The sequence below is a fragment of the Capricornis sumatraensis genome, chromosome 11, assembly GCF_032405125.1.
Source record: "Capricornis sumatraensis isolate serow.1 chromosome 11, serow.2, whole genome shotgun sequence".
Taxonomy (NCBI): domain Eukaryota; kingdom Metazoa; phylum Chordata; class Mammalia; order Artiodactyla; family Bovidae; genus Capricornis; species Capricornis sumatraensis.
Window position 1 is genome coordinate 49,256,345 of NC_091079.1, and position 144,179 is coordinate 49,400,523.

Genomic DNA, 144,179 nt, shown 5'->3' on the forward strand with positions numbered 1-144,179 from the left:
CACCTGTGAGGTGCAGGTGACAGGTGAGCCCACAGGATGATACCTGCACCCAGCGACACCTGAACAAGTGTCCTGTGAGCCAGTGCAAGAATCGAGAAGTGGACGCTTAGTTTTCCTGGTAACTGCCTTATCCTTTCCCACAGATTGACTTATAAGGTAAATATCAAAGATAAAAATGTGAAAAGATAGGTTTTATTCATCAAAAGTGAACAGCAACAGGCACATATTAAAATGAGTCTGGCAAAGCCTTTTACAAATGGCTTTACACTCAAGCTTTCTCCCAAGAAAATGGCTGTTGCAACAAACTGTAAACATAATTAATAAACAGTCTTTTACAGTAACAAGGGAAATACAATTGAACTAAAAGAAAGCACCGGTTTCTCTTAAAACTAGATTACAGTTGTGCTTACTATACATGAAACAATTTAAAACAAATTACAAAAGTGGAATGTTTGTTAAATTTAAAATTAGTCCTTAGATTTTTTTTTTTGTCCTAGAAAACATCTGTTCACATCAAAAGGCCCGTCGAAGGGGAACGTTTCGTCAAAGGGAGGGACGAGAAAACAATGCACTTTTTTTCAAATCAAAACAAGAAGTTTGGTCACTTAGCTTGGTGCATAGTTAAGGCATCTGGCATCTGGAGCCATCATCTCTCACGGCTGACCTCCCTTCCCCTCCCACGTGTGGCTGCTCACTACGTCACATTCTACAATAATAAATAAAAGCCAACATCTCCGATCCTTGCCATGTGGATAAATAGAACACATGCACAGTCACACATGCACGAGCGTGCCCCAAACACACATCCACACACACACGACATACCTCTCACTCCCTGCAGCGAGAGGACTTTAGTACCCTTGCTCTGAAGGACACACTGGCCCATCCCACTTTATTTCAGATTGGCAATACCCTGAGCTGATTATGGTGTTTTAAACATTCCACCTTTTGTTTGTTTTCTTGCATGTGCAGGTCAAGTGTACAGTAGTGAAGACAACATGCAATGTCTTCACCGCGGAATCATCATACAGCTAGGACACTGGGGTTCTGCCCCGCCCGCCCCAAATTAAAAACCAAAGTTAAAAAAAAAATTGCATTGCCAAACAGCACTGGAGTGAAAGCTCGGCGGCACTCTATGATAAATGCTCAGTTTCCAGTGCATGAAATAAAACCAGAGCAAATGGGAGGCTTTGGTGGCATCCGAAGAAAAAGAAAGGCAAACTGGGGGAGGGGGAGAAAGAGCTGCAGTTCTAGGTTTGATCTTCAGAATTCTTAGTGGTTCCTTCACAATCATGCTCCAAGGCAAATTGAGAACCAATATTTCAAGAGTTGGTTTGTAAACATTGAGTCCTGCCAGAGGTGCAGACACTGGGCACTTCACATTTCCATTTTCTCCGAGAGAACCAGTGGAAGGTACAGAAACACACTGTTTGCATCAAGCTGGTTAAATTCCGAAGATTTCTGCTGAAGGCTTCAGTTCAAGCTTCACGATGATGCTTCGAAGAGCACATGGGCCACTGCAATTCTTCCTGCAAAAACTTCCTCGCTTACTCCCTCCATTTCGCTCCTGCCAGGCGCTGCCTCTTCAAGGTCTCCCACGAAAAGCCAAATGCATATTGCTGTAGGTTCGGGTCTTGTCGTTAACAAGTGGGTTCAAATGATCCAACAGAGGAAATCTTGGAAATAAATAATGCTGGCATCATTCATTTCCCTTGGCAGTCAAGAGTAAGTTCTCTCACCTCAAGACCCCGTTTCACATTTCTAACAACCTCTAGGAGGCGTCTGCCCACTGGTTCTGGGGTTTAGGGTAACCGGTTTTCCTGAGGTAATAACTGTGAGCTCAACTCCTCGAACGCAGCATCAGTGTCCTCGCTGCTCGGCTGCTCTCTCTGCAGTCCCTTCCAGCTGGCTTTGTTCAGCCCCACGTGTCCGAGCATCGTCTGGGACAGCCTGGTGTTGGAGAACCGGGCCCATTCCGTGAACAGAGGCTCCACGAGATAGGTCATAAAACCTGAGAAAACAAGGAGAAAAGGCCTCTGTGCGTGTTCTGAAACTTTCAAATGTTAATACAGAGTTTACTCTCTCAAGTCCTACTCCAGTACTATCTAGCTCTTATTTTTCTAGACGTGTGTGAAAATTTACATACCTTCTCGAAGAATCTAAGCAAGCAACGTAATGAAACTTGGAGTGGAGGTGAGCTGACAAACGCAGCACACCTCTTCTGATGATCCCTCTCAGCTGCACAGAACCACATCCTTCTATTAATGCTTCAGCAAAACTGTGGTGGCCCTGGAGCAGGGCTCAGCGGGTCCGAGGGCTGGTTCCCGCAAGACCACTAGAGCTAAGGGGATCTCCTGGGCTGCGGGTGACGAGACCGGAGCCAGGTGCAGCAGCTCTGCCATCAGTGGGGGGAGATCATCACCCCTGTCACCAGCACAGGGCGGCTTCTATGTCTTGATACCTAGGAATTTATAAAGCCAAAACTCACGACACCATGGCTTCCCTGGTGGCCTGGTGATAAACAATCTGCCTGCCAGTGCAGGAGACCTGGGTTGCGAAGATCTCCTGAAGGAAGAAATGGCAACCCGCTCCAGTATCCTTGCCTGGGAAATCCCATGGAGAGGAGCCTGGCATGTTACAGCCCATGGGGTCACCAAGAGTCAGACACTACTTAGCAACTAAACAACATCACGACACCAAGTACGAGTCTAAGAAGAACAAAGATGAATATAAACCATTAAAGTGAATACTGGAAGTGTACTAGGGCCTATTTCATGGACAGCTCATACAACCGATCTCCCTTAATTCAGAGTCAGAAAAGGAAAGGTGATTTCAGGACAGTCTGCATCTCTGGGTTACACAGTACTCGAGCCCACACTGTATCTGACTTAATAATACTACCCAGTATCTTAAGTGAAGTCGCTTAGTCGTGTCTGACTCTTTGCGACCCCATGGACTGTAGCCTACCAGGCTCCTCTGTCCATGGGATTTTCCAGGCAATAGTACTGGAGTGGATTGCCATTTCCTTCTCCAGGGGATCTTCCCGACCCAGGGATCGAACCCGGGTCTCTCGCATTGTAGACAGACGCCTTACCGTCTGAGTCACCAGGGAAGTATCTTACACAGGGTGAAAGAAGCCTCCTAGGAAACACCTTAACAAAAGCAAACATAACATCATCTTCCTAAACTTTTGATCGAAGACATGAAAATACACATTCAAATTCTATCACTGTTAACAGTTTAAAAATTTTTTTCATCTCTAAAACTTTCTTCTCAGGGAAAGACTCTATGGACCACAAACTACACATGGTCCACTTAGCCAATAAGAAAATCTCACTGGTGGGACTTCCCTGCTGGTCTGTGCTCCCAATACCGAAGGCCTGGCTTCGAGCCCTGGTCAGGGCAGTAGATCCCGCATGCCACAACCAAGAGTTTGCACGGTGCGAGTCAAGATCCCACATGTTGTAATGAAGACTGAAGATCCTACAATTAAGACCTGGTGCAGCCAAATAATATATTTATTTTTAATGTCATGGAAATAAAGCAGTTTGTACCCACTACTTTTAATCAGAAAGTCATATATGGTCTGATGGTTGAATTTTAAGTGTACCAATTCTGATCTCTGAAGTAGCAGTGACGATACTGGAAACATGGCTTTCTTCCGTGTCTCCCATCTCCTCCACACGTGTTAACTGAGAACCTACTCTATGCCAGGCACTGCTTTGGGATGGCCAGGGCTCAGCAGTGAATAGTAGAGATGTGCCTGCCACCAGGAAAGTTCTGGTGAGGAGAGACAGGACACGAGAAAAACATCACCACTGTGGTGAGAGAGCATTTCAGCCTCTGGCAGCAGCCACCCTCATACCCCTGGGTCTGGCTGAACCTGTGCCCGGAGCCCCATCTTTTTCTAGGTGCCGTAGTCAGGTCATGAGCAGCTGGGGTCTTGTGCCCAAATGTAGGACCTTATTACTACTGGTTTCACAGGATCCATTTTCTTTTTAAAAAATGCAATAGCATTCAGCCTCAAAAAAAGTTTTTTTTAAAAAAACAAATTTGTGGCTGTGCTGGGTCTTCGTTGCCACGCAGGCTTTTCTTTAGTTGTGGTGTGTGGGCTTCTCATTGCAGTGGCTTCTCCTGTTGCACTGGCAGGCAAATTCTTAACCACTGGAAGACCTGGATCCCTGTTCTTTGATTCTCCCACCATTCCAACCGGCTGAGAGCATCTGCTTCCCGTCTCTCCCATCCAACAGACTAGCTGTTTCTCCAGGCTCTCTGTTCCCTGGGGTTCTTTGAGGTCTTAAGCACCCAGTAACAGTACCCAGGCTGGGGCCACAGACACAGCCGGGAGGCACCCTGGACTCACGAGCAGTCCCGCCACTTGTTGAATCCACTTAATTGTCCCTGTCCACGTGCCCCTCTCTTCTTGTCCCAGACACCACAGGGCGCCGGGTCACGTGCCTCACTCTCACCCAGTACACGACAGACCCAGGGCTCCTATCACAGAAGAAAACCTATCGACTCCACATGACTTCTGTGTACTGACCACACGCTGGCTCCGGGCAACTGCTGCTTAGCACTAAGTTTATTCTAACAGTTCCCTGACTTACCCTAGAAGGAGATTCTTTCCAAGCCTCACTTTCCCTTAGGATTTGAGGTCGCAAAGCCCACCACCTGCTAACTGCATAAACTGGGCAAACTGGAAGAGGAGGAGCCCAGCAGCGCTTGTCTTGGGTGGCTCTGAGTCAGGAGTTGCCCAGCCACTTGTGAGTCCACTTAACTGTCCCAGGACAGCCCACGTGCTTGGGACTTCTGCCTTCACACGGTTGTGGCTGTGCGGAGCCACAACTCTCATTTACCAAGTTGCTGAAGGTAAATGAGAGGGCGGGTGCTGGGGAGACGACTTGAGGCCAGGTTCCAGTGGCCTGTGCGCAGTGCTGCGGAGTTGGCTTCAACCAGCAGGTGGCGCCGAAGAGCCTGAGGTCGCGCGTGTTCGCTGGCAATCGGGTCTAGTGGTTCCAGAATGAGAGTTTCTTTCTTTTTTGGGGGGTGGAGGCTGGGGAGGGGGTTGCTGCACTGGATCTTCATTGCTATGCATGGGCTCTTCTCTAGTTGCAGAGAGCAGGCGCATGGGCTCTGTTGCCCCACAGCATGTGGGATCTTCCAGAGATCAAACCTGTGTCCCCTACACTGGCAGGGAGATTCTTAACCACTGGACCACCAGGGAGGTTCCTATTCTTTCCATTTTAGAACAGAAAGTTACTGTAACCTGCTCTGCTTCTTAACTACTTAATTTCTGGCTGTGCTGGGTCTCCTTTGCTGCTCACGGGCTTTCTCTAGTGTGCAGGCTCCTCGCTGCAGCGACTGACTTCTGTCATTGCAGAGCAGGGGCTCTAGGCACACAGGCTCAGTGGCTGTGGCACACGGGCTCAGTGGCTGTGGCACACAGGCCTGCCATGGGATCTTTCCCAACCAGGGATCAGATCTGTGTCCCCCGCAGTGGAAGGCAGATTCTTAACCACTGGACCATCCGGGAAGCCCTGGCTCTGCTTTTTACCAACTAAAATCAAATGAGAGTAAATTACAAGGGTCAAAAAAAAAAAAAATCCAGGAATAAGATTTCTTAAATTATTTAAAAATTAGAAATAAGCATTTTAATATTTATATTTCAGATGTACCACTCTTCTTGACAAAATTAAGGTGAATGGCATTTTAAAAACCAGTTATATCTGAGTATGTATAGTTACCAATCTGGATGTTGGCAATTGATTCAGTCTGACGATCACAGAGTGGACTCACACCCAAATGATACTTTTTTTCTATATCTCCTAGAAATTTAAAAAAGAGAGAATTCTTTATGTGGAATATACCTTATTGGTTAAAAATATAATTAAAGTCTTCATCTTACCTGTAAATTCCTTAGGAAAAATGTAACATACTTAATCCTCATGAGAGGACTCCTTCTATATTAGTTCTTTTTTAAATTTTAAGTTATTCACACATAGAAAAGGTTGCCAAGCTGATAACCTATTTCAAATGGAGAGGGTGGAAAACTTAACTAGATGTTATCCCAGGATTATAATTCTGTCACAGTGTTTTAGTTTAAAACTTCAGATTTCTAAAAGGAAGACGCATGGAATGAAGATCTTTATCTTTCTGGCCTTAATTCACAAAGTATGTCCTATGGCCATACCCTTCACACGGGACAAGGATGGAGCAAGGGCAGGACAATCCTGTACAGCAAAACTTTCAAACTTGCTCTACGTCTATTCATAAATGCACACACACCAGATCAATTCAAAAGATAACTGCTGATGTTTTCAAACAGGTCCGCAATTTGTGCATTATTGGTTCTACGTCCATCTATTGTGAACTGTCACTAAAAGTATCAGGCACCTACTGCTAGACTCTACAGCTGTCTAGCAGTTATTCTAAGTTATTTTAATTGCCTAAGTTATCTTATTCATATGATGCTAAAAAATGAAATGGACAAGTGATCACTCAATATTCAACACTGTAACTTGCCTTGATGGAAGAATTCCTCTGTTACTTTTTCACTCCACTGCTTGCTTAATTCCCAGGTCCGACACGGGTTACAAATATCGGCACACTTCAAAGCCATCTAGCAAGCAAAATATTGAAACTGTCTTAAGAAAAAGAGTAAAATTTCAAACGTACTAAGTTTAAATATACTCTGATAGCGGGGAAAAGGACACCTTAAAACAGAAAAAGAAAATGTTGCAATAGGACATCTATTATCCTTTACACTGAGTTTGGGGCTTTCCTGGTGGCTCAGACGGTAAAGAATCTGCCTCCAATGCAGCAGACGCCAGTCTGCAGCAGACTCGATCCTTGGGTCAAGAAGATCCCTTGGAGAAGGAAATGGCAACCCACTCCAGTGTTCCTGCCTGGAGAATCCCATGGACAGAAGACGCCTGATGGTGTCCATGGGGATGAAAAGAGTTGGGGTACAACTGAGCGACTTTCATTTTCACACTGAGTTTATGACAGTGTTAGTTATAGCAATCATTTTATAGAGGTGCCGAACATGCTTGATAATTCCAGAGAGCTAACACAGAACTGTATTAATCAGAAAGCTACAAACCAATCAGTCATTTCTCATTTTTCATATGTGAGAACTTGTTAAAATGCTGTTGGGGCTTCTCTGGCCATCCAGTGGTTAAGACTCTGTGCATCCAATGCAGGGGCACAAGGTCAATTCCTGTTCAGGGAACTGAGATCCTGTGTGCTATGCAGCACAGTCAAAAAATGTAACAACAAAAAAAAGCTGCTACTGTTGACTGGTACCGCATCTTGTAAACACTGTTTTTGTCAGAAATCTCAAGTGTGAAAAAGACAAAACTGATGGACCTTTCCTGCACAGCCTTGGGCGACGCTTTGCAGACCACAGCTTGCTCTCAAGATTTAACCACTCAGAACTACATGAGAATATTTCATTTTTATTCTAACCATCTGCCCTAGAAATAGACTTTTTCCAGGCCACATTTTACCTGTAAGACCAAGTGCCTATGCCTGGCATCTTCCAGATGTAGATCGCCCTTATCCAGATGGGCCCGAAACAAGGACAAGTATTCATTCTGGCGGCTGATGTCTGTGGCCAGTATCAGAGCGCCTATCTGAGCCTCCATCTGTTGTCTGGAAGTAGAGAAACAGACAGAGAAATACAAGGCTTTCAGTTGAATAGCTACTTTTTAATTATTTTTCCCTTAATCTTAATATTCAGAAAGCTTTACTGAGCTCTAAGATATTCTGCCATTCAACTTTTAACCTACCACAAAACATGGGTTTTAAGGAACACATTTTAAAAACCTACTAAAATGGTCAAACCAAGACCAAGAGAGCTGGTAGGAAAATATCACTCGGCAAACACTCTGAAAGGAAAGCCTTAAGGTGGAATTATATGCCTTAAAAAAAAAAGTCTATGTACAATTGACATGTTGCTTGAGAAAATTTTTTGCTGTAATGTAGGGAACAACCTTGGATTCTTTGTTGGTGCTTGAGATGCAGGAGGAGGGTCAGATGGAGGAAAAACGGACTATTCGACTACTGACTTCTGCAGACATGAGAAAATATGTCTGAGTAAACCCTAATGAAACTCCACCAAGCAATGCAATAAAGTTTAGATTCAATTATATTTTCCAAGCCAAATTCAAGAATCAATTATCTGTAAGACTATTCAAATTTTCTGGAAGGGAAAATGTAATATGTTAATACAGATAACAAATATATCATCTAAAAAGCTTTCTCAAGTCAAATAGGAAGAATGTTTAAAAATTCCTTTTGTTTCAATGGGCCATCACCAATGTTTTCTTTGTACAATGATCAGTAAAGAGCTGATCATTATAGATTAAAAAGCTCACAATATCGAATATTAAATAAAACCCTAAAGAAGACATAAAAGGATGCGACTGTGTAGTATTCCTGATTTTCACTTTTTATTTGAAATAAATACGAGAATTCAACAGGGTTAACATCAAATGCAAAACATGATAAAAAGGAAATAATAAAGCGAGTAATTTAATCCATTTTATTCAAGAAAAAGAGCATTTATATATACTAACACCAGTTAGTATATGGTGGTAAATAGTTTTTATATATTTGTACGACAACAAGAAACAATTTTACTTACCAGAAGTACCGTCAAACTCCAAATGGCAGCCATGGATACAGACTTAAATTTTTTTAAGCCCACCTTTTTTCTTATGATCATTACCAAAAACCATTGTTTTATAAAGTTTTTTTAAATTGAGAAAGGGAAAGAAAAAAGAAAGAGCAGTGACAGTAACTTAAACCTTGACATCCTAACACATTTTTATGCTCCCCTTTCTCCAGAATTAGGCAGTTGATATCCACTGACACCGTTTCCCCAGGTCACCTTCTCGGGATGAGACACCATTAAAAGCTTTTGTTGGTGGACCAATGACAAGATTCTGTTGACAATACCACCGTATCGGGCTCTTTTACGTTAGTGCTTTTTGTTAGCTTTTCAAATGGTGTGTGTGTGTGTGCGCGCGCGTGTGTGTGTGTGTACACGCGCTTAGTTGTTCAGTCATCCAGTCGTGTCCAACTCTTTGAGAGCCTATGGACTATAGCCCTGGAAGCTCCTCTGTCTGTGGAATTCTTCAGGCAAGAATACTAGAGTGGGTTGCCATTTCCTCCTACAGGGGACCTTCCTGACCCAGGGATCAAACCTGTGTCTCCTGCATTGGCAGGTGGGTTCTTTACCACTGAGCCACCTGGGAAGCCCGGCTCAAATGGTCTGCTTGACATCAAATGACACTGATGTCTAAAAAAAAAATATTAGGTTTTCCATTCTTTCTCTTCATTACTTTTCCTAAAACAGATTTTAATGAATCTATTTCTTATACAGAATGTTTACTTTCTATCCAATTTACCTTTACACTAAGATTTTATTCAAGAGTGTAAAATGGAAATACGTAACTCTATTTACATAAATAAGAGGTAAACATGCCTGAGCCACTGTTTATCTGGAATGCATTTTATAGTATCTGTGGATTGATCCTTCATAAAAATTCACTGAAAAAAAAATGCTACTGACTGTGTTTCAGAATAGGTGTAAATTACTAAAATTTTGATGCAAATTTGTAAAATAAGATAATTAACCCCAAATTAGGGCTTCCCTGGTGGCTCAGATAGTAAAGAATCCACCTGCAATGTGGGAGACCTGGGTTCGATCCCTGGGTCAGGAAGATCCCCTGGAGAAGGGAATGGCTACCCACTCCAGTATTCTTGCCTGGAGAATCCCATGGACAGAAGAGCCTGGTAGGCTACAGTCCATGCGGTTGCAAAGAGACACAGCTAAGCGACTTTCATTTTCACCCCCAAATTGTGGAATACCTGAATATAACAACATAATCTTAAAAACTTTAAATAACTGCTTTCCAACTTAATATCCACAGTTCATAACTAATTAATTTTATCTTAACCTACCTGCTCTCTAATGGCATATGTGAGAATAAACCGGATTCTCTCAATAACCCCACTGCAGATCTCCAGTGGTGATTTTCCAGAACTGAGGTATTCTACCAAAAAAAAAAAAAATTTAAAAAGGGCAGATCTGAATTAGCAAAGGGTAAGTCTTTCTGAACATAAAGCAATGTTTCTAAGTAATATCAGGCTGGTTAAAATTCTAGCATTCATTGAGAACCGATTTACTTTCACTCCTCTAAAACATGACCCATTTTCTAGAATACAAGATTAAACTTGGAGGAAGAACTTGCACTCACCTTGTATAAAGTTGCCAGGTAATGGTTAGTTTTAATGAGGAAAGGTTGATTAACACCTGGATGATCCAGATCATGAGTGGCAGCTGCAATTAAGCTCAGCAAGACGTCCCAAGGAGTTACAGAGTTGGCAAGCTAGACGGTGGCAAGGAATAACTGATTACAGACGTGTCTGCCACAAACTGTACCATGACAACAGCTGTTCTAAATCGGCCTCCTCCCCTCACGTTTCTCTGACTGTCCGTCCAGGCCAAGGCGTGCCTGCCACGTGTTGTCCACTCTCACCCCTGGCGGGAGGCATGGCATGATGCAGTCCCTCGCCCGTGGGGAGGTCACGGGCCCGGCTCACCCTTACACGGCTTCATTTGGAACAAGTGTAACTAAGATGACAGCTGAAGTATAAATCATCTTTTCGAGTATGTTCATGGTGAAAAGTGTTTGAAAGAAGGATGATCAGGGCTACACCGGCAAAAAGCGTTTCACGTCACCACTGCCAGACGTGTCCGTGCTCGCCTGCACACTCTCCCCTCTGGTGCCCGGCACTGCTGCCCTCCGCTCCGCAGCCCTGGCTTCTGGCTGGGCGTGGCCAGCGGGAGGCTGAGGCCCCACAGCCCGTGGACCAGGTTTACCCCCACACCTGCTCAGGTCCCCTGGAATGCAACACTTAGTTCCAATGGTCCACTTTCCTGGCTGTGTAGTGGTGAAGTACCAATTTCTCCCACAAGACGGTCAAAGAGAAACTTTAGGCTTGGCCCAGAGGTTTGTTTTTTTTTTTTTCCTCCAGAGTATTTTTTTACAGTTTAATTTAAAAATTGGGGCAGCTGGGTGTACATGCATAAAACGTATCCATTTTATCACTGTATATGAATGATGCCACAATAAAATCGGCGTTTTTTAACTGGGGTATTTCACATATTCCACGATCTCTTGAAAAACCAGAAGAGTGGCACCCACGTGGCTGTATTCTCAGAGTTGGCATCAACTAGCACAAACTGGCCCTGTCAGCCTGCTTCCCTCCCAACATCTAGCTGGAACAAAGACCCCAGGGGAGAGGAGTCTAGAAGCAGGCCTAAGGGTGGGCGGATGTAATTTCATCAGCTCTAGAACAGGAAACGTCCATGAGCAAACACGGCTTCCATTACATCTATGGCTGATGACCCCCAACTCTGACTTCTCTGTTTTACTGCAGACTCCCATCCACCTCTTCACTAGATCCCTCCACTTGGATATGGCAGGGACACGCATAACCGCACACATCCACAATGCAGCTCACCATCTCCCCGGCCCTCTCCCCTCTTCTACCTTCTCTCCCTCACAGCTGCTCAGGGCGGTGTCCACCCACCCCTCCTCCTACTTCACCCCCCAGAGGCATCCAGACACCACATCCTCCTCATTCTGATTTCCAAAGACCTCACCAACCGCCCACCTCTCTCCTGCCCCACAGCTACAGAAACAGCCCCTCATGGGCAGCGGCTGCGTTGCTGGTCTTGTCTGCTCTGTTCTCCCCCCACAGCCAGGACAGTTCTGTAAAGTCTCCCACTTCAGTCCCACAGCTCCCTATTCATCACTGGACACGACACCCAATGCCATCCCTGCCCTCATGGAGCTCAGTGTAATCGCCAGATGACTCGCATGGAGAAGCCGGATGCCTTGGCCTTCGCTTGGGCTTCTGCAGCCTTGCTCTCGACAATCACCTCGATTCTATAGCTTAAAGTGTGATTAAAAATACAGCCACATTTGCAAACTTGATCCTGCTACATGTCATTCCTGAGAAGGAAGCTTCTGAGTCTAATTAAATCTCCAACTTAGGGCTTCCCAGGTGGATCAGTGGTTAAAAAAAAAAAATCCGCCTGCCAATGCAGGAGAGGTGGGTTCAATCCCTGGGTCAGGAAGATCCCCTGGAGGAGGAAATGGCAACCCACTCCAGTATTCCTGCCTGGAGAATTCCACGGACAGAGGAGCCTGGTGGGCTACAGTCCATGGGGTCACAAAGAGGCGGACATGACTGAGTGACTAAACAACAACAAAATCACTAACTTAAGGAAGCGCTTGAAATTAAACCAAGAGAACTTGCTCAGGGCTCTGGCTGACTGTAAACACCAGCACCTTACCTTAGGTTCTTTTAGGTAACAGTGCATGGCCTGAGTAACATCGGCAGCGTGGACTGCATTGTGGTAAGGGTTCTGACTGTGGTAATCTTCTTGAATCATCACTGTATCGAAGGAAAAAAGACCCCAAATTTAATTGCAAATAGGAGGCACTTACAAGTGCAAAAATTGGAACAATTATGTATTTCCCACTTACCCTACTCACGTGGCTATCAGCTACCTGTTCAATTCAGAGAGATGATAACCACTTCAGAACTCACATGACCACCACTGTGACTAACTCGTTTGAAACTTTTCAAATGAGAAGGTATTCATGTCAAATTTATAAAATTATTTTTTCTTCTCTTTTAAAATGTCAATCTCACTGTGCCAAACTCCTTTGACTGTCGTTCACTTTAAAAATACTTTCTTAGTTAACTCAAAGCAGTACAATTCATTCAACAAATATGTATTGTGCTAGGTGCTGTTCTAGGAACTATGAGTTCATCAGAGAGCAAAAATCTTTGATGCAATACTAGTACAGATGTTGGGGAATGTGCGTGGATTCCAGGATGCTTTATCAGTGAGGTGAGTTTTGGATCTGGAATCAGTTTTTTAGGAGTGCGGGAAGAATGACCTGTTAATCTGGCTTCTCTGCTCAGTGTCAGTTATGCTAACCATGAAAAAGCAGACGAGGATGAGGGGTCCAGCCACACCCGCCACCATCAAACCTGCACCACGGCCCCAGCAGCCCGGCACTCAGTCCAGTGGTGCCCGGAACCGTGAGCCAACCCCAGTGGTGAGGGGCGAAGAGCACTGGAACTTTCTACTGACTCTGATTCCACCCTTTAAAATAGCTTTTTAAATACTCTTGTTAATACCTATGTTTGTATGTGCTTTTATAATTTATGTGTTAGTACATATTACAGACATATAATTTATACATAAATATGCATTAGAAGTCTTTCAAAAAGTCCTAGATATCTCCTCTTAGTTAGATAATTAAGAGGAAAGAAAATATTCTCTTCTTCCTTAAAAAAATAAGAAAGAATCCTTATGCTAATTTTTTTCTAACACATTTACTTGGTGAAAGACCCCAATTTGTTTCCTGGCAGAGTGTTCTTAAATATCACTCTGCACATTAAAACATAGTCAAAATAATCCTTGGAGGTTGCTGTGAAGAGATTTCATGGATCAGGAAAAGAGAAGATCCATAAGGTTTTAATCTTCAAGAAGTGAGGAAAGGACAGAAGTCGTGTTGTCTTTGTGAGAAAGTTATGGCTGACATGGGAGACTGTGGGCAAAGGGGCTCCAGCTCACCAGGCCCCTGGTGCCCCCACCCATGGCACTGGGCCCTCACAGCTCCCCACCCAGGGGTGCGGTCGCCCCTGTGACCAGCTCCGGCAACAGGGTTATTTGTGGTGGATGGGAAGGTGCCAGCGTCCAGCCCAAGCTCTGGGCGCACCAGCGGTCTCCTGAAAACTGGCCACTGCACTTTGAACAAGCTCGGCTCATTGCAAAATAATTTTTCAAAAAAAATTATTCTCTGTATCTCGCTGCACTGGATCTTAGCTGCGGCATGCGGGATCTAGTTCCCTGACCAGGGATCGAACCCAGGCCTCCTGCATTGGGCGCACTGAGTCTTAGCCACTGGACAGCAGGGAAGTCCCTGTTTTTTGTTTTTAATGTGACTCTGTTATGGTGCCAAACTCCTCTGCCTCCCTTTAATTTAACAGTAGACCACGTAGAGCTGAGCTGGGTCAGGCCCAGTGCCCCTGAGGAGGGCCCAGCCGAGGCCCGCGAAGTTGCCACATGGCTCATCCAGTGTCCTGGGCAGGGACACGTTAAACAAGCGCAGCCAGACCAGCAGCAGCCCACAGACTCAGGGCTCCATACACGTGTGTTGCTTCAAAACACTAACTTTGGGGTGGTTAGTTTTAAAGCCATAGCTGATATAACCGAAAGAAAAGGTAACAAGTTTCCATACATTACTCTTAAATGGGTTAGAATCACTTACCTAAAAATCTACGAAGTTTCATCATATCTAAATGGAAGTACTCAATTAATCCATGGAGACTAAATAAATGAAAGGTTAAACTTACTAGACTATTTCCTAAAAAGAAAGGAGAGGAGACATTAGTAGGAATACAAGATATTAATAACACAACACACTGTGCTTCCAAATAAGGGTTTAAATATATAACATAAAGAGTACTAAGTCCTACCTGTTGTCCATCTAAAATTTACATCTTATCTTACCAGTTCTGAGTTTTAAATATCACATCTTTTTTTCCATTCAAAGAAAAAAACTTTTTTTGGGTTTTATTTTTCAAAAACCAAACAAATGGATGATAAATAATTAGAATTGATAGAAAACTCTGAAAATTATCCACACTGAGTAAGTTTAATTCAATTTCCCAAAGCACCTAAAACCTCCTTGCAACCATCCCCCTAACTAAGCAGGTATGTCCCAGAGCAAAGCATCTTGACTACAAATGCTGTATTATTTAACAATTGAATAGACTCTATATTTAAAGTGTGTAAGCTCATATATTACTGCCAGAAAATAGCATAACACATGATTCTGTATTCTCAAAAGAAATCTATGTTTCTTACAAACATATATATAAATAAGACCCAACTAGTTCCACAATGAAAATTTGTAGTAATAATATTTACAAAGAATGATAAAGGACTACTGGGCTAACCTAATCCAAAACTGCCTGAATAACTGTTAAGAAGCCCATGGCTGAGGAAAAAAAGTAAATTAACTGGAACAATGTCTGCATGAGCAACACAGGAAAGGATGTGGCTGCCAAGAGAGCCCTCTTAAATACCACCTCACTTACCATCTTCAAACAGAAAGAAAAAAACCCATTTCAAATCTTCTACCTTTAAGAAGTGAAAAGTTTAAAAATGTATTCAAATTTTGGTAACACTCTACTGGTGCAAATATGAGCCCATGTGGTCTAGAATCAGGTGAAGAAGCAGGCTATGGTCCTATTTTTACTGCTGTAACAATTTTTCTTGGGACAGATACATAGATGTTTCAGAACGTATAATCAAAATAAAAATCTGATTTTTAAAAAATGAGCAAAGGATCTGAATCAATGGTTTTCCAAATAAGACATACAAGTGGCCAATAGGTATATGAAAAGCTGTTCACTGATCACCAGGGAAACGCAAATTAAAACCACAACGAGGGATTACCTCACACTTGTCAGAATGGCTATTATCAAAAAGATAAGAGATAACAAGTGCTGGCGAGGGTGTGAAGAAAAGGGAACCCCTTGGTGAACTGTTGGTGGGATTTTTAAGCTGGTGTAGTCACTATGGAACACAATGGAGGTTCCTTAAAAAATTTAAAACAGAACTAACATCTGATTGAGCAATTCTACTTTGGGGTACATATCTGAAGGAAATGGAATCACTATCTCAAAAAGATATCTGTAGCCCCGTCTTCACTGAAGCATTATTTACAATAGCCAAGACATGGCCTCAACCTAAGGGCCCACAGATGGATGACTGGATAAAGAAACCGTGATATGTATGCAATGGGATATTACTCAGGCATAAGAACCAGGAAATCTTGCCTCATGTCACAAACGGAGGGAGTCTGAGGAACTGTGCCAAGTGAAAGAGAAAGACAAATGCTGTATGATCTCACCTCTACATGGAATCTAAACCCAAACAAAGTCCTGAGCTCACAGATACAGAGAACAGATCAGTGGGTGCCAGACGTGAGGGTGTGGGGAGGTGGACAAAGTGTACTGCACACTTGAATGCTGCTAAGATAACAGATCTTAAAAATTCTCATCATAATAAAAAGATGTAACTTCTATGTGTGGTGACTAGACCCATGTGGTGATTATTTTGCAGTGTATACAAACAGTAAATCACTACATTGTATACTTCAAGCTAATATGTCAATTACACTTCAATTTAAAAAAAAAGGATATATATTCATTCTCTATATTTAGGTAATCATAGGTTCTCCCCAAAGTTGTTTCCCAAACCTAATGAAATAAATGACTGATCTCTAGGGTCTAGAATAAGTTTTAAGGAAGCTGCAATCCAATGGTAAAATACCCACATCTGGAATTCAGGCAAATGGCAGTAAGAAAGGCATGCTAACGTCTTCCCTCCAAGAACCTCAGAGGAATCTGACAAGAACCAATCTGTCAAAGTGCACCACCCATACCAGAATGAAAAGCTGCATACTACTACTACTACTACTACTAAGTCACTTCAGTCATGTCCGACTCTGTGCGACCCCACAGACAGCCTCCCACCAGGCTCCCCCATCCCTGGGATTCTCCAGGCAAGAACACTGGAGTGGGTTGCCACTTCCTTCTCCAATGCGTGAAAGTGAAAAGTGAAAGTGAAGTCGCTCAGTCGTGTCCGACCCTCAGCGACTCCATGGACTGCAGCCTTCCAGGCTCCTCTGTCCATGGGATTTTCCAGGCAAAAGTACTGGAGTGGGGTGCCATTGCCTTCTCCGGAAAAGCTGCATGCAACATTTTTTATTTTCAATTCACAAGATACCAACTGACTTGATACCAGTCAGTAAGAATACAAGTCAATGGAATTTATTATTTCAAAGCAGGTGATGCTTAGTTGATATGTTACAACAAGAAACGGGCGCTGAAGAAATTCTTTTATATAAAAATGGAAACAAACGCTTTCTTGGAAAAGAAAATTTATAACTTAGAGAAAAGTTACCTTATATAAAGACACACCAAAGGACAGCCTGCCTATGGCGTTATGGCTCTCAACAGGTTTCCGGATGGGACTCTACATGTAAGGACTGGGCTACGGCGACAACACGGGCCTAGCAACAAGGGCCCTCATGTGCCAGGTGACCTTCAGGGGTGACAAGCCCTATCTTGGTATCTCATGTAACAACTCATTCCTGCAAAAGCAACATCTAATATATTCTCTGTGTGTGTGTATGTTAGTCACTCAGTCATGTCGGACTCTTTGCGACCCCATGGACTGTAGCTCGCCAGGCTCCTGTGTCCGTGGGACTCTGCAGGCAAGAATAATAGAGTGAGTTGGCATTCCCTTCTCCAGTGGATCCAACCTGGGTCTCCTGTATTGCTGGCAGATTCTTCATCATCTGAGCCACCAGGGAAGCCCAAATATGTCCTACCAGAATATAACTACTTTCCACCTTTCAGTGGACAAGCCAGGAGTAATCTGTCTTAGTGGGAATCAGAGCTTCTTCCCTGCCCTCCTCATAGTATCACTTGAAAAATCACCACAAGAAGAAACACAGGGCACACCGGCCGAATGAGCAAGAAGCGAAAACTACACACTTAGATACCAAGTACATGCATCATCCAGGATTCATTCCAGGCTAAGCAGCTTTGAAAGGAAAGCAGATCCAATTAAATAATGCAAGTTAAAAAGGAATTTTCTTCTGCCCACTTGTTTCCCAATAATATCTCTTCCTATATAAAATTCCTTAACTTTTGGGTGACTGTAGTGAACTGAATATGTATTAATAGGTCACCATCTGTAAAACAACAAGTGGGTAGCTAACCACGGATGGCTTCTACTAACCCCTAACAACTCTAAGAAGAAATCATTTGGCCACCTTTTCCACAAAAAAAGGGGTGAGATGTAATTAAAGAAGAGCTGGTGTTAGTTGCTCAGTTGTGTCTGACTCTTTGTGATCCCATGAACTGGAACCCACCAGGCTCCTCTGTCCATGGGATTCTCCAGGCAAGAATACTGGAGTGGGTAGCCATTCCCTTCTCCAGGGGATCTTCCCAACCCAGGGAGCAAACCTGGGTCTCCTGCACTGCAGGCAGATTCTTTACCATCTGAGCCACCAGGGAAGCCTAAGGCAAGCCAAGTGCTACCTAAGTTAACTCACGTGGAGCAGTGGCTAGAACTTCTGCCCATCTTACACTGCCACCCTCATTCCACTTCCACCGCCACGCCCTCTGGCTGGTAGGATACATTCTTTTTAAAAATAAAATCTAGAGAAAAACAATCAACTATTTCTGTGAGTGACAAAGTGTCCAGGGGACTAAGAATAGGCTATGAGCTGTTAAGTGTTATGTGAGGTTAGACCTTGAAGGTGTTAAGGGCGGCACTGTATTATGTATATTTATCCTGAGATAAGGACGAAAGGAATATATCTGTTGCATTAGGAAAGGGGAGTTTCCCAGATCTGGAAGAAGCTGAGGCACTTAGACTTTCAAAGAGGGAAGGCTGCATGGAGGGACAGCTGTGTAAATGCGATTAGAGTCCTTTCTAGAAGGACAGACCGGAGTGGGGGCCTGGGAGGGGAAGGGCCACTGGTCACCAGAGGGCAGAGAGAGAGAGAACAGGAAGAGGGAAGAAGAAAAACAGAAGGCGGGGAAGTGGGAGGGAGGTTCCACCGCTGAGGTGACCTTTACTGTCCTCACACTTGTGCCTGGGATGGTCTAGTTTATCTTCTGTCGACAGACACAGACAACCAGAACGTGATCACAACGCTGTCCTCACTATGCCTGGCCCACACAGCTCAGAGGGAACGATGATGTGATACTAACTTCGTTATTGTTCAGTCACTCAGTCATGTCTGACTCTTTGCGACCCCATGGACTGCAGCACACCAGGCTTCCCTGTCCTTCACCATCTCCCGGAGTTTCCTCAAACTCATGTCCATTGAGTTGGAACTATGCTAGTCTCAAGATGACTACAGCCTGGTTTCCATATTTGGCTTCCTTGTAAAAAGGAACTGCATTCCAAAGTAAAACTAGGGGGGAAAAAAGGTAGTTTCAAAGTATAGAAGGAGCCACATACTTATTTCATTCTCAGCAGTAAGAACTTCCTCTCAGTGAACTTCCCACTCTGCTTCATTTATTTAAAAGGCAAAAGGGACAAAGTCTAGTTGGACTATATAGGTACCACCAATTTTTTACGTCAAAGATCTTATAGTAAATGAAAAATGATTCCCAAAGGGAATTTTGTTCCTGCACCCAAAGATAATAAAGAAAAATGAACCTTGGCTCAGTTGGTAAAGAATCTGCCTGGAATGCAGGAGACCTGGGTTCAATCCCTGGGTTGGGAAGATTCCCCTGGAGGAGAGCATAGCTACCTACCATAATATTCTGGCCTGGAGAATCCCTTGGACAGAGGAGCCTGGCAGGCTACAGTCCATGGGGTCACAAAGAGTCGGACATGACTGAGCAGCTAACACTTTTTTCACTTTCAGCCAAAGCAAAACAAAACTCAGAAAGAGGTAGACAAATCAGAATCACCTTTTTTTTTTCCCAACATACTCACACTTTCCAAAGATAGTGATTAGCTCCAAGCTCTCCCCCACCCGACCCCGCCAGAGAGAAGGAGTGTCAGAAGGGACCGCTCTGCTGATCATAACACACCATCTCTCTAAAGTGCACAGAGAAAGAGAGCCTGAGAACCACAGTGAGAAGAAAAGCCATCTCTCAAAAGGGCGTCAATCTACCACACATCTCGGGCTATCAAAACTGGAATATAAGATTGGAGGATGTCACTGTACATGGCTACAGCACAAAAAACCCAAAAAGGAAACGTCAAGAACCATGAGATAGTAATGTGCACATTGGGTTGTTAATAGCAAGAGAAAAGAAGTGTGTGCTCAGTAGTGTCTGACTCTGTAGCCCTGTGGACTGTGGCCCGCCAGGCTCTTCTGTCCATGGGATTCTCCAGGCAAGAATACTGGAGTGGGTTGCCATGCCCTCCTTCAGAGGAATCTTCCTGATTCAGGGATCGAAACCTCGTCTCTTGCATTGGCAAGCGAATTCTTTACCAACTGAACCAGCTGAGAAGCCTCTTATTAACAGAAGTAGGTTTAATTAGAGTTACCCAAGTGACGATGACAAGGATTACTTTTGATTACTACTAAGAGTGATAATCAAAAAGCAAAATTTTAGGTGGATGCTCTAAGCTTACAGTTCAGTCACTGGAGAAGGAACAAAATAATGCTCCCTCAGCCAGCAGAGGGCGCCTACACTCAGCAAATGAAAGCAGTGGCAACCCCATCAAAGCAGCAACCCTGAGAGTACATTAGAGTAAGCCAAAGTCTTCACTTACCATTTGTCAGTCTATCAAATAGAAAGATATCGAAACTCCAATTTCCAACTTTTTCCAGCATACACTGAAATGAAAACCAAACATTCCTACTGTAATTTAATCTCAGTAACTTTCTCTGTCTTTTGTAGATAGTCCATAAGGAAGCTAACAAAAACAGAAAACGGTCGACTTAAGAAATGCTAATTATCACTCTCCTTAATCATGACCTTTCCAAACAACTCCAAAATATGTCCAAAGGGATAAACTCCATTTGAAAAACAATTACTGTTTTCTCAATTGATAAATGTATAGCTAAGGCTGGTGTTCCTTTTGACTTATTCTTATGTTCTCATGAACTGTCAAGAATTCCAGTACCCATCACAGAAGTGTAGTTCACACACTGCATGGACTAGGAACTAGATTTTAAAAATCTAATAAAAGTTGTCATAGTTGAATACTTGCTACATTCCAGGTACTATTAAAAATGCTTTATTTTTGACACATTCTTACTATTCACACCAACACCATCATGTAGGCATTGTTTTCAACCCTCATTTACAGATGGGGAAAGAGGGAGAAAGTCATTAACTTGCTCAGCGAGAGTCACAGAGCTGGGTCTTAAGTCAGGCGATCAGACTCTGGAATCCAGGTACCAGACACCTGTAGTATATACTACACTTAAATTATTAGTTATTTGTCTTCTTAAAACACATTCCCAATTTATTTATTAATATTCCTTAAATATCCTAATAAAATACTCCATAGCATTTACTACATAATTTTTAAGTTGATGGTTATTTCAGCCAAGCAAATAAGCCCCACAACAACCCTAAAAATCAAACGTTTTTAAACCATGTCTTCGTGTCCTGAAAATTTTGTGGACTTTATTTTCAAGAAAAAAATTTGTATTTTGTACCCAAAAGTTCACTGTCATATATACATATATGACTAAATCAGCATAAGCAATACTAGGTATTACCAGTAGAAATGATAATAGTCCTAACAACCAATGACACACAGACCAATATTCTCATCTGAAAAAGCAGAACTTGAGAACTTTTTTAAATTTAAAGAAAGTATGAGTGCTTTTCCATCAATTTGTTTTATCAAACAGGGAAGCAAATGTTTTCACTTTAATGTAATCGTAGACTGGGCGCTCTGGCCCCATCTACACAAACCTACATCTAACCCGTGAGTGTTAAGTCAAAGAATACTTTTACAAATGTTAGAAATGTGAGATTATTAAAAAAAATCCTTACTTAGTAAAAAACAACCTCAGCTAATTTCCACCTTCATTAAGACATTTCTTTTAAACTGTATTAAAAAAACAATGCTCACAATCACCGAATTTTAAAAAACATTTAAATCTTCCAAATATCTCTCTCATACAAGAGATCATGAAAAGTGTGACTGAAAGTCATGAGACTTCCTGTGCTGAGTTTACTTTTAAACAACTGGAAGAGAGCAACCGAGTCCCTTCTCAACTATAGTATAGAGAAATTACATCAGGCAAGCCGTAATATTCTTTCCACCATTAGGATCCTTGTGACCTTAGAGTTTAATGTTCCATTGATCTACTTGCTATTACAATAAATGCTGTAATGCTATAATACACAAAAACATTTTCATTATTTTAGTTCCTTGCTTTGTAATAGCCTAATCATAAGATGAACAGCTGCTCTAAAGGAAAAATCTATAATAAAAATTGAGTTCAACTGATTTCACATACCAAAAACAGGCTATATAAAATCAGTACCATATGGGAGAAACAAGGCTTCATTAAACTTATGTAAGAATTAATGTTTTCTTGAAGAAAGCAATACACACCTTGGCTTGTCCATTATAATCATCATCTAAAATGTTCAGAGAATTTGAAACAGTAGTACCACGAAAAAAGCGTGAAGATCTAAGATACCGCTGGAAACTTAGTAACCGTCTGATATTCCTTGCAGATACAGAAACTTCAATTTCAGATTGAGCTGAAATGAAAGGAGTAAAATGGTGAGTAAAGTAAGTCAAAACTGCACATAACCTATTAAGAGCCCTTTCTAGTTACATACAAATATTTCTTAAAATTGATCAACTGTCATGCCACATTTCTAGGAAAGAAGAGGTACTTTATTTGATTTTCAATTAAACAGCTAAGTATGAAGGGGTAAATGACCAATTTTATCAGCATTTAGAAACATAATCAAGAGTGTGGTTGGATTAATCAGTTTTTTTCTTTTTTTAAACTTCCAAGAATGATCACCTCTCCCTCTATTGCTTCAATATACTATACAAACACTACGGAGCGGGAAGACAAAACCTAGTTTCAAATTATCCTTCACAATGAGAAACCAGGTCCCCAGTTACATATGAGACTTAGAACTCAAGCATCTCAAATCCTAACGAGGTATCATCTCAAATTTCTTTATGATAACTTTATTTAGAGGAAATGGAGATAGAATGGAGAAGAACGTAGTTTGGATACTGACACGTCTTCTTTCCATGAGTCTAACTGTCATGTTTCCCTTCAGTGTGAGATGGAACCAAAGTTTCTGGGGCACCAGACAAAATAACAGACTTTGGTTAAAAGCTATCTTGTACGGGATGAAGTCTTCAAAGTCTAGAAACTAACTAAATTCAGCAAAATGTTCACAATATAAAACATGAAAATGAAGGCTAAGGATCAGCAAGTCAGCATCTCTCATCTTAACTTCCATTAACTCTCCAAAGGTCGAGTGACAGGCAATCAAACACATTCTCGTGTGTCCCATCACTAACTCTTCTATCAACCTCTATTACCCAGTGTTATCTATAAAATAATGGCAATGATAGCTAATTCAAACAGTGTTGGATTAAATGAGATAATATATACACAGGTCAGATATATAATAGGTTTCAAAGAAACGGTGCCAGTGAAGATGGTGATAAAATTGATGTTGATGCCGCTGCTTTAAGAGGTAGGTGTGCCTCTCGGTCGGAGAAGGCAATGGCACCCCACTCCAGTACTCTTGCCTGGAAAATCCCATGGACAGAGGAGCCTGGTGGGCTGCAGTCCATGGGGTCGCTAAGAGTTGGGCACAACTGAGTGACTTCACTTTCATGCATTGGAGAAGGAAATGGCAACCCACTCCAGTGTTCTTGCCTGGAGAATCTCAGGGACTGGAGAGCCTGGTGGGCTGCCGTCTATGGGGTCACACAGAGTCGGACACAACTGAAGCGACTTAGCAGCAGCATGCCTCTCAGTAATTATTTCAAGTTCCAAACCTGTTCATGTTGCTCTGAATAAAAGTATTCATTGGTCTATCAGCATTTCAAAGTAAACTCCATCTCCATATCCTCGATGAAAAGGCCTCATTTTCCAGGTGCTGGCTCTCTCCAGACTCGGCTCCGGTGACACCTTCCCTGGGAAGCACACCTGGACACCGACATGCACATCCCCCGTCTAGGAGAGGTGAGGGCACCTCCTCTGGTTCTCAAGGCTACCTGGGTAGACACCAGTCAGACTACTTCTGATATTGTACAAAATTACTTATTTCCCTGTCTACTTCAACAAATGATGACCTCCAATACAGGCACAAACTACTTTTTCATCTTTGTATTTCAAAGCCTAATATAGTGCCATGTAGGTATGCACAACATAATGAATGAATAACTACATGTGTGTGCATTTGCTAAGTTGCCTCAATCATGTCCAGCTCTTTGTGACCTTATGGACTGTAGCCCACCAAGCTCCTCTGTCCATGGGGTTCTCCAGGCAATAATACTGGAGTGGGCTGCTATGCCCTCCTTGAATAAGTGCATCCTGTTTGTGAAATAACTGATGAGTTCTGAGGTTCCCATATACTCATATAAGCCAGAAACAACACACAGTTATGTGGTTTTTTCATTTTTCATCTCAGAGAATCTAAAAGAAAGAGTATCTAAAAATAAAGAGTATCGAGAACAACTGTCAGAGAAGGCAATGGCACCCCACTCCAGTACTCTTGCCTGGAAACTTCCATGGACAGAGGAATCGTAGGCTGCAGTCCATGGGGTTGCTAGGGGTCGGACACGACTGAGTGACTTCACTTTCACGGCAACCCACTCCAGTGTTCTTGCCTGGAGAATCCCGGGGACAGGGAAGCCTGGTGGGCTGCCGGCTATGGGGTCGCACAGAGCCAGACACGACTGAAGCGACTTAGCAGCAGCAGAACAATTGTGGAGTTACCTTTTGATCTTTAGCAACATGACTTACATAAAAAGGATTGGAACCAAAGTGGAAATACTATTAAATATCAAGTGATTACGTTTGAACTAGCATTAGTATGTTTGAGGAATGAGGTTAGTTTAAGTTCAGAAAATGTTTCATGTGCTTAAAAAAAAAGTACCTCATTTAGCTCTCTACAGTGTCAAAAAATGACTACTATTATCTTCCACTTTATACATGAAAACACTGAATCTACACGAGATTATATATAAGGTCACACAGCCAATACAGGGTGACAACTAGATTTTAAAACACAGATCTGCTTACAAATCCTGTGTCCACAGTATTACTCACAAATTTCTTACTTCAAATCTACCATATGGTTTATTTTTTTACCATATGGTTTATTGACGGTTTATGATAAAATTCTGCATACACCATCATTCAAAATTGTCCTTATTTCGATGGAAGTATGTACAAAAATAAAGACATAGGGGAAAAAGCTAACATAGAGTATTTAATGTGACCATTCTAACGTTATTCCCAGAAAAGACTGGACCTGGAAGGGACAGAGTGGAATGACACGAACATGTGGGGACCAGATGAGATCTAATTAATACTAGCATTGCCAACTCTGTATTTACAAGGCACTTTACAGTTTTACAAGAGTACGTTCACATCTGTGATCCCGTTTAGTAACTACCACAATTCTGTGAAGATGGCAAAGATTATCATCCCCATTTTACAAATACAACCCCAGAAACAACGTAGAAATGCTATATAATTAATGCATTAGAGCAAAAACATTTAAGAAAGCTTATAAAAAATGCTGCAGAAAACACATATTCTAAAAAGTAATCCAAAAGAGTTCAAGGTCATAAGCAAGACTTTATGAGCATTCCCTTCTATTCAGTATCTTAAATCACAGAGAAGGTAACAGTTTCATCACTGGCAATCACTTTGCATCCAGATACTGATAGAAGGATTACTGCTCCCAAATTACACATCCTTGAAGTAAACCTGAGAGTCTCTTCGGGAGGACAATTACATAAGGTCCAAAAATTGAATGAGCCTCCTTTGAAGGGTTCAATCCACACTGTGCTAAGTGGGTGCAACAACACGCTAGGATTTGTACCATCAATGTAAAGACAGCTGGCACCGTCCAGGAGTCAGGGCTCTGAGACCATGGCTGGACCTCTCTCTGCCTTTACTCCTATTTTCTAGGTGACTTCTCACAAGTCACAGCTTCTTGATGTCTCACTGCCCTTAAATGGAAAAAGAAAACACCAAAAAAAACCCAGAAAGCTAACCATGATTCATGTCCTTTTTTTCCTACAGAGCCCTGAAGTTGGGACTCATTATCAAGAATTCTGTTTTGACCATATTGAGCATGAATATTAGATATGAGCTCAAGGGGAGAAGCTCACTCATCACAGGAGCCCAATGCCTTCCAGCAAGACTAGGCCCACAAGTAACATTTACAACAGGGTAAGAAACAAGACCTTCACTTAATGACAGAACCAGCTCTAACAATTATTATCTCACATACACTCTAAGAAAGGCCGGAGTAGCTGTCCAAATGAAATGGCAAATCATCCAGTAAAAAGAATTTTCTTCACCTAGTGGGCAAGAAGCCTATACCTAAGAGTACATTCTAGAAAGAAGAGAAAATTGCATGAGACTTGACAGAGATGGCAATGCAAACTACCTCAAAGCTTTGCCTGAGACTTAATATAGGACCAGACTGGGAGACGGAGTGGTATTTTTTCTTTTCCATTACGTTTTTTCAAATATACTGCACTCACGTTTTAAAAATCAAAAGGAGGGAAAGAGGGAGGGAGAAAAGAACACAGCGATAAAACCTTACCCCTACCCCGTTCCCAATCCAATCAACTGCCAGACTCTCCCCTAAAATGATCATTTTTTTACCTGGAAAGTTTTGTGGGTATGCTCCCTGAGTTTTTGGATCAAATATATGGAAACACTGTTATATACCATGTTTCTACTTCTTTTACATAAATGGCAGCATATCATACTTCTGTTTTGTACCTTGTCTTTAAATTTTTCTTAAAGCTCTTTCCCTATCAGTACGCAGAGACCGTCCTCATTTTGAGGCTGTAAAGTATTCCACCATATGGATGGACCATAATCCATCTATCTAATCCTCTACTGAAGGACACTGCTATACTTACGTTTCTATGACTTCTTTTGTCTACTACCTTAGATGTCACCTTTTAATGTTGTATTATTACATTCTATATCCCCTCTTCTTTCCCTTTTCCTCTTCCAATGTCTGTTAGTTGTCAGAGTACTTTCCCCCCTCTTTTCATTCCAACCCCCACTTTCATTTTAGTTCAGCTCTGGAATTAAATATTCAGGTCCTTTTACCATGGCTTCCCCAGGTATCTTTGTCTTTGGGTTTCAACAATTTGGCTTTTTGTTTTCTTATTTTTATCAGATTATAGTTGCTTTACAATGTTATGTTTAGTTTCTGCTGTACAGCAAAGTGAATCAGTTATATATACACATATATCCCTTCTTTTTTAGATTTCCTTCCCATTTAGGTCACCACAGAATAGAGTAGAGTTCCCTGACCTATACAATAGGTTTTCATTAGTTACCTATTTTATACAGTGTGTTAAGTCACTCAGTTCTGTCTGACTCTTGGCGACCTCGTGGACTGCAGCCCACCAGATTCCTCTGTCCATGGAATTCTCCAGGCACGAATACCAGAATGGGGTGCCATTCCCTTCTCCAAGCGTTCTTCCCGACCCAGGAAATAAATCCGGGTCTCCCACATTGCAGGCAGATTGTTTAGTGAGCCACCAGGGAAGCCCTTTATACATAGCATCAATAGTTTGTGTGTGTATATATATATATCAATCCTGAACTCCCAATTCATCCCCTCACTTCCACCCTTCCATTCATAACTTTGTTCTCTACATCTGTTTCTATTTCTGCCTTGCAAATAAACTCATCTGTACCATTTTTCTAGATTCCACATTTAAGTGATATTATACGATATTTGTTTTTCTCTTTCTGACTTAATTTCATTCCATATGACAGTCTCCAGGTCTATCCATGTATCTGCAAATGGCACTGTTTTGATCTTTTCTATGGCTGAGTAACACTCCACTGCTCATGTGTACCACATGTTCACTCTCCTTTGACTTCACTGAGCTTGGATGTGTATATCCACGTCTCCATCAGGAAGTTTTCCACCATTCAAACAGTTTTTTTCTGCCCTCTCTCTTCTTTCTCCTGCTGGGCCTCCTATGAGTCACATGTGGTACACACGGGGATTCCTCCACGGGTTTCTTGTGGAAGGAATTTTTCTTCATTCCTTTTCCTTTCTGTTTCTCATTCTGGATTATTTCAATGTTCTTATCTTCAAGTTTGCTGATTTATTCTTCTGCTCACTCAAATCTGCTGCTGAAGCCCTCTAGTGAATTTCTCATTTCAGTTATCATACTTATCAGCTCCAGAACTGGTTGGGTTCTTTTTTATAATTCCTATTTATTGAGATTAGGATTTTGTTCACACAGCGCCTTCCTGATTTCCTCTCATTCTCGCCCTTGGTTTGCTTTAGCTCATTGAGCATTAAAGACAGTTGAGTTAACCTCTTTGATTAGCAGTTCGCACGTGTGGGCTTCCTCAGGGTGGCTGCTGTGATGTTCTTTTGTCATATGTAAGGGTCATAGTTTCCAGCTTCTCTTTATGTTCTATAGTTTTTCACCGAGAACTGGACATGGTGCGAATTATACTTGGGGAACTGGAAATCTAATCTCTCACTCTTCCAGGACTGTTTATTTTTACTTGTTGTGGGCTGAAGCCAACTGTTTTGTGATTTTTCCAAACTGGCCTTTGCATATCTATTTGACTTTGTTTACTCCTTGTTGTGTGTGGTCACTGAAGCTCCTATTACAGTATCGCTGAAGTCAGTTGGTGACCCAACACAGATTTCCTTAAATGTCTGGTTCCAAAGGCCAGGGGGTGGGAGCAGTACCGATTCCTTAACTCTCCTGGTAGATGCTGCTGGCCGAAGCCTCTGCAGCTGAAAAGGGGTGAAACCCAGGCAAACATCAGTGCCCATGCCTCGGAATCTGCCAGACTGACTTAAAGGCCCAACTCCAAATTTCTGGAGGACTAGATCCCCACTGCCCACCCTGGCTTCACCAAGCCATGACCGGAACAGCATTCCCACAGGCGGAGGGGCCGAGGGGTGAGTGACCATCACGGATCTGTGGCCCAACACACTGCCCAACCGCCGAAGAGCAGTGTCCAGCCAGCGCCTGGAGTCCTAAAATAGTGAATTCTGCCCATCCCCCGCTTTAAAGTGGTTGTTTTGATGGAGAGATCAACCCCTGGAGCTTCCTACCCTGTTATTTTGAGGCACACCGTCACTTTCTTTTAAAAGGTATGTTTTTCCTGGTCCTTTCTGGGAGGAGCTGCCCTAAGCCTTCTCCTCTCCTCAACCTGGTTTTGAGAATGGGGACAAGCTGCACGGGAAGGCTTAGTGGCCCAGAAACAACAGCTATCAATAGTCTGGCCCTCAGCATAGTTCTCAATAAACTCTTTCCTATACACACGTACACATAAAGTTTCTCTTTCATCCCACATAGCTCACAGTCTCTTTACCTTACAAATTCATGAATATCTATTCAAGTCAGTGAATGGAACTTACATGTGCCATTTTTACTAGCCAAATATAAAGTATGGAAGTCATCATCATTTACTAAATCTTTTCGCTGTTCCTAACTTTCACATTTCTTACCAGCAATTCTGTCATAACCATTCTTGTGACTAAATCTTGGCACCCACCCTGATTCCCTTAGAACAAACCCTCAGAAGTAGAACAAGCACACAGGAGCACAGTTCAATGGAGAACAGGTTTTCTAAAAGAAAACGACAAGAGACATTTCCAGAACTGTCCTAGGATAGCTTGCAAAGGATGACGGAAGAAAAGGGAAGCAGTAACTGTGAATCAAGGATGAAGCATGATGAGATCATTTTAAGGTGGAAAATTTTAGTCTCTTCAGGTTTGCTTTGCCCACCCTATCCTTCCTCCACACACAGATACATACTGATTCCCTATAATAAGAAAGAATAAAGTTTCTATATTGAAACAGGCAAGTAGAGGCCACTATGGAGAAGATACCAAGTTGAATGAGCAGCCTCATTTAGGAATGGAAAAATAGAGGACACATGGGGAACTGCGGACAAGAAAGAGTGACCAGGGATTTCCCTGGTGGTCCAGTGACTAAGACTGCACGCTCCCAATGCAGGGGTCACGGGTTCAATCCCTGGCCAGGGAACTAAGATCCTGCATGCCACATGTGCGGCGTGGGCAAAAACAAATGCAGATGAAAAACTATATATACATTATTATATATATATACATATACATATATTTTAAAGAAGGGTGATCATGAGAACTTAACTAGTACTTCCATTCAGACAATTACTAAAAAAGCTCACCCCACACACACCACATTACATAAAATCTGACCCTATTGCCAATATTCTCATGAACTTATTTTGTGACATGAGACATGCTATTATTTATTTCACAGCATAACAGACAACAGATTAAAGGTGTCTTTGTTAAAGCCCAGCTTCCACCAGGCTAGGACTATTTAAGTCCTAGGCTTGTTCTAGTTTACATGGTTACCTACATTCCAGTCCAGCTTAGAAAGCCGACAGGGCTCAGTGACTTAATCAAGTTACTATTAAGAACTGTTGGTGCTGCTGGTTCTCTTTTAAAATATCACATTACCTCACTGTGTGACCACAAACAAACTAATCAACCTTCACCCAAACTAAATGAGCCTTGTTACTTAATGATCATGGGAGTTACTTCCAGTCACCCACCCTTGGCTTCTCAGAGTCAGCAATGAAACATGGGATAGCAGTAAATTTAGAAACCGTGTTTTTCTCTTGCTTTTCTCCTTCAGACTAGAAAGTGGACTGAAAAAAGAAATCTAGGCAATAGGTTAGCGAAACAGACAGGCTGGAAATCGACATACCTTGAGCAGTATCATGCCCAGGACTCCCACAGACCCTCTTCTCTGTCAAACAAACGGCACAGCAGAGCCATCACCGCCAGTTAGTTATTAGACGAAAGAGATTTTTCACAGAAAAAGCTTTTGGATTTTGAGACTTGATCACTACCTGCTTTAATCGTCCACAAGAGGGCGCCCTGCGGTCACTATTATCTGCTATCTTAGCACCATGACAATCATTTAGATGCATGTTAGCATGAGTTCCCCTTGGAGATTGTTTAAAAAAAAATTTTTTTTTTAAATTCAGTGCTGCAAGGTTTTAACTCTAGACTAAAGCAAGGTCATACTGAATGATAAATGAGTAAAAAAAAATAAGACATTCTATGTTCTAATCTCTCTTTAATTTTCCTTAAAAAAGAATAGGAGCCATATCAGGAAGCCTACTGTTCAATACTTAATAAATACATTTAGTTACATCCAAATTCAAGTTTTCTTGGAAGAATTTTTACACGCAGCATGCATGGATAAAGGGGGAAAGCAGAGATGCTGACAGCGATGGTCTTTAAGGAGTAGCCTGTACTGCTACTGAGCGGCAGTGCAGCAAGGCGAATAAACACACGAGCTCTGGAGTCACACACCTGGGTCTGAATACCAGGGATGCCACTTCTACTAGTTTTGTGACATCAGGAATGTCATTTAAGTTACCGAACTGAGTTTAATTACAAATGATGGAAGAGCCATCTTTGCAAGTCGAAAAATACTGGTTAAAAGAAGAGAAACTATATTTGTGATTTCAAATGTAATTTCAAATTTCCTATTTCCTTGTAAATAGGAAAGTAACGACCAGGCAGTACAGTATGAAAGAGTAAGAAAAACAGTATAGCAACAACAAAGTCCTTGTTTAGTCATTAAGTCGTGTCTGACTCTTTGGAACTCCATGGACTGCAGCAAAGCCAGGCTTCCTTGTCATAGCTGAGGGAAACGCCATGCGACAACTTCCATTCTTAAAGGGAAGAAGCGGTAAAAAGGGTATGAGTTTGTGTGGGAGTTACTGTATACTTAAGACTTAGATAATCCAAGACAATAAAATCAGTATGACATAAGCTTTTAAGCTCAAAATAAACACAGAAACAGATGTTCTTTCTGTTCATATCACTAAGTATCAAAAAAGTACCCAAGTCTAACAGGGCCCTGTTAGGAAGATAAAAAAACAGCCCAAGTGCACATGAGGCTCTAAGGCAAAATTTAAGGAGAGTTTTGTCTGTTGTCACTGTAGGTCATCACGATAAAGACAACATGGGACATCTGATTCGACCTAAGGGCACTGGCCCGCCTGAATTACGTTTACAGCTAATACAGATCATACTTAGAGAAACCAAGTGGGACCTTATAAAGTCTAACTGGGAGAAGATATCCAGTTTAGTCAACTTGATGCAACAATAATATATTCAATCTTTATAATGAAGCATAAAGAAGACTGAGCACCAAAGAACTGATGCTTTCAAACTGTGGTGCTGGAGAAGACTCTTGAGAGTCCCTTGGACTGCAAGGACATCAAACCAGTCAATCCTAAAGGAAATCAACCCTCAATGTTCACTGGAAGGACTGACGCTGAAGCTGGAGCTCTAATACTTTGGCCACCTGATGCAAAGAGCCGACTCATTGGGAAAGACCCTGATGCTGGGAAAGACTGAGGGCAGAAGGAGAAGGGGATGACAGAGGATGAGATGGCTGGATGGCATCATTGACTCAGTGGACATGAGTCTGAGCATGAGTTTTTCTCTGTGAGAAAAACGAAGGGAAGCCTGGTATGTTGCGGTCCATGAGGTCGCAGAGTTGGACACGACTGAAAAACCAAAATGAGGCATAGGCTGCCAAAAACCAGAAACAAAAAGATGAGTAAGGCTAAAAGCCTTTGAGGCTACGATGTAGATACCTTGAAAGGTTCCCTTGGTATGGGGTGGAATAAAGTGCAAAGTGAACATAAAGGCTCAAGATAATGGGCAAAACACATTTACATAGAATGGAACATTACCATGTGTCAGGAGTTAAAAGAAAACGGAAAACTGCATTCCTGTGGACGTGAAAGAAACATACTGCTTATATTACATCTTGCCCAATGTTGGCAGAGACACCAGGGCTTCCAGTCTGGATGACGTCAATGAGCTTTGGTGAATTCCATGAAAAGAGGGAACTGTCAAGCTGATAGCCTCGGTTACTATTTAATAATCATGTCAGAATCTTTCAAAGGAAGATCTTAGATTTTCTAAGTGTACATGTGGAGCAGAATTATAGTAATTCTTTTATGTTTAAAGAGATTAGAATTTGTTACTACAGAAGCTAAAGAGAATGTGTAACTAAAAGAATAATTTATTAAATGTAGGGACATTAAATTTAGAACAAACATGAATTTTGAAAAAATTCAATATGGAATCCATTAAGTCCAACAGTTAGAACTGGACATGGAACAACAGACTGGTTCCAAATAGAAAAAGGAGTACGTCAAGGCTGTATATTGTCACCCTGCTTATTTAACTTCTATGCAGAGTACATCATGAGAAACGCTGGGCTGGAAGAAGCACAAGCTGGAATCAACATTGCCAGGAGAAATATCAATAACCTCAGATATGCAGATGACACCACCCTTATGGCAGAAAGTGAAGAGGAACTAAAAAGCCTCTTGATGAAAGTGAAAGAGGAGAGTGAGAAAGTTGGCTTAAAGCTCAACATTCAGAAAACGAAGATCATGGCATCTGGTCCCATCACTTCATGGGAAATAGATAGGGAAACAGTGGAAACAGTGTCAGACTTTATTTTTTTGGGCTCCAAAATCACTGCAGATGGTGACTGCAGCCATGAAATTAAAAGACACTCACTCCTTGGAAGGAAAGTTATGACCAACCTAGATAGCATGTTGAAAAGCAGAAACATTACTTTGCCAACAAAGGTTCATCTAGTCAAGGCTATGGTTTTTCCAGTGGTCACGTATGGATGTGAGAGTTGGACTGTGAAGAAAGCTGAGTGCCGAAGAATTGATGCTTCTGAACTGTGGTGTTGGAGAAAACTCTTGAGAGTCCTTTGGACTGCAAGGAGGTCCAACCAGTCCATCCTAAAGGAGACCAGTCCTGGGTGTTCATTGGAAGGACTGATGCTAAAGCTGAAAGAAACTCCAATACTTTGGCCACCTCATGCAAAGAGTTGACTCATTGGAAAAGACCCTGATGCTGGGAGGGATTGGAGGTAGGAGGAGAAGGGGACGACAGAGGATGAGATGGCTGGATGGCATCATCGACTCAATGGACCTGAGTTTGAGTAGACTTCGGGAGCTGGTGATGGACAGGGAGGCCTGGCGTGCTGCGATGCATGGGGTCGCAAAGAGTTGGACACGACTGAGTGACTGAAGTCCACCTAATTTAGGAGTCCAAAATATTATAATTCAAGAGACCAGGTGTATGGTCAACTGGACACAGAAAAGTATTTGTAAGAATATTTGGGGCTCTTAATCCAGCCTACAGAAAGCTGGTCACTAAAGCCAACTTATTCAAAAGAAGGAAGCTGACAGGAGGGAGGCTCCTTGAAAGCCTGGTGAGGTGATGTGATGCTCAGAAGCAAAGAAGCTGCATTAGGGAGACCCAACTTGGAGGCCCTTTTCAGTTCACACCACTCAGCCACCAGCCTAACAACTTTGCCACTCTCTTGCTCTTTCTAATCAATCAATTTCTCTCTCCTCAGCCTTATTCTCTCCCCCCATTACTTTTTCCTCCCAATTTTTCTTAATGTACATATTGCTCATTATTATCAGGTGCTTCAAAACCGTCAGTCTTCACAACATAAGGTAAGGAGACTACGCTGCTGAAAAATTAGTTGCACAAGGGACATCAAGAATCAGTTTATAAAAGCCAGAGGACCTGAAATCTGGACCTAAGTGGAAGTAATTCCTAGACAGAGCAGGTCTGAAGGTTGGGGATCTTGTAAGAATGGGATGAATGTTGAAGTTTTTCAGTAGCTGTCAAAGAAGTGTCAATGCTAACACTCAAGTTGAAATATTTGCCAGAAACTAATCAATTGTCTCTTGAGAAAGTGAACCAAGCCTTTAAAAAAAAAAGGTGTATATTATAAAATGATCACACGATAAGAGTCAACTGCTTTATCTGCTAATAATCCTACAGATTTCAACATCATTACACGATTCCACGTATAGCTTTGGGGGACAGACAAGGGACAAAGAGGTTAAGTAAGAAGCACCAATGTTAGCTCTTTGCTATCTAAACAATTAGTGATTAGCATAGTGTGAATACTCAAGGGTTGTTATGACACTTTTAAATAGCATCACCAGAAACTGCTCTCAATCAGTAAGCAATCTTACATCTTTTTTTGGGCTAAATAAAAATTTCTGACTAATGTGAGCATCTGAAAATTTCAGCAGTATCTTTAATAAGTTAAGATCTTCCAAATTTCTAAATAAACACAACCCATCATATAATTCCCACTGATATGTAAGTTTTGTCTAAACTGTAAAAATGGAGGGCTTTCCTTATAGCTCAGTTGGTAAAGAATCTGCCTGTAATGCAGGAGGCCTGGGTTTGATTCCTGGGTCAGGAAGATCCCCTAGAGAAGGAGATGGTAACCCACTCTAGTATTCTTGCCATGGACGGAGGAGCCTGGCGGGCTGCAGTCCATAGGGTCTCAAGAGTCAGAATGACTTGGTGACTAAATCACCAACACCCAGAGAAGAAAATATTAGTACACAACAGTACCCCAAGGAATGTTTCTGAGCATCCTAAAATAATATCAACAATGACTTCCTTACATGAAAAATCCCATTCTCAAACTATGCAAATATGTGTGATATACATTATCTTTTGCACTCTAAGGTAAGTAATAAGAACACAAACAGAGGTAAAAGAAGGCTTCATAAAATTTCTTTAGTGAGCAATGATATCTGGGAAAATTTTTTTGTTTTCTTGTCCCATAGAACCAAGATAATAACACCTGATAAGTTCACAAAGAAGCTAGCATGAACCGTCTACTTAAAGCATTAGAGACCAAGACACAACCAACCAAACAAAACCCCCCAAACAACAACAAAATCTAGTTAAGAATGAAAGCCTCTGTAGGATACATCCATTAGTTGAGGAAGATTTAACTTTTAAAGCAGAATCTGCAACAGACTAACCCTGACTGCATGTTTACAACACACCAGGTGTTTGGGAAAACACTTCTAGCAAAGAGGATTCCTGGTCATAAAAATCCCTCCACCCTCTGTAATCACGAATAGAGGGCAGTTTCAAAATGTCCTCCCAAAGTCTGAACTTTCTCCCTTCTTTATAAACAACCACAGATATGATCTAATATTGGCTAATAAATTTGTACTCTCAGTATAAACCCCTGATTCTTAATAAATGCATAATTTAATTACCATACTTTTAAAGCTTTTTGTTTGGAGATCACAAAAAGTTACAAAGCCAAACAGTGCAAGGAATACTCTTTATCACATACCTCTTTACTCAGATTTGCCACTGTTAACATTTTATTTCACCTGCTTTACCAGTTTGTACTGTGTGTGTGTTGTGTGTGTGTGTGTGTGCATGTGTGCACATGCATTGTGTGGTATGTGACCTGATTCTATTTTGAACATCTGAGGGTAGGTTTTAAACATTTTGGTGTTTACCCTCAAATACTTCAGTGAGTAACACCACAACCTAATTAATACATGCTCCTATTATTAATAAGACCAACATGAATGTCTTCCCACCTACATTCATATTTGTATAAGATTATTCCCTTTGCATACATTTCTAGTGCTGAAATCAAAGAGGAAAAAACATGTTTAAAATTCCTGATGCATAGTTTGTAATGTGAGCTTCTATCACTAGCGCCTCAGTGGCTCATTTGCTTAACTTGTTACATCTGATAGGAATTTGTTTTAAGAGTGAGGCTGAACACTGCTTCTGTATTTAATGCATTTCCATGTTCAGCTAAGTTTCTTCTTTTGCCTCCTTATACCCTTTTAGAAAGATTTAAAGTCAGAACTCACTGCATGATAATCCACATGGCAAATCCTATTGTGAAAATCCATTTACAGGCCTCACGAAAACAAAAATAATGATTTATGACAAAGGATAATCCAAACCACAGAAACTCAAGGCAGATTATGTGATATCTATGTAATAACATTATTATTGAGGTTCCACTTGTTAACTTGGGACCTGTAATTGTTCCCTGAACGGCTAAATAGCTAGAGAATGCACCCTGATATGGTAAAGCCAAACACTGTTTCTTATGGACTAAGAAATCTTTTTAAGATCACACTTCACAAAATATGCCAGATTAAAATTTTTTCTTTTCAGAATTCTGAGTGGTGTGATAAATAGAGCCTACTATACCAGCAGGAAAGAATGACTCACTTCTCTCCATCTTAAAAACCCCTCCAAGTTAAATGATCATTTTGGCTTAGAGTGACACTCCTGTTTGGCAATAACTGCAGGATCAGTTTCACAGTGAATTTTCAACTGTGGCCCAGAGTCCAGGACATTTGCCATGATGGGGTCAGGAAGAGAATCCGCAATCCTCGGAAGCTGTGTGGACTCCTCTGAGACGCCAGACCACAGAGGCTCCACATCAGGAGGTCAGCGTGCAGGCCCAGTCCCCAAACCTGAGGAACCTCAAGTCTGGGACTGCCTCACATTGCCTCTGACCACTTCTTGCCACTAGGTTTCATGTTTCACCCAATCTGGGCATCTTTATCTCTGAGGAGTATTTATTTCATTCATTTACCTTTACTGCCATTACTGACATCTTTGATCATATTTTTGCCTTTAGATTTTATATTCTTTGCTCCTGGTTTCATACTGACTTAGAAGATAAACATCCTATTTTAATTCCATGAAAGATTACTTCCAACAATGTGACCATTTCTAACTCCTCTCCCACCAAAAAGCCCCATTAGGTGTATTCAAGATTTCCAACATCTTTTAACAATTATAATATTCAAATCCTCTATTTCACTTCAGTTCAGTTGCGTCCAACTCTTTGCAACCCCATGAATCAGAGCACGCCAGGCCTCCCTGTCCATCACTAACTCCCAGAATTCACCCAAACTCATGTCCATCGAGTTAGTGATGCCATCCAGCCATCTCATCCTCTGTCGTCCCCTTCTCCTCCTGCCCCCAATCCCTCCCAGCATCAGAGTCTTTTCCAATGAGTCAACTCTTCCCATGAGGTGGCCAAAGTACTGGAGTTTTAGCTTTAGCATCATTTCTTTCAAAGAAATCTCGGGGCTGATCTTCAGAATGGACTGGTTGGATCTCCTTGCATTCCAAGGGACTTTCAAGAGTCTTCTCCAATACCACAGTTCAAAAGCATCAATTCTTTGGCACTCAGCTTTCTTCACAGTCCAATTCTCACATCCATACATGACCACTGGAAAAACCATAGCCTTGACTAGATGGACCTTTGTTGGCAAAGTAATGTTTCTGCTTTTGAATATGCTATCTAGGTTGGTCATAACTTTTCTTCCAAAGAGTAACCGTCTTTTAATTTCATGGCTTCAGTCACCATCTGCAGTGATTTTGGAGCCCCCCAAAATAAAGTCTGATACTGTTTCCACTGTTCCCCCATTTATTTCCTATGAAGTCATGGGACCAGATGCCATGATCTTCATTTTCTGAATGTTGAGCTTTAAGCCAACTTTTTCACTCTCCTCTTTCACTTTCATCAAGAGGCTTTTTAGTTCCTCTTCACTTTCTGCCATAAGGGTGGTGTCATCTGCATATCTGAGGTTATTGATATTTCACCCGGCAATCTTGATTCCAGCTTGTGCTTCTTCCAGCCCAGCGTTTCTCATGATGTACTCTGCATATAAGTTAAATATGCAGGGTGACAATATACAGCCTTGACATACTCCTTTTCCTATTTGGAACCAGTAATGTTGTTCCATGTCCAGTTCTAACTGTTGCTTCCTGACCTGTGTACAAATTTCTCAAGAGGCAGGTCAGGTGGTCTGATATTCCCATCTCTTTCAGAATTTTCCAAAGTTTGTTGTGGTCCACACAATCAAAAGCTTTGGCATAGTCAATAAAGCAGAAGTAGATGTTTTTCTGGAATTCCCTAGCTTTTTTGATGATCTAGTGGATGCTGGCAATTTGATCCTGGTTCCTCTGCCTTTCTAAATCCAGCTTGAACATCAGGAAGTTCATGGTTCACATACTGTTGAAGCCTGGCTTGGAGAATTTTGAGCATTACTCTACTAGTGTGTGAGATGAGTACAATTGTTTGGTAGTTGGAGCATTCTTTGGCATTGCCTTTCTTTGGGATTGGAATGAAAACTGACCTTTTCCAGTCCCGTGGCCACTGCTGAGTTGTCCAAATTACTGGCATATTGAGTGCAGCACTTTCACAGCATCATCTTCCAGGATTTGAAATAGCTCCTCTGGAATACCATCACCTCCACTGGCTTTGTTCATACTGATGCTTTGTAAGGCCCACTTGACTTCACATTCCAGGATGTCTGGCTTTAGGTTAGTGATCACACCATTGTGATTATCTGAATCGTGAAGATCTTTTTTGTACAGTTCTTCTGTGTATTCTTGCCATCTCTTCTTAATATCTTCTGCTTCTGTTAGGTCCATACCATTTCTGTCCTTTATTGAGCCCATCTTTCCATCAAATGTTCCCTTGGTATCTCTAATTTTCTTGAAGAGATCTCTAGTCTTTCCCATTCTGTTGTTATCCTCTATTTCTTTGCACTGATCGCTGAGGAAGGCTTTCTCATCTCTTCTTGCTATTCTTTGGAACTCTGCATTCAGATGCTTTTATCTTTCCTTTTCTCCTTTCCTTTTCACTTCTCTTCTTTTCACAGCTATTTGTAAGGCCTCCTCAGACAACCATTTTGCTTTTTTGCATTTCTTTTCCATGGGGATGGTCTTGATCCCTGTCTCCTGTACAAAGTCACGAACCTCTGTCCATAGTTCATCAGGCACTCTATCAGATCTAGGCCCTTAAATCTATTTCTCACTTCCACTGTATAATCATAAGGGATTTTATTTAGGTCATACCTGAATGGTTGAGTGGTTTTCCCTACTTTCTTCAATTTAAGTCTGAATTTGGCAATAAGGAGTTCATGATCTGAGCCACAGTCAGCTCCTGGTCTTGTTTTTGTTGACTGTATGGAGCTTCTCTATCTTTGGCTGCAGAGAATATAATCAATCTGATTTCGGTGTTGACCATCTGGTGATGTCCATGTGTAGACTCTTCTCTTGTGTTGTTGGAAGAGGCTGTTTGCTATGACCAGTGCATTTTCTTGGCAAAACTCTATTAGTCTTTGCCCTCCTTCATCCTGCATTCCAAGGCCAAATTTGCCTATTACTCCAGGTGTTTCTTGACTTCCTACTTTTGCATTCCAGTCCCCTATAATGAAAAGGACATCTTTTTGGGGTGTTAGTTCTAAAAGGTCTTGTAGGTCTTCATAGAACCGTTCAACTTCAGCTTCTTCACGTTACTGGTTGGGGCAGAGACTTGGATTACTGTGATATTGAATGGTTTGCCTTGGAAACGAACACAGATCATTCTGTCGTTTTTGAGATTGCATCCAAGTACTGCATTTTGGACTCTCTTTTCACTAAATTCAGTTAAAGCCTAGGAACTCACAATGCAACTGCATTTTTCTTTAGGTCAATATGTAGACTTCACCATTTTACTGATATTCTTACTCAGAGCCAATTTTTGTAATATTACAATATTTACAAAGAATTTTATCTAAATGTTTCAATGGGTATATGTTCACATGAACCAAAATTCAAAAGGGGGTACAACAAAAATTTCCTTTCTCATGTCCTTAAGCCATCCTGGTTTCCCTCCTGGAGGCAACCAATGTTACCAAGTTCTAATGTAATGTTACAAAGAAAAAGTACTCTTCCTTTCCCCAAAAAAACCATCTAAGCTTGGAGTATTCTTTTATGCTATTCATATATTTTTTACTAATATTTGTTTCCAAAGATTTTTTATAGGTATTTACACGGAGTATTATATGCGCTTCTTTAATACTGTATTTGCTCTACACAGAAATAACTCTGAATGATTCCTTTTTTTAATCTGAAAGAATTTAAAGAGCTGTGAGACTAATTGTTGTTTAGTCCCTAAGTTGTGTCCAGCTCTTTGTGACCACATGGACTGTAGCCGACCAGGCTCCTCTGTGCATGTAATTCTCCAGGCGAGAACACTGGAGTTGGGTTGTCAGTTCCTTCTTCAGGGGATCTTCCTGACCCAGGGATCGAACCTGTGTCTTCTGCATTGGCAGGCAGATTCTTTACCATCTGCGCCACCAGGGAAGCCAATAAGCAGCCTTTAAAAGATCCTGAATAATTTGCTATAAAACCTCAGGACGTCACGCTTTTAGAGAGGTAACTGCAACGTTCTACATGTTGATCCCAGAACTCTTTTACACTCTTAAAATTATTAATTGCCCCAGAGAGTTTTAGTTTATGAGGATTATATCCAGTGATACTTTCCATGATAGGAACTAGAACAGAAATTCAAAATACTTACTGTATCGTTTCACTTAAAAATAACATAGCATTTCTGGTTTCTAGAACTGCACAGAAGGAGCTGAGAAGCTGCCATTCTGTCCTAACAACACACAAGAAGCTGAATAGACTGAAAAGTCAACAACTCTTCCAGGATCTGCTGAAGAGGTGGGGACACCAGGTGACTCACTGCCCCAAGGTTGGAGAGACGGGCGAACAGAGATAACTTACTGGCACAGAGACTCACAAACAGAAACCTCCTTGAAAGCCAGTACTGGGGCAGAGGAACCTGAACACAGTTGATGAGCTTCTGGAGGGTTCCTTGAGAATTAAAAACTTCAGGGAAATCTAGGCATGAGCTGAGTACAGGAAGAAGCTTGTGAGATTTACCTCCAGGAGCCTGACCAGGTTAATCCCACAGTAAATGTCTGGCAAAACTCACAGAGGAAGAATTGGCCAATCTGAAAAGGCTTAAATTTATTAATACTAAAGAATCTAAATCATTAAATCAGTAACCTTCCAAAACAGAAAACACGAGGCCTAGATGGGTTTCACTGGTGAATTATTTAAGGAAAAAATTATATCAATTCTTTACAATCCCTTTCAGAGGCTAGAAGCAGAGGCAACACTTCCTAACTCACTCTAAAGAGACATTATATATAAAAAAGAAAACTACAGACCATTATCTCTCATGCACATAAAAGCAAAAATTCTCAATAAAATATTCCCAAGCCAAATCAAGAGTCTGCTTCCTCCAAAGAGGTTTAATATTGACTTCTGGCAGGTGACCTAGAGGCCCTAAAAAATCACAGATAATCTTAATCTAATCATTGACTGAGATACTTTAAAGCTGGGATTTATTTCTAACACACAGCTCTTGGAATTTCTAACTTAAGCATAGAGAGTTTACCAGGACAATCCCCCAGCCCCAGTGAGCTATAAACATCTGTTTTTGTTGTTCTAGCTTCGGGTATCCAACAAAAAGCTCTGCTCAGCTTCTCACTCACTTTCCCAGCATCAGCAGATGCCACTAAGGGGAAAAGTCAGCTGAAATGCCAGGCTCGTCCCTGCCTCGATGGTATTCTCACACACTCAAATACACAGTCTTTTATATTCAGTCCAGTTTTCTTAATGTTTGATCTATCCAATGTTACCAAAAGTAGAACTCCTCCAAAAACAGATTTAATATGTAATATTCAAGGGTCTTAGAAGTTCTGTCTTTTCCTTTTTCTTCATCATGCGCTGGAACCAAACAATGTTTGTTTTCAAAAACATCTTTCAAGGTTATATGTATTTTTAAAAATAAATTCAAAGGATACACCTTCTTGTGATGAAATACCTTTATAAAATATCATTTGCACAGAAACACTTATTTACCGTAGTGAAGACAAAATATTTAGAATGAAACTGTTTTGAAAATGCAGCTTTTAAAAAGAAAAGAATGTACCAAAGTAATTTCACATTTAAATTAGGAAGAAGAAAAACTATTATTAGCTTTCATATTTTTATAATTTCCAACTCTACTTGCCTCTAAACATTTACAAACATTATTTAGGAATAAAGTGTCATTTATCATGACCTAATGTTTTGAAAACATTTTGAACATGTTTTTTCTTGTATTCCTTTCTCCCCTCTTGGAAAATTACATCATTTTATGAAAACCCGAAGTTTACTGTAAGTCTGAGAGAAACAGTATATCTGCCAACACTTACCGTGAAAAATACGAAAATCAATATATGGATGAGAACCTCGTCTTTCTGATTCAAATCCTGCTCGACTCCTTACACGTACATCTCCTAAACAGAATCAGGGGTAAAACGAAAGTTGAGATGGCTGTTTTTCAGGAAGAAGCTCCCACATGCAGTAGAGGTCTCAGTGGTATCATACTCACAAAGAATGGCCTACTAATGATATGAATGGAGTAGGTAGTTAAGAGCTGATTTATTTGAAGGGGTTTACAAATTTTCAGCACTGAGTTGTAAGGCTAGATGAACAGTTTTCTTTTCTTTTTTTTAAACCTCCCCTACAGTAATTATAATCTCTATTTTAGAGTCACCTTCTGAAAGATGACTCAAGTATATGATAATCCAAACTCATATCTTATTACTCCCATGGAGTTAAAAAAATCCTGAGCAGGAAACTTTAAAAAGCCACAGTGAGAAGCAAATATTTACCAAGTGTCTACTCTGCCTAGCACTATACTATAGGCTATACGGGATATAAAGAAATAGAAAATATATTACCTATTCTCGAGCAGCTTACATTTTTTGAAAGGTATAGAAAATTAAAACGTTAGATATTTCGCCTGAGACATTTAATGTGATCAACCTCTTTTCTCACTGAAAGTGAGGATAGTCAAGGTCTTCGGTTGTAAACTTTGCTGCTGATAAGCTCAGTATGTGCCTCTTGTATCCATGTGACTCTTGGACCTACAGCAACATAACCACTGCAGTCTTGTGCCAGGTATTCTTTCTGCACTTTGAAGACATCCTTTTATTTAATTCTCTAACCAACTCTGAGAGATAGGAATCTTTTTCTTTTTAATATTTATCTATTTGGCTGAAACAGGTGTCAGTTGCAGCATGTGGGATCTACTAATAGTTCCCTGACCAGGGATCAAACCCCTTACAATGGGGGTACAGAGTCTTAGCCACTGGACCAGCAGGGAAGTCCCAAGAGGCAGGAATCTTAACCCCCATTTTCAGATCCAGTAACTGAGATTTCTAGATGTTAAAGAGCACGTACAGGCCACAAAGCTGGTATAAAGCAGAGTCAAGATTTAAACCTAACTCTGTGGGCTCCAAAGGCAGGAACTTTCCCATTACACTTTCACAGCCTCCAAGTTCATAACCTTTAAGTCTTCAGGGCCTACACCTGCTTACAATTCCACTTGCCTGGAACGCCTTCCTGCTTATGCTTCATTTCAAGGGGCCTGTCAGCCACTGTGAGTCTATCCTATAATGATTAATCACTTCTCTCATGTGGCAATGCCTTCACTCTGGATCAAATGTTTACTGAGCACTTGCTGCATATCAGGAAATACAGCAGTGAGCAAAATACACAGAGTCCCTGTCTTCATGAAGTGCGTCCTTTCATGCAGTGAGACCAATAATAAAGCAAATAAATAATGTCACTCTGTGGAAGACGGTAATAGTAAAATGCAGAAAGGAAAGCAGAGAAAACTGAAAAGGGAGGGAGGTGAGGGTAGCCAGGTTGGGAAGCTGGTCATGATGTGGTCAGAGACTTCACTGAAAAGAGAGTATCTGAGCAGCCTCAAGGCTGAGGGACCTAAAGGCAGGGAAGCAGCGAGCCTCATGGCCACCTGGGCAGAGAGGGTTCCAGACGTAAGGAAGAGCAAGCACGAATATCCTGCGATGGGAGCTTGCTTGGCATGTTCAAAACCAAGCAGAGAGGCCAGCATGGCTGGAGTGAGATGAGTGAAGGTAACTGATAGAAGGTGGGGTCAGAGAAACAGTCAGGCTAGATCATGTTGGACCTTCATGGGCCATTATAATAGCTTTGGCTGTTACTCTAAGGTAGAAAACTACTGCAAGATTCAGAACAGAGGAGCAAGATGGATTTAACTTAGGTCTGAAAACGTTTACTGGTTGCATAGACTAGAGAGTCAAGTAGAGAGACACAGGTAGACGCGGGGAGGCCAGTTAAGGAATGAGTGCATTCACTGAGGCAACAGCTATGCCCTGGGGGGAAGTGATTAAGGGCAGATGCTGGTCAAGGGTAATAAAGTTTCGATTACGCACAGTAAGTTCTGGAGATCTTATGCACAACAATGTGTCGACAGCTAACAATAAAAAACTGAGTAACTGCGGTTTCAGCTGGGATGGTAACAGCATTGGCGTGGTGAAATTCTGGATGTACTTTGAAGGTAACAGTCAAGAGGATCTGCTGATGAAGTGGACATAGACTAAAGTGAGAAACAAGTCAAGAATGATGCTGATGAACCTAGAATCTGTCATACAGAGTGAACCGTGTCAGAAAGAAAAAAACAAATATTGACTGTTAACGCATATATATGAAATCTAGAAAAATGGTACTGAATAACCTAGTCAAAGGGCAGGAAGAGAGATGCAGACGCAGAGAATGGATTGCGGACACAGTGGTGGGGAGAGGGTGAAACGCACAGAGAGGAGCTCTGACATACGGACACTGCTGCGGGAAGCAGACAGCCGGGGGAGGCTGCCGCACAGCACAGGGAGCGCGGCCGGGCTCGCTGGCGACCTAGAGCGCCGGGGTGGGGCTGGGAGGAGGCTCGAGAGGCAGGGGCTCTATGTACACTTATGGCTGAATCATGGATTGCACAGCAGAATCCAACACAACACCGTAAAGCAATTATTCTCCAATTAAAAATAAATTTAAAATGAAAACCAGAATGATGCCAAGGTTCCTGATCTGATAATCGAAGATTCAAGTTCCTTTTTCTGAGATGGTGAAAGAATATCAAATATACAGACTTGGGGAACACAAACATTTTAACAGGCCTGTTAAATGTGAGGTGCCCATGGCACATCCATGTGGAGACGTTCCACAGAGTGAAGAAGACAGGAGTCTAAGCTTTGTTTTAACAAGAGCAGAATGTGGACATCTCTGCAGAGAGATGGAGATGGTGAGGAAGAAAAGGCTCCCCGTTCCTGGGGGAGATATGTGCTAGGGTAGAATGGAACTAGGCAGATATGATACACAAAGTAAATTAAGGAGGGAAAAAAGGGAAGATGACACAAACAGGGCATTGGAGAACATGTGGGCTTACGAGGAGGGGGAGGAGTTAGTGAAATGGGGGGGAAAAAAAACACCCCAGAAGCAGGGGAAGAGTAAGGATGACTCAGTATTGTAGAAACTGAGCAAGGAATTCTGAGCATGAGGAGAACAGTCAAGCCAGAGAAGACAGTAAGAAAAGATGAGTAAAGGTGTCCACTGGAATCTTTTAAAAATAGATTATTTATTTACTGAAAAAATTTTGGCCACTCCATGTAGCATCTTAGCTCCTGGACCAGGGATTGAACTTACATCCCCCCTGCACTGGCAACACGGAATCTTAACCACTAGACCGCCAGGGAAGTCCCTGGAGACTCTTAATAGTACATTTTTAATATTATGAACTAACGTACAAGGTACCAAGGAGTGTGTGGATGAAGGGAAAAAATCTGGCAAAGAGAGGGAGCAAGAAAGAAAATTATACACTCACACACATCAAATTAATTTACCCTCTGGACTTGAGTAATACATTAAAGATTTAAGAACCAAGACTAGGAGAAGACGCACGGCCTTCTCACCAGCCAACTGAGAACAAACACATCCAGGGACAGGACCATGAGGTCAGGTATGTTTCGTGGACTCGTCTTTTTTCACATTACCGTGGACATCTGTTTAGTACTCAGCAACTCTGCAAATCTAAGACTTTTCATGAAGAATCATCAGGATGCATCTTAAAATTGTGTACTGGTAAAAGAGTCTCAGTTATAAAGCTAGAGATTTCTTAATTACCTATAACTCTTAAGATGCCCCCCTCTTTTCCACAACACGTTAATTTTGGTTTCTAGATTCCACTTCAAAGTAACAGACATTTATGCTGCAACAGTGATGAAAAGCTTCCTAATGAAAGATATCTCAGTCCTGAATAACAGTAGATAACAAAACTAACTTATACTAGTGCAAACTTGATTTTTTGATTTGCGGTGCTACAGAAGACTCTTGAGAGTCCTTTGGACAGAAAGGACATCAAACCAGTCAATCCTAAAGGAAATCAATCCTGAATGAATATTCACTGGAAGGACTGATGCTGAAGCTCCAATACTTTGGCCACCTGATGCAAAGAGCCAACTCACTGGAAAAGACCCTGATGCTGAGAAACACTGAAGGCAGGAGGAGAAGTAGGTGGGCGACAGAGGATGAGACGCTTAGATAGCGTCACTGACGCAATGCACATGAATTTGAGAAACTCCAGGAGACAGTGAAGGACAGGGAAGCCTGGCATGCTGCAGTTCATTGGGTCGCAGAGTCGGGCACAACTTAGCCACTGGATAACAAAATGCAAAATAAAGAATTCTTACCAAGCATACGAATGTACAGTGCAGTCTGATCCGAGCTGTCATAGGAGATAGCTCCACGCCTCTAGAAGAAAAAACACACACATTTTAATGCAGACAATTTAGTATGTGATATCAAGTTCAATTCAACATATATGTATTTGTTATTTTCTGTGATGCACTGTGCAAGAGAAGCTGGGATACACAAAATGAAATTAAACATGGCATTTGCCAGTCTGGCTGACACCTTTGTCCCAGACTTCCAGCATACAGAACTTCTCAGTAAATTCTGATCTTGCCTCCCCACCCTTGAGTTTCTGTTGTTTAAGCCACCCCCTCAGTGGCATATGTTAGAGTAGTCCAAGCAGACTAACAAATGTAGGTAAATCAGGGTAGGTAGTTTCAGTCCTCTGTGTTCAGGCCAAAAGTGGAGGAAGAGTTTCACTTTTCAGGGTATATATTTTCTTTCTGGTATGTTCCCAATTTTGGCCCACTGTTTACAGTGTCGATTACATATCTATTCGTTGGATTTCATTTTCATGTTAGTAAGACATGGAAGTCACTCACTTGTGTCTGACTTTTTGCAACTCCATGGACTATACAGTCCATGGAATTTTCCAGGTCAGAATACTGGAGTGGGTAGCCTTTCCCTTCTCCAGGGGATCTTCCCAACCCAGAGATGGAACCCAGGTCTCCTGCATTGCAGGCAGATTCTTTTCCAGCTGAGCCAAAAGGGAAGCCCAAGAATACTGGGGTGGTTAGCCTATCCCTCTCTCTAGCAGATCTTCCCAACCCAGGAATCGCACTGGGGTCTCCTGCACTGACAAGTGAGCTATCAGGGAAGCTTGGTAAAGCTATCACTTTACCAAGTGAGCTATCAGGGAAGCCTGTTAGTAAGATATACTCACAAATAATATGTTTCAAAAATCTCTCTGTGAAGTATTCGCTTATCTTAAGGCTTATTTTGTGTAACTGTATATCTGACTTGCGTTTGTTGGGTACCAAATACATGTTCTTGGAATGCGAAATCAAGTGGGCCTTAGGAAGCATCACTATGAACAAAGCTAACGGAGGTGACGGAATTCCAGCTGAGCTATTTCAAATCCTGGAAGATGATGCTGTGAAAGTGCTGCACTCAATATGCCAGCAAATTTGGAAAACTCAGCAGTGGCCACAGGACTGGAAAAGGTCAGTTTCCATTCCAATCCCAAAGAAAGGCGATGCCAAAGAATGCTCCAACTACCACACAATTGCACTCATCTCACACACTAGTAGAGTAATGCTCAAAATTCTCCAAGCCAGGCTTCAACAGTATGTGAACCGTGAACTTCCAGATGTTCAAGCTGGATTTAGAAAAGGCAGAGGAACCAGAGATCAATTTGCCAACATCTGCTGGATCATGGAAAAAGCAAGAGAGTTCCAGAAAAACATCTACTTCTGCCTTATTGACTATGCCAAAACCTTTGACTGTGTGGACCACAGCAAACTTCGGAAAATTCTGAAAGAGATGGGAACACCAGACCACCTGACCTGTCTCCTGACAAATCTGTATGGAGGTCAGGAAGCAACAGTTAGAACTGGACATGGAACAACAGACTGGTTCCGAATAGGGAAAGGAGTATATCAAGGCTGTATATTGTCACACTGCTTATTTAACTTCTATGCAGAATACATCATGAGAAACGCTGGGCTGGATGAAGCACAAGCTGGAATCAAGATTGCTGGGAGAAATATCAATAACCTCAGATATGCAGATGACATCACCCTTATGGCAGAAAGCAAAGAGCCACCAAAGAGCCTCTTGATGAAAGTGAAAGAGGAGAGTGAAAAAGTTGGCTTAAAACTCACCATTCAGAAAACTAAGATCATGACATCTGGTCCCATCCCTTCTCGGCAAATAGATGGGGAGACAGTGGAAACAGTGGCTTACTTTATTTTGAGGGGCTCCAAAATCACTGCGGATGTTGATTGCAGCCATGAAATTAAAAGACGCTTGCTCCTTGGAAGAAAAGTTATGATCAACCTAGACAGCATATTCAAAAGCAGAGACATTACTTTGCCAACAAAGGTCCGTCTAGTCAAAGCTATGGTTTTTCCAGTAGTCATGTATGGGTGTGAGAGTTGGACTATAAGGAAAGCTGAGCACTGAAGAATTGATGCTTTTGAACTGTGGTGTTGGAGAAGATTCTTGAGGGTCCCTTGGACTGCAAGGAGATCCAACCAGTCCATTCTAAAGGAAATCAGTCCTGAATATTCACTGGAAGGACTGATGTTGAAGCTTAAACTCCAATACACTGGTCACCTGATGCAAAGAACTGACTCATTTGAAAAGACCCTGATGCTGGGAAAGATTGAAGGTGGGAGGAGAAGGGAACAGCAGAGGATGAGATGGCTGGATGGCATCAATGACTCAATGGACATGAGTTTGGGTAAACTCCAGGTGTTGGCGATGGACAGGGAGGCCTGGTGAGCTGCAGTCCATGGGGTGGAAAAGAGTCAGACATGACTGAGTGACTGAACTGAACTGAAATACATGTTCTACTTTATTTTCCATTAAAAAAAAAATACAGCATTTGCTCTTGAAATCTACAGTTGTGACGCAGACAAATTATAATACAATGTGATTAAGCATTACCATCAAAGTGGATAGGCAGATGGAAACTTAATGTCAAGAGATCATACAAGCCCACCTGAGGACAGAGCTTCTGCAGAGGTAGCCACAACTGACAGAAAGACACAGTTCAATGACCTCACTATTCTCTTCAATTAAATACAAATGAGTAAGAAAATCAGAATCATCAGACATGTGAACAAACCCTTTAGCTAGAAATCAATGAAACAATATGAAAAACCAAATGGCCCAGAAGCTAGCAAGACATAAGAGAATTAAAAACGTTAATGAGCGTACTCAAAGAAATGCGAGAAGACGCTGCATCTATTACACCAAAAAAAATGGAGTGCCATTGAAAGAGCACAGATTTAAAAATACATTTTGAGCTTAAAAATAAACCAATATAAAAAGCAACATTATTCCTAACAGCCCCCGAGTGGAAACAATCCAAATATCCACCAACTAATGAAGGTATAAACAAACTGTGGTACAGCCATACAATATATCATTCGGTGTTACTCAGTTGCAGAAATGACTGAAGCACTGATGCATGCTACATCATAGTTGAACCTTGAAAACAATGTCGAGTGAAAGGCGCTAGTCATGAAGGACCACAGAGCCTATGGTTCTATTTATGTGAAATATCCCAAATAGGCAAATCCACAGAATTAGAAATAGACTGGTGGCTGCCAAGAGTTGGGAGCGGTGGTGGGAAATGGAAGTGAATGCTAATGGGTACAGAGCTTCAATCTGCAATGATGAGAACCGTCTCAAAGTAACCATGGTAATGACTAAACAACTCTGTGAATACGCTGAAAATCATGGAATTGGGAACTGTATACTTTAAATGGGTGAATTGGATGATATGTGAATTATACATCAATAAAGTTATTATAAAGATAGCCAGTATTGCAAATATTTTAAATATAATTACAAAAAGGAAAAGAAAAAAAAACCAAAGCCTCTGTAAGAGCTGAAACATCCTCAGCAAGTCCTGCCAGCCCCACTTCCACAGTCGCCTTCCTTCCTCAGTCTCCTCTCCTTGTTCTGTCTCAGACAACAGCATTTCTCACCTGGGCTCCTTGATGGGCTGCTGCCTGGCTTTCCTGCTACATCCCTTGACCCCCAGACCCTTCACACACAAGAAGCAAGAGGGAACTTGCTTCCAGCTACTGCTCGAAGTCCTCTAATGGCCCCCGAATACTTGGAATGGAGTCCACAGACCAAGCTCTCCATGACCTGCCTACCCCTCAGTTCTACCGCAACTCTCTTTACCAGAGAGACCCAGCCACCCTGGCCTGCCTGCATCTCCCCAAGCACACCAAACACACAGCTGTGCTACATGCTGTTCTGTCCAGGACCACGGCAGCACCGCTTCCTTCCGCTCTCTCAGGTTCCAGAAGAAACGTCATCTCTTCGGAGAGCCATCCCCAGGCTACCAAACCTAAGGTCACCTGAGAGACCCCCTCACTACTCGTGGAAGTAGAGGTCCTCCTAACCTTCACCCACAGCGCAGCACTTGGCCGACCTATTCTCGTTTACTTATTCCAAAACAAAAGTGCCACGAGAGCTAGAACCCTGTCTGACTTATTCACCACTGTCTTCTTGGCCTCTAAAACTGCTATTATTTAGTAGATGCTAAATATACACCTGGTAAATTGATGATTGAGTGCATTTATTGTAAATAAGTCAGTGAATAATTTTTTTACAGATTAAGTTGATGAATAAATTTGATGAGCAAAATGATGAATAACAACTGAGATGAAGACAAATTAAACATCTAGAAGATAAAATTAACCAAGCCTCCTACTAGAATCTAATCTCTGCGGGGGCAGGGACTTTGTTTAACGCTGTATCCCCGGATATAGAATAAATCCCAACATTTAGAATAGTGCCTAGCACACTCAAAGAGATCAATATTAGCTGAATAAATGGGCAAGCAAATTCTTAATAGAGAATCTAGAATCAAATCCAATAATATCCAGTAATTTTATGTATGCTAAAGGATTTAAAACTCTGTGGGGAAAATATTAATTATCTAATTTGCTATTTGGAAAAGCATAAAGCTGTACTATTACCTTTCTATCTACTCCAAAATAAATTACACATGGAACAAAAATTTTAATGTAAAAAAAAAAGCATGAAAGTATTAGAGGAAAACATGACTGTATTTTTAAAAAATTTAAATAACATCAAGGACCGATAATGAATCACTTTGCTGTACATCTGAAATAAACACAGCACTGTAAATCAGTTATATGTCAATAAATTTTTTTTAAATTTAAATAGTGACACTAAAAACATCTTAAATAGGAAGGACCTAATTGTTCTATAAAATCCAGAAGTCATGAAAAATAAATCAATTTGGCCACAAGAAGTTAAATTATGCATGGCAAACTATATCATAAACAGGCAAAAGACAAACCCCAAATCACAAAAATTAAGTTGAAGCGTTATGACAAAGGGCAAATTTTACCCTGCTAATCTAAAAATAAAAGGAAAAAAAAAAGCTTCACAAATCAGTTAGCAAATAATGAATAACAGTGTATAAAAACAGGTAGGACATAAATATACTACTCAAGGAAGAGAAATAATAAATGAATAAAAACAAGAAAAAATGCTTGACTTCATTAATGAAAGAAATACATGTTAAGGAAATGAGATGGTATTTTTACATATTAGATTAATGATATTCTGTCCTCACTAAACTCTGGCATGAAATTTACAGCTCTTTAACATACATCTAAAAATATCAAGGAAAAATAACCATGTTCTTTACTATTATTATTAAGAAATTTTATTGCATTTAAAACCCTCATTTGGATTTAGCATGCAAAGTATTAGTTGCTCAGTGGTATCCAACTTCTTGCAACCCCATAGACACACCGGGCTCCTCTGACCATGGGATTCTCCAGGCAAGAACAGTGGAGTGGGATTGTCATCCCTACTCCAGGGCATCTTCTCGACTCAGGTATCGAACCCAGGTCTCCTGCATTGCAGGCAGATTCTTTATCATCTGATCCACCAAGGACACAGCTCTCCAAATCATTGTTTTTATCCCCTTAATGCATGCGTGCTCAGTCGCTTAAGCTGTGTCCGACTTTTCTCCACCCCATGGACTGTAGCCTGCCAGGTTCCTCTGTCCACAGAATTCTCCAGGCAATACTAGAGTGGGTTGCCATGCCCTTCTCCAGGGGATGTTCCCAACCTGGGGATCAAACCAGCATCTCTTATGATTCCTGCATTGGCAGGTGGGTTCTTTACCACTAGCGCCATCTGGGAAGCCCTACTATTTAAGAGAAAAACATCAATTAAAGTCTCGTATGATTTAATGAAGATGTAAACAAACAAGCAAAAACCTCCAACAGTTCATGAAATATAAAAGGAACACAAGTTACAAGCAAAAATAAAATTCTAATTTTTGACACTGGCTGCCTCCAAGGAGGCTGAAGCACACAAAGGTAGGAGGCGAAACTACCAATGAGTATCTTTTGAATTTTGTAGCATGCGGGCTTCTCAGGTGACTCAGTGGTAAAGAATTCACCTGCCAATGCAGGAGATCTGGGTTTGATCCCTGGTTGGGAAAACCTCCGACCTCCTAGAGGAGGGAATGGCAACCCAACTCCAGTATTCTTGCCTGGGAAATCCCCTGGACAAAGGAGCCTGGTGGGCTACAGTTCACAGGGTCTCAAAGAGTCGGATACGACTGAGCATGTTTGCACATAATTATTATATATTCACAGAATAAATCAACTAAAAAATACAGCAAGAATCTACTACAAAGAAACCTACAAATAAGTGGATGATCGCAAATTCTAAGGGACTAAATCATACAGAACACATCCCTGGCAGCACCATGCTTAATAAAGTTAAAGTGTCGTCCACCAACAGAAGACCCTAAGCCTCCTGCAGTGTCTCATCATAAACTACTTATTCAGGAGCAAACAGTCACTGTAATCACTTAAGGTACAACTCACACCTGCTGTTCACATCGCCACCCCAAGATATTTAGCTTATTAGATTTCAGTTCAGTTCAGTTCAGTCGCTCAGTGGTGTCCGACTCTTTGCAACACCATGAATCGCAGCATACCAGGCCTCCCTGTCCATCACCAACTTCCGGAGTTCACTCAGACTCATGTTCATCGAGTCAGTGATGCCATCCAGCCATCTCATCCTCTGTCATCCCTTTCTCCTCCTGCCCCCAATCCCTTCCAACATCAAAGTCTTTTCCAATGAGTCAACTCTTCACATGAGGTGGCCAAAGTACTGGAGTTTCATCTTTAGCATCATTCCTTCCAAACAAATCCCAGGGCTGATCTCCTTCAGAATGGACTGGTTGGATCTCCCTGCAATCCAAGGGAAGCCTCCCCTTAATACCACCATAGGAGAGAAAAATCTACTAGTATGAAGGGCACAAAGGTGGAAATAAGTATTCCTACCGGCCAGATCAGATTCATGAAACCACAGGTATGATTGTGTAACAGCCTGTCATGGTCAGTACCTATCAACCCACTCGTATCCAATAAAACTTGAGTAAACAGCTTGTTAAAACAAATTGTAACCTGTTATCTCTAACAGTCCTCTTCAGGAAACCGGGTTGCCTTTTTTTTTTTTTTTTTCTCAAGTGTAGGGAAGGATATTTACTAAAAGAGGCACTAATTAGAGAGGTAAAATCTCATCACTCTAAGGATTGAGAAAGACTAATACCAGCTGTCAAAACAGTGTAAGTGAAAAACTGACTTGTTTAGTGGCTATGTCGAGTCCAACTCTTCTGTGTCCCCATAGACTGTAGGCCACCAGGCTCCTCTGTCTAGGGGATTTCCCAGGCAAGCATATTGGAGTGGGTTGCTATTTCCTTCTTCAGAAAAACTGGGTAATGAACATAATCTAGATTATAACTATGACATACTAAACTTATTTTAAGGTATTCACTTTAGACTTATTTATAGAGGCATCAGTTTAGACATTAAAATGGTAGAGTCTTAATCATTTTTAAAACTTGGCAAAAAGGGTTGAACTTAATTTTAAATATATTTTAACAAATTACTTAAGGATGTGCAAAGTATTCATTTAATTTATTACTAATTTAAGTAAGTCTGCTCCGTAAATACCTAAAATTCTACCCTAAACCACAAGACATAACTCTTATGAAATAAATCTAAATGAGACAAAATGAAATTTTTTTAAGAATGGACTTAAAAATGTGAACCATCAATGAATTCATTCTGAGTGATAATTTACTCATTTACTTGCCTCACAGATGAAGCTTAAAATGAATATCATTTTTGTTTCACTAAGCAATCTAGAAACTCCTTTTGGAAAAATGCACTATAAATTATTAATTATAAAAATGTGATTTCCATGTTAAGTGTTATTTTAAAAAATAATTATAGGGACCTCCCTGGCCATCCAGTGGTTAAGACTCCCAGCTTTCACTGCAGGGGACATTGCTTTGACCTCTGGTCGGGGGAGAACTAAGATCCCACCCCACATGCCACGCAGCACGGTCAAAATAAATAATTAAAAAAAGACCTACATTTACTGAAGGCCCAATTAAAAAAATAATAATTATATGTGCTTTATACACCAAGACTGCAGCTTAGGCTTAACATATACCTTTTTAAAAGTTTATCATTTTACAAGCCACATAGTTGTAAAATTCTATTTTTAATAAAGATAGTAAAACAAATTGAACCAAAATCCCAAGTCACGCTGTCAGTCATAAAACATTGTGAGCTATAATCCACATTCCCGCTCACCTCACCAGTGAATGGAAATAACTGAGACGCTCCTACTCGTGACTTTTCTAATTTAGCCATCCTGGGAACAGCTTGTAAAGCAAACTAGTATAGGTCAAAACACGGGCGCGGCTGAGCTAATCAGAAACGGACAGCAGCAGCACAAACAAGTTAAACAGTAAGGTTCCAAAGAACCTACAGCCACGAAAGCAGGAGTTCTGAGTGCCCGACTAAGACACTCGCCTTGAATCAGGGTGAACTGCTCCTCCATAAAAGATCTGACTTAGAAGGTAGATGACAAAAGGCGTAAAAGTCGTTCCCAATATTAGTTAGGATGTAACTTTTAAAGACAGACATGTTGTGTTGTGTGCTTTTTGTGGGGGGGACGGGGAACGCTGCGAGCCTTGTGGGACTTTAGTTCCCTGACCAGGGATTGAACCCAGGGCCCCAGCAGTGACAGTGAGAAGTCCTAACCACTGAACTTCCAGCGAATTCCCAAGGATGATGTGTTTTAAACTGACTTTCCAGGTGGCTCAGTGGTAGAGAACTGGCCTGCCAATGCAGGAGACGTGTGTTTGATCCCTGAATTGGGAAGATCCCCTGGAGAAAGGAATGACAAACCACTCCAGTGTTCTTGCCTGGAGAATCCCATGGACAGAAGAGCCTGGTGGGCTACAGTTCATGAGGTTGCAAAGAGCTGGACACAACTGAGGGACTGAGCACAAGCAAGAAAGATATTTTAAGTGCTATGGTTTTTATCTTGTTCAACTTTCCCACTCAAGTAACCTATTGTGCAAAAGTGTGTGTATTTCCCTTATGTGGTAAAGTAATGATACACTAACTGTTTGCTGCGCCCCTACTCTGTGCCAGTAAACGTTCCAAGTGCTTTCAGACGAAATCTCTCTTTACTGAACAAGACCTCTAGAGGTAGGTTTTATACGCTCCGTCATTAGACGTGCTGTCACGGGGCCTAAACACAGTAGCACTGAATACATTTCCGGGTCACATTACAAAAAATGGTAACAGTACAAAAGATGAAGAAGCCCAAAGTTCTGAAAGCTTTCTCTGATGCAGTAAAGTGAGCTTTTTCAGAGTGTTTTCATCTTACACCTGGATGGGAAGAGCTGACTCATTAGAAAAGACCCTGATGATGGGAAAGACTGAGGACAGGAGAAGTGGGTGACAAACGATGAGATGAGATGGTTAGATGGCATCACTGACTCAATGGACATGAATCTGAGCAAACTCTGGGGGCTGGTGAAGGACAGGGAAGCCTGGTGTGCTGAAGCCCACGGGGTTGCAGAGAGTTGGACACAACTTAGCGACCAAACAACAATTCATCTTACATAAGCTAGAAAAGCGTTCCTATCTGAGTGCCTATCCAAGACACGCATCCATCCATTGAACACTAGCCTCCAGTTCTTCTTCACTATGTAAATATACTTTTAAAAGTCACACATTGAAAATAACAGCAGTCTGTTGCTTAAAAATTTTAAACTTTGACTGTTATAACAAAGTAGAAAGTATCTTTAAAAAATCTACAATTCAACTAATCCATTATTAACTTGACCTTCTTTCAGTAACTTGGCAAGCTAATCCTCTAAAAACAATGAGTAAAATGGTGTCTGTGTGACAAAATTAATTAATTTACAAAAGACAAAGATTTTAAAAAATCAAGCCTATTGTTTTTCTTTAAAAGATTTCTTCAGTCATGTTCAGTAAGAAAACAGGACTGCTTCAAGAAAGACACAACTATGCCTAAAACAGTATGCTTAAACATGAAAATACTACCTTATCAGGGATTAAAACCTCGCTTGAAAAAGATGTTTAACTTTACAGAAGTTTTTGTGTTGCTTACTAGCAAATGCTATTGGCCTTAAACATTTTATGTTCACACTTTTCAGTTTTCTTAATAAAGGAATAAAAAGCTGCATGATGGGTTAAAGATATATTCATTTTTACACAAGTACAGACAAAATAATTTTAAATAGTATAATCTTAAGTATTTCCTGCTTTAGACTCTCAATCAGATACCAAATGACTAGCATTCTATCAAGCATTTCTTAAGCCTCATCTTTGGAATCCAAATTTAAGATCAACAGATACATAATAAAATAATCTTACTTTTTTCCCTATAACTAAGGCATATATTTCAGTAGCAACAAGACCTTAAGTGAGAACAGGCTAGAAAGTGGTATTTAGTTTTTTTAAAAGCTTACAATTGCTTAGAAATCCCCAGTAATTATACTTTGAATTTATAAGTAACATAAATTCGGTATCTCCAGAAGAGAATGTTTAAAATATGTACAACAAAAGCCCAAATTGTTCAGTAATTTCATAACCTTAGAAGCTGAACTTCTTTAAGCATAAAAACTTGATTTTTAATGGCAATGGAGACTTCAGTTTGTCAGCCCAGTGGTAGTCTAGTTTTTGGATAACTTCATCTTGATCACCCTGGCACAGTAAATAGACATGGCATTAACTAGTTAAAAAAAAAAAAAAAAAGACAGACTTCTTTAAAGGCATAATCCTGAGCAAAGTTACTTCGGTACCAAGAAATGATCCATAAAAAGCCCTTCAGGAGGAATAGGTGGGAGAAAAATGAAAATGACACACAGTAGCATGACAATAACATGAAAATGACAGCTGACAGGTAAAACCGCAGCGCTCCTGTAATCAGAGAAACAAAACCTGAAGTAAAAGGAGAAGGAGCCCCACTAACCAGTCCATTCCTACCAATGTATAAACTAAAGACTCATGTCACCATCCTAAAAATAAAGATGGCCTACCTTAGAGGCGATCCACTTGATGAGAACCAAGGCCAGACACCAGATCAGTGTAATTCCCATTGGGTCTAGGGAAAGTCCTGCCGCATAACCTCCCTCCTCGCCCAGCAAGCAAAGAGCAAGGGAAACTCGTCAGACCTGACAATAACCAGCTGTCCCGAAGCAGGAGAGAGGGGAATGCCCGCCCTGAACCTCACACAGCTGCCTTCAAACAAGGGTCACATGACTCCGAGAACGCGCTGCCAGCCGGCCTTCCTACCGGCGCGTGGTTACTGTCACAGCCCAGGGCTGGGGTGAGAGAGTCAGTGACGGGGGGACGAGGAGGGGAAAAACCTTCGTGACAGCCGACCTAACAGTCCCACACGATGTAGGCAAACGAGGTCTCTGGCTGGCCCCAAGCTCGTCCACAACCTTAACATCGGCACTGCTTTCAAATAACCTTCGCCCAAATGTCTGGCAGCACTAAAAAAAGTGCTCATTTCTTCCATAAAGACCAGCTCCACACGTAGAATTGTCCTGGCGTTTAAAAGTATTAACGCATTTTATTCTACCTTTTCAACTTTTAGTACTGAATGTGTTCAACCTTTTCTTTCCTTTGGAGCTAGGGTTACTTTACGAATGTTAGGGGCTTTCATAGACACTGTTGTGCTATATAACATTATAATTCACGCATTCTGGATTTATTGACAAAGGCCAGCCTATCTGCATGTTTTCAAGCAATTATAAGTACATTACTTCCAAGCCCTAACTGAGATCCAGCGTCTATGATAACACCTGTGCTCCACGTCTCACTCTTCTCTCAGCTATGAGTTGGGGGCTCGGTGTCAGCAAAGTGGGCCTCTGTCCATCTCTGTGATCTCTCACAGCAGCCAGCATGAAAGGAAAAGCCTTTCATGAAACTTTCATGCAAGTATTTCTCAAGCAGCAATTAGGGACCAGGCCCTTGGTGAGATGCCAGCGGTATTCAAGTGGAAACAGACACTGGCTCCTGCCCTCCTGAAGCTTTCAGTTTAATCAGAATCTACACGAATCAAAGACTGTAAATGAGCACAACGCTGCAACTGAAACAAGTGCGATGGGGCTGAGGCGGGAATCGCCAACGATGCTTGGGCCTGACCTGGTTAGGAAGTGAGGAGCTTCTTCCCAGGGGCCCTGAAATATCCCCGAGCTGAACTGAAGGGGCAAGAACGTGAAGAGGATGGGAAGATGATCTGGGTGGACGTGACAACGCATGACAAAACCAAGCAGAAGATTCGGGAAGAAAAGTAGACGAGGCTGGAACGCAGGTTACGGGATGGCCAGAAGGGAGATTCTTTTGTCATCATCCTAAAAGCTAATCCCAACTTGCTGGACACGTTGGAGGTTTTAGTCAAGTGCAGCTCGGTGGGATAGGCTGGGTGGGCACTCAGGAGACCACAGCAGAGGGGATCACAGCTCTGGCTGGGGGCGGGGAAGGGGAGAGAGGTAGACAGGCTGGGAAACACTCAAGACAGGACTGCGTCAGGGACCGCAGTTCACAGCGAGACAAAGTCATCTGCCTGGTGATGGGACCCACATGATGGTTCTAAAATATCTGAAAATAGCCCCAACAGTTCAAATACCAGTGCTGTTTTCATTATCCAATCCTCAGTACAAAGAGGGCATTAAAAAAAAAAGTTAATTCTCGACCTGTTAAAACAAGGGATAAATTCAAATTACAGGTCCAAATCAAAATTTTTCTAAATTTAAGCTATACAGGAAACATGGCCATGTATTTCTCACTACACCTTATATATATCTCTTCTTTCCTCTGAACAAGCTGTGATGCTAATCCTTGCACACACGGAGACAACTTTTTTAGTCTGTCAGGAAACTAGGTGTGACATGAGACTGTCAGGGTCTCAGATTACTCTTTGGGCAGTAAGGTTCCAGCCAGCAAATTCAAAGGATGCCCAGGACAAGGACAGAGCAGCTGAGTGGAGTCAGCCACGTTCCCAGGAGAACTGCTGGTGGTCATCACTCATTACCTGCTGGGCTGGGCTGGGCAGCATACACCGAATGAGCCTGCTGCCTCCATGCTCAGCCCAGAAACACTTCTTATCCGCACAGTGCCCTGCCAATCAGCTGCTCAAAAAGCTGAGTTCTAAGAAGCAAACACGATACTGCTATTTTTGACACAGTACTTAAACATTTTGATGTATGTCTTATAGGTCAATGGTGAGGTCAACAATCTGCACTTGCGTCTTGTCTAAAAGGGAAGGTTGGAACAATGGAAGAGGAAGAAGATCGGAATTGAGACACAGAGCGGAGAAAAAGAAAGGCAGTTCTAAAACTTCTCTCATTGGAAGGAACTTCCGTTGAGATTATTCCATGATCTCCAAACTCTACTGGGTCTGGAGTCAAGAGCCTGGGTTTGCTTCCCAGCTGTGCTGCCAAGAGTTGAGTGAACCTGGGAGAGTCACCACCTTTACTTGCCTCCCTTCACAGGAGTTAAGCGACATCTGTGCAAGAAGACCTTGCTCAGAGCAGGCTCTCAGAAACACTTCAGTCCAGCCTAGTCCAGCTGCTCAGTCGTGTCCATGAATCGCAGCACGTCAGGCCTCCCTGTCCATCACCAACTCCTGGAGTTTACCCAAACTCACGTCCATTGAGTCAGTGATGCCATCCAGCCATCTCATCCTCTGTTGTCCCCTTCTCCTCCTGCCCACAATCCCTCCCATCATCAGAGTCTTTTCCAATGAGTCAACTCTTCCCATGAGGTGGCCAAAGTACTGGAGTTTCAGCTTTAGCATCAGTCCTTCCAATGAACACCCAGGACTGATCTCCTTTAGGATGGACTGGTTGGATCTCCTTGCAGTCCAAGGGACCCGCAAGAGTCTTCTGCAGCACCACAGTTCAAAAGCATCAATTTTTCAGCACTCAGCTTTCTTGACAATCCAACTCTCACATCCATACATGACCACTGGAAAAACCATAGCCTTGACTAGACGGACCTTTGTTGGCAAAGTAATGTCTCTGCTTTTGAATATGCTATCTAGGTTGGTCATAACTTTCCTTCCAAGGAGTAAGCATCTTTTAATTTCATGGCTGCAATCACCATCTGCAGTGATTTTGGAGCCCCCCAAAATAAAGTCTGACACTGTTTCCACTATTTCCCAATCTATTTCCCATGAAGTGTCAAGTCCAAATTAAATCAGTAAGGCCTAACCTTACTGATGGTAATGACCTGACCTCTCCAGCTACACTCCAATTTTGGGCTTAACAGAAACCACGTGGTCCAGGAGGGGAACCCGTGCGGTGCCTGCCCAGCACCCAGAGACGTTTTTCTGAGTCCTAGGAGGGCCAGCGTAATTTTTCACACCAGCCAACAGACTGACTCCCTACAATGGTTCCCCAGCATCCCCTTCTTCAATTTCCACTACGTATCTAACACTGAAATACAGAGATAATCAAGACACAATCCTACCAGGTCAGGAAATTTCCTATTTGAATAGAAACAGCAGGGACGTCCCTGGTGGTCCAGTGGGTAAGGTTCTGTGCCTCCCGTGCAGGGGGTGCAGGTTCGATCCCTGGTCAGGAAACTAGCATCCCACATGTCTTGCCACATAGTCAAAAAATTTTTCAATAGACATAGCTACTGTGCTTATGCCTAAAATCATAGCTCCTTTGTTGCCGATGACACATGTACATCATTCAAATCTCACAAAAACCTCAGGCAATACAGTTTTTTCTTAGTATACTTACCTTTCTTTAATGGCATGAATCTACTGGCTTTAAAACTTTTTATTATTTTGAGATATGAAATACTTACTACTAATGTATCTTGACAAATTATAAAGCTTCTCTTAATAACAAAGAAATTTCAATAAGATGAAATAGAAACAAAAGCTGTTATCAAACTGTATTAATACTCATCTACGATATTATATTACTAGAAAATTATCTTAAAAATTAATCTCTCCAAATATAATTATCCCCTAAATAAATAGTTGCCTCTTTTACAATAATAACAAATGTATTCTTTTATATTAACACTTCTCACCTGTCTCAAAGCCTGAGTGAGACATGACAGGGTAACAAAAAAGGGTCACTTGACTATACTAGAAAAACTCATGCACAGGACACAGTTAAGCTTTTGAAAACAGAATTTGATACCATAAGGAAAAAAAAGGTATAAAATCCTTTACCTTTCTGGGGCTTATAAAATATCTGAATAGTCAGGGTATTAAAAGCAAATCTCACTATTTTAGGAGCACAGTCAATGGAAGGAAAAGGTACAACTTTGATCACTGTGTCTTAGAGAAGTAATCCCAGTACACATTTTACCCCTGGGGCTCTTTGCCACTCACAGGACACCTGTCAATCTTGGCAATAGCCTTTAGCTATCCATACAGAGACTCAGCATGTCCTTCTCTTGACCAAATTAGGCTAACCTCATCTGCATTGACATCAGTGTCTATAATTTTGGAATCATGTTGACAGGAATAGTCTATCCCAGAGTTCTTTATACGAATGTAGTGTCTGTTGAAACCATAACCAAATTTATAGTAGAAAAAATGTGAATGCAATAGTCACAATTTCCAACTGTGCCCTTGTCAATTTGAATTCCAGCCAATTTTAATAACAAATAATAAATCAGGGTGAGCCTTTTTTTTTTTAACTGATATTTCTACTAAAAACCTCGTATCAGAGCTGATCATTTTTCAAACGTTACGAATTTCAAGATCTACGAAACTGATGAAAAATTAAGTCTTGATAAGTAACAAAAATTATTTTAAAACTATAGTGAAATGGGACTTTTATCAGTTAAGACCTTTGTTAGTACTCTGAATTAAGCTTTCTATTATATATTTCTGTCATCTCAGTATTTAATGGCAACGAATACATGATTAGTCCTAGTATGAAGGAAGTAATAAAGACACCCTGACAGTTTACAAAAAATTCAAGTCTTCTGGTCCAGGAAACTACATCTTATGATATGAAAAGAATTGAGATTTGCTTATTGAACCAGTGTTCGAAATATTTTTAAAATTATGGGAATCCTGCTCCTCACCACATTTTCTCACAAGATTCCCAGGATCAACTGATTCCTGGCCCAAAGACAAAAGCAGAACAGTCCTATTCCCCAATGGAATCAAACGAAAGCTGGTACTATAATCAGGTACAACTCCAAGAGAAGACGCTGCCGGAGAACCAAGTTGGGTCTATAGGAAGCCTCGTACAACAGGTGGCACATGTATGGAATCTGAGTCAAGGTCAACTGCATCTTACACTGAGAACATTGCTACTATTTTAACAGCTGGATGTGTTTTATTGGGAAAATGTTTTTTCTCTTTGCGTCAGTGTTTCTGCACTAATGCTTTGACTCACTAATAAATGTGAGAACTTTTGATGGCAAAAAAAATTATGGTAAAGTAGAAATGGCCACAATTACCAGAAGGGGAAAAAAAAAAAAAAAACCCAATGGTGTGGCTCCTACAACTGTAGAGTTTGGACTTAAGTTGCTAGTATAAAAGACCAGGAGCATGTCACAGACATCGGCCACCTTAATTTCCACAAGGCTGCACAGTCTCTGGATGCATCCTTAAGAAGAAAGCAGAGCACTGTTAGGCTGACTCCTAGCTGACTGAGCCAACTTAACCAGAGTTCAAGTTCTGGATTTGAAACTAGTGGAAGAATTCAGAGGTACCTAACAGAACTCTACATCCGACTTTTTTTTTTTTTTAAAGGGCATGGTTTTTCCATATATGCTGTGAGTACATCACTCTCTTTTTTTTAAAATTTCATTTATCTATATAGTCATCTGGTACACTGGGCACAAGGGATCTTCAGTCTTCACTGCAGCCTGCGGGATCCAGCTCCCTGAACAGGGATCAAACCGGGGCACCATGCATTGGGATCTTCAGATCTCAGCCACTGAACCCCCAGGGAAGTCCCCTGACTTTGTTATTTATTAGGAAGCAGATCAGACTAATGTATATCAAATCTGCATACAAAACAAAGAGTAAACCACATTTAATTACAAAATAACCTGAAGAGAATGGAGTGTGTGTTTTTATGTAAGATAAACTGCATGCATATAGAACAGTGGAAACAGAGTTTAAGACAGTTTCCCTTGGGAAAAAAACAGTCAGAATATTTAAACTCTAATAGGAGGCAGTAAGTAAAGGCAAGCTTAGGAAGCACTGAGGGTCAGATGTTATGTTCAGTAGCTTTAGTTGTGTCCGACTCTTTGTGACCCTATGGACTGTAGCCTGCCAGGCTCCTCCATCCATGGGATTCTCCAGGCAAGAATACTGGAGTGGTATGCCATGCCCTCCTCTAAGAGTCAGATATTAATAGTATCCAAATCAAGGATGTTCCTCTCATCTCAATACAGGCCACATTTATAAGACTGAATTCGGTTCTGAGTATTACACTGGAAGATGCATTCATATATAACATTTTTAAAAGCACATATGGATATGACAAACAGTGTATTAAGAAGCAGAGACATCACTTTGCCAAGAAAGGTTCGTATAGTAAAAGCTATGGTTTTTCCAGTAGTCATGTACGGATTTGAGAGTTGGACTATAAAGAAAGCTGAGTGCTGAAGAATTGATGCTTTCAAACTGTGGTGCTGGAGAAGACTCTGGAGAGTCCCTTGGACAGCAAGGACATCAAACCAGTCAATCCTAAAGGCAATCAACCCTGAATATTCACTGGAAGGACTGATGCTGAAGCTCTAATACTTTGGCCACTTGATGCAAAGAGCCAATTCACTAGGATAATATATAAGGAAGAGTTGCATTAACTGAGATGGTTTAGGCAAAGAAAAAAATACAGGGTGTTAACTACTATAAGATAAAATAAGCTAAAGAATTTAGCTTCAGTCTATGAAATCATAAAAGGTGGAAGCAGGCCCAATGCACCGAAGTTTGTGGAAATATTTATTCAATATTACTTTCTAAGGACTTTCTACAGGCTCTAAGAATTTTCTGCAATCAGAATAATGCAAATTGAAAGAAGCTACCTCAAACTAGCCTCTGTCAAGGAGACTGTGGGCAAAAAGAACGAATGACCTTCAAGGCTTCTACGAGATTCCACAAAACTATGTGTGCTCAGCCACTTCAGTTGTGTACAACTCTTTGCGACCCTGTGGACTGTAGCCCGCCAGGCTTATCTTCCATGAGGATTCTCCAGGGAAAGACACTGGAGTGAGTTGCCATGCCCTTCTCCAGGGGAATCTCTGCAACCCAGGGATCGAACCCCTCATCTCTTGTGTCTCCTGCATTGGCAGGTGGGCTCTTTACCAGTAGCGCCTCCTGACTCAATTTCATTTTCAAAAAAGCCTTTCTAAGAAAGCTACTGTTATTAAAGACTCTTCAATGGGAACTGCATCCCTTGCCACACCCCACAGACCTAGCCATACTGACTGCCTCAAAGCTACGAGAACAATTAAGTGGTTACTGCTATTGATCGCAAAAGATAATTTTAAAATGAGAGCTATTTGCAGGTACGGAAAAAAACTTCACCTCTAAAAAGAATATTATGAGTCGAGCACTATTTGTGGGTAAGTGTATATCAAAATATTTGCAACATAAATACTAAAGAAGAGGGCTTCCTTGGTGGCTCAGTGGTAAAGAATCTGCCCATCAATGTAGGAGACATAGGTTCGATCCCTGGTCTGGGAAGATCCCACATGCCACGGAACAACTAAGCCTGTGTGTCACAACTATTGAGCCTGTGCTCCAGAGCCCGCAAGCTGCAACTTCTGAATCCTGCGTGCCCCAGAGCCCACGCTCCACAGCAAAAGGAGCCTCTGCAAACAGAAATCCGAGCACTACAACCAGAGAATACACCCTGCTCGCCATAACTAGAGAAAAGCCCCTGCAGAAATGAAGATGCAACACAGCCAAAAATAAATCAAACAAACAAACAACAAAGAAACTGTTCAAAATACTAAAAAGGAAAACTACTGATCTCTAGAGAGATTGGTCAGACATTTTAAAAGGAAACTTCAGAATAAGGATGGCAGCTGTCAACAACTGTTCCCCTCTCCAAACCAACTGAAGTTCAGGCATAAACCATTTCTAAAGCATACCCGAGGCACACTGAGTAGTACCACTTCATCTCCACATATTGCAGTGCAGAGGAGAGAACAGGACACAGAAGAGATCCTGAGATTCCCACAGTGCTGGCCATGAAGGATACAACATAACTAGACACAGTCCTTGCCTTCAAGTGGATCAGAGTTTTGTGGGGACTACAAACGACCACAATAACAAATAACTACAATTACAAGCAAATGTAAGATGAATATGGGCACCAAAAGGAGTACTTAAGCTATGAGTACCAAATATGACATTTAACTCAGGATTTGGTAGTGGCTAGGAAGACCACTGAGGGGAAGTGACATGTAATCTGACCCTTCAATGATTTTTGAGTGTCATACAAGCAGCAGGAGATAGAGTTCCAAGCATAGAGAAAGCAGGAGGTACAAATACCAGACGCAAGCAAACTCACGGCCAACTAAGAATATTAATCATGGTTCAATAAATGACGGGACAACTGACAGTGGACTAGCACTCCCATCAGGAACAACTAGAGAGCTGCGTTTCCTGCATGAAACACTGCTTTCAGATGTTGGAGAGCAAGAAGTACAGGACTTTGATCCCTGAGACAAGGGGGTAAAAACAGGATGAATCCTATAATTGCCCAGCTTTCTTGAAAGCAGTTACCAAACCCCAAAGCAGAGCAGGGTAACCAGGCAGAGCAAGAAGTCTCACAAAGTTGAGGACACAGAGAGACTGGAGTTCAGGGAGGGTCCAACACTTGGCTTTTGCAGAGCTGAGTACCGGACAGGAAGAGCTGTGAAGATAACAGGCTCCAAGTCTGAAAGGGGGTCTCCTTGAGTCTGTGGCCGAATACCAAGCTATGCATGTGTAGGACAAGCTTCTATGGGGCTTAGAAAAGAACAGTTACCATGGAAAGAACAACTCAGAGGAGCTGGGAGACATTTTGGTCCCAACCAACCACGGTCAAGAGCTCTCACAGGACACCTGGAGTGTCCCATAGAGACCCAAAAAAAAATGGCCTCGCATAGGAGAAGGGCAAATGAAGGTCATCAACGCAAAAAGTTCTACTGGACAGCACTGTTCTGGAACCACACTAACAATGCTTAAAATATGCTGAAAAGGATCAGGCTGATCCACAAGTAACTAGACTGCTTACCAGATCAAAACCCAACACTCTTTTAAAGATAATAAGTGAGATATTATAAATTAGGGGAATAAACAAGAAAATGTGATCCCCAAAAGGGTAGGGAGCACCAATAAAAACAAACTCAGAAATGAAGAAGATGATGGAATTAGTAGATAAGGACTTTAAAAATGTTACTGTGAATATATCCAATTATTTAAAAGAAAACATGTACATTATGAAAAAAGAAATGGAAACCTAAAAAAAAAGGATCACCTATAGCTGAAAAATACAACACCTAAATTAAAAATTCAGTTGGGCTTAACAGCAGAAAAAATGCTACAGAAGAGATCAACAAGAAAATACTTCTAAAACATTTTCCACATTTGATGACAACTATTAACCCAGGTGCCAAAGAAGCTCAATGAATCCAATAGGAGAAACACAAGAAAACCACACCAAGACACATCACAATAAAATTACTAAGAAAAACAACTGATGCCCAGACCAGACAAAGACATTACAAAAGGAAATCATGGACCAAATAGCTCATAAACAAAGATACAAAGATCTGTAAGAAAATAATTGTAAAAAGGAAATGCATTATGATTAAAGGGATATTATCTCAGGACTCAAACTGGTTCATTGTTAAAAAAACAACAAATGTAGTTCAACATATTAGAATTAAAAAATCATATAATATTTCAATTGGTAACAAAATTCAATACTCATTTATGCTAAACACTCTTTACTAGGAATAGAAGGACACTCTCTCATCTGACAAAGGACATCTAAAAAAACCTACAGCCACCTCATATTTAAAAATAAAAAAACTGAATGCTTTTGCCCTAAGATCATAAACAAGGCAAGGATGTCTGCTCTATATCTTTAATAGGGTATTTAAAGTCAGAGCCCATGCATTAAGGCAAGAAAAAGAAACATGTGGCAGCCAAACTGGAAAGGAAGAAGAAAAACTGTCTTTTATTTGCAGACAACATAATTATCTATATAGAATATCCTAAAGACTCTACAAAAGTACTGAAATTCATAAAATATAGCAACATTACAGGACACAGATTTGATATGCAAAAGTCAATTGCATTTCTATATATTAGTAAAAAATGATTGAAAAATGGAATTTTAAAAATAGTATTTCCAATAGCATCCACAAACATGAAATACCTGAAGACAAACTTTACAGAATATAAGCAAGATCTGTACAATGAAAATTATAAAAGCTTTTTGAGAGACATTAAAGACCTAAATAAATGGAGAAATGCCTCATGTTGTTATAAGACTAAACTGTGTTTTCCCCAAAAGATCTGCCAAGGTCATAACCTGGTACCCATAAGCGTGACTTTACTTGGTTCCTTGCACATGTAATCAAGTTAAAATAACGGTATGCTGGGTTAGAACAGGCTCTATAGCCAATATAACTCACGTTCTCATAAGAAGGGAGAAATGCGGACGGAGATACAAAAGGAGAAGATCAAGTGCGCAGGGAGGCGGAGATTACAGAGGACTGGACCTACAAGCCAAGAGCTGCCGAGGACGGCCGGCCACCACCCGAAGCTAGAGGAGACAAGGGGGATTCCTCTCCCAGAGCCTTCAGAGACAGCATGCCCGCTGACACCTTAATTTCTGACTACGAGAATAGATTTCTGTTACTTTCAGTCATACAGTTTATAATACTTTGTCTTGGCAGTCCTAGGAAAGGAATACATATGTTTATGGAAGGCTTGACGTCATTCCCAATTTTTCTCAAGTTAATCAATCTATAAATCCAAAACAACTGCAATTAAAATTCCAGCATGCTTTCTTTAAAAAAGAAATTCTAAAATCATATGGAAACACAAAAGATCAAGGATAGCCAAAATATCTTTGAAAAGAATAAAGAAGATTGGAGGACTTACACTACCTGATTTCAAGACTTATTTTAAAACTATAGTAACTATAGTGGCTTTTACATAAAGGCAGACGTAGAGCATCAGAAATGAATAGAGAATTCAGAAACAGACTCACATTGTGTGATTAATCAATACTCAACCAAGGTGCCAAAGTAATTCAAGGGCAAGTATAATCTTTTCAACAGATGGCACTGGAAAAACTAAACTTAAGAAAAAAATCCCAACATGCAATCTCTTACTATACAAAAAATTAACACAGATCTTTATATCTAAACATAAAGGCTAAAACAAAATTTCTAAGAAAAAGTATGAGACTATATTCAAGATTTGGGGTTAACTAAAGATTTCCAGATACAAAAATACTAGTTACAAAAATTTTAGTTATGCTTAATTACAATTAAAAACTTCCCTTCAAAGCTAGTGTTAAGATATGAAAAAGCAAACCATTGACTCAAATATTTGCAATAAAAAAATCTGACCAAGGATTTGATCCAGATTATATTATACTAAAAACCCAAATTAATGAAAAACAATTCAATTTAAAACACAGGCTAATGACTTGAACAGACAAGTTCACAATGGGAAGATAAATATAATGTGAAGATATATATCTTCACAATGAAAGATATATAAATAGCTGATACACACATGAAAAGATGCTCAACATGTTTAATCACTGGAGAAATGAAAATCAAAATCATAAGATACCATTAAACACCCAACAAAAATGGCTAAAATTAAAAAGGTTGACAATATCTAGTGCTGGGATATGAAGCAATCTGAATTCTCTGTAAATGAAACATATGCCCCCCAAATGATCTGAACATGAATGTTCATAGCTTTATTCATAATAATAAGCATCCCAAGGAGACAGTAAATGTTCAGTTATAGATCACTGCAATAAAGCAAATGCCACAATAAAGCAAGTCAACCCAAAGTCTTTTGTTTCCCAGTATATAAAAAAGTTATGTTTATTTACTGTGGTCTATTAAGTGTGTAATGGGCTTCCCTGATGGCTCAGTGGTAAAGAATCCACCTGTCAAAGCAGGAGACTCAGGTTCAATCCCTGGGTCAGGAAGACCCCCCTGGAGTAGGAAATGGCAACCCACTCTACCATTTTTGCCTGGAAAAAATGGGGATGTTCCCAATCCAGAGATCGAACCCATGTCTCTTATGTCTCCTGCATTGGCAGGCAAGTCCTTTACCACTAGCACCCCCTGGGAAGCACTATTTAAGAGTATGTGTGTGCTTTAGGAGAGTGAGGCATCAACTATATTTTGGAAAAAAAAAAACTTTGGTGGCAGGGAGTGGAATTGATTAATACAGTGGAAGACTAGTCTTCAGGAGCTCTGCAAGAAGGCTGCTGCCTTAATCCAGAATAAGATGATGGCCAACATTAGGGATGATCCATGGGAACAGATAAAGGTGACAGGATTCAGGGGACTAATTTGCTGTGTTTCAGGAGAAGGCTCAGTGCCCCAGGGACAACTGAGTGGAAGTGTCCATCTAGGAATCTGGCTTGTGTTGAGCTAGAGAAGGGATCTGGGAGTAATCACTCAAGACCATGTGGTAAGTCAGACAGAGAACAAATTTATGGCTGCCAGGAGTAAGGATGAGGGGAAGGAACAGTCAGGGAGTTAGGGACGGACACATACACACTGCTATTATTTAAAATGGATAAACAACAAGGACCTACGACATAGCACATGGAACGCTGCTCGATGTTTTGTGGCAGCCTGGATGGGAGGGGAGCCTGGTGGAGAATGGATACAGGTATATGTATGGCTGAATCCCTTCGCTGTTCACCGGAAACTATCACAGCGTTAACTGGCTATACTCCAACGGAAAAAAAAAGTTAGAAAAATAATAATAGATATGATTGCATACCCCCAAAAGAAGACCATGTGGTAAGTAAGATTGAAAGTGAAAGTCACTCAGTTGTGTCCGACTCTTTGCAACCCCATGGACTATATACAGTCCATGGAATTCTCCAGGCCATGGAATTCTCCAGGCCAGAATACTGGAGTGGGTAGCCATTCCCTTCTCCAGGGGTCTTCCCAACCCAAGTCTCCCACATTGCAGGCGGATTCCTTACCATCTGAGCCACAGTGAATCATCAGATTACTCAAGGTGAAAAGATAAGTCAGTTAATACCAAAATCTTTAGACTTACAAACAGGAGAGGCCTGTGAGGGCAAAAGACCAAAACTCGCAAATGGTTAACTATTCATACTAACCAGCAACACCCCATGTAGTTTTTTTTTTTTCCTTTCACACATGAATACCAATCACATTCCCTCTTAAACCTACGTCATATTAAAGCCAGTAAGAAACAGCTTTAAGTGTAATACAAAAAGCAAGGGACAAGAAGGCCATCATTCAACAGATTTCTAACTGCATCCCTGGCAGGGCTTATAGCTTTTTCCTAGGCTAGCGAAGGAACTTTTGGTTCAGACTCTTCCTCCAATCTAGGCTCTCTTAGTTCCTTTATAAAATGAAAGCGAGATACAGTAGATAATATTAAAAATTCTTTCATCCAGTCCTGTAACAGACACTTATTTGGAACAAGGAGCCAAGAATAAATAAAAGTGAATTAAGACAAAACCTATGTTCCAATTTCTATTATTATTTACTCAGTGGCAGTAATGAATCGGTTTAAGCCTCTGAGACCACTTCCACCTTCAACAACAGACTGCTTTAGAGAGTAGATCCTATCACTGGACACAACAGAAAATGCTAGAAAATATCTACAGAAATAAATTCATGAGCTGGTAATAAAGAATATCTGGGCAAAAACTAAGTAAAGGCAGGAAGGCACAGAGAGAGGCAGAGTACTGAAGCTGGCTCTAGCATTCAGGCCAAAGTCAAGTGTGTGAGCCTGAACTTTGGGTTTCTCACAACCTCCGGAGTACATGGAACAAGCATTTAGGTCAAAGTAAAGTGGGTGAACCTCAACTCTGGGTTTCTCACAACCTCCTGAGTACATGGAACAACAACAACAAAAAGCGTAAAGTCCATGGTCTGCCCAGAGTAAAGAGTGCACCTCTGAGTAACCACTGCTAATGAATACAATGAGCAGGACTAAATACATCCTATGTATACCTATGGCTGATTCAGGATGAGGTTTGACAGAACACAAGAAAATTCTGTAAAGCAACTATCCTTCAATAAAAAAAATTAATTAATAAAAATAAAAAACAAAAAAAAAAACCAGCCTGAGTCAAATCACATCACATCATGGTGTGATTTGACCAGCATCAGCTTGCAGAAAGAACACAATACAGACTTACACAGGCTAGTGAAAAGACTGTCATCTTTTGCATTTGCTACCATTTTGATGAACTTAATTGCAAAGGCAGTTAAGACTAAATGATGCTACCTTAAGTAGCTGGAACTGCAACAATGTATTTTTAAAAAGCAACTTGGTAATAATGTTCAGAAAAAAGAACTATTTTCTCTTACATTAACACCATTTGTTTACATTTAATAAAATGGAAAGAACACAAAGGCTTCTGTACTTAGCATATGTAATTACAATGTTTTGGCTAAAAACAATAGACAAAGAATTAAAAAGGCAAAAATAACTTTTAATTTATGGCAAAGTATGTCGTACTTCTTGAAGAAATGTGTTCATTATCAACAATCTATAAAGAAACAGAAAACTTAATTTATACTAACATCAACAAAACTGTCTCACTAAAAAGGAATTTTATCCATAAAGACAAAAACGAGAACAGAGGTTCCTAGCAGCTGGGAAAGAGGGGACCAGTAATCACTGTTTAATGGGCACCCAGCTGTGTGCGGCCAATGAGAAAGCTGGGCAAATGGGGAGAGAGGTGATGTTTGCCCCACACTGGTGAATATACTCAACGTCACTGACTGTATATCTAAAAATGGTTAAAATAGTAAGTTTTATCTTATGTGTATTTTAGCAATTTCAAAAGCACATAAGCCAAAAAAAAATTTTTCATCTCATTTCCCTCGAAGTTTGGATTCTCTTAAGTTTGAAATTCGTGCCAACATATATCTTCTTAAAGCTGGACCAGGAGAGCAGAGACTTTGGATCATGTGATCATGGGTTCAAACCTTATTGTCCAGTTTTGCTACAAGTCACATTCTAAAAAACTATGTTTCTAGTCTTCCATTTGGTGATGTACTATATCACACTAATTGATTTGAGGATACTGAAAAATCCTTGCATCTCTAGGATAAATCCTATTTTAGCATATTCAAAAGCAGGGACATTACTTTGCCGACTAAGGTCCGTCTAGTCAAGGCTATGGTTTTTCCTGTGGTCATGTATGGATGTGAGAGTTGGCCTGTGAAAAAGGCTGAGCGCCAAAGAATTGATGCTTCTGAACTGTGGTGTTGGAGAAGACTCTTGAGAGTCCCTTGGACTGCAAGGACATCCAACCAGTCCATTCTGAAGGAGATCAGCCCCGAGATTTCTTTGGAAGGACTGATGCTAAAGCTGAAACTCCAGTACTTTGGCCACCTCATGCGAAGAGTTGACTCACTGGAAAAGACTCTGATGCTGGGAGGGATTGGGGTCAGGAGGAGAAGGGGACGACAGAGGATGAGATGGTTGGATGGCATCACTGACTCCATGGACGTGAGTTTGAGTGAACACCAGGAGTTGGTGATGGACAGGGAGGCCTGGCGTGCTTTGATTAATGGGGTCGCAAAGAGTCGGACACGACTGAGCGACTGAACTGAACTGATGTGATCCTTTTAATGTGTTGCTGGATTCGGTTTGCTAGTATTAATATTTTGAGGATTTTTGTGTCTATGTTTACTGATGTAGCCTGCAATTTTTTTTTTTTTTTTTTTTGTGATATCTTTGTCTGGCTTTGGTTATCAGAGTGATGGTGGCCCCACAGAATGAGCATGGGTATATTCTTTCCTCTGCAACTTCTGGGATGAGTTTCAGAGAGGTAGGCATTAACTCTTCTCTAAAGGCTTGACAGAATTCGCCTGTGCAGCCATCTGGTCCTGGACTTTTGTTTGTTGGAACATTTTTAATCACGATTTCAGTATCACTACTTGTGATTGGTCTATTCATATTTTCTATCTGTTCCTGGTTCAGTCTTGGAAGGCTGTACCTAAGAATTTGCCCCTTTCTTCTAGACTGTCCATTTTACTGTCATAGAGTTACTTGTAGTCATCTCTTACGATCCTTTGTATTTCTGCGTTGTCCGCTGTAATTTCTCCTTTTTCACTTCTAATTTTACTGATTGGAGTCCTGTCCTGTTTCTTCTTGATGAGTCTGGCTAAGGGTTTATCAGTTTGTCTTCTCAAAGAACCAGCTTTTAGTTTCATTATCTTTGCTATTATTTTGTCTCTCTCTTTTTTAAAGCCATGCCATGCAGCATATAGGACATCAGATTCCTGACCAGGGATCAAACTCATGCCCTCTGCATAGAAAACACAGACTGTTAGCTACTAGACTGCCAGGAAAATCCCTGTGCTCTCATCTTTACCATTTCTTTCCTTCTTCTAACTGTGGCTAAAAGGCACATGGAAGGATACTCAACATCACACTAACTATTACAGAAATGCGAATCAAAGCTACAGTAAGGTATAACCTCACACTAGTGAGAATGGCTATCATCAAAGAATCTGCAAACAATAAATGCTGGAGAGGCTGCAGAGAAAAGGAACTCCTACACTGCTGGTGGGCATGTAAAATGGTACAGCCACTAAGAAGAACAGGTTATTGAAGGAGGTTATTGAAAAAACTAAAAATAGGGCTACCATATATATGGTCCAGCAATCCCCACCTGGGCATATACCTGAAGAAAACAATAATCAAAAAAGACACATGCACCCCAATGTTCACTGCAGCTATGTTTAAATGAATTTAATCACAGGTGTATCTACTTATATTGGAAAAACAGTTTAATAACAGCTACATCGTGACGCTTTTGTGACCCCATGGACTCCTCTGTGGAGTGGGTTGCCATTTCCTCCTTCAGGGTATCTTCCTGATCCAGAGATGGAACACGTGTCTCCTGCAGGTGGATTCTTTACCACTGACCCACTGGGGAAGCCCATATCCCTCTCCAGTATTCTTGCCTGGGAAATCCCATGAACAGAGTCAGACATGACTTAGAGAGTAAACAAAAACAACAAATATATGAGTTTTTAAATTTACTATTTCAAATACATGTGGGTTCAAGAACCCCTTGCCAAAATCCTACATTCTCCTGGGGTCTGCCACAATCAATTGGGAACTATTTGTCAGAGGACCATGAGGTCAGGTGTGTATGTATGCATGCCCCACCTCCCCTTACCCCAAAGACACCCACTTCTAAAAGTATGTCCCATTCAATATACCACATCACTTAAAAAAAAAAAAAGCTGATAAAACTGAGGAGGTAAAGGTGATATGAGAAAAACCAATAAGAAAAACACAAAGGATCAAGGTTAAAAGGGGGACACTCCAACGAGCACCAAGTATTTAATCCTCTCACCAAGCTGCATATACAGTACCTTATTATCCATCCTTTCCTACCCTGTAGGAGGATATTTTTTTATTACCAAGAAGACATAGAAAACCAGTTAATATTTGTCTTTTATGGCACAAATTTAACCTCATTATCTCATTTTCACCCTATACTTGTTCCAAATAATCTGCTCACGTTTTCCCGATCAGAGCCTGGATGTGGCCACAGCCACACCTGTACCCAACTTACTTCCTCCATCTAGAATACGCTCCCTCCCACTTGGGAAAGTCACGTCAGTTTTAACACCTCCAATGTGTGGTTGTGTAAAGAGAAAAATAAAAGTCAGAAATTTTTGTCAGCCAAATTTCAAGATTTACTGAGGAAGGTTAAAAAAATTAAAAAAGAACTGAAATAGCTAACTTAATACAACTTAAAGATTTATTGTATGAATAATTAAGAACCGGTTGTATAAAGTTCAGGCAATCTGTAATTGATTAATAAGATGTATTTAGAGAATTTCTTGTTTTGAACTCAGAATAGTAGATTGAATTATATAGTCGCACTGCTAACTTAAGACAATGTTTCAAGTACAACTGATATAAAAAATTATGACTCCTGTTCACTGAAAAGTTTCTAAAGTGTTGAGCAGAAAATGATTTTCAAAATTTGACAAGTAAACACTTAATTGAAAGGCATTAGTATACTTCACAACTTACATGATTCTTATATTACTTTCTGAGTGTAAATTAATACACACTTTCTGGAGGGTAGTTTGGCAATGTTTATTAGAAGACTTTAAGCCACACCTAACATTTTAACGAGGCATACCACTTCTAGGAAATCTTTAAGGAAGCCACCATAATGGACTGATTGGTTAACTATTAAAATGAAATATGGAATAGCCACAGTCATTTACAGTGAGTGGTATACCACGTAAGTGTTCTATTTTCAAAAAGATTTAATTCCTGGATACTTTTAACTACTTGAAATTTGTAGTAAAAACAATGCACATATTCCATATGTAAATACACACAGACAGAAAGTAGATGACTAGTTGCAGGGGCTGGGGAGGGAAGTAAGGAGTGACTCTGGTTTCTTTTTTAGGCGATAAAAAGTGTTCAGAAATTAGTAGTGAAGGTGTGCAATATTCCACAACTTTGTGGATATATGAAAAAACATGCTGCATATTTCAAAAGAATGAATTTCATGGTATGTGAGTCATTTCTCAAAAAATACACATATGCAAACATTTAATATTTTTAACTCTTTAAGCACTCCCACCTCTGGCATCTCTATGTATCTGTTTCATATATGTACTATTGATTAGCAAAGTCTAAATTAACCTTTTTTCTCATTTGCTCCTGTGTGTGGTTCCTCATGTAAAACTGTACTAGATCTACCAAAGAAACTAAGCTCCACAAACAAATGCAAGGCCAAGTTCAGATGCATCTGCTCAGCATATACTGTCATTAAAATGAAGCAGTTTTATACTAACAGATAAGCATGCAAGAACACACCAGGGTTGTGTATTTTTAATGCTTGGTGTGACTGCAGTGTACTTTACTGACTTTATGACCAACAAGATGGACGGGACTTTAGATATCATGACTGACATCTACACTGAAGCAAACATTTCCAAATATTTTTCCTTCAAAATTCCAGATCATTAATTTTAAAATATTCTGAAACTGCAAGGGAAGCTTTAAATAAAATACTGTTAACATTTTTAACAGTTTTCTCGAGCTACAGCTCACAAATCATGTAATTCCCCCATTTGAATATACAATGCAATGGTTTTTACAGTAGTATAGTGATAAATCCATGCACCCATCACCAGTGTTAATAGTATTTTCATCACCCCAAAGCAATTCCCGGATCTATAAGAAGTTAGTCCCCAGTTCTCCCTCCCTCAGCCCACTGCAACCACCTATCTTTTTATCCTGATTGAAATACGTTTCCTGAATATTTTATATAAATGGAATCATGCCCAATGTGTCTGGCTTATTTTCTGTCTCAGCATGTTTTCAAGACTCACCCAAGATGCACCACATAGCAGAAATTTATCTATTATTGAATAATATTTGTCCATTATGGAAATCAGTCCTGAATATTTATTGGAAGGACTGACGCTGAAGCTGAAACTCCAATACTTTGGCCACCTGATGCGAAGAACTGACTCATGGAATAGACCCCGATGCTGGGAAAGATTGAAGGTGGGAGGATAAGGGAACAGCAGAGGGATGAGATGGTTGGATGGCATCACCAACTCAATGGACATGAGTTTGAGTAAGCTCCAAAAGTTGGTGATGAACAGCCTGGCATGCTGCAGTCCATGGGGTCAGCAAAGAGTTGGACACGACTGAGCGACTGGACTGAAATGATTATGGATATAACACTTTAGTCTATCAGCTAATGAACATTTGGCTACTATGGCTACCAATTTAATAAACTGTTATAAACATTCATGTACAGATTATTGTGTGGCCCTGTTTTCCCTTTGCTTAGGTATATACTTAGAAGTGAAACTGCCAGGTTATAGCGTAACTCTACACTTAGGGTTTGAGGAACTGCCAAACTGCTTTCCGAAGTGACTGTACCATTTCACATTCTCGCCAGTACTGTATGAGGGTTCTGATTTCTCCACATCCTTGCTAAAACTTACTATCTTGATTTTTTAAGTCATGTCCCATTGTGGTCTTGACTTCTATTCCCTGATGGAAAACATGTTGGACTATCTTCCATGTCCTTATTGGCCACTTGTAAATCTTCTTGGGAGAAATGACTATTCAGACCTTTGGTCCATTTTTTAATTGCGTTGTCTTTCTATTATTGAGTTGTATGAGCGCAACATTCAGAAAACGAAGATCATGGCATCTGGTCACATCATTTCATGGGAAATAGATGGGGAAACAGTGGAATCAGACTTTATTTTATGGGGCTCCAAAATCACTGCAGATGGTGACTGAAGCCATGAAATTAAAAGATGCTTACTCCTTGGAAGAAAAGTTATGACCAACCTAGACAGCATATTGAAAAGCAGAGACATTACTTTGCCAACAAAGGTCCCTCTAGTCTAGGCTATGGTTTTTCCAGTGGTCATGTATGGATGTGAGAGTTGGACTGTGAAGAAAGCTGAGCACCGAAGAACTGATGCTTTTGAACTGTGGTGTTGGAGAAGACTCTTGAGAGTCCCTTGGACTGCAAGGACATCCAACTAGTCCATTCTAAAGGAGATCAGCCCTGGGTGTTCTTTGGAAGGACTGATGCTGAAGCTGAAACTCCAGTACTTTGGCCACCTCATGCAAAGAGTTGACTCATTGGAAAAGACTTTGATGCTGGGAGGGATTAGGGGCAGGAGGAAAAGGGGATGACAGAGGATGAGATGGCTGGATGGCATCACCGACTCAATGGATATGAGTTTGAGTGAACTCCGGGAGATGGTGATGGACAGGGAGGCCTGGCGTGCTTTGATTAATGGGGTCTCAAAGAGTCGGACACGACTGAGCAACTGAACTGAACTGATGAGGTCCTTTTATATCCTAGATATGACTTCCTTATTAGGTATGTGATTTGCAGTTATTTTCTTCCATTATGTGGGTAGTCTTCACTTTCCTGAGAGTGTACTTTGAAGTATAAAAGGTCTCAACTTTGATGAAATCCAATCTATCTATTTTTTTCTTTTCTTGCTCATGTTTTTCACACCAAAGAATCCTCTTCAAATCCAAGGTCATAAAGATTCACCCTGTTTTTTTTTAATTTTGAAAGTTTCAGTTTGTAAGATCAGGTCTCTGATTCTAAGTTATTAGGATTAACTATCTTTGTGGGGTTCTGGTATCAGGGTAATATTGGCCTCATAGAATGAGCCAAGAAGAATACTATTAATATTCACAATTTTTCTCAATGAATGAAAACTTTAACTATACTATCAAAATAAAATAGAAAAATATATACGGAAGCTGATAATGTGATTGGAAGTCTCCACAACCCTGTGTAGACAACACTGTTGGCTGTATATTCAACACCCACCCCTCCTCCTTTCCTTCCTAAAGCAACATTTTGTTCAGGTGTGCAGACAGCCATGAGCATCAGAGGAGTGTGGGCAGCCTCAGACCTGGAGAGTGGGCTCTGACTGGTCCACATCAAATCAGGATGGGCCCATCTCTCTTGCCAGGGATCGAGTTAGAAACGGCCATGTGAAGCTGTCAGGTGTGATGCAAAGTTTGCAGTGGTAAGCTTCACGTGATGGGCTTCTTTGCACTTAACATGATACGAAACGGAAGACAGCCCCTTTCTTCCTCTGGAAGTTGTCCTGTCTGGATACAGAGAACTGTGCAGCCACAGCAGGGATACAGCATCATACCAAAGAGAGTAAAACAGCAAGACAGAAAGGCACCTGGGTCAGTAAGGGCGATACTGAGCTGATCAACCAACTAAACCTGGAGCCACTCTTGAGTCTTCTTGCTAAGGCTTTTGTTTGCAGAAACTGGAATTCGTTTTTGGCTACCTGCAACTAAGAACTAGCTGTATAATGAGGGGTGAGAGGGAGCCTGTGCACATCAGCTCCAGCCACCAAATTGTGCACTTGTCCCAACAATTCGTTCGCTGACATTATGTGAACAGGATCATGTCAGCCATGGTAAGGCTAAGTACACTGGCAGAAACTGGCAAACGACACAACTCAGGGTTACTTTTCCCTCAGGGATGTAGTCATCTTAAGCCCTTCCCAACACACCTCTGGATACAACTCGATTTAAAATTCTTCTGTTCATCAAATCAACCTTTTTATTCCCATGATAAAGCTATAAATGAGTATTTACCAAGTTTACCAATAGAATATTGTACATATTTGGGCTTCTAATAAGACTATTCAAAAAAAAATCTCAAGTATCTGAAATACTACCATAAAATATTCCAAATGAAAAATTACTGATAATATAAATTTTAAAAGATTATAAAACACTATGCACAGTAAAAGCCAGAAAGAAAGAATATATTTGGATAGATAATAGGATTGTTGAGTGAAGCAAAAGTCCCTCAGTTGTATCTGATTCTTTGCAATCCCATGGACTAGGAATTCTCCAGGCCAGAATCCTGGAGTGCGTAGCCATTCCCTTCTCCAGGGGATCCTCCCAACCCAGGGATCGAACCCAGGTCTCCCACATTGCAGGCAGATTCTTTATCAGCTGGGCCACAAGGGAAGCCCAAGAATCCTGGAGTGGGTAGCCTATCCCTTCTCCAGCAGATCTTCCCGACCCAGGAATCAGACCGGGGTCTCCTGCATTGCAGGTATATTCTTTACCAACTGGGCTATCAGGAAAGCTCAGCTCGATACCAATATGTTCATGCTGTTATCTCTGGGTGGTAGAATTACAGATCATTCTTTTATTTTTGCCTGATTATTTTTCCCCTAAAATTTCCACCACGAACATGTATTACCTTAGTAATGACAGAAAATACAACTCATCCTTTTAAAAGCAAGAAATTTAGTGTTTTTTGTTCATGAACACAAGAAGACACTATTTTTTATTTCATTTCTATCCAGGTAGAACCTATATAATCCTCTGCAGGCAGGAAGAGAGTTCCAGTTTTTAAACTGGGTGATTCTGTGCTACTATCTATAGCACGCAGTCATAACCCTGTTCTATGACACTACCTCAAGATGTTGCAGGCAGAAACTGAATTATAATATGCATTATAAGAAGCGTAGCTGAATTCATATAATCCTTTGAAAATAAAATCTGAACCAAAATCTCTATTTTGAAATATGGATGTGATATGATCCATGAAATTGCATTAATTCTATTCTTAAAGATAAAGAAGTAAAGAAGCACAGGTCGAGTGTCAAAAGATTTGGTTGCTAGAGGTCAACCTTATTGTCCCTAGGATCTCTGGCAACCAGCAAAACTCTCTGAACCTAAACCTTTGTATTTGTCAAGTGGGGCTAATACCTGCCCATCTCTCTTCACAGGTTGAGACAAAGGAGAAAGATGGTATTATATGTCACCACTTCATTACAGACACATTTTAAGTCTTGTAACAACTGTATTATGTTCCACTCTGATACAAAGGACAGCAGTTATAACTAACAATGTATGATGCTAGTTTCCCTGGTAACAAGTTAACTTCCTCACTGCTTTAAAAAGCTTTGTATTAAAAAAAAAAATCTCTTTTCTTTGCTGCCTTGCTGTGTTTGACTTGCCTCAAAAATGTAAGAATGCTATCAATAGGGTACTGTTACCACAACACAATATTGGATGGGAGAGAAAGCTATAGACCATTTCCTGTATAGTGCTGCAAAAGTCCTAAACAAAATACTAGCAAGTAGGACCATTAGAGGAATAATATACCTTAACCAAGTAAGAATCATTCTAGGAATGTAACAGCTAATTTTAGAACACTTACTAGGATAATTTATCAAATTAGTGGTTCAAAGGTGAAAACCCATAAGCATCTCAAACAGATGCCCCAAAATGCTTACAAATAAAAGAAACAACTGTTCCCAAATAAATACTCCCAATGAAGTAAAGATAAAAGGGCAAAATTATCATTATTTGCAAATACTGCATTACTTGCAGGTAATTATGAAATAAACAAGGTACTGAAAAACCATTAGAAAAAGTAACAAAATTCAGTATGCAGCTGATGACAAAATTAATACAAAAATCAATAGTTTGTCTACTCAGACAGCAAGATCAAACCAGTCAATCCCAAAGGAAATCAACTCTGAATATCCACTGGATGGACTGGTGCTGAAGCTTCAATACTTTGGCCACCTGATGCAAACAGCCGACTAATTGGAAAAGTCCCTGATGGTGGGAAAGATTGAGGGCAGGAAGAGAAGCAGGTGACAGAGGATAAGATGGTTGGATGACATCACCAACTCAATGGACATGAGTTTGAACAACTCTGGGAGATGGTGAAGGACAGGGAAGCCTGGCGTGCTGCACTCCATGGGGTCACAAAGAGTCGGACACAACTAAGCGACTGAACAACTTACAAACAAAACATAACGAGAGAAAAGATTCCAATGACAACAGCAACTGAACAGAAGTAAACCTGGGTATAAACAACAAAAACGATAAAGGACTCTACAAAGAAAAATTTCATCTCTATTTAGGCATCTCAAAAAAGACTGGAATAGAAAGACTCAGTACTGGAATGAAGCTCAGTATTGGAATGAGAGCAGTTTCATCAGTCAGACTCCAGGCAGGAAACTGAAGATACACTTCAAGGAGTAACTGAGAAGAAATTCAGGAAAGAAATATTTACTAAGGTCTGAGCATGGTGAAGCTCTCAGAAGATAGCAGTAGCAGGAAGCTGTTACTTCTAGATCCTAGTGAGGACTCTCACCACAGATGAGGAAACACCAGGTAGAAGGTGAACATTCAGGAGACAAACAGCGCTAAGCGAGTGAGAGGCTGGGAAATACACCCTGAACCTCCCCTTCCTCCCACTGCCCATCTGCTGCCAACCCTCCCACGCCCAACAAGAAGCCAGGGGCAAGAGACAGCTGAAAGCCACAAAGGTCAGCCTCCTGAACTGGTGCAAAAGACGACCCAGCAGCTTGTCTCCTCTGACTCCTTACTCTGTTAGGCACTCCTCTAACCATGTTGTCTGGATGAATTCTAAGAATGGCAGTTTGCCTACACAACAAATTCAAACAATCCCAGTAAAACATACCAATAGGATATTTTATGGGTATGAGAGGGGAGTTTTTGACTAATGATAAATACTTCTAGGATAATAAGCATGCATGCCCAACCAGGTAGGGGAAAAAAGAGGAGACAACAGTCCTCTATTTTACAGTATTATTAAGCTAGAATAAACACAACAGTTTAATCCTGACATATCAACAGACTGCTCACTCAAAGAGAATAGGGTACAGCAATAAGCCAAATAGATACCAGAATTTCACTCATGATAAAGGTGGCATTTCAAATACATAGGGGAAAAGTTGTCTATTTAACAAATGGTTTAGGGGAAACTGAATAGTAAGTAAAGGAAAAAAGCTAGATTTGTGCCTGATTTCTTACACCACAATAAATTTTAGAAGGAGCAAAGATAAAAACATGAAAAACAAACTGTGGAAATAGAATTATCAATGTGAAAGACTGGAAGAATACAAGAAAGCTCTGTTATCTTGAGGCATAGCAGATAAGACCCTAAGTATGACAGAAGCTGTAAAAAAGGGGTGAAATGAAACACTTCACTAAACTACCACACACAAAGAATTACCATAAAAAGTCAAAAGAGATTAAATACTAGTAACATTATAATAAGAATTATTTCCCTAATGTTGGGACACTACTTTTATGATACAACAAGACCTTTTACATGTTATTTAAAAATACATATGCCATTAAAATAAAAATGTGCACAGTATCACTTACAACTAGAGAAGCAAAACATACCTAAGTAGATACCTTTTTAACCCAGCATTGTCGAGGACTAAAAACACTGATAACAACACCTCAGTGCCAGTGAGGGTGTGGCGATGACAGAAGAAAGAAACAGCAGGTATTCCGCGTTATTCAAACTCTCATCATCTAACTCAGGAACCAGTGCCCAATCAGTTTTCAAATGGCCCCCTCACTGTACAGACTGTCCCTACTCTGGCCATCCAAATCTTAGGAACTAAACAGATTTCAGTAACACATCTCTCACTATTTGAACTCACTGCACAAACTCTCACTGTGTTAATTTAAGAAAAGATATGAACAACAAGGAACACACTGTGAAGTATACAGACAGTTTTGCAGTAAGAATGTCAATTGATGCAACCCTTTTGGAGCTAATGGAATTGTAAATGCATGTAGCTTTTGACCCTAGTTCTTCCCCTTCTGGAAATGTACACCATGGATATACTTACGTGGGAATGTGAAAACACGTGCATAGGATATTCACTGCAGCACTGTTTATAAAAAGACACACAAACAAAACTACTATTAGCCTAAATGTCTTTTTTTTTTTTTTTTTTGCCACACCATGTGGCTTGCAGGATCTTAGTTCCCCAATCAGGGATTGAACCCAGGCCCTGGCAGTGATACCATTGGCCTGCCAGGGAATCGTACATATGTAAATAGTCAGTTGTGTCAACTCTTTGTCGCTATGGACTGTAGCTCTCCAGACTCCGCAGTCTCTGGGATTTCCCAAGCAAGAATACTGGAGCAGGTTGCCATTTTCCACTCCAGGGGACATTCCTGACCCAGCAAATTTCCTAGCCTGAATATCTTAATCAACAGGAACATAAAAGTTAAAGAATATTCATGCAATAAACTCATTAGTTCCCAGTTTTCCAGAGATGACTGATACTGGGAAAAGACCACTTAGTGAAACTAAGAACCAAAATATCATTGTAAATATAAAAAATGATCATTGATTTCTAAGATTTTGACTTGCAAAATAAAAAATATAAAAACAAGTTTAAGTTATATTTAACAAAATTTAGGTTATAATTCTAACTATGCACGAATTCTAAGAATAAAAAAAAGAATCAAATATTGACTATTGTTGAGTGCAATCTTTTCAACAAAAATGTGTAATATATCCTTCATGTTTTCTTCCTCAAATCATGATGATCATCTTTTCCAAAAATACTGAATGGCTTTATCCATTTTTCCTAAGATTCTCTCTTTAATTATTTGCATCAAAAGTCACTGTAATTGGGTTTCCTTAAAAACATCTATAATAGTATGTTATCATCTTTCACCTTCAGTTGACCGTCAATAGTTTTGAATTCTTTAATGTCACACACAGGAATTTCATGAAAACCTGCATACTTTTTGCAAGATATGCAATTTCAGTTTGGAACTGATTTTATTGTATTTGACCAATAAAAATATTAATAATGGACCAGGAGCAATATTTAAGTGGGAATAAATTTTTAAAGTGGTAAGTTTTTTTCCCCCAATAATCAATCTAGTAACAGGTACTTGATATCTATGTATAGAAAACAGGGATCAAATTGCCAACATCTGTTGGATCATAGAAAAAGCAAGAGAGTTCAAGAAAAATATCTGCTCTATTGACTATGCCAAGCCTTTGACAATGTGGACCACAACAATCTGGGGAAAATTTTTCAAGAGATGGGAATACCAGACCACCTTACCTGCCTCCTGAGAAATTTGTATGCAGGTCAAGAAGTAACAGTTAGAACTGGACATGAAACAACAGGCTGGTTCCAAGTTGGGAAAGGAGTAATGTCAAGGCTGTATATTGTCACCCTGTTTATTTAACTTATATGCAGAGTACATCACGTAAAATGCTGGGCTGGATGAAGCACAAGCTAGAATCAAGACTGCCAGGAGAAATATTAACAACCTCAGATGTGCAGATGACAACACCCTTATGGTAGACAGTGAAGAAAAACTAAAGAGCATCTTGATGAAAGTTAAAGAGGAGAGTGAAAAAGTTGGCTCAACATCCAAAACACTAAGATCACGGCATCCAGTCCCATCACATCATGGCAAATAGATGGGAAACAATGGAAACAGTGACAGACTTTATTTTGGGGGGCTCCAAAACCACTGCAGATGGTGACTGCAGCCATGAAATTAAAAGATGCTTGCTCTTTGGAAGAAAAGTTATGACCAACCTAGACAGCATATTAAGAAGCAGAGACACTCTGCTGACAAAGGTTCATCTAGTCAAAGCTACGGTATTCCCAGTAGTCACGTATGGATGTGAGTTGGACCATAAAGCTGAGCACCGAAGAACTGATGTTTTTGAACTGTGGTGTTGGAGAAGACTCTTGAGAATCCCTTGGACTGCAAGGAAATCAAACCACTGAATCCTAAAGGAAATCAGTCCTGAATATTCACTGGAAAGACTGACGCTGAAGCTGAAACTCCAATACTTTGGCCACCTGATGCGAATAACTGATTCACTGGAAAAGACCCTGATGCTGGGAAAGACTGAAGGCAGGAGGAGAAGGGGACAACGAGGATGAGATGATTGGATGGTATCACTGACTCGATGGACATGAGTTTAAGTAAGCTAGGGAGTTGGTGATGGACAGGCAAGCTGCAGTCCATGAGGTCACAAAGAGTTGAACATGACTGAGCAACTGAACTGAACATAGACACTAGGGAATCACTAAGAGAATGACATACCTACTATATTCATACAAAGATGTTCAAGATTTATGTATTTATAGAATAATGCTTATTATGATTTCATATGCTTAAAAAAGATTTTCATATATATACCTATTAAATGTACTCAGATGGGTATGTGAACAAAGTTACAATAAAAAAAACCTTTAAGAAACTACGAACACTACTTATCTCTGGGGAACTGGGAAGGAGAGGTTTCCTTAACTACATTCAATACCCTTCTGAATTTTTAAATTTCACCACAGAGAAGGATTACTTTTACAATAATGACAGTGATGAGGACACTATGGGCATGCTGTGTGTGGCTGCTGAGTCGCTCAGTTGTGTTCGACTCTTTGCGATCCCACTGACTGTAGCCTGCCAGGCTCCTCTGTCCATGGGATTCTCCAGGCAAGAATACAGGAGTGGGTTGCCATGCCTTCCTCCAGGGGATCTTTCCAACCCTGGGATCAAACCCAAGTCTCTTACATCTCCTGCACTGCCAAGAGGGTTCTTTACCACTAGCGCCACATGGATGATGCTGTGACTAAGCTATAAATTAAGTACCTAGTAATGATACAGAAAAATCTGTGATTCCAGCTTCCAGGAGTTTAAACTAAGTCCTAACTTACTGAAGCCATTAAATGTAGAAATCTCAAAAGCTAGTTAATGAAAAGCCTTTCAAAAGATATTCTTACACAATACTTCATTACCCTAATAGTTTTTTTTTCCCCCAAATATATTACTTCAGACAGCAAACTTTTTATTCCATTATCCTTTAAACAGGAACAATGAGCTTTGAAGTTTAACAATGAATCAAAAATTTCACCAATACGTTTTAGATTCTACATTGCAACTAACTTCTCAGAAACTACCACTTTTTGAGTTCTGGCATCACATCAAAGAAAAATATCCACCATTATAAGGACAGGCGACAATAATACATCTCTTTTCCAACTAGCGGGGCTGGATTTTCTTCATATACTTCAGCCAAAGCAACACACTGAAACAAGTTCCAAGCAGACTGTCTTCCATTAAGCCAAAACTAATGAGATCTGAAAACTCTACGTCAATGACACTCATTAATTTCTGTGCTTTGGAAGATACAGAATTTTTTTTCATTAAAAAACATTTTGTTAACACACAATTGGTATTACTGTTATTTTTAAATGAATAGTATTTGAATTTTTCTACTTTGTAATGCAAAAGATATCAATAGATAAAATCGATATAAAAAAAAGCTCTTTAGCATCTTCACCAATTTTGTTAGCATGGTCCTGAAGCCAAAAATTTTGAGACCAGTTCAGTTCACTCGCTCAGTTGTCTCCAACTCTTTACAACTCCAGGTACTATATATAGTCTGTGGAATTCTCCAGGCCAGAATACTGGAATGGGTAGCCTTTACCTCCTCCAGAGGATCTTCCCAACCCAGGGATTGAACCCAGGTCTCCAACACTGCAGGAGGATTCTTTACCAGCTGAGCCACAAAGGAAGCCCAAGAACATTGGAGTAGGTAGCCTATCCCTTCCCCAGCGGATTTTCCTGACCCAGGAATCAAACTGGGATCTCCTGCATTGCAGGCAAATTCTTTACCAACTGAGCTATGAGGGAAGCCCCACCCCCCACCAAAAAAAAAAATTGTTCACACACAATTGGTATTACTGTTATTGTTAAATGAATAATATTTGAATTTTTCTACTTTGTACTACAAAAAAAAATAAAGAGATAAAACCCATAGTTTTAAAAAAACCTCTTTAGCATCTTTACCAATTTTGCTAAGAGAGGAAAGTGGTCCTGAAACAAAAATTTTGAGATCAGTCCAGTTCAGTCGCTCAGTCGTTGTCTGACTCTTTGTGACTCCCATGGACTACAGCACTCCAGGCTTCCCTGTCCAACACCAACTCCTGGAGCTTGCTCAAACTCATATCCATCGAGTCAGTGATGCCATCCAATCATCTTATCCTCTGTTGTTCCCTTCTCTTCCTTCTTTCAATCTTTCCCAGGATCAGGGTCTTTTTCCAGTGAGTCTGTTCTTCACATCAGGTGGCCAAAGAAATGGAGTTTCAGCTTAAGCATCAGTCCTTCCAATGCATATTCAGGACTGACTTCCTTTAGGATGGACTGGTTGGATCTCCTTGCAGTCCAAGGGACTCTCAAGAGTCTTCTCCAACACCACAGTTCAAAAGCATCAATGCTTGGGTGCTCAGCTTTCTTTACAGTCCAACTCTTACACCCATACATGACTACTGGGAAAACCATAGCTTTGACCAGATGGACCTTTGTCAGCACAGTTGAGATGGTAAGGACCAAAAAGCAAACAGCTTGGAACAATTTGTGTACAACTGGAATCAAGATTGCTGGGAGAAATATCAATAACCTCAGATATGCATATGACACCACCCTTATGGCAGAAAGTGAAGAGGAACTAAAAAGCCTCTTGATGAAAGTGAAAGAAGAGAGTTAAAAAGTTGGCTTAAAGCTCAACATTCAGAAAACTGAATCTGACATCTGGTCCCATCACTTCATGGCAAATAGATGGGGAAACAGTGGAAACAGTGTCAGATTTTATTTTGGGGGGCTCCAAAATCACTGCGGTTGGTGACTGCAGCCATGAAATTAAAAGATGCTTACTCCTTGGAAGGGAAGCTATGACCGACCTAGACAGCATATTAAAAAGTAGACATTATTTTGTCAACAAAGGTCCATCTAGTCAAAGCCATAGTTTTTCCAGTAGTCATGTACGGATGTTAAGAGTTGGACTATAAAGAAAGCTGAGCACCCAAGAATTGATGCTTTTGAACTGTAGTGTTGGAGAAGACTCTTGAGAGTCCCTTGGACTGCAAGGAGATGCAACCAGTCCATCCTAAAGGAAGTCAGTCCTGAACATGCATTGGAAGGACTGATGCTAAAGCTGAAACTCCAATACTTTGGCCACATGATGCGAAGAACTGATTCATTTGAAAAGACCCTGATCCTGGGAAAGATTGAAGGCGGGAGGAGAAGGGGAACAGCAGAGGGACAGAATGGTTTGATGGCATCATCGACTCAATGGACATGAGTTTGAGTAAACTCCAGGAGTTGGTAATGGACAGGGAGGCCTGCTGTGCTGCAGTCCATGAGGTCGCAGAGTCAGACATGACTGAGCAACTGAACTGAGCATGAATGAATTATAACGTGGTGGAGCCAGGGTTGGGGGATGAAATGTTACAGACACTAAGCTTGTTTTTAGATCTAATCTAATGCCTTCTTTAAAAGTTAAGAAATGGGGAAAATGTATTTAAAGTTTTTATATTAACCTTCATATTTAGATTTCCAGTGTCTTCATCTTATCCTGTGGATCTGATTTACCATCTGGTGTCACTTCCTGACAACCTTAAGAACTTCTCATATTTCTTTTAAGGCCAGTCTGCTTGCTACAAATTTCTCTCAGTCTTTGCATAGGAACATATTTATTTCACCCTCATTTCTGAATGATAGCTTTGCTAAATGCAGAACTGTTCACAGGCAGATTTTCTTCTTCCAGCCCTTCAGGCATGTCACCCCACTGCCTCCAGAGTTTCTGAGGAGAAGGCAGCCACTGATGGCAACTGAATTCTTTTTGTCTTCCTGCTCTCACAGTTTCCTTGTTGTCTTTCAACAGATTGTCTATGCTGCATCTAGGCACAGGTCTCTTTGTATTTATCCCAAGATTCACTGAGCTCCTGGATGTGTAAAGCTCATCAAATTTGGGAACTTTCCCAAAATGCTGTTTTCTGCACCTTTCTCTCTCCTTCTGAGATTACCATTACACATATGTTTTATGCTTGAGTCTGAGGTCTGTACATTTTTCTCTTTTTCAGACTGAATCCTATCTGTTAGTCTGTCTTCAAATTCATTGACTCTTTTTACTAGCATCCCAAAACTGCTGCTGAGCCCCTCTGGTGAATTTTTCATTTCGGATATTGTAGTCTTCAAGTCTAGAATTTCCATTTCAACGTTTCACTTTGGAATACATCTACATTTATTCCCAAAGAAGTTGCAAAGACAGTACAGAGAGTTCCTGTATATGCTTCATCTAGCTTCTCCTAAAGTTACTATCTTACATAATCACGATACTTATCAAAAGAAAGTAACATGGATTCAAAACTGTAGACTTTATTCAGATTTCACCAGTTTTCCCTCAACTGTCTTTTTTCTTACAGGATCTAATGCAGCACACCATACTGCATTTAGCCATTACGTCTCCTTAGTCTCCTCCAATCTGTAATAACTTTTGTTTCTCATGACCTTGACAGTTTTCAAGAGTACCGGTCGGGTGCTCATGAACCATGATCCCAAGTTTCAGTCTGTTTTCTCATGATTGGACTCAGGTTATAGGTCTTGACATCATATCAAGGAGAGGCTTCTTTTGGGGGTTTTTGGTTTGTTTTTAAAATAATTTTTACACTCCATTTGTTGGAGAATCTCCATTTGTTGATTTACTATTGTCATATTTTTCTTTAATTATTTAAATACAGTTTCCTTTGGTTCTTTTAACATAGTTACAATAGTTGAAGTCTACTAAATCTAACATTTGGGAATATTCAGACACAATTTTGGGGGCTGCTATTTTTTTCCCACTTATGCACTAGTTACACTTTGTTTTCTTCCATGGCTTATAATTTTGCTATTGCTAAGCCTTGGGATTTTATATAATGTAGCAACTCTGGACTCTGATTCTTTTCACCTTACAGGTATTGTTGCTGTTTTTTACTTTTCTGTCTGGTATCACGCCTGGGCTAAATATGTGAACTTGGCCTCCCCCAGGTATGGCATCACTGATGTCTCTGCTCAGTCTTGTTTTAAATAGATCTTTTTATTTGCAAGCCTGACTTCCCAGGGCTTGCAGCTTTGTGTAACTTCGCGGTCAGCCTGTGACAGGACAGAGGTTATGCTCAACTCAAGCCAGTGAGGTTCCCTCCTCTACTGACAGGTACATGCATGGGTAGGGGAGCGTATGTGATGTTCAGTCTGTGTTCCAGTTTGCCCCAGGTTTCCTTTCCTCAGGACGCTTTCACATCTCCCAGGTGCATGCATGTAACTTCAGGATCTTCTAGGTCTTTCCCAGGTTTATGCTCCGTCGTATCTAGCAACATGTTTACCCCAAACGGCACTGCAGTTCCAGGTTCTTTGAGCTCACCACTGGCCCTCCCCTACACTTCTGAAAATCCACATCCACAGAAGATGTCACTGCACATCACCCATCACTCCAAAAAGCTGACCCTCTTCAAGCTGAAATCTGTATGCCCTGCTTCCTGCTGGCAGAACCTTGCTTGTTCAAGCAAGCCAGGACACAGTGGGGTGAAATGGGAGGAGCTCCAATCAAGAATGCCACAGATTTTCATTTCTCTCACTCCAAGTTTAACGGCATTACACCTTCCAAAGTTTCATGCAATTGGCCTTTGGTCAGTCTCGAGAGTACTGAAGTGGTTGCTTTAGAAAAGCAATGTAGAAATAAAAATTGTATTCAAGTGTTTACACTCTTTGAACCAGTAATCCCAGTTCTAGAAAAACCAACCTAAGGAAACCCCAAATGTGGAGAAAGCTGTGTATAGCACATTCTTTTATTTCTGCACAGAAAAACACGGGATAAAAATGTCTAAAATGTTAACAGCCGTTATCTCTGGATGGTAGACTATGGACAATGCTTATTTTCTTTATAACAAGTGTGTATTAACCTTGGTCCAAAAAAAATTCAAGGGACTTTTTGGAATTTCTCTTAACAAGTATCACCCAACTCTCTCTTATAATGTGTTTGCTATTCCCAGTCCAAATGGACAGGGCTCCTATTTTAATTCTGGGTTTTTCCTTCCCACTCACCGAAAAAAACTCAGAAGCACAATCAGAAAAGCACTCTCAGAAAGAGATCTAAATCCAAATCCTAGAAACACTGTTTACAGCTTTGCTACTCTGGGTAATTTTTCTAAATCTCAACGCATCCTTTAAAAAGATTATGTAATCTTAGAGATTAAGATAGCTCCAATACCACAGAGGGCAGCTCAGAAAGGGTATAAAAATGAAGTCTGAACTTTGGGGGGCGGGGGAGGGAAAAGTCTCAGACTATGAAACGAAATTGTCAATATAAGAATATGGTTTGGGATTCATCCCAGAGAGGGTTGTGGTGACGCACGATATGACATGACGAGCATGACTCTGACAGAGGAAGTTTGTCTCCCTCCTGTAGTGAACACTTCCTATGTGTTGTATAGGAAGGACACAGCAGGGAATAGTGTGAACAAGGTTCGTGCTTCCTGACCACATCTTCTGTGGTGGCAGGGATGGAGAGTAAGGGCAGGGTGGAAGCCAGACAGAAATAGACAAATCCAATTAGTGGGTCTGTGCTATAAATAAAACAAGGTAATAAGACAGATGGGGGAGGGGTGCTTTTAAAATAGGGTGGTCAGGGAAGGCTCCTCTGCAAAGGGTGAGCTGAGACTTGAAGGATGAAGAGGCACAGAAGACCTTGGGTCTGGGGGCAGAGCAGGTGCAAGGTCAAAGATGGGAAGAAACCTGACAATGTTCACAGACAGCAAGACCACTGCATAAGCAAACAAGACAGGTTAGGAGGGATTAGATCCCATGGGGCTGTATGATGAAAAGGAGTTTGGATTTTATTTTCATTGTGACAAGAACCATGAAAAAGGGATTTTTCAGCAGAGTAGCATGATCTGGTTCCTTTTTTTAATTACTTCGAGATGTCCCCTAGTGGTTAGGACTCGACACTTTCACTGCAGAGACCTGGGTTTAATCCCTGGTCAGGGACAGAGATCCTGCAAGCTGTGTGGAGCAGCCAAAAAAACATTTTTGACAGATCTGGCCAGAGAGAATTCTAGCAACAGGATACTACGTACCTTGAACTAGTAGGAGTGACAGCACTCGCAGTGGCAGAATCGAGCAGAATTCCCACACAGGTGGAGTCTCAGCTCTTTCTTTCTAAGCAAGCATAAAGGTCTCTTGTCAAACCTTCCTTGGTTCTCCCAGCTTCACTGTGCCACCACTGAACTTCACACACAATCCTAATCAAGTACTGCAATCATGTCCTTACACAGCTGTCTTTCCTGATGGACGAACTCTAAGAATGGAGGCAGGAAGCATGTCTTATTTATCTTTGATAAACCAAGCTAAGTGCCTGGCAGAGTAAAAGTGCTCCATAAACTCCTGACAATTGCAAGAAGGAACAAACACATTTTAAAACATTCAAAGCTGTGTGTATTAGTTTCCTAGGGCTGCTGTAACAAAGGACCACCAACATGGTGGCTTACAACAACAGATATTTACTCTCAGTCTGCAGGCTAGCAATCCTAAATCAAGGTGTGGGCAGGGCTGTGCTCCTCTGAATAAACGAAGGCTTGAGGGAGGAATCCTCCCAGCACTGTAGTGGCTTCCCATGTGGCCCGGCCAGCACTGGAGTTCCTGGCCCATAGCTGCCATGAGTCCAGTCTCTGCTCGCTCTTCATGGGTTGCTTTCTTGTGTGTCAGAGGCTCTCTGGGTCCTCGCCTCTTCTTAGACTCTAGTCTCCCCGAACCTGTATGACCTCATCTTGACTGCATTTACAAAGATCCTCATTCCAAATAAGGTCACGTTCTGAGTTTTCACATAGACATGAATTTCTGGTGGACTCTATTCAACCCATCACACTTTTCAACACTGCAATGGATTGCCTTAAAAAGCAGTAGTCTTCTCATTCCAAATGTGTTCAAGCAAAAATGGAGTAGCCAAACTCAGGGTGTTCAGCTGAAGAGACTTCACATTGCCCAGCATGTCCTTAACCCCCTTGGTTCCAGTTTCTCAGCTAGATGCTGGGGGGCTGATTCACCCACACTCCTCTCACTTTGATGTTCTATGATTCCAGGTCATAAATATTATAGCAGAAAGCTTACCTTCTCAGCTCTGAAACAGGCAACATGTTTTTTGTAGACTATCTGCCTCCAAACTCACTTCATTTTTCCATTAACAATGTAGTGCATTCCTCCATACATCAAACCAGCACTATAATTCCATTTTAATAAACCATGTTGAATACCTACTATATGCCAGTAACTTGTTTCTGACTAACCTATCGATATAATAAATTATTAGCCTGTGTATTCCTATGGAGAACAGTAAAATACGGCAACAAGGTAATGTGGTGAAATACAGTAAATGGTGGCTAACACACTGGGTCATGCACACACATCCTGAGGAGCACCTAGGCATGGAGAGTTTCAAGGGAATCGATTTCTAGGTTCTCAGCTTCCAAATGCACAACGTTCTAGAACCATTCTACTGACACTTTTCATTTACCTCCTCTCCCATTTCATCTCTCCTCTTCTACCAGAGGTAACTTAACACTTCCTAAAACTTCCTGTGTAGCTGGGGCCTGACGACAGCTGAGGACCCCAAAGGAGAGTTTAAAGCATTCATGTTGAAAAAGTTAATCACTTTCGGACTGTGTATCAATTTATTTTTTCAAGTCAAGGGGTCACCAGCTCCTACTATCATGAAAATGGAAAGAGGATCAAGTCCATTTGCTAAGTCTATAAACGAGATTTCTCAATACTTGCACTATTAAAGTAAGAAAGAAGAAAATGGAGAACCTCATCTTTTCTAATAATATTTATAAATAGATAAAATCTATTAATAAAATGATTAAAATAAAATGCATTTCCCATTAAATTTTTACTATTTAATACTTATAAATTTCATAACTAACATGTTATTTTGAATGTCTATTGGCTATCACTGTATCAACAACTCAAGCCAAAATAAATTTGACATAGCCTTACAGACACAGAAAATTTCAAATGTTTTAAATTATAACTGCTTTTGCATAGAACTCAGAAAAAATGGTGACACTGCTAAAATATTTTCTATTTCCATCTGTTAAACTAATGAATGGATTTGCTTTTGCTATAGAAAAGTATACGGTGACTGTTAATTATTCTTTCATATTTGAAAGCATTTTAAGGATAAGCAGAAACAACCAAATAAAAATGAGGTTAAAGAGAAAAATAAGGAATATAAAAATTCTGACTTGAAATTAAGAGCTTGCTCATACCGAGGTTTAAGTAATACACCAAAATTTACATCATTTACAAATACTAACACTTAGAAGAAAAGCTCTAGATGAGTAAAAAGGGCGCCAGTCTTTTGTATTTTTCAAGTTTTTCAAAGGGATGTGAGCAAAAAAATGTTGAAAACCCTTGTGGTAAAAGTCAAAATATGTTGTTAGTCTTAACCTTCATCCTAAGATACTGCCAATTGGACATCCTCACCTGGATGGCTCCCCAAACACTTGAACTCGACATATTTAATGTGAACATAAAATGCACTCTACCACCCTTGCCCAGGCCTCCACACACACACACACAAAAGAGGAAAATAAGAAAAACACAATCTGCCTCGTCTTTTGTATTTTTGTTACTAGCCTCATGATCTAACTACTTGGTCTCCCAAATTTAAAAGGCGCAAAGTTTTTGTTTGTTTTTATCTCTCAAATCAAATCAGTTCCTAGGATCTAACTCCTCCTAATTTTCTATTCCCTCCACCACCGCTGCTGCTGCTGCTAAGTCACTTCAGTCGTGTCCGACTCTGTGTGACCGCATAGACAGCAGCCCACCAGGCTCCGCCGTCCCTGGGATTCTCCAGGCAGGAACACTGGAGTGGGTTGCCATTTCCTTCTCTCAAAATCTCTTCACAGGCTGTCATCAAATAGCTCTTCTTTAAAACAATAACTATACTTAAATGTACTTCCCAACACCTCCCAACACCTCCCGTGGAGAGTGAAACCACTTTATCATTACTAGAGAGCTATACACCTGTCAATCACACAACTGAGTTACCAAAGAATCACAGAATCATGAAGTCGGCAGGAACCAGAAGAGTCAAACCCCAAACAAGAACTTCATCCAAGTATCTTTTGGGAATTTATAATCTCAGGAGGCACTGTTCATGAAGTGTTCTTCTCTGGACATCTCGATCATAGATCCAGCCCAAATACAACTTATTTAACTTCTTCTAGGATTACTGTAGTTTAAAAGGAGATATTTATGATGCAGGGACTTCACACCTGTGCTCTGTGATGACCTAGATGGGGTGGGACTGGGTAGGGGGTGGAAGGGAGGTTCAAGAGGAAGGGGACATAAACACACCCATGGCTGTGGCTCAGAGGTTAAAGCATCTGCCTCCAATGCAGGAGACCTGGGTTTGATCCCTGGGTCGGGAAGATCCCCTGGAGAAGGAAATGGCAACCCACTCCAGTATTCTTGCCTGGAGAATCCCATGGACGAAGGAGTCTGTTGGGCTACAGTCCACGGGGTCGCAAAGAGTCGGACACGACTGAGTGAAAAATTAAAATTAAATGGCTGATACATGTTGATGTATGGCAGAAACCAACACAATATTGTAAAGCAACTATCCTTCAATTAAAAATAAATTTTAAAAAAGGAGACGCATGCTAAAAGAACATGTAAAATTACATAAACTTCTAAACAAAAAGTTAAGTTACTTATAATTTCACCATCCAAAGATAGCTTCAATTAGCATTTTGGGATATATACTGGCTCCACACCCCCCACCCCCAGGCCTCTTTTGCAAGCATGCAATGTGTGTGAATGTTTATGTTTTGTGATTTATTTTTAAACAAAATTTTTTTAAATGCTGAGGTTTTGTTTGCTAGCTTAATGTTGCTATAAGCAATTTTTCATGCAATTAAATAATCTTCAAATTCTTCCAAGTATTTAAGTAGGTACATAATACAGAAATAACAAGAAATACTAAAATTTATGTAGCCATTTGTAAACTATACTGTATATACTTTAAATTCAATGCACTTTAGTAGTCACACAATGTAAAAGACATTGTATACTCAGAAGAAGAAATACTATAACAAATTCTAAATTAGGTTTTTAATTTTTCAGTGATAAATACATGATGAATATCCCTGAAGATCATTAATCTTTATCTAAATTTCTAGTTATTTGCTCAGTACAGATTCCCAAAAGGAAATTATCAGGCAAAAGTATTAATTTTACTAAATTGTCAAATTACTTTTCAGAAAACTTAAAATGATTTAGACTCCTACTAGCAGCTTGCATGAGTACAATCTTCAAGCTATACACTTACTTTTTATAAAAAGTTGTCAATATGAAAACAAAAATCAGTATCATTCTTTTAACAAGCATTTCTTTTATTACTGCTGCTGCTGCTGCTAAGTCACTTCAGTCGTGTCTGATTCTGTGTGACCCCATAGACGGCAGCCCACTAGGCTCCCCTGTCCCTGGGATTCTCCAAGCAAGAATACTGGAGTGGGTTGCCATTTCCTTCTCCAATGCATGAAAGTGAAAAGTGAAAGTGAGGTCGCTCAGTCATCTCCGACTCTTCGCAATCCCATGGACTGCAGCCTTCCAGGCTCCTCCATCCATGGGATTTTCCAGGCAAGAGTACTGGAGTGGGGTGCCATCGCCTTCTCTGTCTTTTATTACTAGTATGGTTAAATATAGGAGCTCCCTTTCTATTTCTATTGTTTCTATCTATTGGTCCTTATCTACACTCTGAGGTAACATGCATGGGCTTTAAGGGTCAGAATGACCCAGAGGTGAATTTACTTTCAATACCTGGCTGTCTTGCCTTGGACAAGAGACAACTTTAAGCTTGGGTCTCCTCCTGTATATTAGCAACTGACCTCACAAAGTAAGAAAAAGGCATTGCAATTGAGAACATACAACCAAAGCAAAATCTATATTAATCCTTTTCTTCTCATTCACATGGCAATCATTCAAATACTAGAAGACAGCAATGCTCCATCACATCTCAACAGCCACTACCCATCTCCATTCCCACCCCTTCCTGAGTCTTTTCTTCTCCAGACTAAATGTCTTCCATTTCCTCCGTCACATATCAAACAATACAGCTTCAAATCACCTCACCACCCTAGTCACTGTCTTCATAGTATGACTTGGCTAAATCTTGTCCCCCTAGAACATGGCGTCTAGGACAAAATATTTCAGATATGAGTTGAGAAGACCATAGTGAAGGTTATCATTTCAAATAATTGTCTAAAATCATCAAATGTTTTCTTTATCCAGATCTGTGAGTCAACAAAATCTATAACCCATAAACCTAGAAGTCTAACTATATTCCACTCGCCTTCACCAATGAGGCACACCAGTTTGAAAGTAAGACTCTGGAACATAAAATGCTCTTCTCCAACATCTCACCTGATGCTTCAGGCAAGGCAAGTCCAAGTACTAAACTCAGTTTATGTACTCCTTGGTAAAAATGGGATTTAACGTCTCTAAGCTCAGTTTTTACTCACTCCTCAGTAAAAATGGGAGTACTGCCAATTATCTCATAAAGTAATCTTTTATAAAGATTAAAAACATCAATTATAGTATCTGGCACATAGGAGGTACTCAATAAGGGAAAACAAATAATTATAATTAATATTAAAGAGAGATTACTGCTTCTTTATTAAGTGCTGTTTGCTGAGTACTTTACATGGTCTTGAGCCAGTTTGGTCTACTCAAAACTCCAAGAAAGAGTAGGTTTGGCCAAAATTTAGTCATCTGGTTAACAATTTTTCTTTCCCAAACTATGCCCTCTCTGCCTTTGTCCTTGCCTTCTCCCTCTAGTCATCTTCTGAAAACGAAGCGTCAATCCCTACCAGCAGGTGGAGGCATGGAGCAAGAATCCTAAACTCCCATTCAAAACCAGAAGCAGGAGAGATTCGCATCCATCACAAGACCAGTGGCACCAGTCCCTTCAGAAGGCTTCCTGCCTGCATGCTTAGAAGGCTCATCTACAAACATAATTTTTATTCCTTTCCCCATATCCTGGTCACATGAACATTTATACCCGAATGCAACCATATAAAAGTATCATTGATTGATGAATAATCTTTTGAAAGATGTATTTGTCAACGACGTAAAAATTTACCTTAATTTCAGGCAAGAACAGACCATTTAAATGTGGAAGAGAATAAACATTCAATTTTCTCTCAATTCAAATGATAAAATATGAACAATGAGTAGCCATAATAAAATAGGTTTTGAGTTTTTTAATTAGAAGAATAAAAATTAATTGTTGAAGTTTTCTGGAGTGGTCAAAGGGAATGTAAGAAGGTCCAGAAAACTTTGACTAAAAATACTGAGTGAAAAAAAGATAATGAGTCAAGAGATTTCTAAAAAAATTAGAAAGATTTTACAGAAACACAGCAAATGTGATACATAGTCTATAGTACAGACAAAAAAAAAATTAAATTCATTAAGAGCATCTGCATGCAGTGAGGGTTCTTTATCATCTAAAATTTCCTAGGGTCTCTATAACTATTAATGATCCTAGACAAAAATTAAGTCAAGCTAAAGTTTGTCTATTTCCCTTTCTTCAGGTCTTCTCTTCCGAGCTTGTCTCTGTATCCATCCTCAGAAAAGAATTTAATTCTCTTAAACTGCTCTAACCCTTTTTGAAAAGAATGAAGGGAAGGAGGGAGGGAGGAGGGAAGGAAGTGTTAGCAGAAGTCTTATCAACTGCTTCAAAAAGAATGGATGGCACACACCCCTCCCTGTTTCCACCTAAAGTGAGCCCCCTAGTCTTCCTAACTCCCTAATCTTCCTAACTCCTGTAAAGGGCTTAATATTTTACCTCTAGCAGGGCTTCCATGTTTAAAAAGGAACTTTTGAGCATCCAGTATATCCAACTGACAGAACTCTAGGCAATGCAACAAAGCCACAAAATCTGGACAAAGGTCTAAAACCTCTCAACCTCTCACATCCCACAGACAACAGATGCTCCTGATGACAACGTATAAACCAGCCATTTCAACATCCTAATCCTCAATCAAAACTACAGTCCAAATACACTATAAATTTACATTAATATTATGTGTGAGCAGATATTTGTAGTATAAATATATATATATATACACACACACACATATGTTTATTTTGAAGTAAAAGTCCAAACATGGGAGCACTGAATTTAAATCAAATTATGAACCCTTTCTGCAAACAGAACAATGAAACCAAGGTTCCTACCAAAGGAGTGCCTAGTGGGCAGGAAGAAAGTCTCAGAAACAGAATCACTCCCTGGTTCACCACTGACTACACGGCCCTCCCCTCCCGCTCCACCATCTTCCCCAATGGCTTCTGAACTCAGGCTTGTGAAGAGCCTTGCAGCTATGCTAACATTTGACACACTGCACCTTTACCATCTATTAGGTAGATAACAGCAGCCATAAATAAGCACAGGATATGCAAAGGAGGGACTTTATTTTTTTGGGCTCCAAAATCACTGCAGATGGTGACTGCAGCCATGAAATTAAAAGATGCTTCCTCCTTGGAAGAAAAGCTATGACAAACCTAGACAGGATATTAAAAAGCAGAGACATTACTTTGCCAATAAAGGTCCATCTAATCAAAGCTACGGTCTTCCCAGTAGTCATGTATGGATGTGACAGTTGGACTATAAAGAACGCTGAGAGCCAAAGAATTGATGCTTTTGAACTGTGGTGTTGGAGAAGACTCTTGAGAGTCCCTTGGACTGCAAGGAGATCCAACCAGTCCATACTAAAGGAGATCAGTCCTGGGTGTTCACTGGAAGAACTGATGTTGAAGCTGAAACTCCGATACTTTGGCCACCTGATATGAAGAGCTGACTTATCTGAAAAGACCCTGATGCTGGGAAAGATTGAAGGTGGGAGGAGAAGGGGACAACAAAGGATGAGATGGTTGGATGGCGTCACCGACTCAATGGACATGAGTTTGAGCATGCTCCAGGAGCTGGTGATGGACAGGGAAGCCTGGTGTGCTGCAGTCTATGGGGTCACAAAGAGTCGGACACTACTGAGTGACTGAACTGAACTGAAGCAAAGGAAATGTCACAAAAGAGGAAATGAAAATATACAAAAACATATCAGAAAACGTACTCTTGCTTACCCCAAGTGAAAACAAACTTAAGTGTACCACAGCACATCTACGGAAGCAATAAAACATTTACATAAATGTTTATAAAATATTTTAAATGTTTATCTAACATATAGTATCATGACTGCATACTACACAGTTGGAAAGAGATACGCTCATTCATCTTTGAACCAGAAAAGTGAAGATTCGAGCAAGTCAGAAAGCTTTCCTACCTCCTGACCCAATCAAGTGATTTCACTCTAAAGACTTGATCAAACTTGCATGAAGGTATTAAATGAAGTTTTGCAGATAACAGCAACAGCCTGAAAGGAGCTCTTACATTCAGCATCCAGAGAATGAGCTACTGACAGGTCAACATCGCATCACCACTAGCCACCATTAACTACAGCTATACACCACGTCTGCCAATACCTGAGCCACTAGCCACCATTAACTACAGCTATACACCACGTCTGCCAATACCTGAGCCACTAGCCACCATTAACTACAACTATACACCACGTCTGCCAATACCTGAGCCACTAGCCACCATTAACTACAGCTATACACCACGTCTGCCAATACCTGAGCCACTAGCCACCATTAACTACAGCTATACACCACGTCTGCCAATACCTGAGCCACTAGCCACCATTAACTACAACTATACACCACGTCTGCCAATACCTGAGCCACTAGCCACATGCAGCTATTTAAACAAAACTCAACTGAAAATTCAATCCCAGTCAAAACTAGCCACATTTCAAGTGCTCATCTAGCTATATACATGGCTGTGTGCGTGTGCTCAGTTGCTCAGTCATGTCCAACTCTTTGTGATCCCATTGACGGTAGTCTACCAGGCTCCTCTGTCCATGGCATTTTCCAGACAAGAATACTGGAGTGGGTTGCCATTTCCTTCTCCAGGGGATCTTCCCGACACAGGGATCAAACCCACATCTCCTGCATTGGCAGGTGATTCTTTACCATTAGCACCACCTGGGAAGCCCTGATATATGCCTAGTGACTATCAGATACTACAGAGAACATTTCCATCATCACAAAAACTTCTTCTGATAGCCTGTTACTCTACTTAGCTGACTGTGTCATGTCTCTCCTCCTCCCTTACATGCACCCATTTACCTAGACACATCTTCTTAACCTTAGCCTAAGGCTTAAACTAGCAAGTGAAGCTTACCTTCTTGTAGTTTCATGACACCTTGATAATGCCACTAAACAAGTATATCACATATAACCATACCATTTTCCTCACCAAAATCCTGTAAGCTTCTTCAAGGAGGAATCAACTGTTTTCCAAGGGGCTCTGAACTGTTCCGGCACACGCAGGACTCTGATAATCTTTCCTGTACTAAGAACATTGCTAAGGATGACAGATGTACACTGACTACAAGTTAAAAATGTTTATGAATAAGGACGGCAAGGCTTCAAAAAGAAAAACCTGGTTAGGCTGGCAGGCTCACAGATTTTTTTTTTTTTAACTAATTCTTTGCATTTTCTCAGTACCTAACACATTTACAGAAGGTGTTCAGTAAATATTTGTGGAATAGTTTCTGGATTTTAAAAAAAAAAGATACCAATAATGAACCCTATGGCAAAGGATGCACCTCTGGGTGAAAATGATGCGCAGAGGTAGGTTCAGCAGTTGTTACAAATGTTACCACTGTAACAAATGTTAAAATATCTCACAGGTAGGAGATGTTGATAATAGGGGAGGGGTACATCTCTCCATATTCTACTCAATTGTGCCATGAACATAGAACTGCTCTAAAAAAATTAAGTCTATAAAAAAGATACAGATGCTAAATTAGAAATCAAATTTAGCTTATTACAGTACTAAAAACATGTTTGCACATTAGATCCCCAAATTTTGCTCAATAATAATACATACCATAGATTTATGATCATTTAAAAAAAACTAATCCTCAGATTTCTCACCCAAATAAGATTCATTTCCAGTGCATAGAAAACCTGATTGAAATAATCGCACACGTGGTGTTCTGGCATGCTACCAATATACTAACTCAACTTCCACACTTAATAAGCACCTACCTACGAAAAGCACTGTGGCCACAGTGGTGAACAAGATAATTTCTGGTCTCACATTTTTGTTTTCCAAATAACAAAGGTATTCTGCGAGAGAAATGTTTAAATTCAGCTAACAAAAATCCCCAAAATGGCAAAAAAAAAAAAAAAATCATATATTATCCTTATTTTTCAAATAATTTTAAAATCTCATTATCAACCATTCGAGAAAGTAGTACACGACCTGTTTTAAAACAAAAAGTTAATGCCTCATTTACTTGGCATCCTTGGGAGAGCTGGTGCTCCACATAAATGAACTTTTCAGATAACTCATGCTTGCCCATTTAAGCACCAACACGAACTGGAGGTTTTGTTTGTTTTAAACAGTATCAATCTTTCGCTACTGAACTGAACTGAATCTTTAAACTTTTAAAAACAGATTCTGTTAAACACTATTTTGACTAATGTCAAAAACATGATTGTGCTGTAGACACTCAAGATGCCAAACTTTTTAAGCTGCTGGTTTTGAAGAATGTTTCTTGCAGTCTTGAGCTTCTGGTGCATCAGTTGTCAACCTTTGCTGCTCTCAGTGTAAACCTGACTCCAGAAGCCTCAAAGCCCCCTGCAAATGTGCCGTTACTTGGAAAAGGAGTTTGTCACAACTCAGAGGATCTCCAAATCTCCTTTGGGCTGCTCAGAGTCTTCTGATTTCCTGAATCTGTTAAAAAGTCTACAGTTACAAACTCCAAACAAGTTTTGGATAAATGAGTTACTGCTAGACCTAGATGAAAGTCTTTATGTTGATTTCTTATTTTCAACTGAGGCTCAGTCAGTGATAACGTCATTAGCCATTTACTCATTCAGCCAGTATTTACTAAGTCTCTACTATGAACTGGGCTCCAATATTAAAGTAAAAATTGAAAAATGAAAATATCGCTAGTTGTGAACGTATTTTAAAATAGAAGTACTCTAAAATAAATGACTTCTACTTAGTACCTAAGGAGGAAAAAAACAAAAACAGGTTTCCTGAAGTCTTTTCAATGAAACTACAAAACCACCTAAACTTTTTATAATTCCTGTAGCTCCAGACTTAGAAACTCAAGATTCAAGGGTAAACGGAGCTTTTGATTTAACCAAATATTTACTTTAGGAGCTCTGAATAAGGTTCCGAGATTTGTCTCTTTTTCAATCTATTACAAATTCCCATTGGCCCAAAACAAATCACTATGATGTATGTTTTAGTATTAAATAATTATTGAAAAATTTGAAAATGATAAACATACCCACTCAGCACCATGGTAAGTTTAATGTCATTTTAATGGCATCGCTAAGCTGAAAATTTAGGAGAACCAGAAGTTTCTATACACTTCACTTTGGGGTACAAACAATTTTTTTTTTTTTTTTAAGTTTTAAGAGTAAGTATAGTCATCTTCCCGAATGATTCAGAAGGTAAAACAATCTGCATGCAATGCAAGAGACGCAGGTTGGATCCTGGGTTGGGAAGATCCCCTGGGGAAGGAAAATGGCAACCCACTCCAGTATTGTTGCCTGGAGAATCCTATGAACAGAGGAGCCTGGCAGACTATAGCCCAAAGGATGCCAAAGAGTCAGACAGGACTAAGCCACTAAGCATGGCATGGCATTATAGTGTGACTATCCAATATTTGCTTCATCTGCCACAATCAATTTTAAAATTCCACTACCCTTTATATCTAAAGCTAGGAAATGAGCTAAGAAGGAATGGGGCTTAAAATTGGTCTCTGAGGATTAATTAAGGCATCAGGTAAAACCCCTGGCATCAGCCTTACTTGTATTAATTCCCTTGGAATCTCTGATATCATTCATTTTCTCCTTGGGGAGTACAACTAACCTTATTCACCTTTTATAATTTTACAAGTGATAACTGATTGCCTTCATTATAACATTTAGACTGAACCGGAAATGAGTATTAGTCATGCGTTGCTGATATGAGAAAGGAAAACAAGTTACTACCATTAAAAACCTTTTTAATCCATTAGTATCTTTTCAATTTTTTAAAATTTGGAACCTGAAAATGCTTTAAACAATACTGTAAGGGCAGATCATGGACCTAACTTTCAAAACAACTACATAACATTATTTTTAAATGTCACTTACAGTAATCTACAAGTTGACTCTGACCTCATTAGCATACCACTTTGTCTTGTGAAAGAAGTCTGATTTTAAATAAAAACAATTCAAAGAAACCCAAATATACGCTTCTGCTCTCTCTCTCCAAACTATTTAGGCAAAGAAGCAAATGACAAATATTTACTGGACACATCTACTCTAAGAAATCTCTATCGGGTGCTACCCACTGTACCAGTAAAAAACAAAAAGAAATACAGACCGGGCTCAAGTTATTTATAATATATCGGGGGGTGGGGAAGAGATATGCTCCCATAAAAGAAGCTAATACTAGTCAACAGGAAAAATAAACATATGTGATTTAAAATGTGATCATGAACATGTAACGTTCTGGGAGCAGAAATGGAGGGCAACCAGTTCAAATGTAAACAAAATTCTTTTGTCCTCCCTATTTTAAATCTGGCGACCAAAATCAGCCAGAAATAAGAGGCTGGGCCAACAGCATCACTGGGGGGGGGGGGGGGGGAAACCGAAATTCTCAGGAGCAACTGGTACTGGACCATTCAAAACAGTCTTCCTGTGAGTGCTCCATCAGTAGTTTTTCTCTTAAAAATCTTATCAAATTAAAAATAAAACTGATTCCTGGCTATCAACTTTCCGGAAACCGAAGCTTTGAGGCACTCTGAATACTTGTTTCTCTGACCTCACTTAGGGTCCATCAACAGACTCGAATAAGTAAGGAGACGAGCAACCGAGAATCGGCCTATTGTTCGGAGAACTGCAGGACTATCCCAGCACCGCGGGGCGCGCGGGAGGCGCAAACCCAGCACAGGTGTTGTAGGGGTGAGGGGTGGCCAGGTGTGCCAGGACCACAAGTAAGGAAGAAAGAGGCCCACCTTCCAGACTGAGACGTCGAGAAAAGGAAGACGACTTAAGTCATTCCAGATCCTTAAGCCGCTGAACACAGAGGGGGGCGCGCCTGGGGAGGGTACGAAGGGGTTCCCAGAGCCCACCCGGGTCCAGCCTCGAGCAGGCCGGGGTGGAGGGTGGGGTGAGGTTTGAGTCCCGAGGATCAGAGAAAAGCCTCTCGAATCGAGGGGGGGTCAGCCTAGACATCCCCAAACAACGGGAAGTGCTGGTCGGGGGGTGAACGGCGAGGACTGGGGAGTAGGGGTCGCGGAGGTGAAGCCAGGTGGAAGGAGGTAAACAAAAGAGCAGCCCCCAAGTGTGGGGCCCCCGGCGGCGGCGTTTACCTGGGAGAGCTGCCGGGGATTGGGGCAGCCGAAGAGCGCGGAGCTGGAGCTGAAGCTGATGGCTCCTCGGCGGCTGAGGACGTGCTGGGGGACCGGCCTGTCCAGAGGCAGCACCGGCAGCTGGTAACATACTTCCATTGAATACGCCCGCCCTGCCCCCGCGCGGCGCCCGCCCTGCCGCGGCCGCCGGCCCCTGCGCTTGGAAGGGGCCGCGGCTCGGGGGCGCCGGGCCGAGGCGGGGGCAGGGCGGGCGGGCGCCGACCCCGGGCCGGGAAGCCGCGCTCACGCCTCCCCCACCCCAACACTCCGCCGGGGCCGCCGGCGGGAAGGCGCTGCGGCGGCCGCGGCGACAGTTAACGAAGACCAGCGCGCGCCCGGCTCCCGGGGTGCAAGCGACAGCAGCACCCGCCAAATCGGAGGGGAAACCCCGGCGTCCCCAGGCTGTTCGGCCCAGAGGAGAGGGTCCGGGGCGGGGGGTGGGAGGGCAGCGGAGCAGGAGCGGAGCAAAAACAGAGCAAAGCGGTGCAAGAACACACGGCTGGAGCCAGCAGCGAGACCCAGCGCGCGCGGGGCTCGGATGCAGGCACCAGCTCCGGCCGCGGTCCTGCCCCCTCCCCTCCCCTCCCCCGGAGCCTGACTTCACTCCGCCGCCGGCGCGAGCCCGGCGTAATTCACACTTTGCAGCCGCGGACCCTGCGCCAACCACGGCCGCCGCCACCGTGACGTCACGACGCCGCGCCGCAGGCCCCGCGCCGCCGCAGCGCCTAGGGAGCCGGGCTAGCGGTAGTGGGGTTGAGCCGCCCTCCCCCGGGGCCGCACCTCGGGGCTCACTCACCATCCCCCTCCCGCTGCCCTCCTCCCCGACCCATCCTCGTCCTGCAGCACTCCGCCACCCCGGCCAAGGCGCGTGCGCACGAGGTTCCACCGTGTGGGGATATTCCCCCCTATCGCTAAACTCTGGCGTTGGGGCGCGCTGAAGGTGTGGGGTGGGCTCCGCCTACGCGAGAGGCGCGATTCCGGCCTTTTCGCTTCGGAAAGCCCAAGCACGCGGCCCAGTCGCAGCGCTCAACCCCGACCGCGGGGTCATCGCCGTGTTTCCCTCCTTGAATTCCCATCCTTGGGGCTCATTGGGGACCGCTGCGGCAGTGACGTCGGCGGGCCGCGCGGCACCGAACTCCCCTCTACGTCACTGCCAGCACCCGGGAGGGTCGGGGTCGAGCGCTCCCCTGGCAGGTGCGGGCCCCGGGGCCGTCCCGAGTGGAGGGGCGGAGAGCAGAGCCCAGTAAAGCGGGCGTGAGGAGGGGGCGATGGGTTGGAGGGAAAATACCCGAGACTGAGAAAGAAGAAGTGAGAGTATGCACTGGAAAAAATGAGAAGAATGAAAATGAGAAGACAGAGCGGGAAAAGAGACTGCACGCCCTTTTACCAAACGTGTTTTTGTTTCTTGGCTTCGATTTTTAGAAGGCAGGAGGAAAAAAACTCTTGACCGGAGTTGTAGACTGCAGGTTTATTTTGTCACGTTTCTCCCCAAACCATGAAAGCTTTTCAGCTGCAACCCTTTTTTTCAAGTGCATTCCAGCCTCTGGGACATCAGCCTAAACCAGCTCTCCCCGGTTGGCAAAATTGCTTGGGCTCTGCTCTCAGGGGACCCACCCTTCCACTTACGTGCTATGACCAGCCACTGGCAAGGTGGCACGTCTTTGAGCGTACTGCATAGCCCGTTCAGATGAGATCAGATATCATACGCTCATGATTCCATAAATCAACAGAAGTCTGCAAAACCTTTTATCATCTTTCCACGGCATCTGTTTCTTGTGTATCACTTAAAACTTTCTATCTTTGCGGGTATTTTTCAACTTGTCCGCTTTCTACTATTAAAAAGACATCACTTCCACTGTGGTTTCATGGATTTTTTTTTTGTTTTCACTAAGTGGAAGCTTCCCTTTAGCGCAACTTTCACCAACCGATGTCCTTGGACTCATGGATAGGAGCCAGATGGAAAGTTAAAGTAAGGCTTTATTGGGCCTCATGCTACCGCAGGAGGGAATGAAAACTAGCAACAGATCCCCTTGCTAGCTCCCTGGGTGAGAGGGGGGAGGGGCATGAGCCTGTCCCTTAAATGGAGTAAGGGTAGGGGTCCTGAGGTCATGCTGGAGAGGTGGCCTAAGTAGTCTACCCACCCCTTTGATGACGTTGTGTGTAGAAATAATGTACAGTACCCTGCTTTTGCTCCCCACATCTCAGAAGTGGCAGTCCGGTTTTTGGTCTTTTTGTAGCTTATTGTTCATAATTTGCCCCAGCTGGGCATGCATGGGTGTATTATTTCTAGCTCCTTATTGTTTCTTTGTATTTATTGCTGGAGGAGCCCTCTGTTCAGGTGTAAGCACTGCAGCAAAGGGTCCCAGGTCCCAGCTTGTTTCACAACGACTAACCCAAGTCATCTTTGAAACCCTAATTACTCCCACATCTCATGCATGTATTGAGCACCCTCCATATGCGTGTGATTAAGCTGAGTACTCTCTTGCTTACTTCTGATGAAAACCCCATGAGGCAATAGTTTCTAAATTGAAACGAGGCTGAGGGAAACATAACTTGCCTAAGATCTTCCACAGATAAATGGCAGAACTTACCTCCAATAACATCTGAATTCTGTGTTCATCTAAACACCCAGAAGGCAGTATTGGCGTGATATCAGACAGTATATGCCAAAATAACTCATATTTAGTAACATTTAAGAGACTCAAGTTTGATTAAGTTATTTGAGAAGACTCAGATCTCCCTTCAGAGAGGGGAGCTGACATTTACTATGCACCCACTGCGAACCATGATGGATAGTCTACATACAATGTTTTAACTTAACCCTATGCAACAGCCACATAAGTAAAAACTTGACCCCAATTCTATAGATGGGGAATCAGGTTTGAGACCATAAATCATTTGTCCCACTTAACTCCGTTCTGTACGATTTCAGAGCCATGTATTGCCACCACACCATGTGCTTTTTGGAGACCAGAACTTCAGCTGTTTTCAGTGTTCTTGACTGTTGGAGAGTGTATTCTTCAGAAAAGCAGAACCAATAGGGAAGGGAGAGAGAGAGTGATTGATTGGCCACACCTGTGGTCCAGGAGGCAGAGAAGCCGGAGGAGCTGCAGGCTTTGCTGCCAGGGAGAAGAGTTAGCAGGTCACTGTGCCAAATCACAGTGGTGTGTGGGACCCTGCACAGATCTTTCAAGTGTAATGGCTGCTGCTTCACTTCTACTTTGTAATTCTCTCGCAAATTTCTACTGTGGCCAACTATAACCAAAACTATAAAAGGAAGAGAATTCTGGGAAATCCAGTTCCAGCTTAGCTAATTCCTGAGTACAAAACCACTCCACTCCAAATACACACCAACTTCACATCCATACACACTGTTTTAATCATATTTAATTTTCAAATAAAAATGATAGCAAAATCATGCCTCTGTCCATATAAAGTAACTTTCATATAACCCAAAACAACTCCCTGCTTCCCTCAAAGAGGACAGAACCTTAGAGTGATGTTAATTACTCTTCTTGACAAGTTACAGTATATCTTGGCTATTCTGTAACTTATATACTAAGATACAAGTTTACCTACTATTAATACATTGTAAGGCACTCATCTCACACACTAGTAAAGTAATGCTCAAAATTCTCCAAGCTAGGCTTCAGCAATACGTGAACCATGAAATTCCAGATGTTCAAGTTGATTTTAGAAAAGGCAGAGCAACCAGACATCAAATTGCCAACATCCACTGGATCATTGAAAAAGCAAGAGAGTTCCAGAAAAACATCTATTTCTGCTTTGTTGACTATGTCAAACCCTTTGACTGTGTGGATTACAATATACTGGGGAAAATTCTGAAAGAGACGGGAATACCAGACCACCTGACTTGCCTCTTGAGAAATCTGTATGCAGGTCAGGAAGCAACAGTTAGAACTGGACATGGAACAACAGACTGGTTCCAAATAGGAAAAGGAGTACGTCAAGGCTGTATATGGTCACCCTGCTTATTTAACTTATTTGCAGAGTACATCATGAGAAATGCTGGGCTGGATGAAGCACAAGCTGGAACCAAGACTGCTGGGAGAAATATCAATAACCTCAGATATGGAGATGACACCACACTTATAGCAGAAAGTGAAGAACTAAAGAGCCTCTTGATGAAAGTGAAAGAGGTGAGTGAGAAAGTTGACTTAAAGCTCAACATTCAGAAAATGAAGATCATGGCATCCAGTCCATCGCTTCATGGCAAATAGATGGGGAAACAGTGGCTGACTTTATTTTGGAGGGCTCCAAAATCACTGCAGATGGTGATTGCAGCCATGAAATTAAAAGACGCTTACTCCTTGGAAGAAAAGTTATGAACAACCTAGACAGCATATTAAAAAGCAGAGACATTACCAACAAAAGTCCATCTAGTCAAGGCTATGGTTTTTCCAGTAGTCATGTATGGATGTGAGAGTTGGACTGTAAAGAAAGCTGAGCACAGAAGAATTGATGCTTTTGAACTGTGGTGTTGGAGAAGACTCTTGAGAGTCCCTTGGACTGCAAGAAGATCCAACCAGTCCATCCTAAGGGAAATCAGTCCTGAGTGTTCATTGGAAGGACTGATGTTGAAGCTGAAACTCCAATATTTTGGCCACCTGATGCAAAGAGCTGACTCATTTGAAAAGACCCTGATGCTGGGAAAGATTGAAGGCAGGAGGAGAAGGGGACGACAGAGGATGAGATGGTTGAATGGCATCACCGACTCAATGGATATTAGTTTGGGTAAACTCCGGGAGTTGGTGATGGACAAGGAGGCCTGGCATGCTGTGGTCCATGGGGTCGCAAAGAGTCAGACATGACTGAGCAACTGAACTGAACTGAAGGGAATGAGAGAAGAGTAAAAGAAAATAATTGGTTAATAAATACACAAATTCATATCAAAATTAGGGAAAAAACTCAGAACTTTTAAAGTCCTTGTATCTGCAACTGACAACATGATCATAATTACTATGTATAACTATTTTCTCCCATTAACCTGTCTCATATCCCCTTTGCCTTCAGCAAGAATCTCAGCTGAAAATGATTCCTGGCCTTGTTTGGGGTGACCCAAACCTTCATTCCTAAAGGATCTGGCCAGCAGAGGTTCTAATTTTATCTAAAAGTATTCTTGGGTTGTAGTTGTCCATTGCCATAACACAGAGCATTGGAGTACTAAATACTAAGAGACACCCCAAAAAGTCTCGTGCATTCCAGCCATATTCCTCCTTTCTCCCATTGTGTAGCAACAACTCAAAATCCGCTTAGTAGTCAGGGTCAGTCACCCCAGGCAATAGTATGAGGTTTCTTCGCCTGTTGGTTAACTAGCACCAGGATCCCCAAATAGCCAACAGGCAGTCTCAACTTCCAGTTTAACTGAACTCTTGCTGTGTACCCTGCTGCAGACATTCTTCCTTGAGAACAAAGACCTCTGGACCAGAAGAGCCCAAAGTTGTGGGAATGGAAAGCAAAATTTTGCACTAGGGGTAAAAGTAACTTCTTAAAAGTAACTTCCCACTCCCAGTCCCACTCCTTGATTCCTGGACCATAGATATACATTTTGATTTAGAACATATGCCAAGACCTGGAGAATCTTATCCTAGTCACAGGAAGTGCTGCCACCCAGTCGGAACCATTATTGAGTCTTCAAAAGGCCATTCCAATTAACCTTAAAACATGCTAAGTGAAGGAAGCCAGATACGAACTGCTAAATATTGTACGACTTCATTTATGTGAGATATCTAGAACAGGCAAACAATGGAGACAGAAAGCTAATTAGTACTTGCCAGGGGCTGGAGAGAGGGAGGAATGGGGAGACTGACTAATGGGTATAGGGTTGCACAGCATTGTAACTGTACTTAATGCCACTGCATTGTACATTTTAAAATGGTTCAAATTGTAAATTTTTATCACAATAAAGAGAAAGGCCATTTGATCATCCTATTAAGTCAGCTACTTCAGGGTAATAGGCAACATATTAAGACCAGTAAATTCTATGAGCATGAACCCACTGCTTTATTTGCTATAAAATGAGTTTTCTTGGTTAGAAGTAATACTGTGTGGAATAGGATAATTGTGTTAAGTTCATATGCGGTAGTTTTGATAGAACCATTGCCATCAGAGGAGGAAATTCATTTCCAGAATAAGTATCTATTCAGGGAGAAAAAAAAAAAAAGACCGCTTCATCCATAATGGAAGTGGCTCAGTGCAATGTACTTGATGGCTAAGTGATACCTCCAGGAAATGAAAGCTTAGTCTTACACTCTGCTGTTGGCAACTGGAGCACTTAGCAGTTGCTGTAGCCGGATTGGCCTTGTCGAGTAGGAATCGATCCTGCTAAACCCCCATCGATCCCTCATCCTGCCACCATGGTCACATTGTTCATGCGTCTGTTGGGCAGGAACAGGACTGGATGAAGCAAAAGGCTGACTGACATACACAGAATGTACCATCTCATCCACCTGATTATTGCGCTTATCCTCTGATGAGATTCCTCTTTGGAAGCCCATGAGACACAAATACATTCACACTCTGCTCATCCAGTCTATCCACATATGCACACCCCCTTTCCCAGGCCTCCTTGTCATCAATTGTCTAATTATATTCCCAAATTTCAGACCATACAGCCTATTGGTCAGACACGGCCCATCAGCATGATCTGTATATCTAGCTCTCTCTCTTCGGGGGGGGAAAAAAAAAGAACAACCAGGTATACTACTCCAAGTTCTCCCACTGGGAGTATTTCTCTTCACCACCTTCAGGAACACCCCCAAAGAGTGATCATAGTGCTGTAGCTATCCACGTTTCTGCACCATAGAATACAGAACTACTTGTAAGTCAATCCCAAGTAAAATATTTTTCTTCTATCACTCAGTAGGAGATAGGGGGCTCCCCATGATGCCTTATGTGAAAGTTGAGAAACAGGAGGCAAAGTATTAATAGTAGTAACAGGACTGATGGCCATCAGCCCACAAGCTTATATTTATGTGTGCCTTCCTTCTTTTATGTCCCTGGATATGTTCCAGTGTCTCCTAGTTTACAGTCTGTGGGAACTTGAATAGAATTTATATCCTACTGTTGTGTGAAAATTGTATAAATCTTATGTCGAATTGGTTCACAGTGCTTTCCAAGTCTACTATATCCTTCTGTTTCTCTGTATATTCATTCTATTAACTTTTGAGAGCTTGATATTGAGACTCCAACTAAAAATCTTAATTTATCTACTTAAAAAATAATTTCAATATATAGTGGAACTATATGCAACCTTGTTCTGTATTTTGCAAGTCTCCTGTAAATGTGTTATCATACTTTTATAATTAAAATAAATAAATAAAGTCACATGTCAAGGGGCAACTAAGCCCACACACTGCAACTACTGAAGCCTGTGAGCCCTAGAGCCCATGCTCTGCAACAAGAGAAGTCACTGCAATGAAAAGCCCGTGCACTGCAACGAGAGAGGAGCCCTCACTAGCTGTAGCTAGAGAAAGCCCATGTGCAGCCAATAAATAAGCAAAAATAAAATCTATGATCCAAATTTTTCTTTAAAAATCCTACAGGAAGTGGAAAGTGTAGTTATAAACCATCAGCATGATCTGTATATCATGATCTGTATACAATAATAATAACAGCCAACTATCTCAGCCTTTGTAGATAAATTGAACCAAACAGTCTCTGGACTTGGGTTCATAGGCAGAGCTGAGAGTGGAGTTAGAGTGACATATGAAAGGTGGTGGGATAAATGAGACTGCCTACTTGTTGACAGCTAAGTTTATATCCTTGAGGCACGGGGTTGGGAGATTCCTCTTTTAGAAAATTGGACCTATCTGGGACTTCCCTGGTGGTCTAGTGATTCAGAATATATGTTCCAATGCAGGGGGGCTGGGTTTGACTCCTGGTCAGGGAACTAGATCCCACATGCTGCAACTAAGAGTTTGCATGCCACAGCTAAAGATCCCAAGGGCTGCAACTAAGATCCCCGCAGCCAAAATAAATAAACAAACAAATTTTTATTTTTTTTTTAAAGAAAAAGAGAAGTGAACCTATCAAAGGCAAAAGTTTTACAGGTTCTATCAGTTTGGAGTCTTCCAGTCAAATAAGTAGGTCAGCACAGAAATCTAAGTCCTTCCTGTGTATGTAGAGTTAGAAATAGCAGGTCAGTGTCTCAGTCTCAAATATGAAAGAACAATCAAGCACAATCAGAATTTAAATAAATCCCATAAAATGAGAGACAATGAAATGAACAATGAAAAAAACAAACAAGAGGAAACAAACAATAGAGAGACTCCTTTTTCCAAAAAACACCCCAATATCACTGGAGAGAGGATTTATAACATACAAAAATATGATATAAAAGAAAAACTGGAATAATTTTTAAAATTAAAAACTATGATAGAAAAAATTAAATATTTAATGGATGTTTTAGAAACTAAAGTTGAAAATATCTTCCCCAAAGTAGCTTCCCTGGTGGCTCAGACGGTAAAGCATCTGCCTGTAAAGCCGGAGACCTGGATTTGATCCCTGGGTCGGGAAGATCCCCTGGAGAAGGAAATGGCAACCCACTCCAGTACTCTTGCCTGGAAAATTCCATGGATGGAAGAGCCTAGTAGGCTACAGTCCATAGGGTCGCAAAGAGTCGGACATGACTGAGCAACTTCACAGGTTCACTGGTTCCCAAAAGTAAAACAAAAAATTAAAGATTCAGATAATGGGGGCTTCCCTGGTGGTCCAGTGGTTAAGAATCTGCCTTGCAATGCAAGGGACACTGATTCGATCCCTGGTCTGGGAGGATCCCACGTGCCACAAGGCAACTGAGCCTGTGGGCCACAACTAATGAGTCCAGGTTCTAGAGCCCACAAGCCCAAACTACTAAAGCCCCTGTGCCCCTGGAGCCTATGCTCCACAACAAGAGACGCCACAGCAATGACAAGCCCTCAGCAGCACAACTGGAGAGAGTACCCCCAACTCAGCACAACTAGAGAAAGCCTGAGTGCAGCAACAAAGGCCCAGCACAGCCCCAAACAAATACCATTTTTAAAAAAGACATAGACAATGTAAGAAAAGACATTAATATGGAAGTCCCAGTCCAGGATATTTAGCATCCAAAATAAAAATGGTCAGGAAGAAATGATTGAGAAAATTACAGGGAAGAAATAATTCAGGCAAATCTACCTGAAATGAATTTCCAGATGGAAGCAGCCAAATTTGTGCCTAGAAGAATGGATAAAGACCTATACCAAGGTATATCGTGACATTTCATATAATGGGGACAAAAATAAAATTTTAAAATCTTCCAGAGAATGAAAATAAAAGCAGGTCACGTACAAAGGACCATCTCAACAAAGAGAAAGTGTTGAAAGTGAAGTGTTAGTAGCTCAGTCGTGTCCGACTCTTTGTGATCCCATGGACTGTAGCCCGCCAGGCTCCTCTGTCCATGGGATTCTCCAGGCAAGAATACTGGAGTGGGTAGTCAAGCCCTTCTCCATGGTATCTGCCTGACCCAGGGATCAAACCTGGGTCTCCCCACATTGCAGGCAGATTATTTGCCATCTGAGCCACCAGGGAAGCCCAAAGAGAAAGCTGAGAGAGAAACCAGGCCATGTAGGAGCGGGAGTATGGGGGCTCTGAGATAAAAGTGAAACTAAGAGATGACCTGAAGAGGCTGAATACAATGAGAAAAGCTCTGGCAGAGTTCTGGAATAAATTTATTGATACTACATAGAACACTAAGCAAAAGAAAAATACAATTATTAACACCAAGGGGAAAAATGTATGAGAATATAGATTTAATCATCATATACTATATGGCTCCTCTATAAATAATAGTTACATATTCACAATAATATAGGCCCTGAATACTGACTTAACAAAAATATGGTGTTATAACTATACTGATGGATAGGAGGGGATGAATTGTGTTTATTTGGGTGGTATTAGAAAGATAAATTTTCATCTTTCATAGTAGAATATTAATAGACAATATCTAAAATTGAGATGTGAGCTAATAACAGGGAGCTAAATATTGTAAGTGCCTGTCAGTCACTCAGTCATGTCTGGCTCTTTATGACCCCATGGATTATAGCCTGCCAGGTTTCTCTGTCCATCAGATTCTCCAGTCAAGAATATTGGAGTGGGTAATCATTTCCTTCTCCAGGGGCTCTTCCTGACCCAGAGATGGAACACAGGTCTCCTACATTGCAGGTAGATTCTTTATAGTCTGAGCCACCAGGGAAGCCTGTAAGGAGCAATTTAAAATATTAAAGTATTTCAATTTTTTTTCAATATTTTAATATTTAAGGAGCAATTTAAAACAGTAAACATTCTTGCCTCAGCAGAACAGGAACTGGTAGAATACTGAGATGGAACAATATGCTCCTAGGTTTATTATAATATAGTAGAACTATTGAACTCTAAAAACTATGTGTTATTTTTCTCATTAAAAATTAAAATAATTATAGTGAGTTCAACTATGTTCCCCTAAAGAGATGTTGAAGCCCCAACTCCTGGTACTTATGACCTTCCTGGGGCTACCCAGGTAGCGCTAGTGGTAAAAAACCCGCCGGCCAATGCGGGACATGTAAGAGACACAGGTTTGATCCCTGGGTCGGGAAGATCCCCTGGAGAAGGAAATGGAAGCCCACTCTGTATTCTTGCCTGAGAAAGCTTGTGGACAGAGAAGCCTGGCAGGCTACAGTCCATGGGGTAGCAAAGTGTTAGACACAACTGAATTAACTTACTGAATACCAGACCACCTGACCTGCCTCTTGAGAAATCTGTGTGCAGGTCAAGAAGCAACAGTTAGAACTGGACACAGAACAACAGCTGCTGCTGCTGCTAAGTCGCTTCAGTTGTGTCCAACTCTTTGCGACCCCATAGATGGCCGCCTACAAGGCTCTACCGTCTCTGGGATTCTCTAGGCAAGAACACTGGAGTGGGTTTCCATTTCCTTCTCCAATGGATGAAAGTGAAAAGTGAAAGTGAAGTTGCTCAGCCCACCAGCCCACCAGGCTTCTCTGTCCATGGGATTTTCCAGGCAAGAGTACTGGAGTGGGGTGCCATTGCCTTCTCCGATAGAACAACAGACTGGTTCCAAATCGGAAAAGGAGTATGTCAAGGCTGTATATTGTCACCCTGCTTATTTAACTTATATGCAGAGTACATCATGAAAAATCCTGGGCTGGATGAAGCACAAGCTGGAATCAAGATTGCCGGGAGAAATATCAATAACCTCAGATATGCAGATGACAACACCCTTATGGCAGAAAGCAAAGAAGAACTAAAGAGCTTCTTGATGAAAGTGAAAGAGAAAAGTGAAAAAGTTGACTTAAAACTCAACATTCAGAAAACTAAGCCATGGCATCCGGTCCCATCACTTCATGGCAAATAGATGGGGAAACAATGGAAACAGTGACAAATTTTATTTTGGGGGGCTCCAAAATCACTGCAGATGGTGACTGCAGCCATGAAATTAAAACGATGCTTGCTCCTTGGACAAAAAGTTGTGACCAACCTAGACAGCATATTGAAAAGCCAAGACATTACTTTACCAACAAAGGTCTGTCTAGTCAAAGCTGTGGTTTTTTTCCAGTAGTCCTGTATGGATGTGAGAGTTGGACTATAAAGAAAGCTGTGCACTGAAGAATTGCTTTTGAACTGTGGTGTTGGAGAAGATTCTTGAGAGTCCCTTGGACTGCAAGGAGATACAACCAGTCCATCCTAAAGGAAATCAGTCCTGAATATTCACTGTAAGGACTGATGCAGAAGCTGAAACTCTAATACTTTGGCCACCTGATGCAAAGAACTGGCTCACTGGAAAAGACCCTGAGGCTGGGAAAGATTGAAGGTGGCAGGAGAAGGGGACGACAGAGGATGAGATGGTTGAATGGCATCACCGACTCAATGGACACGAGTTTGAGTTGGTGATGGACAGGGAAGCCAGGCGTGCTGCAGTCCATGGGGTCGCAAAGAGTCAGACATGACTGAGCAACTGAACTGAACTGAACTGAAGCAACTTAGCATGCATGACCTTATTTGGAAATAGGGTCTTTGCATCTGTAATCAAGTTAAGATAAGGTCATACAGGATTGGGGTGGGCCTGATTCCTGACACTAGTAATTACTAGTTTAGCCTGATTACTAGTAAAGTAATGCTCAAAATTCTCCAAGCCAGGCTTCAGCAATACGTGAACCGTGAACTTCCTGATGTTCAAGCTGGTTTTAGAAAAGGCAGAGGAACCAGAGATCAAATTGCCAACATCCACTGGATCATTGAAAAAGCAACAGAGTTCCAGAAAAACATCTATTTCTGCTTTATTGACTATGCCAAAGCCTTTGACTGTGTGAATCACAACAAACTGGAAAATTCTGAGAGAGATGGGAATACCAGACCACCTGACCTGCCTCTTGAAAAATCTGTATGCAGGTCAGGAAGCAACAGTTAGAACCGGACATGGAACAACAGACTGGTTCCAAATAGGAAAAGGAGTACGTCAAGGCTATATATGGTCACCCTGCTTATTTAACTTCTATGGAGAGTACATCATGAGAAATGCTGGACTGGAAGAAACACAAGCTGGAATCAAGATTGCTGGGAGAAATATCAATAACCTCAGATATGCAGATGACACCACCCTTATGGCAGACAGTGAAGAGGAACTAAAAAGCCTCTTGATGAAAGTGAAAGAGGAGAGTGAAAAAGTTGGCTTAAAACTCAACATTCAGAAAACAAAGATCATGGCATCCGGTCCCATCACTTCATGGGAAATAGACGGGGAAACAGTGGAAACAGTGTCAGACTTTATTTTGGGGGGCTCCAAAATCACTGCAGACGGTGATTGCAGCCATGAAATTAAAAGATGCTTACTCCTTGGAAGAAAAGTTATGACTAACCTAGATAGCATATTCAAAAGCAGAGATATTACTTTGCCGACTAAGGTCCGTCTAGTCAAGGCTATGGTTTTTCCAGTAATCATGTATGGATGTGAGAGTTGGACTGTGAAGAAGGCTGAGCGCCGAAGAATTGATGCTTATGAACTGTGGTGTTGGAGAAGACTCTTGAGGGTCCCTTGGACTGCAAGGAGATCCAACCAGTCCATTCGGAAGGAGATCAGCCCTGGGATTTCTTTGGAAGGAATGATGCTAAAGCTGAAACTCCAGTACTTTGGCCACCTCATGCAAAGAGTTGACTCATTGGAAAAGACTCTGATGTTGGGAGGGTTTGGGGGCAGGAGGAGAAGGGGACGACAGAGGATTAGGTGGCTGGATGGCATCACAGACTCGATGGACGTGAGTCTGAGTGAACTCCGGGAGTTGGTGATGGACAGGGAGGCCTGGTGTGCTGCAATTCATAGGGTCACAAAGAGTTGGACACGACTGAGCGACAGAACTGAACTGAACTGAACTGAACTGATTCCTGACAACTGGTGTCCTTATAAGAAGAGGAGGATTTGGAGGCTCACGTAAACACAGGGAAGAAAGACATGTGAAGACAGAGATGGAGATTGGAGTGTTAAATCTACAAGCCAAGAAATATCGAAGACTGCCAACGACCACCAAAAGCTAAGAGAAAGGATTTAGACAAATTCTCTTCCACAGACTTCAGAGGGAGCACGACTTCACCAACATCTTGATTTTGAACTTCAAGCTCCCAAAACTATGAAAGAATATGTTTCTGTTTTTCTAAGTCACCCAGTTTATGGTAATTTGTCACACAGTTTATCGCAACCGAAGGAAACTAATACAATTGTGTTCTTCAACTTCTGTGTACCTGAATTGGAGCAGGAGATGTTTCACAGAAGGCCTATTCTTCTAAGTTCATGTTCACACTTGAGATTAAAAAAAAAAAAACAAAACTAATCAAGTTAGCTGGGGGTTTTTGTATTTTTTGCTTTTTTTAAGGGCACAGTATAAAGCCCATCTGTTCAATTAAGGGACGTGGGAGCACTGGCAAATGTGAAGCACAAATTTTGGTCTCTAGTTACAATATAAATATTTAAGCATTATGCCTCCCTGAGATTAACTTTCTGGTTTTTAAAATATTACCATTCTCTCTTGCTATCTCTGAAGGAGAATAGTTATAAAGAATAGGACCCTTTCCTTCACACCCCATACTATAATAATGTAAAATGTTGTGACTATTATTCAGAACAGCAAACTCTTTGGGGGCTTCCCAAAGTGACTCAAGTGGTAAAGAATCCGCTTGCCAGTGGAGGAGATACAGGAGACACAGGTTCAATCCCTGGGTTGGGAAGATCTCCTGGAATAGGAAATGGCAACCCGCTCCTGTATTCTTGCCTGGAGAATCCCAGCAAGCCTCCTCCTGCAGGCTGGCAGGCTGCAGTCCATGGGGTCACAAAAGAGGTGGGCACGGCTGAGTGACTGGGCACACAAACTTTTAAAGTGGACCTGAAAATTGATTACTAAATGTTTCTCTAGCTAAAATGTTTCTCCAGCTTCTCCCTCCTCCTTGCACCCCTCCGTCAAAAAATACATTGAATCGTAACCTCCAATAACTCAAAAATGTGATCTTATTGGGAAATGTGGTCAATACGTGCTCAGTTGTGTCCAACTCTGTGTGACCCCAGGGACTGTAGCCCACCAGGCTTCTCTGTCCATGAGGTGCTCCAGGCAAGAATACTGGAATGGCTTGCCATTTCCTCCTCCAAGGGATCTTGCCAACCCTGGGATCAAACCTGTGTTTCCTGTGTCCCTCTCCTGCACAGGCAGACAGATTTTTACCACTGTACCACCCAGGAAGCCCCAAGATCATTACAGATACTGTTAAATTTAAATTAAAATGAGGTCATAATGAATTAGGATGGACCCTTAAGCCATTACTACTGGTGTTTTTTTTATAAGAAAACAGCCATGTACTGGGACTTCCCTGGTGGTCCAGTGGCTCAAACTCTGCACTCCTAATGCAGAGGCCAGGATCCCATCTCTGGTTAGGGAGCTGCATCCCACATGCCACAAACTGAAGAACTCATATACTGGATCTAAGACCTGGTACAGACAAATATATAAATATTAAAAAGAAGAAGAAGACAGTCATGCAAAGGCACAGGTACAGGGAGAAGGCTGTGTGAAGAGGGAGGCAGAGGCTGGACGGATGCCTCTACAAGTCAGGGATGCCGAGGATTACTGGCTGTCACCAGGAGTTCCTAGGTAGATGACAGGGAACATCCTAGGACACAGACATGAAACAGATGCTTTCTCAGAGCACGAGAAGGAGCCAGCTCTGCAGACGCCTTGATTCTGGACTTCCGGTCTCCAGAACTGTGAGAGAATAAATTTCTTCTGTTTTAAGCCACTCAGTGTATACAGCATAACATAAAATTTACCATTAGCCATCCAGTCTGTGAGACTTTGAGTGGCAGTCTTAGGAAACAAGTATTCAGGGCTTTTATCAAAATTATAATACTTGGGGTGGGGTAAAGGGTCCTTGAAAATGTTTTCAGTTCTAGTGTTTTCATTCATTTGTTTATTCACTGAATGGTGGTTGGGTGACCACTTTGTGTTAAGCCCTCCTCTGGTCAATAGAGATAAAATAAGATAGAGAAAGGTCCTATCTGAATGAAGTGAAAACTCTAATGGAGAAGAGTGATAAATAAATACATAACACAACATAACAAGCTAGTTTTAGGTGTGTGAAGAAAAAACAGGGAATGTATTAGAAAGTGGTATAAAGAGACTTAGGAAAGGCATCTTCGAAAAGATGACATTTGAACTGAGTCTTGAATGAAGTCAGGAAGTAAGCTAGGCAAGGATTAGTGAGTACAGAGAGCTTTCTTGATAGAGGGAACCAGGATAAACACCTAGCACATGAATAAGGCCAATCAATGTAGAGGGAACACACCGATTGGGAAGCAGGGAAGGGAGATGAGACCAAATCAATGTAGGCCTGGTTAAGGATTTGGATATTATTCTAAGTGTAATGGGAAGCCATTGGAATGTTCTATTGTTTTGTTTAATCAGAGAGGTGATATTCTCTGATTTATATGTTTTAAAGATCTCTCTGGCTGCTCTGTAGGTGATGGTTTCTAAATGAAAAGTGGAATCAAGGAGATGGATTAAACAGCTTTTTTAAAAGCCCAAAATAAAGATGGTGGTGCCTTTGAGCATCTTTGGAGGTGTTGCTCTGCAAATTTATGTAGAGCGAGTTTATAGATAACCATCTAAGCCTAAAAAATGCCATCCCCTTTTCAACTTAAATATCATACAATCATGGGGTTCTTTCACGTCCCCTGAACTTTTTTTTTGGCCATGCCATGCAGCTTGTGGGGTCTTAGTTCCTTGACCAGGGATTGAACCTGGGCCCATGACAGCAAACTTCTAACATCTGGACCACTAGGGAATCCCTCCTCCCCCAAACTTCTTTAGAGCAGATACCAGCCAGAGTTTCTGAATCAACTAGTTAACATCCATTTAGAACATCTTATTCATAGCTCAATTCCTAAAATAGCTCTAAAGTTGAGGAATGAAATTGCTATTGAAAAATCTCAGGATTAATTTTTTTAGGTAAGCAACTTATATACTTAAGTTTTTATACGGTATAGCAAAATGTTATGTATGCTAGCAGTATCCATTATTAAAATGCAACAAAAATAATTATCCTACTTACAGTATTTAGAAATCTCATATTATCTAAGAATTAGTAAAACTTCACAATTCTTAGAGTAAAAGGAGTCAGTATTTAAAATTCAGCTAATTTTAAAGAGATATCTGTTCATTTGGGAATAAGTGAATATAATCAGAAATAATGGTCATTGACTCTAGAAAATGAAATGTATTTGCCAGCAGGCAAAATACTATAATTGCAATGTCCCTACTGGGCTTCCCTCGTAGCTCAATGGTAAAGAATCCACCTACAATACAGGAGATGTGGGTTCGATCCCTGGGTTGGGAAGATCGTCTGGAGAAGGAAATGGCAACCCACTCCAGTATCCTTGCCTGGGAAATCCTTTGGACAGAAGGAGCCTGGTGGGCTATAGTCCGGGCAGTTGCGAAAGAGTTGGACACTGAACGACAACAACAAAATGTCCCTACTGGCAATTATGATAAAACATACAGTCCACAAGTCAGCACAAGTAGACTGCAGTACGCATACACACGGGAAGACAAAGGACCAATTATCTGTAAAGCCAAACAAAATATTAATAAAAGTTTTAAACCAAAGGAGCACTTCACCAAAAAAAAACACCTCCCAAAACAAAAACAAAAGTAAAAACAACCAAAGGTCAAAAAAAAAAAACCAAAAAACCCTTGAGCAAAGCCACAAGAAACAGGTTGCTCTTAAGTTAGACAAAGTTCAGTCTCATGAAAGTCTACCTCATGAAGAAAGACTTCGTCTGAGAAATTCTTCCTCAGTTGGAAGGAATGTTTTCCTTAATCTGTGGAGAGTTTCACTTGCCAAATAAACCTAAGATGCCACTCTTCATCCATCACATTTAAATGAAATCACACTCTTCAGGCTTATAATAAGTGCAGCAATGATGAAAATTCTCAAAAAGTAGAAATAAAAAATGTTTTGCATAGGCATGAATAAAAGCTATCAGAGAAAAAAATATCAATTGTTCTGGAAAATAAGTGACTAGAAATGACAGTGAGAGTTCAGAATGCTCCAGCTTCTGCAAAACTCACAGGACACAGGACTTTGGAGTGACTGGTACCCTCAGAGCCCTCATTCTAGCGTTCTAAACTGTTCTTCCCACAAGCACCTTGCCCTTTCTTCTCCACGTCTTTGCTCACAATATTCCCTCTGAACTGAGCACCCATTCCTTCCCACCCAGTGTCTGGAAGTTTGAAGGCTCCCCAAGTTCAAATCCTACATATCAGATGATACACTTTACATGTCCATCTTCAACGAAGCCTTTCCTGAACTTCTCAGCTGGAAGCAATCTCTCTCTTACAAGGTCCCGTATGACCATCCGTGCTTCTCTTAAGGCAATCCCATTTGTGCATGATGCGATGTTTATTTATGTACGTAAGTGATCGCTCTGGATTCCTAAACACAGATGTTCTGCAAAGATCTCTGCCGGACCCTTTTCTCTTGTCAGTCTATAGGGTATCCTCACATACTCAGACAACACGTATCCCTCCACCATGGCCATTTCTCCACTGCTTTGCTGTCTCTTACCTCTATGAACATGACTCCAAAATCTCTACTCCCATCTTCCGTCCTACGGGTCTCTCAAGTTTCAGCCCCTCCTTTCTGACTGCCTCCGAGATTTCTGCAGCAAGTTGCCCCTTTGAACCTTAAACTCGCTAAATCTACAGTGGAAATGGTCATCTTCCCCACCCAACGTTCTTCCTCTGTTCTCCTTATGCTAAAGACACCACTGTCTTCCTGGTCATCTGGGTGCTAAACCTTTCGTTATCCTCACTGTCTAGATCCAGTCGGTAACAAAGCCTTGCCAATTTCATTTCTGTAATATGATTGTCGTTTCAACAATCACCCCCTTTCCCTTTTCTCACCTGTTCTTTCCCTTTCCCTAACCAACTATTAATAATGACTCATGTCGTCCACTACGGTATCCACAGTATCTCAAATGGTGTCTTACCTAAAGTGGAAAATCAGCAGATACACACCGAAAGATTAAATGAGTGAATTTCCCAACCCAACACCTTTCTCATGCAATTCTCTTCTCTTGAAGTGTCCTTGTATCCCACAGTCAGTATCTTCACTGTACAAGGCAATTGCTATATCAGAGGGCAAAGGTCAGATTTCAGACTTCTGAATCAGTCATGATTCTTTTCAAACAAATTTGACTATTTTAAACAGGACAACAAAAACAATTTTTCAAATGATGTGATGGAGACTTACAAAATGGAGGGGAGCCTGGAAATGGGCAGGGTAACCTACAGGCTAGACAGAAGCATTTGGCATGGATGCCACCATCTTTATTATTACTATACTCCACTGCCGCTGAACTAATAAGCCAATACAACCTCTTCATCTTAAGTTACTTGCTCAAGGTCTAAAGTCTTAGGTAGGCATGTACATTTGGCTATTCCCAGATTATATGCAGGGTTCAAGGTCATGGGGTACTTGTTCCTTGACTTTCATAGGAGGTGGCAAGATTGTCTCTCCAAAAGGCTTATAAAATGAAAGAGTACCTATATTTATAAGAGGATTCAGATGCTGGGCAAAAAAATAGAGTAACAAACGTCTACTACCCTGTGCGGTGGCCATGCCCAGTGGCCATGTTTCTTCAAGGAAAACAACAGACAGTGTTTGTTGTCAATGATAAATTTCAAACTTTCAAGTGAGTATTAGAATTTTGAAAAATTTTGTCCACCATACTGAGCTAATCCTGAAAGATTTTTTTTTTCTTTTTCTTTTTGGCCACATTGCACAACTTGTGGGATCTTGGTTCCTTGACCAGGGAGTGAACCCAGGGCCTCGGCAGTGAGAGTACCAAGTCCTAACCATTGAGTCGTCAGGGAATTCCTCTGTAAAAATTTTTAAAATGATATCCATGGTGATATTAATGGATGTATTTTTATTGTTCAGCAATAAAGTATATATATTAAAATGTAGTTGATGTACAATATTATATAAGTTCGGGTTTCCCTAGTGGTTCACGGTAAAGAATCTGCCTGCAGTGCAGGAGATGTGAGTTTGACCTCTGGGCCGGAAGATCCCCTGGAGAAAGAAATGGCAACCTACTCCAGTTTTCTTGCCTAGGAAATCCCAGGGACAGAGAAGCCTAGCTGGCTACAGTCCATGAGGTCGCAAAAGAGCTGAACACGACCGAGCGACTAAACAACACCAACAATTATACGTTACAGGTGAGCAATATTTAAAGGTGCAATTTTTAAAAGTTATAGATGTTATAAAATATTGGCTATATTCTCTGCATTATACAATATATCCTTGAGCAATAAAGTGTTTCTAATTAAGGTATGTACTTTGTTTTTTCAGACATAATGCTATTGCACACTTCATACACTACATTACAGTTTAAACATAACTTTTATGTGTGCTGGGAAGCCAAAAATTTGTGTGACTTGCTTTGCTGTGATATTCACTTTATTTCAGTGGTCTGAAACCCTAACCCACAATATCTCTGACATATGTCTATATTTGGGCTTCCCAGGTGACACAGTGGTAAAGAATCTGCCTGCCAGTGGAGGAGATGCCAAAGACTTGCTTGGGTTCATCCCCGAGTAGGATATGGCCACCCACTCCAGTATCCTTGCCTAGGAAATACCATGGACAGAGGAGCCTGGTGGGCTCCATGGAGTTGCAAAGAGTGGGACACACTGAGCACACACACATGCCTATATGTACATGAATATTTGTCATAAGCTGTTTATTTTTATTTAAGAAGCTCATGTTTCCACATAGTAAAACCTTTACATTTCCTAACTCAAGCTTTTAAAATTTCTCAATACCATATAAACTAGTCCTGTTCTGTAGTGTAAATCAAGGGTGATTGTCAGCTTGTTTCATTATGAGACATGAAAGAAAATAACGTTTAATCCTAAAGAGATCCACAAAAGCATAATGGATGTATTTTTAAAATATTACATATGAAATGTTCCACCATTTGGAAAATTTGTTCTTTTTTTTTTCCCCCTTCAATAGTTAAAAAAATTGAGATATAATTAATATGTTACATCATATTAGTTTCACATGTACAACATCCCTTTATCTGTCCCTCACATCTGGTGATCTTGGACTCCAACCAGGTCACATCTCTGAATAGCATTTATTTCCTAAGGTGAAGCAGGGGTCATGTCCAGCCATGTTTGATCTCCAACCTTGTATACACAAGCCCACACCACCTACCCACAGTACCTTTGGGCATAGTCTCAAGGTATTCAACTTGGTCAGGGAATTTGGGTTCATTGCAAAACGATCACCACAATTAGTCAAGTTAACTTGAGTAACAATACTCAAGATATTTTAAGAGTGTAGAAAGGGGTCCTGAGGTGACCACATTTAAGAACTGCTAAGTGTTTTGGAATAAGCATGGTCTTTGGAGCCATGTGGAACTGGTTCAATTCTGGCTCTATTTTTTTCTATTTTTTCACTTGTTTTCTCTATTACCATGGGTAAGTCACTCAAGTTTTTTCAGCCCGGTCTGCCTGTAGGTAAAATATAATAAAAATAATAACTATTTCATAGGGTCATCTTTAGGATAAATCTGGTAATATCCAAAATACCTAAACCAGTGTCCAGCACACAGAGAAAACATAACTTACAATACCTATCATTGCTCATATTTTTTTGACCTGATAATTCTATACTGGAGAATAAGCTACAAGGAAATAACTTCAAAGGTTGGGGCAATATTTAAACAAAAGTGTTTATATTAGCACTTTCAACTATAGTGGAAAACTGAAAACAATAAAAAATAAGATAAACACATGCTGCTCTTACAATAGATTATATAATCACTAAAACGGAAAAGTATAATATTGTAAACAGTGTGTAAATGCATTATAACCATAACAAATACATTTTATAAATTGACAAATATTAGGACTTAATTTGAATAAAAAGTGAATTTAAGATTTACTAGCTTTTTTCCCTGTAAACTTTCTTACATTCATATTTTTTAATTCTAGCAAATTCCTTAGTATTTTGGGGGAGCATTTAGTTTGTTTAGTTTTTGGGGGGAGCATCTGATAATTACCCTAAAGTGTTTTGTGTATTTAGTCCTTAAGTCATGTCCAAATCTTTTGCAATCTTATGGATTGTAGCCCGCCAGACTCCTCTGTCCATGGGATTTCCCAGGCAAGAATACCGGAGAAGGTTGCCATTTCCTTCACCAGGGAATCTTCCTGCCTCAAGGATCGAACCTGTGTCTCCTACTTGGCAGGTGGATTCTTTACCACCAGGGAAGCCATTCAGAAATTTACATAAGTTCATGCACATCATTTACACTGAAGCTACACAGAGTTATCCCTGGAAGCTAATCATAGATACCAGATGTCCATCTTCTGTTGTGAATCTACCAAGTCTCACAAAATCCTTGAATTTGCAGATAACTCTCTAAAATTTGGAATTAAGGCCCATGTGGCCTCTGTCATGAGACACCAGAGTCACAGTTTCGATCCTTGGGTCGGGACAACCCCCTGGAGGAAGAAATGGCAACCCACTCCAGTATTCTTGCCTGGAGAATCCCAAGGACAGAGGAGCCTGGCGGGCTACAGTCCAAAAGGGTCACAAAGAGTCAGACACGACTGAGTGACTAAGCACAGCACACAGCACAGCCTCTGTCACGGAACACTGTCACTAGGAGTGGGGGGACATTCAGAGCTAACAAGTGAAAAGAAACCTCTGGAGCAGGTGGAAGGAGAGGACGCAGCTGTTTATGTCTAGCTCTTCGTCTTGAGAGGTGTTATGCTAATAAAATTATTTCTGTTACTGCTTCCTCACACTGAAGTGTGGAAATAAATTCTCAGATTTAGTCTTTTGATAGCACTAACGTCTTTTTGGCCTCCAGTACTGAGAAGTTCCAGCCAGCAAAGCCAGACTATAGACTCTCTTTTACTGACCAACTGATGTGTCCATTACTCAAATCATCGTTATGGAGATGCTGAGTGAACAATGAAATTTAAAACTTTTTTGAAAAAAAATTACTCTCTCCCACCAGGGATGGTAACTCCTTTCACGATTTGCTGTCTTCACACCATAGAGTTTTCTCACTATCCTTCCAGTTACCGGACTGACTACTTTGTACCCAGTTAATTATTCACTGGGGCTTCCCAGGTGCCACTAGTGGTAAAGAACTCACTTGCCAAGGCAGGAGAGGTTAAGAGACATGGGTTCGATCCCTGGGTCGGGAAGATCTCCAGGAGAAGGGCATGGCAACCCACTCCAGTATTCATTATATTAAATTTCCTCTCTTCAAAAAAAAAAAAAATTACACTCTCACCCCGGAAGCATTCCAATTCTTTCCATTTTTACGTTACTTTCCAGTCTTGTTGATAGGTAAATATATATTTATGTAGCTGCGATTTCAGATCCCCTTTCTTAAGATAATGGCATTATTTAAAAGCTCATTTTCCAAAAGCCACTGTTGCTGTTTACATCTGTGGCTGACGTTTAACTAAGCCGGTGTTCATAAACATCAAGTATGAAGGGCCAAAGAGAGCGTTGTCATTACATAATCTTAGCGCTGATTACTGAAATCTCTAGCATGTTATCTGACCTTCCCAGTTTGGCCTCAATTTTGTCTTCTGCTCATATTTTAAGGTATCCTGCCCCCAATATTTCATTCAATTTTGTGGGAAAATAAAGAGCTATAATATCTGACATTTTAAGGAAGCATATTAAAATTTTTTAAAGGCAGCCAAGAATTTCGTAGCTTATTTACAACAGACTGACAAAGCGTTGCCATGGAAGATGTGACATCATCAGGACAATGAACGTGAGAAAATTGTTAAGAGTGTTACAGTTACAAAGGAGAAATAAAAAGGAAAGGAAAGCCTGAACTTGCCAGGAGGTCAAATCTCCTAGGAAATGTATTAGGTACAGTTGAAGTCCCATGATTTTTCTAATTTAGTGTTCTAAGGATCATTAAGATGTAATTTTTATCTAGAGAGACTGCTGTGAAAGAAGCGTTGGTTTTCCTAGCTTAATTGTCTCTTGTGAATTCAGATGTTATATATTACTTAGGCATACTTGGAAGAAATCTGTTAGATTCCTATTCAAATAGAAATGGAAAAATTAATTGAGAAGAACCTAAAGAAAATACATTAGAGGATAACGTTTTGGTGATTTTTCTATGGTATTTTTAAGGCACATTTAAAACCATCTCACTGCTTCTTTTCTGTTTCCTCAAGTGGGAAAGTTATACTGAAAGGTTAATAATAGCCTATAAGATTTATAGAGAACATTAAAAGGATAGTTTTCAAATCTACATGTCTGTCATTCATCCTTCTCTGAGAATGAATAAATTTTCATCCTTCTTTCATATGATGTCATAGATTGATGATGAATGCCCTAAGAAATCATCCCATCACTCCTGCCTTCGGGTACAAATAAGTCTTGATCTAATCCGGACGGGAAATTTTTATTGTAGGGAGCTAAAAGACTTTTCTAAATGTTGCCTGTTTTCCTTCTGGTTGGGTCAACCTGCTGGGATGGCCTCAGAGTCTGCCTCTGGATTTCTTTTAGGGCGCCAGGTAAACCTGCCCCAGGTATTAACTCCAGAGATATCACAGTTCATCTTTCATATTTCCCATTTTCCCTGTTGGGGCCTCTTTTCTTCCAGGCTCCACCTGGTGCCTTGCCTGTCACACACCTGTAATAACAGCCCTGGGCCAGCGCTGCAGGCAGGATGACTGAGCTGGCACTCAGAAGAAGATTCTCCCTGATTGAACCTGGGCTTCGTTTCCATTAATATTCATTCTTTCTTCTCTCAAGTAGGCAATTTCCCTTTACTGTCCCCAGAAAATTCTGTTGAAAATCCCTGAAGTCTCAGAGGAATATGGCTTCAGTTAGTTGTAAAGTTTATTTACTATGATATAGGAAGGAAATTTTTTCCTTTCCAGCGAAGCAGACTAACTTCCTTTAAACCATGATTTACTTCTGTGTGGCGATGTGCTTTTCCATGTGTGGCTCACACGGTGAGCATTCCATACGTGAGATAAAGTGGACTCAGGAGTAGATGGACTAAAGTAGGGGATGCTGAAGGTAAGGTAAGGTAAGGTCTTCTCTTTGCATAGCTCTTTCCAAGGCTTTGGGAAAGGATTAAGCAATGTATTCACGTGCCACATGTTTTTGCAAAATTTGTAAAATGAGAGATATTTAAGCTACTCTCAGTTAACAGGACTCTCTTGCTCCTTTGACTTACCCCGTGAAGGTTTGTCCCCGTGTGGTGTGTTAGAGTAGCTACGGATAATATAGAATCCTGGTAAGTGGAAATTAAGTTAGTGATACAGTTAAAGTCTCAGAGGGTATCTTTACGTACTTTGCAGTCATTTTTGTGACAAGTTAAGTTATAACCAGGTGTCCTGGTGAAGGAACAGCTTCGAGGAAAGCTTGTAACTCCCACTATGTTGACCCATCTGGCGGCATGACATAAAGCTGCAAAGCCAAGGTTTATACAACATGAATGGGTCCTATCACACCTCTGACCAAGATTGTGTAAGTAAGTGGTGGAGAAACATGTTTGAAATGTCCTAAGCTAGCGTATGGGAAATTCTTCCAGTCACCAGATGTTCAAATCCGTAAGTGGAAGATTCAGTTTGCCTCCAAGTCTAGGCAAAACCATGGCTTTCCAGCTGGAACATATATGATGAGGTACCACATGCAATTATCAACATATCATACAGGTCTTTCTTTTGTGATGGGAATTGTGTGAAAGAACAGAATTGATCAAGATTCTTTAGATTTTAAGGCACAACCTTGTAGCAGTATCAAAAACAGCAAGTATGTCTGTGTATGATGAGGTTGTGAAGATTCCCTAGTCCCTCGTCCCTAGACTAGACATTCCCTAGTCCCAAAATGTGAAACAAATTTTGATCAACGACTGCAAGAAAGACTGAATTACTTTTATATTTTCTTTACAGAAGATGATATTACAAAATAGCTGTTGCATAAAGAAGATACTGAAGAGGATTAAACCAAAACAGGTAGAAGAAAAGTATGATAATAGTATGTTATGCAGTTAATTATCAATATCATGTAATTTTTCTGAGTTTGTATTTACAGTATTCATCAGCATTAGAATGTTTTTAACTTATTGTAATTTCTATTATCATTCTAACTTTTAACCTACTTTTACAGTCATAATTTTGTATCCTTTTCTTTATAGAAGGGCCCCCAATTTAGTAAGCTTTCATCTGTACAAAACTTGTACCTGCGTCTAAATGAAATGAGATGATCTGAGTGAAGTTGATCCCTGGCATCTGACACAATGGGCTAATCAAATAAAAATGAACTTAGTAAGAAAAGGTAAAAATAGCCAAGGTGCTAAAAGCTAGGCAAGGAGTAAGATATATCTTTTATAAACATAAAAACATATTTTCTGTCAGTGGATATGATGGTTTAGATGAGATTACATATGGGAAGGGGTTTCCCTGGTGGCTTAGATGGTAAAGAATCTTCCTGCAATGCAGGAGAGGTGGGTTTGATCCTTGGCTCAGGAAGACCCCCTAGAGAAGGAAACAACCTACTCCAGTACACTAGCCTGGAGAATTTCAAGGACAGAGGAGACTGGTGGGCCATAGTTCATGGAGCTGCATAGTCGGAGATGACTGAACACAGCACGTTGGAAGGATATTAATGTTAAACATTTTTTAAAACTTACTTTTGAGGGTTTTTTTGCCACCAGAATTTTTTTTTAATTCTTCCATTTATATTAGAGGAATTTTCTCTAAATTGACACAAGTCCAAAACATATACCTAAGATATTCAATGGATTATTGAATTGTCTTTCCTACCTTCATAAGCAGGCTTCTGTCCAGAGGAGCCTACTCTTCATCTCAAATTTATGTGCAAATTCAGCTCCTTGGAAAGTGAAACTAGTGTTAGTGACATGTCGAGCCGTAGATTATTACAGTATCCTGGAACCAGTTTTCTTGGTGCTGCCTCTATAAATTCTTGTTAGGATGATTAGTTAATTCTTACTCTTCGTTCCAAAGCTCTGAATTTCCGGGGCAAGCAAAGGCACATTGTTGGCGGTAGATTCTTGCCTCTGGAATTTACATTCCTGGTTATCCTTCTGAGATCTGGGAGTTTCTGATCCTATCTCCCAAATACCTGCCCAAAGCCCTCAACAGTGCTGTTCACTCTGGGTTTCTGACTGAGCTTCATAATGAAGGGTAATGGTGTTGCGGGAAAGGCTTGAAGAAACTCTCTTCTACTTCCACTACTGCTTCAATTTTTATCTTTTCATTCTGGAATTAAATCCATTTTTTTTTCTGGAGTATTTACTATCAGGTTTTCATTCTCTAGTATAAATCTTACAGGAAGGATGTAGTTGATTAATGATAATAACTGGGTTCAGACACTGCTAAAATCCTGCTCTGGCTGCTTCTCTCTCTTTTGCTTGAACTCTGCTTAAAAAACAAAAAAAAAAAACTAGACAGTTTTGCTCAAACTGTGAAGGAGCACAACGACGCACTTAGAAAATCCAATGATGGGAAGCAGATTGCATCTGTCATGTTTTCTGCACACTCTAATGCAACATGGATATAGAAAAATTATCAAATCAAAAAAAGTTTCCAGAGGATATACAGAAGTTGCATTAGACTTCATTAAAAAATTTTTTTCACAAATTTTATCCACTTGAGCTATATTTAATCCACATGTTGTTTTTATTGCCATTAAGTATTTGAGATTAGTTAAAACTGCTGTGTGCTTCCCTGGTTGCTCAGTGGTAAAGAATCTGCCTGCCAATACAGGAGATGTGGCTTCAATCCTTGAATCGGGAAGGTCCCTCGGAGGAGGAAATGGCAATCAGTATTCTTGCCTGGGAAATCCCATGGACAGAGCAGCCTGGAGGGCTACAGAATTGGACATGACCTAGTGACTGAACACACATATCGTGTTCTTTGTGTTGGAAGAATGATTCAACCGAAGTTTGTGAATTGCTAAGCCAGTATGAGTGATTTTCTGGAGATTGTTATACCGGGTCAGAAAGATCAGCCTCCAGAAGGATGGCGGCAACCTGCCAAACAGCGCAACCTGGCGCTTACTCGAGCTGATCAAGTCATGAGTCTCTTCTGTTTATTAGACTGTGTTCAAGAATTGAAAGGAGAATATGACCCATTGTCTCTCTACTGCATTTTAATCACCCACAAAAAAACAAATTTCTTTCAGGCAAATGCTCCATAATCTGAAAATACTAACAGTGTAACACTTTTATTCAAATATTCCAGCAAACCATTAGCCACTGTGTTAACACTTGCCACAGAATACTCAGGTTCCAATTGGCCAAGTGTGATCTTACCAGCATTTTAGGTAAGTTTTTCTATGTGTCTATAATTAAATGTATTATCTGATATCAATATTATATGATTTATATATGTATATTGGTAATCCTTATGCACAAAAAGACTTTAACCAAACCCCCAGAGAATTAAAAGAACTGGAAATCAGAAGTCATGGGTTTTCTCATTTTGTTTTCTTATGTTGGTGCTGTTTAGACACTAAGTCATGTCCAATTCTGAGACCTCATGGACTGCAAGGAAAGCATGCCAGGCTTCCCTGTCCCTCACTATCTCCCAGAGTTTGCTCAGACTCATGTCCATTGAGTTGGTGATGCCACCCAACCATCCCATCCTCTGTCACTCCCTTCACCTTTGCCTTCAATCTTTCCCAGCATGAGGGTCTTTTCCAGTGAGTCAGCTCTTTGCATCAGGTGGCCAAAGTATTGGAGTTTCAGCTTCAGCATCAGTCCTTCCAATGAATATTCAGGGTTGATTTCCTTTAGGATCTTGCAGTTTGATTTCCTTGCAGTCCAAGGGACTCTCAAGATTCTTCTCCAGTGCCACAATTCAAAAGCATCAATTCTTCGGCACTCGGCCTTCTTTACATTCCAACTTTCACATCTGTCCATGACTATGGACGAACGGAAAAACCATAGCTTTGACTATGTTTGTTCGCTTATAGTTTTAATTATTAAAGTAATACTTATAACTAAAATGCTCATTTTAACAATAGATGAACATAAAGAAAAAGGTTAATAGTTTTTCCGTGCTTCCTTTCCTAAATCGCTGCCTTTTAGTAACTAAGACTAACAATTAGCTAGGTGTTTTTTGTACCTTTCTCTACAACACAGCTCTGTAGATCCGATTTTGCCCATGGCTAGCTGGGAAACAAAGTATGAGACTTCAGTTTCCTCTTGTAAAAATAAGGATGATTCAAAACTACAATGAGATACTACATTAAACTCACTAGGATTGTTAAAAAAGACAGGTAATAACAAGTGTTGGCAAGAATGTAGAGAAATTGGAAACCTAGTATACTGCTGATGGGAATGTAAAATGGTGCAGCCATTTTGAAAAATAGCAGTTCCTAAAAATATTAAACATAGAGTTAATATATTTAATATATCTTAGGAACAGTTTTTTAATATATCCTTTATATATATTTATGTATATCATATAGCATTTAATATATGTTAGTTTATGACCTAGTAATTCTACAAGGGTATACATATAAGAGAAATGAAAACATATGTCTATACCAAAATGAATGTTCATATCCACATTGTTAATCATTGCCACGAAGTAGAAGCAACCTAAATGTCCATCAACTGGATAAATAGAATGGAGCATGTCCACACAATGGAGCACTATTCAACCATAAGAAGAAATAAGCTACTGACATGAGCTACAACATGGATGAAACTTAAAAACATATGATTCCATGTATGACAAATGTCTAGAACAGGCATATCAGAGACAGAAAGTAGATTAATGGTGTCAGGGGCTAGGGTATCAGGCTTCTGCCAACCCAGAGAAATGTTTTATAATTACATTCTGGCAATGGTTGCACACCTATGTGACTACACTAAAAACCACTGAGCTATAAACTTTAAATGGGTAAATTTTATGATACTGATATACAAAGTATATCTCAATAAAGCTATAAAAAAGAAAAAAGTGAGGAAGTTTGACTTTGTTGCTCTACAACATCCATTTAGATAACAGAATTTCTCTCTGACACAACACGAAGACACTTCCATGTTCTTTCTTATTTGTTGACAAATCAATTTCAATACCAAGTTCTTTACCAGTTTATTGGATTCACACCATTTCTCCCATTCTCTTAAAATAGTTTTTCATATAGACTTAACATGAGCTTTTACTTAGGACAATATAGAATACAAAATATCTCAGTCAACAGGAAAGTAAAAGTGAGTTGTAACTAGTGTTCTTTTGGCTTTGCATACACAGTAGGGTCCTTTATTCATCCTAATAATTGATCAGAGAGTCAAAATATTGGACTGGTCCTATTGGTAAAGGATATCAATTTTTAGTTTCTAATATTTCTAGTATAATTATTATATGTTTAAGCCTGAAAATAAACTTAATTTAGTTGTCATTTGGCCAAGGCAAATGTCCAGCACAGGAACCATCTCTATACAGACCTTCAGCGATTGCTCCAGGATATCTCAGAGGGCAGGGGCTTCTGATGTGCACCCTATGGAGTTGAAGGAGGAGACTAGAGACTATGTTTGCAAAAGATTGAGGAGGCTTCAAGTGACCATTTAGGTCCATATACATTACAGAATGATGTATGAAAATTAGGGCAGGTCAGGGGAAGGGGGGAAAGCCGTTCCCCCATCCTTTTCTTGGAATAGGCACTGGCTTAGCAATTTTCTTAGTATCAGAAATAACTTTTTCCTTGTCTGTACTTCCAGTAGGGAAAACTCCTCTATTCACACTCAGAGAAGGCAAGCCTGAGCATGACCCTGACTCCTATGCCGTATCCAAATACACCAGAGTTAGGCTTTTTAAATTTAAAATAAACTTATAGCACTCTCTCTTCTTAGAATTCTGTGAGGTTATACATTTTATGAAAGTAACTTACAACTTAAGGGAGACAGAAAATAAGTTTGGAAAAGAAAGTTGAGGTCAGATTATAGAAGGCACAGCCAGATTAAGGAGCATGGGATGTATTTTAGAGGTGAAAGGAGAAATGAAAGGTTTGGAAAAGGAGATTGACAAACGTAGAGACATGGTGCATGGGAGAAGCTAATGGAAGACAGACACTGAAGGTAAGTCTTCGAGGACCTCTTCGAGGAGTAAACTTTTAGACTAGAATGTTAGTGGACAGAGTGAAGAAGGAGGAAGACGTTTCTAAGGCACTGAGGTATAAGAGTCAATGGAAGTTTGTGGCTGATCAGATATGGGAGAAGAGAGATGAGGACACGGAGTTATCAATCATGAGGGAGGTGTTATGGGCTTCCCCGGCAGCTCAGAGGTAGAGAATTCACTTACAATGAAGGAGACATGGGTTTGGTTCCTGGGTTGGGAAGATCCCCTGGAGGAGGGCAAGACAACTCACTCTAGTATTCTTGCCTGGGAAATCCCATGGACAGAGGACCCTGGCGAGCTATAGTTCCATAGCATCTCAAAAGAGTTGGACACAACTGAAGTGACTTAACATGCATGCACACATGAGAGGGATGTTAAATCTCAGAGCAGTGAGACTGCTGATGCCATAACGTAAACAGGAAGTCTGGAGGTGGGGGCACTTGAGGACCAGGTTCATGATTCAATTAGTATCACTGGTGGCCAGACATGTGACATGAAATGTCCAACAGGTCACTGAAGCCAGGGAACTGGAGCCGAGGAGTGGTCCTAGTCACACACTGGGTCATCATAGCGTGACGGCTGAAGCCATGAAGATGGACAAGATTTCAGAGGGATGGTTGGGGTGGGGATGGAGCAGGTGGCCGACAGCTGCTCCTTGGGGATGCGCCACTGTCTTGGGAGTGGAGATGTCCAGGAAGCAGCTGCCAGAGAAGAAGGGGGTACACCAGAATTTCACTGTTTCTCTTAACACCAGGAAGAAAGTGGGAGTAAGAATAACACCACGAGTAAGAAAGTGGGAAGTAAACTATTTCAAAAGCTGCTAAGAGAATGGGAATGGAATTTAGAGAGGTTGAGTTTAAGTACATAGTTGCAGTGGAGTCCTCGGGCCAGAATTCATATAATAAGGGACTAAAAGGAGATCAGTGGAGAAAAAATAGGAGCAGAAAGTAGGATTAGTCTCTATGAAAATTTAGCAATGAAAGAAAACAGAAAAATAGCATGTTATCTGGGGGAAGCAGGAGGGGTTAAATGAAGAGTTGCCTCGTTCCACTTTCTTTCCATTAGAGAGGAGATGGGCATGTATGAAGATGTCAGGAGAGAGCAAAAACAGTCAAAACTACTTAACAAGAAAAAAATGAGAGAGAAAGCAAGGTCCACATATTTAGATGGTTTTCAATTTCTGTTAGAGCTAATTCCTCCAGCCAGTCTCATAGGGAAACCTAATATGTAAAACAAATAGAAGGGGAGTTGCTCTACTGAAAGTTACTCTGTGGTGTGTGAGTTGGGAGGTGTTGCCTTCGGGTTCAGTTTCTTCTATGAAAATTAATGACATGCCTGATCTCATCTGGCCTCCTTATCAGTGTTGTTGTTTAGCTGTTAAGTTGTGTCTGACTCTTTTGCGATCCTGTGGACTTCAGCCCACCAGGCTCCTCTGTCCATGGGATTTCCCAGGCAAGAATACTGGAGTGGATTGCCATTTCTCCTCCAGAGCATCTTCCCTATCTAGGGATGGAATCCGTGTCTCCTGCATCGGCAGGCAGATTTTTTACCACTGAGCCACCAGGGAAGCCCTCCACTTCCTGGGGGAGGCATTTTTATTGTTCAAGTTTACATTTGAGGAAACTGGTGTAGAGTGGCTTAGTGACACTAAAAAATCACACATGCAGGATGGGGCAGAGTCAGGATTAGAACCCACAGTATACAGTCCCAAATCTCTTTCTGATACAGCACTGAAAATGCCTTTTTCTTTCTGCTACAGTACACTCTCTTCCTTGTCAAAAGGATATCCTTTGAAGAATCAGGAGCAACAAAAAGAAAATAAAATTTTGGGGAAAATATGCAGCAAATAATAGCTCAGTAAAATCAGCTCCAATTTTACCAGAGACTCTAAAAGGTGGTGCATTTTAGGAGGGAGTTATGGTCCCAAGGCACCTTAAAAAAAATGATTTTTCATTGAAAAACGTGACTTTTCTTCTTTTCAGATATGACAGGCATTCCTGATGGAAAATGGAAAATGGTGCAGCCAATGTGGAAAACAGTATGGTGGTTGCTCAAAAAATTAGGCATAGAATTACTATACGACCCAGAAATCCCATTCTGAGTGTATACCCATCAGAATTGAAAGCTGGACTCAAAAAGATATCTGTACATCAGTGCTCATAGCAACATTATACACAATAGCCAAAAGGTAGAAACAACCCCAAAGTTCATTAGTGGGTGAAAGGAATACACAAAAATGTGGCAAATACATGCAGGCAAATGGGATGTTATTCAGCTTTAAAGGGAAATAAAATTCTGATACACACTACAACATGGATGAACCTTAAAGACTTTATGCTAAATGAAATAAAGTGAGTCACTCAGTTGTGTCGGATTCTTTGCAACCACATGGACTATAGTCCATGGAATTCTCCAGACCAGAATACTGGAGTGGGTAGCCGTTCCCTTCTCCAGGGGATCTTCCTAACCCAGGTCTCCCGTATTGCAGGTGGACTCTTTACCAGCTGAGCTGCTGCTGCTGCTGCTAAGTCGCTTCAGTTGTGTCTGACTCTGTGCGACCCCATAGACGGCAGCCCACCAGGCCCCGCCATCCTTGGGATTCTCCAGGCAAGAACACTGGAGTGGGTTGCCATTTCCTTCTCCAGTGCATGAAAGTGAAATGTGAAAGTGAAGTCGCTCAGTCGTGTCTGACTCTTCGAGACCCCATGGACTGCAGCCTACCAGGCTCCTCTGTCCACGGGATTTTCCAGGCAAGAGTACTGGAGTGGGGTGCCATTGCCTTCTCCAACCAGCTGAGCTATCAGACACAAAAAGATAAATATAGTATGATTCCACCTGTATGAGGAACCCCAAATAGTCAAATTTATGGAGTCAGAAAGTAGAACAGTGGTTATCCGGGCTAACAGAGGGAGCATGGGGAGTTATTATTTCATGAGTACAGTTTCTGTTTGGGATGATGAAAAACTTCTGGAGATAAAGATTGATGACGGCTGCATGGCAAAGTGAATATACTGAATGCCAGTGAAATTCTACTTTAAAATTATTAAAATGGTAAATTTTAGGTTATATATATTTTACCAAAATACAAAAGAACAGGAATTTTGTCCTTTGTTGCCTTCTCTGCCATATTTAATTTCTTGGCTTCCGTAATAGTTGCTAAGTTGTGCCTGACTCTTTGGGGACCTCTTGGGCTGTAGCCCAACAGTCTCCTCTGTCCATGGGATTCTGCAGGCAAGGATACTGGAGTGAGTTGCCATTTTCTTCTCCAGGGGATCTTTCTATCCCAGGGATCAAACCTGCATATGCTGCATTGGTAGGCGGCTTCTTTACCATTGGGAAACCACCTGGGAAGCATTCCTGAGAGACTCTCCAAATGAGTGACCAGCAAACCTGTATATTAAGAATGATTCTGGGACTCCCCTGGTGGTACAGTGGTTAAGACTTTGCCTTCCAACGCAAAGGGTGTGGGTTCAATACCTGGTAGGGGAGCTAAGATCCCACATGCCTCACAACCAGAAAACCAAAACCTAAAACAGCAGCAATATTGTAACAGATTCGATGAAGAGGCTTAATGGTCCACATAAAAAACATTTTTTAAAAAAACAAAAGGATGGTTCTTGCTCGATATTTTTTTATCTTACTTAGATTTTGTAGGCATAAGTTTCTTACTTCTGGAGCAAGAAATGTAAATGAAATCAAGCAATCATCAGTTCAGTTGCTCAGTCATGTCCAATTCTTTGTGACCCCATGGACTGCCGCATGCTACGCTTCCCTGTCCATCACAATCAAACAATAGGAAGTCCTAAAATGTTACTTTCTTTTCTAGGAAGCCTGGAGACCTACCAGGATACATCCCAGTATTAGCTAACGTATTCTGATGGGGATAGCAGTTTGATGATGTTAGTAAACTAGGAAGATCATCTAGACTCTTGGCATTTACACTGTGGGCTGTGCATGAGCTGGGACAGCATCATCTGGGAGCTTGTTATCAATAGAAATGTTTATTCTTGGGTATCATCCTAGATCTACCAAATAAAAGTCTGCATCTTAGAAATTCCCCAAGTGTTTCCTGTGCATGCATGATGTCTGTGAAGCACTAGTCTATCCTGCCTTCTTAAATGCAGCACAAAAATTTTTTTTCTCCTTGGAGCTAGAAGTAGGGCACAATCATTTACTGCAGATGTGCTATGTAATAGGCACTATACAGAGTCACCAATGTTACATCATTTAACACATAAAATAACAATAGAGGTATAAAGTACTGTCCCCAATTAGCAGATGAAAAAATTGAGGCTCAGTCTTCACACTGTCACCCAGCTAGAAAGCACTAGGCCTGGCATTTGACTTCAGGTGTTCTATTACACCAAGCTGCCTTTGAAGCATTTTCTAAAGACAGCATTCTAAAACCTTTGCGAATAAAATATTACTTAAGACTTTCACTAAGGAAAACAAGGCATAAGTCAGAATCGTAAAGCTATAAACTGAGCATTTATCATTGTGAAGTGCTCTCCTTTATTAATCCTCACAATAATGAGGCGAGGGAAACATGCTCTTCATTCTGTAAACAAAAGAGCAGAAGCTCAGAGTAACTAGAGGTTTGTCCACAGTCATAAAGCTGTGAGTCAGAATTGGAATTAAGGTGAGAAAGCTTGACTGTTAACCATCGATACCCTGTCTCCTCTCTGAGGTCATTTAGATATTCAGAGAGCCACGGTAACTCTTCTACAGCTGTTAGCTGCTGTGGTCTGTAGCCAGCTGGGATGACATGGGACATTCAGCTTTCCTTAATGTGACTAAATGAAACCACAGGGAACCCACCTGTCATTAGAGCCTGGCTTTGCTCTGCACTATCCGCCAGTCTCTATTAATTTACGAGGTCCTGTGATCAAATTCTCAGGATCTGGTAGTCTTCCAAACTCAGCATGTTGTGAGTACTAGTCTCCCGGCCTGTTCTTTCCTCATGTGACTTGTCTCTGGGGTCTGGATGCCCGGCCACGCTAGAGTCCTCTCATCACTTCCTAGGACAGACGGCACCCCTTCCAAACTCGCATGCTTACCCAGCTATTTCCTTGGCTTCTAGAGCTCATCCTCCTCTTTGCTAACATCGACTCATTCATTCTTCAGGTCTCAACCTTCCTGTCACTTCCTGGGGGAAGCTTTCTCCAACCCCCTAGTACAGGTCAGGTTTCCCTGCTGGAGACTCCACCATGGCACTTGAAAGTGTGAAAGTGTTAGTCACTCAGTTGTGTCCAACTCCTTGCAACCCCATGGACTGTAGCTTGCCAGGCTCCTCTATCCATGGAATTCTCCAAGCAAGAATACTGGTGTGGGCAGCCATTCCCTTCTCCAGGGGATCTTCCTGACCCAGGGATCGGAGCTGGGTGCTCCTGCAGGCAAATTCTTTACCAGGGAAGCCCCATCATGGCACTTATCACAAGTGGAATTTATTAATTATTTCTTAATAAATTCTCTAACGTATTAACTTCATCCACTAAATGGTGAATTCTGAGAATATAAGAACCATGTTGTATTTTATACTATCCTTTCCAGGCACAAATACCTAAAGTATAATTTCCAATAAATATCTGTTGATTTAATTAATGAGTGTTAATAATGTCTGTGAAATATCTTTGTACACTATAAAGTTTTATAAACATGGTGTTGTTACATTCTTTATACTCTACTTAAAATTTATATTTTAGTGTGATTATGATAAATAACAAATTTGTATATGTTAAATTAACTAATATATTTTCTCTTATTTTAATGCTTGAGTCTAACTTTGGTCAATCTTATGGGTTTAAATAGGGGCTTCCCAGGTGACTCCATGGTAAAGGAGCACTGTCAGCGCAGGAGCCACAGGAGACTTGGGTTCCATCCCTTGGTTGGGAAGATACCTCGGAGGAGGAAACGGCAACCTGCTCCAGTGTTCTTTTTTTTTTTTTCTTAATATTTATTTATTTATTTGGTTATGCCAGGTCTTAGTTGGAGTATGTGGGATCTTTAATTGAGAGCTGCAAACTGTTAGTTGTGGCATGTGGGATCTAGTTCCCTGACCAGGGATCAAACCCTGGCACCCTGCATTGGGAGCACAGAGTCTTAACCACCGGACCACCAGGGAGGTCCCTGCTCCAGTATATTCTTGCCTGGGAAATCCCACGGACAGAGGAGCCTGGTGGGCTGCAGAAAGTATGTTACCAGGCAAATGTGTTTTGTTTTTTTTTTGTCAGAA

General features: G+C 41.0%; 1 protein-coding gene across 2 annotated transcripts; it reads right to left on the reverse strand.

The window, feature by feature from the left end:
• Nucleotides 1–419: 419 nt before the first annotated feature.
• On the reverse strand, nucleotides 420–107,315 carry PDE7A (phosphodiesterase 7A). 2 transcript variants are annotated; one of them, XM_068983664.1, is made up of 13 exons: nucleotides 107,178–107,315; nucleotides 47,166–47,226; nucleotides 42,810–42,893; nucleotides 22,226–22,377; nucleotides 20,420–20,483; nucleotides 14,367–14,462; nucleotides 12,374–12,474; nucleotides 10,266–10,397; nucleotides 9,970–10,061; nucleotides 7,509–7,653; nucleotides 6,523–6,619; nucleotides 5,745–5,825; nucleotides 420–2,011 (listed from the first exon to the last, which is right to left on the reverse strand). In XM_068983664.1, exons 1-13 carry the CDS (start codon nucleotides 107,313–107,315, stop codon nucleotides 1,803–1,805), a joined length of 1,452 nt encoding a protein of 483 aa, XP_068839765.1. In that variant the 3' UTR covers nucleotides 420–1,802. The 2 variants fall into 2 exon arrangements, with proteins under 2 accessions (XP_068839765.1, XP_068839766.1); XM_068983665.1 differs by lacking the exon at nucleotides 107,178–107,315 and adding an exon at nucleotides 58,280–58,339.
• Between the last annotated feature and the right edge of the window lie 36,864 nt (nucleotides 107,316–144,179).

Bases quoted from the DNA above. Each gene is read 5' to 3' on its own strand.
- PDE7A (XM_068983664.1), bottom strand. From the start codon at position 107,315: ATGGAAGTATGTTACCAGCTGCCGGTGCTGCCTCTGGACAGGCCGGTC. The intron at 42,894-47,165 runs GTAAGAATTCTT...GATTCTGTTTAG, and splicing joins ACTGTACATTCGTATGCTTG to GAGATGTACGTGTAAGGAGT. The intron at 6,620-7,508 runs GTAAAATGTGGC...TTTGCTTGCTAG, and splicing joins ATAGGCACTTGGTCTTACAG to ATGGCTTTGAAGTGTGCCGA.